Consider the following 144,179-nt stretch of genomic DNA (forward strand, 5'->3'; position numbering starts at 1 on the left):
CACACTTTGGATGACTGCCACCGTGCCGGAAGCGGCCCCAGTTGAGGTGCATCTGGCAGGCCTTGTACTCAAGTCTGTGACAGTGTTAGGGCAGGCATCCACTTTCACCTCCAGCGTCGCTTTTATCAGTCCAGTGGAATACCTCGGAGGGCTAAGCAGATGCACAGAGAGGCTTAAGCAGGTAAAAGCAATTGTGTCACTGTCATTAGCAGCAGCTGCCAGCATGGTAAGTTTTTTTGTTTGTGGACTTTGTTAGAGATTTTTTCAGAAGGAATTGAAGTTGGTTGACACTGCATGGCAGAGACACATCTCTGCCCAGGAGGATATGCGAAACAGAGCCGCCGAGCTCCCAGGGTAGTCTGTCTGTAGACTCACTGAGTTCATAGGTTCTAGCATGAGAGATATATTATTAATTCACACAATGCAACTTTGCTTTTTTTTTTTTAGGTTTTCAATTGTTTTGAGTGTTTCTGAGCACCAAGATACCAATCAGTGAAAGGTGATTTTCAGTGAGGATTAATATATATGAACCACTTTGTTCATATAGAGTCTCAATACAGGTGTAACTCAGGAACAAACATACATCTCCTGAGCTGCAGGATATAAAGGGGGATTGAAGATGCTCCCAAGTAATTCAGAACTGTCCATCTGATTGGTGACATTAACTATAGTGTACTTGTCCTCATTTCGTGGCCCCTAGTCTTCCCCTTGGCTTCTCCAACGGACATATTGGTTCCTCTGGGCAGGTGATAGAAATATTTTCCTTTGGAGTTGGAATTATTAAGACGGGATAACAACCCTGAAAGAAGTTTTAAAATTCTAACTCCATGACAACATCAGAATATGAAATGAATGCATATTAAGCATTCTTTTCTAAAAATGACTGACTTAAGAATTTATCAAAGGAGTGCAAAGGAAAATTTAACATGCTACAGACCAAAGCTAATCATCAATGCAGAAATGAATTTGGACCAATTCAAAACTTCTTTGTATTATTTACTTACACTTCTGGTATTTATTACACAGATTTTTTTCTTGGCTAATTCTACAAATACACACCACGCATCATGACCACTTGTCCTCACACCCTCTCCTATTATTTTTTTATTTTTTAATTGGAAGTTTGAAATAGGAATCAGGGAGAAACTGAATGTTTCTTCTGAGCAGAAGTAATTTGCATGTGTATGGACTTTTCGTTTGGACTGCTATGAGTTATCTAAAATGCACAGAGCGATAAGAAGCTCACACTGTGAAAAGTACAGTATCATATATTTAGGTAGCCACTAAGGACATGTTAGACAATATTTACTACATGATACCCAGAGTTTAATGGTTTGAATATATCCAGTCAAACTCATGTTGAAGCTCAGTCATCAGTGTAGTAGTATTGATATTGATGGAAAGTTGGGTTCATTAGGCATTTCCTGAGGGATTCCAGGCTGTTACATCCTGGAAGAAGAAATTGAATAGAGAGGTATGGATGGCAGCAGAGCCTGAGAGTTAGAAAATAGATACAGTTGCAATGTAGGAAATCAAATTGAGCAGGAAGAAGCTTAAAGGACAAACGTGCGTCTTTTGGGGGGCTTTGTAGATCACACAGTGAAGATGTTGTGTAGACTAAACATGCCTGCTATTATATGTGATTTGTTGAGTGTCCCAATTGGCATATTAAATCCCCACTCAGGGATGTATGTCTTGCAATTATGACAAGCCATAGGTCCCCTTTAGACACTCCGGTTTCTGTCTCAGCTTTATTCTCCTGGCCCTGTATTAAGAGATGGATCTGTAAGGAGTGTCACATTGTGGAGGCTCAGATTTCATGAGCTGAGTGGAGTGATGCCTTTGTTGAAGTGCATTATTTATCTCACAAGTGGGCTCTTACTGACAAAGAATGAGTCTAGCCTGATTTTCTTGTCTTGCACGTGCTTGCTTGTGGGCCTTCTGCATGCTATTACATAGCACAAAGGCACGCACCAGATGCATCCCTTTGATCTTAGACTTGCCAGCTTCCAGAACCATAAGCCAAATAAATTCCTATTGTGGATAATGTGCTCAGTGCGTGGTATTCTGTGATAGCGGCAGAAAATGGACTGTGAAACCTAACAATCTTTTTGTTCTATTTATGTTGCCCACAGTTTATTCCCAAAGAACAAAGATAAGAGACAGAGCTGTGCATGAAACATGACTTTATCTTATTTCCCCGCTCCCCAAAAATATCAGTTATGAAACCATAGACATATCTCTGTTTTGTATGCTAACTCCATTCTTCCCGTGCCAAAGTTCTGGAACCAGCTTGTGAATGATGTGAAGGGGTCCAGAAACACTTTGTATCTGCAAGTCTGGTTTTGATCACTCCTGTGCCTTGGCTGTGTGTCTGATGTTTCATCTTTTATACTTTTGAGAGTGAGGCACAGAACCATTGGACAATACACATCCATCTGCCATGAAGAAAGCCAGTTAGCAGCGGTTCTCATGCCTCATGCTTACAAGCCCAGTGTTCTGGACATTGGGGCAGGAGGATTGCTGTGAGTTTTGGGCCATCCTGGCCTACGTAGCTTGTTCTAGGCCTGAAAGGGTGACAGAGTGAGGGCCCATTTCAAAATAACCAATAAAAGGAACAACAAAACCTAAAATGAAATCAAAGTAGTCAACACAGATTTTAGTCTGCTTGTACATCAAAGGAGAGGAATAAATTCTTTCCAAAGTGCTTCCAGTGTCCAAGAGTCAGTCCATCCTTCCATTATGCAGGGTGGTGTTTAGCTCTTTTCCTAATTGAGTGGGTAATTTTGCGCCTTCTGAGAATTGGAAAGGAAGTCTTTATGGCTGTACCCTTAGTTTCTAAAATGAACTTTTGAAGTAATTATTGTCTTAAGGAGTCAATTTCACTCTTCCCCAAGGGACATTAGTATGCTTGGTGTCTGTCAAGGAGAAGGAGAGTTAAGGCAGGCTAATTCTTTCATTTTCGAATGTTTGTTCTCTTTGCTTTTACTTTTTCAGTGTGGGAGGATAAGGCTTGCCTCTTGGAGTTGTGTCTTAGACAGTGGATGACAGCCCTTTTCTATAAGGGGGAAGGTGGGAGACATTTTAGCCTCTTGAGAAACAATGGCACCTGTCATATCATCCGGTATATAAATCGACAGTCTATTCTGTGACCTGTTAGCATTTCATGTACAGTGGTAGGCAGTGAGGGCCGATTTGACCTGTGGGAGACAGTTTGCCTATATCTCATCTAAGGCCTTTGTTGTTGCTAATCAATGAAGCACTTTGATTATGTGCCTGTCAGTGGAATCCCTTCAGATGACTTTCCTGCTGTGTAGATGAAAAAAATGCGAGGGAGAGGAGGAGAACACAAAAACAAACAGGAGGAAATGGTGTGACACTGTGGGATTAATTACTCAGAAGATCCCATACTGTGATCCTGGCCATCAGTGGATACTTGTTTACATTATATGTCTTTGCCCATGATTATCTCACTTCTCCTGGTTGTATTTTGTTCTGGTGATATTGGTGACTGAAAAACAAAGATTTTTGTCAACTTATTGTCTTAAAGGAAGTATTTTTGGTCACTGATAAGATATAGAGGTGTGTGTGTGAGCATGAGCACGCATATTTGTGTGTGCACAGGCTTGCTTGTACGTGTGTGTGTGTGTGTGTGTGTGTGTATGTGTGTGTGGTGTTTCCTAACTTTTATTGTTTTGGGACTACCTTTCCTTTCTCATATATTTTTTTGTCTACCTGCATTCCTCTCCATGGTGCTAAAAGACCCAGAGCAACTGTGTACCAGATTTAAAAAGATTTGTGAACTTGGAGTCAAGTACCAGATTAAAAGTCTTCTTTGAACTTGACTCCTAGAGGACTTTTAAAGAAAATCCCTCAGACACCTTGGCATATATATGAGTATATAAAGATGTGTTGGAAAGGCATCCTATGAAATAAACGAAAACCCTTTCTCACTTTATCTTTGAAGGACACGTTAAACTGTTCAAAGAAACTTCAAGTGAATCTGTAGCTATGTAGTACTTACTCCAAAGGACTTACCATCCCCTGCTCGGTCACTCCGTGGATACTATGGAAATCATCGAGATGAGCTCCTCATGAAGAATCATAAAGATCCCACTGAACTTGATAAAGTAAATATGGGCCCCCACAGTTCATGAAACCCCTTGGGAATCCTGACTATACAGATTCTCTAAATATTGTCAACCTCCAAGACCCTTCCTAACGTCTTGAATCTTTTCTAAAAGTTTCAGTCTACAGACATAATTCCCTTCTTTGGATTTCTTACTCATTTTTGTGGACTATAGAATGTCTGACACTCTCTCCCTCTCACATACATATACATCTAAGTATTTTGTAGAAATAATTTATTATTTATCCCATTTAGATGTATATAATTTCATCAAAACTTTCCTTGAAGGTTTACTGTAAGAACATCCTGTTTTGATTTGGAATCCTTTATATTTGAGGCTGAGCACCACTTTATCTATTGAATGATAATTTATACTTATCTGCGAAGAACCTGTTCAAAATCATCTTGTTTCTTTTTGCAAAGGAATGGTCCTCAGAATCATATAAGCACCCAGACAGAAGCAGTTAATGAAAACAAACAGACACAGCCACTTCCTTCATAAACCCTCATTCATAAACATAATTCAATTTCCTTATAATCTTTACAAAGAAAGCTCCCAGCAAAGAAAAACGTCATATGAATGATAAACTTATTTTAAGTATTTTTTAATAGCAATTTTAATATCTTGGCATTTTCTCAAGCAAATTACAGTTCAAATTCAGGGTAGGATTGGATATGCAGTTGTAAGCCTTTTTAATATAGCAATATAATAGATTACATGAAACAAATATTATAAATTGAACTGTTGCACCAAATAATCAAGAAAAACCAGATTTTAAAAAATAAATGCAACAAAACATAATAGAAATATGGTGTCCTTAAATAATTTTGGAAATGTTCATAAGTATAAATTCTAGTGTGTTAAATTTATTTTATCAATGGACAGTTCATCTTACAAAGGGCAGCAGAATTGCATTGCACAATATTTACTTAGCTTATAGGCCCCTAACTGATTCTCTTATGATACAGCTTATTTTTTTTTTTTTTGGTTTTACGAGACAGGGTTTCTCTGTATTGTTTTGGAGGCTGTCGGTCCAGCCTGGCCTCGAACTCACAGAGATCCGTCTGCCTCTGCCTCCTGAGTGCTGGGATTAAAGGCGTGCGCCACCACCGCCTGGCGATACAGCTTATTTTTAAAGAAAATTACAAATGGTAATCTAGAAATGTCTGAGAGGTTAACTGTATTTGTTGAACTGTCATGAGGACTGAATTTTGAATCTCAGTATCATGTTGAACAACTCACAAATAAATACCCGTAATTTCAGCTCTAAGGGATGTGATCTTTCCTGAAGGCAGGCAGGCAGGCAGGCGCGCATGCACACACACACACACACACACACACACACACACACACACACACACACACACAATAAAATAAATCTTTTAAGGTAAGTTAAAATAAGAAATCTACTCGTGGATTGCAACCTGCTGAAAATTGCAAAGCCTAAATTTATTTACTTTCTGACATTTTAGACAACATATTTACTCCTCTGTACAAAATGCTTCTTTGGAAAGATCATCTAGTCCCCCTGTCGTCGATTTTCGACTCTTACCCGTCATGTCTTTGCATTTGCCTCCTAAGTAGCAGCTGCATGTAAACAACAGGATGGGGGGAGAGGTCAAACAAAGACAGTCTGGATTCCAAGTCTCCTAAATGAAAAGTGTGTTTTTGCTCTTTTCATGATGGTATAACTTGTCAAAGTCAATGTGCAGATCTAGCCAAAAATGACCTCATGGGCTTAAGGGCCAACGGAGGACGTGAGCTGAATGCAAGCAAGAGAGTTGTGCTGAACACGGCTGTTTGTCTACCCTGGCAGCACCCAGATGAGGATCCCCACTCTGGGACAAAGCGAGTGGCATCGCAGATTGAAGCACGTGAGGACGTCTCCGAGTCAGATATTAAGAACTGACATTAGATGTTTTCTCATAGCAATTTCAGACATACTCCCAGTTAAACGTTCTATTTACATGGTGTGATTTCACTACCCTTTTCATATCTATTGTAATAGGTGACATAAATTATTTATACAGCCCTGGCTTGCTTGAAACATGCTAGGTAATTCAGGACAGGACAGCTATAGACTTACAGGCTTCTTGCCTCTCTCTGTTGAGTGCTGAGACCGCAATGTGTGTCATTATATGATTTTTTTTACTTCTTTTTTATTTATTATCACTTTTTATTTTAATTTTAAATAGCTTGTTTTATGTCATTATATGACTTTAAAATCACTTAAAACAAGTACATGTACATTTTTTTCTCAGCCAGGTATTTACTTATATTTGTCAGCATAATTTCTTTAAGATTAAAATCACTATTGTGCTTATAAGTGAAGTGACTCTTGACTGAATAAAACGCTAAAAGTTTAAGAAGAACGTCTTGGGACAGAGAAATGGGTCAGCAGGTAAAAGGTGCTTGTGAAATTCATGGTGCCTAAGTTCAATCCTTGGAATTGACGTAAAGTTAGAAGGAGATAACAGATTCTATAGAGTTATCCCGTAACCTACACCACACACACACACACACACACACACACACACGCCATTCTGCGTGTGCCTCCTACCATATGCTCATGCATATAACAATAATAATTGCATAAAAAGAGAAAAGCATGGTTGGTCTTAAGAGACGGGCATGAAACTGGAGACCCCCAGGTAGCTAAGAACATTTATCCTCTTCTCATCCTGTGAGTGAAGGCCTTGTTCTCCAGGTTTAACTCACAGACATGCAGAATATACAACATGGTCGTAGGCAACTTCAGGTCTTTTTGTTTCATAGTCCACGGCACTTTCTACCAGTTTCTGTTGGAAAAGTAGCAGGTGGCAATTTACCCCAAGAGGCCACTCTGGTGGGACCAGGAACCCATGCAGTGAGAGGGTTTGAGGAATCTAGGAGGAGACGGAGGTTATTACCGGTTACATAAAAACATATGAACTTCCTCAACTTGTTCAACGTGTATTGTCCGTCAAGACTTGGATTGCCAAACACGAAGCTGGCTGTCCTGTATGGAGACCAGAGAAGTATAGACTGCTACTATGCAGCTCACGGGAACAGCAGATCATATCACATGGAAGGGGCCATGAAAACCTGCTGCAGCTTTCCCATGCCACACGTTGCAACCTGGAATCTCCACGACAGAATTAAAAGACCACACTTTGGAAAAGAAAAGCAGAAATGGCTTCCATTGATCCTTAAGGAGAAAGAAAGTTGTAGCAGGTTTTTTATGGCCCCCTTCCCTTGTAAGGTTTAGTGCTAGGTCTCTAGTTAGTTCCTTGTGACATTTTTTGAATTTAATCTTCTGTTACCAGAATGTCCGTGCCCCTCATAGTTCCCAATAAACTCAATTTAGAGAAAGTAAGACTAGAGAAACATTAGATAAAATTACCGGATCAGGACTGCTGGGGCATTGTGGGCTTGCAGCAAATGCTTGCCCTGTTAGAGCTCTGTGATGTGTGTGTGTGTGTGGGGGAAGAGCAGTCCCCCCTCCCAAAGTGCAGCCCATGATCGGTACTCTGCAGATTAGACCGTGGGTATCAACCAGAAACATTTCCACAAGCTATCTGAGTGTAAAGGACACAGTAATTGCTGCTTCAGTGTCGTAGAAATACTCCAGATGCAGAATGCTGCCCATAAGCGTACCAGAAGGGTGCAGAGGAGAAAGTGGGCATCTTGGACATGTGCACTTAAGACTAGCGTTGCTTCTGGCAACTCCTGTAAGTGGTGGGGTCCTTTGGAGGCCCTTTGGGTCTCTGTCTGTGAAGAGAGTATAAATTACTACATTATAGTTTTATTTCAGAGCTTGGGAAGCAGAAAACATGCCTGCATACTGCCTCCGGGACCTCATACACAGTGTGTGCAGATGGCAGTAGTTGTTGCTTGTTTTTTGCTGTAGAATTTTGCAGCATAGGCATTTCAGCGGGTTTCTTGTAGCAATGTACATTCCATCTGAACATGGTGGTGCCTTAAAAATTCTTCTTCCTTTTTGCTTCCCAACTTGCAGCTCAAAGGGAAATGTTCCACGCTGTGCAAAAGTTCATTTTTCTCCACCTCTTTCTCTTCCTTTCTCTCCTCTATTTTCAATTTCTGTCTGCTTGCTCTTCCCGTTTTTCATCTCCGGTTTAGGTTTGCCTTTGTCCTCCATCTTCCAACTCTGAATGCTTGTGCTGACTTTCTGCCCATCGAGAGAGACCTCAGCATCTCTTCAGACTGTGCTCACAGCTTCTCTGATCACATGAGGACCACCAAATGTGTAAAGCCAGGATCTGATCACACACACCAAAGTTTCCATACCAACAGTCTCTTAATTCTGAGTGGGAGGAGAACATTAATTATTTAGAAAACAGTGGTATTCTAAACTTGACAGCTTGTTCCTACAATTCACATCAACCTACCCCTGTGGACAGAGTTCATAGAAAGTAGTTTTAGATAGGAAAAGTGGGCGCTTTTTGTCCATTGAGCCCCCCTGTGGGGGGAAAAAGGTGGTAAGTGGATCTCGGACCCCAATTCTCCATCCATGTGTGTGTGAAAGTGTGTGCAAGTGTACGTGAGAGAAGACAGATCAGATCAGAGTCCCTTAGCATATTTCTTCAGCATCTTCCTTTGCAATAAGCAGTATGCATTTTGGAAATGCCAAATAATATTAAAATGTATCAGGAAATGAATCATATTCTTTTCATAGTGATAGTATGTTTAAAATATTTTCTATGTGTACTATATTATGCTATTCTGGTCATACACATTGATGTCCTAAGCCAATATATACACATTACCCTAATGTATCATCCACTTTGGATATCACAGTTTGATATGTGAGAGACTGAGCATGGTTTTCTTCTACGATAATTTCAGTTTTATCAAAGAACACATGGCTGCTCAGCTTTAAATGCAATTACCTGTTGCTCAATCTCTAATGTCCTCCTCACTTAGTACCTTATTTTACTCAGTTCTTAGTTCTTTGTGGATTGGCAATTGGGCTATTATTTTCAACAAGGAAGCTGTCCTTACTAAAAGGCACTTACGTGATCCTTTCAGCCATGTAACTTGTTCAGTATTTCTCGATGCTGGTGATGCTGGTATAAAAATACTCCACATTATGTAATCATGACTATTTGACAGTGATTTATGCATTTGTAGCACCTTAAAACTTTGCCATTTACAAGTGTCATCCACGTCAAAACATAACAGGTAATTACTTTGTGGAAAGAGATGTTACCCAAGTAATTCCTTAGCAGCGAAGGTAAGTTCCCGTAGAAATGAAATTGCGTGCCATTGCCAATGAGAGCATCTCTCATGCTCATCAATGCATAATCTTAGTCTTAATGAGGTCCCAATCACATTTGGCTGTCATGGCTTTTAAGCCTCTCACAGGTCTGTTAGTTGGTTCTATTAATTAGTATGCATATTTTTTAGGATCCTGAAATAGACACAATATTAAGCAGAATATTTTGAGATGTGTTCTTGACACCCTGTTTGGTTTTTGCACTATTCACATACTCGAGAGACTTAAGCATTAGGTGAACAGCCCTCTCTAGTCTGCAAAGGTAAAATTGTGTTGCAGAAACTCAGTCTGTTCACAAGAGTGCCCTATTAACAGTTTCTGTTTCCTCCAAATTTTACAACAAATGAAAAAAAATGTGATAAAGATCCAATACAGGCGCCTTCACTATACAGATGAGCAAGTGACGGCACCTCGGAGGTGGCTGTCTGGCATCGATGAATTCGATCCAGTCTCTTAGTGACGGTCTGCAGTTAAACCCAGCTTTCTGATCATAGAGCAGCATTTAGTAATAGATTTAATAGGCACTTGGTAGGCAGCGGTCATCAAAAAGCACACCTCTGTCTTTTCAGGGACCATGGTGTGGGATGGAAAATTTGAACACCTCATGGTTGTAAGGTCTGACTCACAGCCCTTACACCCCAGAGACACATTTAAAATTTGCTGAGCATAAAGCGTATGTGACACACATGTGGTGGACACACGCCTCTGTAGGGTGCACCTCAATGGTGTCATTCAACAGGTCACCAATATGACTCGTTTGTACACTTTCTAAGGTAGTCGAGTGACCGTAGCTGCTTACGCAGCTCCTTCTGAGCCATAAACACTACAGACCCAGGAGTCAGCTTGTCTTTGTTAAAAACGAACATCAGGGTTTCTGTGAGGCACTCTCAACCGCCTGCCAGTTGCTGTGTATTTTGTGTTGTGTGTCTCAGTGGTTCCAAATAGCAGCAGATGACTCACAGCTCTCAAGGCTACTTCATTATCTTCTATCCAGTAACAGTGTCACTAAAGGGGAAAGGAAGGATTAAAATAATCTGGGTGCATACTGTTTGATAGTCATGTGGTTTTTTCTTCCTGAAAAACTGGCTTTGTTACTCTACCTGCCACACAGTAAGGTTCTGGAATATATAAATAATGTGTGTTTGTGCATAATTTAAAAGAAGCAATTGTTATGATCCTGTGTACTTACTCTTTTTTTAAACAGGGAAGTTGTTTTATTTTGAATAGTATAATTGTTTTTTTCTACCCTAATGTATCATCCACTTTGGATATCACAGTTTGATATGTGAGAGACTGAGCATAGTTTTCTTCTACGATAATTTCAGTTTTATCAAAGAACCTCAAGACACTCACTTAAATTCAGATGATGGAACTCAAGTTATTTTTCTGCAAAGATTTAGCTGTACATGTTGTTTGCATTTCAAATGATTAGCAAGCTGCCAGCCTGTTGTATGAGCTTTCATCAAAGCACATATGCTGTCAGTCATGGGTCCAGCCTGGCCTGAGCAGAGGTATGCTGTTACTAAGTTCCTTGTGAATGACCCATGTTTTCAATACATATTGATACGTTAAACATTTTCCCAGTGTATCTTCGGGAGAAATGAATCAGCACAGGCATTTTTTGTTATGGCTTGCTCAGAGGAGTAAACAAAATCTACCGAGGGACAAGCTAAACCAAGAATAAAGACCAAACTTTACCACGAGAATTATCTGAATTAAACACAGGTTATTTAGGTGGGTTCTTTGGAATCTGGAGACCCTTTTTCTAATGAAAGATATGCATTGAACACTGAGAAAATAAAGCTAGTTTGCACACATACACACATTGTCCATAAAATTCCATTTAATGGAACTGCAATTTGAATTGCAGAGAAACAAAGGACAAAGCACCTTTGAATCTCAGGTTCCATCACTGAATCCTGGGTGATATTGTGTGAAGAGACAGCCAGAACTTTTCCAAGGTCTGGGGGCTGGGACATGATATAATTCAATGGGCGAAGGAGCTCACCACCAAGTCTGACCAGCTGTGTTCGATTCCCTGGGCTCCCTGCAAGGAGATAACTTCTTCATGTTGTCCTCTGACATCAATATGCATTCGGTAACATTCCAGCTTTGTTATCGTGTCCAACTTGGTTTTCAAATGAAAGTTGGGGAGTTTGAGAGATGGAGAATGAGATTGTTTCAGGCAAAGTGGCAACATGGAGAACAAAGAACCAAATAATATTTGGAGGGGGATGTGCTTCTGTGTAAAAAAGGGGTTATTTTCATAAATTAAACTAGGTTATGGCCCTTACATATGGAACAGGTAAATCCCAAGTGTAAAGAAACTGGAGGCCACGCCCACACACATCTGTCCTGTAACATAGGAGCGGTTGGTCAGCCATTCCCGTAACCGACCACCAGGTGGAGACAAAGCCCCAGAAGAGTTGATAATTGCCAGATTACCTACAAGAGCATTTAGAGTTGGAAAGTCCATAGTCAGAGAGGTCGAAGTCTGCAGTATTCAGTGGAATATTCAGTAACCTACAAGGACCTGAGTCCTCTGGCTTACGGGAGAGTGCAAAGTTGATGAGCCGCATTTCGTGATTTTTCGAAATGGCTAACATCTCTGTTCATATTTTAAAACACGAGGATCATGGGATTGGAAATTACTATTAGTTTCATTGTAGGGGATTAAAAACGGAAAAGATCCATAATACTTTGTATTATCTCGATGTTTTCAACTACTTGTGCGGGGCAGGAGTATTACTCCGTTGTTGCATTTCTTATTGGAAGTGTTTTTCGCATATAGAAAAAATGGGCAATCGCCGTGAAATTTTCATGCAAACACTTCATGCACATCCATTTGGAATGAAAAACAAAGTAATAAAATCAGCTGCTCAGAGTATGACTGCTGTGTCTTCTAAAACATTTTGAGATGGACCAAAATAAAACCGATTGTGTGAATAGGCTTTTGCACTAATTAAAAACAATTACAATTATGTGACTTCTCACATTTGAAAGTAGAATGGATTTAGTGTCATCTCTTTTTAGATTATTGTCCAGTATTAGCATTTTTTGACAGTAAGCCCGATGATCAGGCTCCAGATAGAGTTCTCTTTAGTAGAAAGTTACTCAAATATATTAGCATTGCCATACAATGACAGTGGCTACATGTATTAGTAGAAAATGGGAATTTTACTATTGTTCACATTTCTCTTGCAATCTTATCATTTAAATATATTCTTTAACATAATTATATAAAGGCAAATTTAATCTTAATGTGTCAGGAAGTGTGATCATTTTTTGCAAGCCGTACTCCAAGGTTAATAATGTCTGGGAATATGAAGTGTTTTTGACTGTAAGATTAGTCTCCTTATTTGAAAAAGGCTTTAAACTTCATTTCAAAGGAGATTTCACGCCCCATGAAATTTAAACTATGACATTTAGAAAAACATTCACTTTATTATAAAGCACTGAAAAATTATAGTGCAAATGCTTCTTGTTCCTATCCATCAAAACTGCTGTTGGAAATGTAAAGGGACTATTTTCTTAGGTAAAAATTATTCGATATGCTGGAAAAATGAATACCTCCAACTGTTCATCTCGAAATCAGGTAATTGTGGCTTCAATTATGTTATAGGATATTTTGAAATTAGGTCCTGTACTTGGTGTTAGTATAGTTTATGTTTAGCTAGCTTGTCGTTCTCAGAATTTTCTAGATCTAGACCCTTTAAAGTGATCCACATGCTTTAAAGATATGATTTTAGGGAATCTTTCTAAAGGACTCTTAATAGCATTTCCATGTGAGAAAGTAATGCTGGAAACAGGTAATGCATTAAAATGGAGTTTAAACACAAGGATGAAAATTTGACTCAGTGAGTAGTATCTTTAAATATTCAGACTAGAACTCACCTTTGGTCTGACTACCATCCTTTCAAGACAAAACGTGTTTGCAATACCAGAATGAAGACACTCCCATAGATTCTTACAGAATTCACAACATGATCTAGATGCTTTTTGTGCTTGAGTTTTGGACTGTATTCATATGGACTTGCAGTCACACTTAAGTATCTAGTTTGCTTAATTGACTTAATTGTTCTATGCTTCTAGAAGCTACTGAGTGATGTAAGCCACGATCTTAATAGTAAAGTGCCTTTAGTTTGGACTGATGCATTCATATGTGATATTATGATAATATGATTATATATGATGTGAGTTATGTCATGTTTCCAAGTAACAAAATCTAAGCCACATGCTGACAAAAATAATGAGTGTTCAGATTTCACATCTATTATAAACTGTCACCTTCTTACAAATGGGTTGACCTATATTTCCATGTCCTGTATCCCTGTATTGTCCTGTCCTCTGCCCCTTATATTACCATGGCCTCTATCCCAAGGCTCAGGAAGCATCCTGGAATAGGGGTGGAAATAAGGTAAGAGTCAGAGGATGGGGAGGAATGCTGGGAAATGCAATTTTCTGGACATGACATCGCCCTCGCACCTATGAGTTCATGACGGCAGTGGCTCAAGACTGAAATCATCAGCGGGCCATTATGGACAAGAGAGGCTTCAGAACGCCCCTCCTCTCCTAAGGAGCTATGGGCATCTTAGGACTGCGGAGGAAACGGGGGTCATTGTGTCTCAGAGGTACGATACACATGTTGCCCCCCACACACACGTAACCTAAGTAATCCTAATTAAATTCAGCGGGCCACATAAAATATGAAAATAGGAAAGATTATGGAATGAACAAAATTTCACCAGTGCTGCTTGGCAAGACATGGAAACGGGAGAAGGCCAGAGTCTAAACAGCTCCAGGATGGGGCGGGACTGAAAACCTGTCAACAGTCAGGATTTAAAATGAAGAGCAGCTGAAGACGTTAGAGTTTTGAAGGGTGCTGTGAAGACTTTCTGAGCAATTTAAGGATAATTCGTTTGAAAACATCTAGATAAAAATGGGAGAAGCCTTCAGAAAGGTGTGGCTTAGACAGTCAAAGAAAGGGGAGCCGGACTGAGTCCACAATCTTCCCGCAGAGGTTGGCAGGCACTGTGGACTTGAACTTGCCATTATGAAGGGAAAGAGATAATCATGGCAAAGCCTTATCAGCACAGTAACTGGCAAGTGACAATACTAGGTAGCTGTCACCTGCTTCCGGATGGGGGTGGTTGAATTGCCGTGAAGTTCTGGGGCTTTGGGTTGCAAAGCCTATACGCTCCGTGGAATTCACAATCACCCCACGCAGCCACAGTCGTCTTCATTTCCATTCTGTGCAGCTTTCTCCCCAGTCATATTTTTAGTAATCAAATTCTGTGATTCTGTGTTTTGAAGTTATAATGTATCTACATAACTTTTCCCTTTCTCCTTCCCCCCACTCCCAACCTCTCAGATTCATGGCATCTTTTAAAAAGAAATGTACATCTCTCTAGTAGGACTTCAGGACCATTCCATCAGAGAGAAAGCATGTCTAGTAAGGGAAACTTCAGACAACTCCCCGTGGCTGGAGAAGTCATGGATCGTGGAGGAGAAGCTACGGTTGCTGCTTCGTGAAACTGTCTTAGTCCCAAACTACATTCTGAATCTGTCCCCACAGATAACCATAGTTCTCATCCCTCAGTCATTTTCTTTGCTTATTTTTGAGGTTTTAATTTGGCTGCAGTGTTTCTCCCTTCCCTTCCCTTCCTCTAAGCCCTCCCAAATACCTCTCCCTACTCCTCCAAATCCATAGCCTCTCTTTTTCATCAATTGCTATGAATGCATATATGTGTTTGCATGTAATACATATTCCTATGTCTACAATAGGTTCGGTCCATATAATGTTACTTGTATGTGTGTTTTCAGGGCTGACCGTTGGGGTGCTACTCCCTGGGGAGCATCTCCTCCCCCAGTGCCAACTTTACTCAGTTGCCTTCAGTTCTTGCCATGCTCGCTGGCTTCCTCTGAACAGCTCACGTTTGCGTGGCCTTGTTGGGGAGACTTTATGGAAATAGCTTCTGATGTTACTAGGAGACACAGTCCCACAGCTATGTCCTCGATCCTCTGGCTCTTAGAATCTTTCCGCCTCTTCAATCACTTTTTAGAAATCACAGCATTAAAGAACTAAATGTCAGGCCACATGCATTTTGGCACATTTCCCCTTGAAGATTTTAAGATACAAATGACGAGCACACACACAGTCAGTTGTTAAGTGTAAGATGTGTGAGCATTTAGTTGACAGTAAGATAAAGAAGTAGATGGAATTTTCTAATCCTTGAATGTTAAAACCACATGAAGGATTATGATGAGTCAATTTTATGTTTACCATGCCCAACTCCACAAAATCGGATTGCCTAGCGAAAAGGCCACGTGAGTTCTTGGAATCAAGACTTTTATTATTTATTCATTATTTAACATATCTTGCATTAAAATATGATTTTTTTTACTCTTGACTGTCTTCTCTCCAACCTCTCATGCACCCCCTCATTCCAATAACTCCCACATTTTCCCATGTCGTGTCTCCCTCTCAAATAGTTGGCCTCCTTTATTATTATTATATTGAGTTCATTTTTTTGTTGTTGTTGTATGTATATGTCTTCAGTGCTGAACACTTTGATTTGGATGACCAACCAGAGAGCTCATTTCTAGGAGAGGCTACAATACATGACCTTACTAGCCATGACTAATTTGTTACACTTTCAGTATCCCTAGTCTAAGAAGCTTTTGTCTATAGCCAGTGGAGACCAGTATAACAACCTCAAACTGGATACTATGCAGAAATTAATGGATGGCGGTGATCCCAGTCCCAGCGGATAAATTTACACCATAACTCAAGTGCCTAACACTCATGGAACATGGCTGAAGAGGACAAAGAAACACGTTATAAGTACTAGAGAATCAGGGAGTCTGATTTTAAGAGACTATGTCTCTTAAAAATGGCCATTAAATTAGACAAGAATGATGACAATAACAATAAGCATGCTAGGGGCTGGTCTCACAGGCAACTAATGCTTGCTTAGAGAGTGAGACAGGAATGAGGTAGGGTGAGATGGGACATGGGAGGGTCTAGAGGGAAGAAAGAGAAAGGGGAAATGGTGTAATTTATTTTAATGAAAAATAAATTAAAAAAATTAGTCATTACTTGCCAACAGTTCTTTGCATGGTGGTGGACTCCTGGGGTGTTTTCCTTCTGCATTAACATCTCTATTAATATTATCATTTAAAATTTTTGGATTAAAATGAATCCTGTAGGTCTTTATAAAATGCACAAGTTTCTATTAGTAGCTACAGGCTTTCAATTATTTTTCTTACTTTGAGTATAATTTCTCAAATGTTATTACCAGATTCCCTTTGACATTATGTTGTCATAATAAAGTAAAATTATGATACTAGTAACTTACACTTACTGAGATGATTAACAAGAAGTGATAGTGTCCTAAGGACTTTACTAACAGAACATTTATCACACTCTCTGAAACCATTATATAGATTCCTGAAATTTAGAAACTTCCTCATGGGTTCAAAGCTACCAAGAACAAGACTGAGATTCAAACCCAAGAAGCTTGTGTCTAAAGCAATGGTTGTAAACTCTAGTTGAGGTCCAGGGTCACCCAGAGGTTAGGGTTAAAACTGTCAGTTTCTAACAGGTTCACACACAACTCCGCAGTCCCTGTAATCCAAATACTGCATATGTGGGAAATCCATTGCCATAGGACCCAGAGTTCTCAAGTTCTGTTGTGCTCTGTCTTCCTGCAGTATCACACTCAACCCTGTTACCAACTCTGAGATGTGGTCTCCCACATGCTCAACTTCCAGGTAGGATAATGAGAAAGACTACCTAACTTACCCCAAATGACAATAAATCATAAAGTAAGAATTGGAAAAGCATGTCTTCTCATCATAATCTTTCTGAGAGAGAGAGAGAGAGCACAATATGATGGCATAAGAACTGTCTTTAAAAATAACTTGATGCAGATTTAAAATTCTAATTGAAATCCTACATCTGTGGAAAATTCTTGAATATTTAGATATAGATATAGTTTAAAACCAATAAAAGCAAAACCAATTTATTTATTGCTGCTTTATCACTTAGGTTCCATGAGACAGTTTCGATTAGTCACATTGGTCATGAACTCACTGTAAAGTCAAGGGTGATCTAGAACTCCAGGCTTTATTTACTTCCTGTTTACCTATTGAGTGTATGGGTCATGGTCATCGAATCAACTCCAGAGTTCAATGTTCAGATTTTTCTGAGGCCTAGCTTGTGTTTAGTAATCCTTTAATGAAATGAGTGCTTTCAATTCAAAATTAATAAATCATCCACAATGGCTGAAAAATTATGCTCTGCATAGTCTTTTCTATTATAATACTTGTATTTTAACAACTTTATTTCTGCAATCAACAATTTAACATAGAGATATATTTACTAGCCTAACGCAGACTTTGGAAAGATCTTTCATCTAAATTCTTTCATACAGCTTTTTTTTTTTTCTGAAAACTTGGCCTCTCATTCTTGTTTCGGGGGGTATCCGAAAGCATTCACTGGCATCAAAGGCTCCATGTTGATCAATTCTTTTTCTTATTCTTCAATTTTTAAAGCTGCAGTATTACTTTTAGATCAAAGCATTCTTTTGGGTGGTCGCCCAGGAAACTGACCCGGTAAGATAGGGGAGTTTTTAAATCGAAGGATTGTCTTCTGTGGACCAACGGAGACCCTGGAGAACAGCACACGGAGAAACTGTGTGGTTGCTATGGTATTTGTCTTGTGTTTGGAGATCAGGATACACAACTGATATTAACAGTAAACGGCATGCATAAATGAGTCAGTTCATATGTTTAAGATGTATTAAGTACAGCACCAATGTAGACTGTCTTGTTTCTGCTGTTTGGCACAGCATGGTTTATGCATTAAGCCCCGGGTTAGCTTGGGGCTAAAGGCAATGTGCTTTTTGGCTATCTCCATTTTATTTTCTCTCTGAAGCATGTTTGGAAATGAGCTCATTCTAGGAAGAAATAAATGCTCCATCAGAATGCTGTAATGTCTGAGTGCTACTGAAATCATTTGATAGGAATACTTTAAAATCTCAAATACTTTTATTATACTTTCTTCATTATTATACTTACAATATTTTTGATTTTATTATTGATTCAATTTTCCTGCAGACTTAATTTAAATTTGTGCAATACAGATTTCAGACCGAGAAAATTCTAATTCATTGCAATGTTTCTTAAGATATGTCCACTTTAGCCTGGCCGTGGTGGCGCACGCCTTTAATCCCAGCACTCGGGAGGCAGAGGCAGGCGGATCTCTGTGAGTTCGAGGCCAGGCTGGACCGACAGCCTCGAAAACAATACAGAGAAACCCTGTCTCGAAAAGCCAAAAAAAAAAAAAAAAAAGATATGTCCACTTTATCGTTAGGTGTAGTAAGTGTAGTAAGTGAGCCGGGACTCTGATGGGGTTGCTTTCAGCACTGAATGGATAAACATAACCCTTCACTTTCCCCTAAATCGAGTAGCAAGGAGATTGCTTTATGGGGCTAAATAATCCTACAATTTGAAATGTTACAGATGCCTTGCAACTGAGAGAAATTCTTTGTTTGGCCTTGCATTTGCTAAGAAGAGATGCCAAATCCAGGTAGCTACATTCAGGGCATGGCCATTAGAATTCTCAAGACAATGTACCTTGCCAACTTTCTCAACCAAAGTCTTTCTTGAACTGCGTAAGACATATGGTTGTTCCTTCCCACATAGGTCCTTTGCAACATGAGACCTGTGAATGGATGGGTAACCTATCACCGAACTGTGCCTGCTAACTTACAGAGCATTGTTAAAAATTTGTTTTCTGTGCTCTTTAAAGCCTTGAATTTTGAAGGATCATTCCCACAGTTCATTGACTAAACTTTTGAGTTTTATCTTACTTCAGGTCACGATTTCACTATTAAATCTAGGCTAGCCTCATTCTCATGACATTGCATATGTCTCAGGCTCTGAGGTTATAGACATCACGTCTCTCTGAGTTTGCTTCTGTTGCTACATTCACCAATCTTTTTTTAATTTTCGTGAAGCTGTAGACATTTGCTGTTTTCAGTTTTCCTCATAAATCCATCATTTACTTCTGTTGGCATTTTTGTCACTTGCTCTTAGATTCTCTTAAGATGCATATATATATATATATATATATATATATATATATATATATATATATATGATCTCAGTGTACTCCTGAAGAATAAGCCTGTCAAGATGGTATATGTCTGTGCATTTTATGAGGTGAGCAGCTGTTATCCAATTTTCCTTTTTTCCCTACTGCATCAGCCTGGTACCATAAGCATGGAAAATGATGTGAATTATCAGACCTTTTTGAACTTGAGTATGAAGACATGAAGTTATGGCTAAGTCTCTCATCTTTCAAAGTGGTAAACATTTTTGTTGCAGGACCTATGTCTGTTTTCTTGTTTGAATTCTAGTAGTACACATGTTAAATGACTAGAGTCAAGTTGGTACAGGCAGTTTATTGTGTAATAAACTAAAGTAAAAGAATCAATATTTTTAATATTGTGTCAGCTAACTTACAGAAGTGTCTGGGTTGAAATAACTGGATTATCTAGTTCCTCTCTGATTTGGTAATATTGTTTGATCAGAACAAGGTAAAAGAAATCCAGTCTGTAGGCTACAAAATTTTAGATGTTCACTAGATTGTATTAGTGATTTTTGGAATTTTATCCAATTATATTAGTCATCTTGGGTTGGTAGAACAAAACAGCACAGGCTTCGAGAGTTTAGTAAAAGGAAGCATTTCCACACAGTTGCAGAAACTTCATGTCTGTATTGGATATTTTCTCATTGCTTTAAGAAAATACCCCCAAATAGAAAATTAAGGAAGGAAGGGAGGTGTAACGTGCATTCTTCCCCTCAGCATGGTCCCAGAGCTGTGTCAGTCCCAAACGAACTCGCAAGACGCTATATTAATTATGAAGCTGTTAGCCATTTGCTATGGTTTCTTAATGACTAGCTCTGACTTAATTATTAACCCATAATTATTAATATATATTTTTACAAGGACTTATCTTTCTGAGGACACCATCCTGACGAATCCTCTCCTCCTGGGATCACATGGTGACTCTCCACTTTTGACTACATTTTGCAGAATCCTTGACTCCTAGTTCTACCCATCCTGCTTCCCTATTGGCCAACACTGGTTTATTTATCAAGCAATCAGACAAAACATATACACAGAAAGACTTTCCCCATCAGGGAGAGAAGGCTTAGTTCATTTAGAGTTTAAGATTATAGTTGGTCACAATAGGGAAGATCATGGTAGGAGCATGAGAGAGCTGGTTACACCATGTCCGTAGACAGGAACTGCAGAGAAATGAATGCTATTGTCTAGCTGGTTCCTTCTTTTCTTCCTTTGTATTCATGCTAGAACCTTTCCCATGAAATGTTGCCACCTTCCTTCCTTATTTCAACCTGGCTGCAAATGGGTATACACAGAGATGTGTTTCCTAGATGATTCTAATTCTAGTGAACAGTACAATGCCAAAGCACTCTCAAGTTCTCATGTTGATGGAGGGCCCTTTGCTGGCTTGTAGAAGTTCCTCTTTTATTTTTTTTGTAAAATTAATTTCTATTTAAATTAAAAACAATCTTATTTTACATACTAATCCCAGTTCCCTCTCCCTCACATCCTCTCATTTTCCCCCATTCCACTCCCCCATCCACTCCTCATGGAGGCTGAGGCATCCCATGGAGGATCTTCAAAGTCTGTCACATCATTGGGGCCAGGTAGTCCCTGCCTGGTGTATCTAGGCTGAGAGAGTATCCCTCCATAGGGAATGGGTTCCCAAAGTCCATTCATGCACTAGGGATAAATACTGGTTTCACTGCCAGCAGCCCCATAGCTCCCCATCTGACACCCACGTTCAGGGGTCCTGGTTTGGTATCACCACTTGCTCAGGTTGGTTGTTCCTCTTCTTGCTGTTTTCCTCTTTGGATTTTTCTCTGTGCATGAGGATAAAGGAGTGACTCCTGGTCCCTTCTTACATGGAGATCAAACTCTTTTAGATTAGGCCTCTACCCTTATGATTGTTTTTTAAACCTTGGCTACCTCTAAAAGCATTAGGTATCCACATGTGGTTTCATTACAGCTAAGGACTTCAAAGTATGGGTTTGGAGGGAACCATCTGTCCACAACACGGGTTTCTTTTCCAGATTATATAATTAACACTCTGCAGAGTGCTCCATTCTTTTAGGTGCAATCAGTAATAATACAATGAAGAAGGATGGAGGGTTCATTTCATTATGAATTTGAAAATCACCATGCTTTGGAGGTACACAGTGTACATGGGATTGGCAGACTTCCATTCATAAGTCTTGGGCTATTGAGAGAAAAAGTCCCAGAGTTCCCAAGTTTGTTCCACAAATATCTAGAACATGACCCAGAGGAATTGGAGGTGGGGATGTTTTCAGGAATGAACACAAAAACAGCTTTTTGCACCAAAATGAGGTAATGAATAAAACAGTTGACTTGGAAGGGAGAATGGAGGAGGAAAATGACAGTTAAAATAAAGTGTATGCTTCTGGAGGGACCCTGACCCTGGACTATTCTGAGACTGGGTCTCAGGGGAAGAAGTCACTACCAGTCCCTTGGTAACTTGGAAAATCGATGTGCAGGAAAAAAAATCATACTTCAGTATTTCTCCAAATCCCTGGGAACAGTTCTTCTTACAGAATTTTTTTTAACTTAGTGTGGACATTGAAATCTTTTCATCTTTTCAATTCTACTTTATTTGCTTCTTAGACTTCCAAATGCAAAAGCATATCTTCCTGCGAAGTATCCCATGGAAAGCCAGGAATTTGTCAAGTGTTTGTTGTGGTCAGTTTCCTCAGACTTTAGAAACACTGTATGTTGATCCCCATTTTGGGTACAAGGCTGTAAATGTCTCAGTATCTTCTACTAGAGATGAAATCACTAGCTGTAAACAGCCTTTTTAGAATGGTTTTTTTTTGTGAAACTTTTCACATTGAGAATGAAAACATTGTCACAGGGAATCTCTGAGATGCTGGGCTGGTACATCACCGTTGCATGCTCTCTTCAAAGACACAGGACTTTAGAACTTAATCGCCACTTGGGCTATCTTCTAAATACCCACAGATTAAAAGACTGGCCGTCAGGTGGACAAAACTCTAATGTGTGGCACTTCTAGCCAAGGACAGTGGTCTATTTCTCTTTCTCCTTCCATCTCAGGTGTTGGGCCCATCTCATGGGCTACTGTCATGATGTGTTGCCTCAGCAAAGCCAGCTAATGCTCATGGAGTAAAATATCTGAAAGTGTAAAATTAAATCTTTTGCTGTTTTAAAATTAACATACCTGTGGTGTTTTGTTGTAATTCCAGGAATTTACTAACACAGAGTCAAACTCTGATGGAACAGCAAGTCCAGTAGTATCATTTATAAAGTACTAGACTGGGGAGGAAACCTCCATCACCCTGACTTGAGGATTATTTTTTCCTGATAATGGAAATCAATTGCTGAGGTCATAGGTGGGAACTTTCCACATACATCTTTACAACTTGGGTTCATATCAACTTTTGAAAGAAGGAAGGGAATTTGAATAACATTGCTCTAAATAGATTCTGCAGAAAATTTAAGATGAACTTTTTTTTGGGGGGGGAGGCACATGCTTTAAGAATATTTAAAATATGGATCCGAAACAGGGTAGAATAAAGGTTTTAGACTTTATACTCTCTTGAATACAAAATATCTCTTATGCAACAAAACATACTTTCACTTTGACACCTTCCCTCAAACATGTGATAGTTTGACTAAGAAATGTCTCCATGGGCTCAGGCATTTGAACTCTTGGGTTCTAGTTGGTGGCATTGTTCTGGGGGCTGAGATTCTGTGGCCTCGATGGAGGAAGTATGCCATTGGGATTGGGCCTTGAGATTGGACAGCCTTTCCCTACTTCCTGTTTGCTTTCTTTGCCTTGTGCAGGTTGTGCCTTGAGCTCTCAGCTCCCTGCTCTCCACCATGCTTGTTATCGGCTGCCTGCCTCCCCACCAAGAAGGCCTCTCACCTCTCTGGAGGTCTAAGCAAAATGAAACTCTTTATTCTATAAGTTGCCTTGATCTTGGTGTTTTATCACAGCAACAGAACAGTAAGCAATATGATGCGTTTTTGAAGTGGTTTATTTTCAATAGCAATTTTGATTGGTGATTCCTGATTCGTGTTTTTAACTTAAGAGATAAATTTTAGTTAGAAATGCTTTATCTGTATAGTGAGGAAAAACTGTCAGATTTGCTTTGCTTTGAGTTTAAATAGTAGTAGTATTACTTTTTAAACAGATCACTGTGGTAATTGAAATTCTTAAAATATCAGAACTCCTTAATATATTGTTGCTACATGGGCATGTCAAGGCATGTTGCACCTGTTAGGCATATTTTCAGGACCCTTTCCATTCAAAGCTCATAGCTGTGGTGATATGCTGTTTATGATCTAACAATGATGGAAGTGGTGGCACACACCTCTAATCCCAGGACTCAGGAGACAGAAGCAGATGGATCTCCTTGAGTTCAAGGCCATCCAGGGCTACATGAGAGTGAATCAGTCTAAAATAGAAGCAGAGCCCACGCCTTTAATCCCAGGACTAGAGAGGTGGAAACAGGAGTGATATGGCTGGGCAGAGAAAGGAATACTCGGTGGGAGGAGACAGGGGATTGCAGTCTGAGAATTTGTGGAGGCAGGGTCTCTCCATTTCAGTCGAGGTAGAGGTAAGAGCTAGTGGCTGGCTGCTTTGCCTTTCTTATCTTCAACTTGAACCCCAATATCTGACTCTGGGCTTTATTATTAAGAACATGGGATAAAGCCCACATGCTCCTTGTTGTCAAGCAAGATCAGGAGTGGTACTAGCAACATCCGTCCTGTCTTACCAACTCTGCTAAGTATGTCAGTCAAGCTTATTATATAGCAACTTAGGCTTCTGGAAACTCTGTGATTCGAGTAAGCATAAAGACAATACTTTATGTAAAGCAAAATAAAGCAAATCAACCATTTAAACTACTGTTTGTGGTTTTTCTTGGGTCCTTGGTTCTTTGGATGTGGAGTTGGCACAATGATGTAGAAAAGATGTTCACTGCCAATATCCATTATATTCAGCATAACTAATTACAGCTGTAAGTTCAATTTCTTTTCCCTTCTATGCAGTTAAGCAAAAGCCCCAAAGTATACTGTAATAAGGAAGAATATGTGTTGCATAGATGTTTATAAATTACTAGGGTTTTTTACTGTCAAACATGAGTGAATACTCAAAACACCTATTTTGTAAGATTAGGGTAATTGCAGAAGGGGAAAGTAAAATTAAATCCACTTGAATTTCCATGTCAGTAATGACTAGAGGGAGGTTTACAGCAACGTAACTAAATAATTTAATACAATGCTGAACTGTTAAGAATATGCTTTCAATTTGTTAGATGATAATGAGACACAATATTTCTCTAAATACCTTTACTTTTGATAACAGCCAAAAAAGTCTAAAAGCAATCAGTGTTCATGCATTTTTTTAATCAAAAACTAAAAGAAACAACTTTAAATAAGTCTAAGTGACACATCATAGCAATTTTAATATTGTCAAAAACACAGTATTCATTGTTCATTGGTTGGTGACCTAATCATTATATACATGTATATATTCAATTATTTTATACTAATAAGAACACTGTGAAATTGGAAGTTATATTATTCTTATATTATCACAGAGAAAGTGGGGACAGTGAAGTATTAAATGACTTTTCTAAATTATAAAATGTGATGGTAAGTTTTAATTGTCAGCTTGACACTACCTTGTATCACCTGGGAAGAAAATTTTAATGAGCCATTATCAGTGTTGGGTTTACTTGTAGACATCATGTGGGAAATGACCTTAATTAACTAATAGATGGAGGAAGACTTATCCCTCTATGAGTGGCTCTACCCCTTAGACAGTGTGTCCTGCACCGTGCAAGAGCAGGGAGACTGAGCTGCTTACTTACAGGGGAGGATGTAAACACTCATCTCTCCCTGTACTTGACTGTGGATGAATGTGTCTAGTTCTTTGTAGTGTCTGCCTTGACTTCTATACAGTGAGAGACGGTAGCCCAGAATTGCAGGCTGAAACAAGCCCTCTTCTTCCCTACGTCTTCAGAGTATTTGATCACAGAAACAGAAGTGAAACTAGGACACACAGCTAGAAAGTAGACTGTCTAGTATTTCACACCACATAACCTGCCACTACAGTCTCCTGTTTGTTTAATGTAGTACACTACTAAAGCAGTAGTGACACTGTTCCAGATTCCCTCCTTTCCCTCAAGTCGTTAAAGCAACTCAGTTAATCCACTTATCTCCCAGGAAGCAAGTACCTTTATCAGACATAGTTCTCAGTGGAAAGCTCTGGGGATCCAAGAACTTATGTGACTTGTTTTCATGGCAGCCAGTATTGATGATGTTCACTCATGCTGTGAAAATGTGGTTCTGGCATCTGCTACATGGCTAGTATTTCATTTATTTATTTATCTATTTTTATGTATATGTGTATTTTGTCTGCACCATGTACATACCTGGTGCCCTGGGAGCTGGCTAGTCTTTTCAAAGAGGAGAGTTAATTTGGTTGTGTTCTAGAATAGGTAGTTGACAAGGGTTGTTTAATTATGCTTTTGCCTTTGAATTTTTGCAGCATTTAGGTGCTAAAAGCAATGGAAAAATCTTTTACTGAAACCATTAGTCCTTTTCCTTTTGCTAATAATACAATAACACAGAATGGGTCAATAGTAAAGAAAAAAGGGTAGGCTTACAGTGTAGGAGATGCAAGTCTTGCCTCCTCTTCCTCTGTCTCTGTCTCTGTTTTTCTCTGTGTATCTTTTTCTCTACTTCTAACGCTGCAGGGCTTCAGTGACAGAAGCAGATCCCTAATGACCTATTTTAACTCTAAGCACCTTCCACAGAACCTGTTTATGAATAAAAGTTTTCAATCTCCTAATGCCTCTTGCCCAGATTCCCTTTTAACCCACAAAGTCTTGGCTGATGTTTCAACCACATTCAAACCATGGCTGTTTGCAAACTACAGCTCTACCTTATGAGAACAGGTGAATGTGTATTTATTTGGCTTTGAACTTTTGGGAGGAGTCATTAAATTAATCATCATTACTATGTTATTGAAATTGCTTCTTCTCTAAGCACTTAATACAGATAAGCCACACTGTGTGTTCATTGATAATTAAATATGTACTACAGAAGAAGATGGTTGTGACTGTTAGTTAGCCATAGGACACATCTAACAGGGTTTGATTATTTCAGGAAATAGGTATAGTCACTAACACATTCCCAAGAATCACTTTGCCGGTGGTGAAATGTGAATGGTAAAAGCTCTCATATCTGCGGATGCTATGTAATAGTTACAAAGTAGACTTTTCTATGGAAAATTGTTGTGGTAGCCACTTACACACTGTCAGTGCTGAACAATTCTGTAATAGGAAGCTCAGTGATTCAGGCTCAAATGAAATCACTCCAAGATTTCTTGCTTATGCTTCACCCCCTAGCTATCCTGTAGATAATTGTGACTTATTCCTCTTTTAGGTATTGGGTTGTTTTGAATAAGAATGACCGCCATAGGTTCATATATTAAAATGCCTGGTCACTAGGAAGTGACTGTATTTAAAAGGATTAGAAGTATTAGGAGGTGTGGCCTTGTCAGAGGAAGTGTGTCACTGGGAGTGGCCTTTGAGGTTTCAAAAGCCCAAGCCAGGGCCTATTTTCTGCTCTCTCTTCCTTTATTTCTTCCCCTCCCCCTCTCTCTCTTCTTCCCTCTTTCTCTCTCTGTTTGTGGATCAGGATCTTGCTCTCAGGTACTTCTCCAGCCCCATACCTGCCTGATGTCATGCTCCCTGCCATGATGATAATGAACCTCCATAACTGTAAGCAAGCCCCCAATTAAATTCTTTCTTTTACAAAATTTGCCTTGGACAAAGTGTCTCTTCACAGAAATAGAACAGTGATTAAGATAGGTATTTACCTAGGTGTTTTCTTTATTGTAGACCTTCCCTAATTATAGACCTCAAAATGGTAACTTCATCTCTAACCTCCCAATTTCTATATCCACATTATCAGTTTTACTATTTTTCTTGTAATTTAGCCCTTCTATATCTTTATGATCTTACTTTCTTTTCATATGTAATGGTTATTTCATATTTTACCTAGAAGCACTGGGTAGAGACTGTTTCTCCTGATAGGAATATAATTCCCATGAAAGCAGATTTCATCACTTTCCTCTGGTATATATCACTCCTGCTTGGAAGAACACTGCTAAATGAAGACCCCACTCAGTTTTTGTCCCCTATTTGTGTGTATTCATCCATGTACACAGATTTTTGCTCCAAGTCAGGTATTATATGGAAAATGGTACTACATAAAAATAATAGTGACACACAAATTTCTACTGAAGTGTAAAAATTTGCAGCCTATCTTAAAGTTAATAAGTGAATTATGCCACTTCCTGATGGGTATACCTCTGTTTTAACTAAGCATAAGACAGATTTCAATTTTCACTTTCTTTAACCTTTGTGTCCAACAGAAATGAGAATTCTTCTTCCTTGTTTTCACCATGAAATCTTTAAAAGTCTGTAGAATGAAACTGAGGAAGACTCTAGAACATGGAAATATTTTCCAAAAATTTGAATTGAAAGAATATTGTGAAAACCACAATCCTACCCATAGCAGTTACAGAAGAAATTCCAATCAGTATCTGCAATGACTTCTTGACAAAACAGGAAAAACATTTTCGAGTTCATATGGAAACACACACACACACACACACACACACACACACACACATACACACACACACACACACACCATGGATAGCCAAAACAATCCCAGACAAAAATGATAAAGTTAGAGGTGATAAAATACTTTATCTCAAGTTATATTACAGATCCTTAATAATAAAATCACCTGGGTACCCACATAAAAATATGTAATACTACACTATGTGTAGTAGTGGCATTGCAGTTATTGGAAACCAACTATCCTCTGTTTGGATTTGATGTCTCTTCAGGAGAGACTTCAAGTAAGGTACTGTAAATTCAGTAAAAATGCACAGCTCTAGTAATCACATGTCCTAGGGGCAACTTATTACTCTTGTTTAAACTGACAGATGTTAACCTGCCTTCTAAACCTCAATGCTCGTCATCTTAGACAAATGCTATATTCGTACTCAATCAGAGAAATCTCTCTTTTCAATGCATGTATGTGAGTATAAAGATGGTTGTATGCTCCAGGCATTTTGAATAGGCTATGATTGAGTGTTCAGCCCTAAACGAGACCTTATACCGCCTTTTCTAAGGCTCAGGGAATATTGACACAGAAGGGGAAAAGCAAGTAGGCAGGGAGAAGTGTGACAAAATGCACCTTCTGGGCATGATGCAGCCATTGCAATTATGATTTCATAGTTGCTGTGGTTGTCTGCATTGTGCCTGTACATGACTGAGCTTGTCAACAGCCAGTCAAGAATGGAGAAGGAGTTTATGGTATCCTACTCCTCTCTTTTGAATTTAAATATTCTGAAAGAGGGAAATGTCATTATTTTTAGGAATATACAATCAGATTTTATTGATAATTCCTGTAATGACAGTGTTGGTTATTCTCAACTTTAAATGTAATACTACCTAGTATCACCTTGGAGCATGTCCTAGTAATTCATTGTCTAGACAAGGCTAATGTAATGGTTTGAGTGAAGCTTGGTCTCATAGACTCACAGGGAGGGGCGTTATTAGAAGACATGACCTTGTTAGAGTGGGTGGAGCCTCGTTGGAAGAAGTGTGTCAATGGGCTTGGGCTTGTCGGTTTCAGATGCTGAAGCCTGGCCCACTGTGGCAATCTTTTCCTGCTGCTTGACAATCTGGATATAGAAATCTCAGCTTCCTGCCATTATCACAATGGACAAAACCTCTGAGTATGTAAGTAAGCCCCAATTAAATGCATTGCTGTGATAAGGGTTGCTGTGGTCATGGTGTTTCTTCACAGCAATAGAAAACTTAACTAGCACAGTTGACCCGGGTACATGTGTGTGGTAGATTGTCATGATTGTTAATTGATGTAGGAAGACCTCAGCTGAATGCAGGGTGGCAACATTTCACCGTTTTAGCTCTGAGTGATATGAGTGGAGAAGATGGCGGAGTACTAACCTGCTAAGCCAGAGAGGGTCTATGCACTTACTTCACTGTGGACACAGTGTGCGTAGCTGCTTTGAGCTCTTGCCACCGAGACTTGTCTTCTGTGATGGACTATAGCCTAGAAACATGAGCTGAATAAACCCTTTTCTATTCTGCATTGCTTTCTGTCAGAGTTCTTTGTTTTCTGTCATAGCAACAGACTCAAAGCTAGGATGCAACAGATAAGGAGCTAGGATAATAGCCTTTTAGGTTAACTTTGAATTTTAAGTCGTTGATCAGTATTAGCTATTTATAAAACAAAGTCCCGCAAAGCTTAACTTGGATAGAAAGGCACAAATGAGACAACATTGTCAAAACTAATCAGAGTTATTAGAATTAATGAGTGATTAGTGTAAAATCTTAAGTGAGAATACCATTGAGATTAAACCTATATGCACATATTAATATTGTTCTCCTTCATAATCTGTCTTGTTTACTTCCAGGTAGGTTTGTAGGCTGTGTGCACATTATTATATTTATTTTCAAGAAAGCCTACTGGATCAAATGTTTCCTATTAATGACATTTATCACAAGTTGAGTTAGTATGAGAGCCTCCTGTGAAGACTATAGGGAAAACCTTCTTAGGCAGGCTGGTGGGAGCTTGATTTCAGAAGAGCAGCGTGTGCCTTTAATTGCTGAGCTGTCTGTCCTCAAGCTTCTCTTTGTGTCCAGAACTTCCCATTTGGTATTTAATAACCAATTGTGGATCTTTTCTTGTGGGAAGAGAATATGCTCCTGCTCCCAGCATTCTTTTGTTGTCTGTATTTCACTGGACAGAGTTGAGGTCCTCCCCAATGTGAGAGTTCCCCTTTCCATGTTAGAAAGTGTACTGGTATTCTTCAGGTATTATTTAAGCAGCTGTGACGGTGAGATTTTATGGGACTAGCTTCTCTGACATGTATGCAGACTGAGTTGGTTGCATTTATACATCTAGAGATATGTATGTGTGCATATGGGTTTGTGTGCATCTGTGCGTGTGTGTGTGCATGCACATGCGAGTATGTGTGTGTGTGTGTTTGGTTATGCAAGTGTTTGTGCATTACAACAATTAAAGAAATAGAGGCCATGTGTTTACAAAGATCAACATGAGAAGAGTTGGAGGAAAATGAAGGGGGAAAGTGTTGCATTATATTTTAATTTCAGAAAACTAAAAAATAATCTATATATTCTTTTTTATGAAAAATGTCTTTGAATGAATTATTAGGGAACATACTTGAGTGCTCTCAGCATCGCTTTCATATCCACTGTTTGGAAGAACTTAGGCAGCAATGAGAGGTCAAAAGATGAAAGCCCAAGGGACCAATTATAGGAAGGTTGAGGTATTAAAGTCATGATGACCTGAATTTAGGTCACGAAAGTAGTGATGGATGAAGATGTACTGATGATGAGTCATTACAAAGATAAAGGAGAACGATGTAGGTGTTGCCACACAGAATGTGACTGTGGCATATTTCTGGTAGTATAATATCCTCCAGGTTCATCCATATTGCTGACAATGGAAATACTTATTTTCTTGGTGGAATAATATTTCATTGCATTTTTTTGTGTAATACCAGTGCAATCTTAAACAAAGGCACAGGAAAAATTTCAACTTCTTTAAGTAAAAAAAAACACTGCCCAAACTTGGTTATTTCCAGAGAATTGATGCAGGGGGATCTTGGGTAAGTGTCACAAACTTTCATTTCTAAACTGATTAAGTTCTGATTGTCTAACGTGACACGCTGACCATAGTTAATAGCACTATGTTGTATACTTGACATTTGCTAAGACAGTGTATCGTAACTTTCTCCACAATAAATTAAAAACATGCATAATGAAAAAGGTAGATAGTCATGTGTGGTGATAGATATGTAAATTAACATGATCCACACAATTATTTTATGTATATATAATGTAAATATGCAATTATATATGTATTTGTAAATGTACAATTAAATATACATAATTTTACTTACAGATTGTTCTTCAAAGAGCTAAAACTTACTAGGAAGGGGATTAGAGAAAAGGAAAATTGGCATAACTCCCAAAGGATCACATTCTTGGTAGGATGATAGTGTTGAATATCATTCTTGGTAGTATGATAGTGTCACAGAAAGTAATCAAGTATTTGGGATGAATAATGAATTCAATTTTAGACAATTTAACTTCAAGGCGTTCCTGGGACATCTACTTGTCAAGACCTAATAATAATAATGAAGTAACTGTCCCATTTATCCAGTGGTTGTTGCCAGGCCTGGGGCAGTGTAGATTTCTTTGACTTAATGATGATAAAGTGAGGCTTACTTAAGGCAAGTAGTTTGGCATCTGAGTGGAGGCTGGGAGTTGCACACATATATCCTGACTCCCAAGCATTTCTATTCATACTTAGCCATTGGACCACACAGCTTCTGGAGCTCAGAGGGATTGTAGGGATAGAGATGGGTTTTAGAAAGCTATTACTTTCAGAGTGATCCCCATGGTTTTGCAAGGAGATGAGTTTTCCTTGTGAGAGATTATAGAAGGAGAATGTTGGCTGAACACACCACACAACTTAAGCAGAATAAAGTGCTTATAGACATTTAATGTCATGCAATGTTGTAAGACTGCTTTACATTGATTTCCTGTTGCAAGCAAATGGCTTTCTGAATGTAATGATGTGCTTTTCTTCAGTGTGGTTCATCTCTCATCTATTCTTTGGGGATGGAGCCAACTTAATAATACATATGACTAATTCCTTAAGAAATATGGGTAAAGAGGTGACCTTTTGCATTTCCTCTGATGGCAGGTTAAAAAGGAAAGATTGGGGTTAGATGTGTTTCTATTTCCTCATAAAGTTATGACTACTGCTTTATTTCACTTGGCAAAGCTAGATTTATTCACTATTGATCAGCATGAGAGCAGAAAAGAAAAACTATGGGAAATTAAAAATAGAAAAAAACCCACCCAGATTTCTGATGTTACTCTATAGAGTAATTTGCAATTATTATCTTCAGTGCAAAATAATTATATGGAGATACTTATTGCTCTATTGGTTAAAAATTCTTTCCCAATTGTGATAGAAATGACAGTAAATTTACAGGACCTGGCAACCTCCAACATACATCACCACTGACTATACCTTATCTTGTAGTCTTGGGCTTAAATAAAATATGGTATTAGGCATTATTACCATGGAAGGTCAGGGATATTTTTGGTCCTTATCAATGAAGACTCTCTCATTAATTTAAGAATGCATTTAGAATAGGAAATGCATGTTTTCAGGCTTTATTCAGAGGCAGAGACAGGACCTTGGGCACTTTGGACTCAGTGCAGGGTTCCATCATTCAATTGGCTTGGCGTAGAACTTGGATACAAAGAGACTTTTGGCTCACAAAAAATGTAGACTTATTGTCTCATAGTTCTGAATAAGAGATGTACAAATTCCAGGTACTGACAGGACTGCACTGCCCAGGATGGCTGAAGGGAGAACCACTACTAGGGGTGTACACTCATTAGCTTGGTATTGAAAAACTTCAATTACTACGGTGTTTGTTGAATCATCCTCTGCTTTCTCTTATAAGAACACACACACACACACACACACACACACACACACACACAAACACTTGAATTGAAGACCCACTTTGGCCATCCAGAAAAGACTCTCCATGAATTTTAAATATCTGTAAAAATCACTTTTCACTTTTATTTACAGGATTTTTCATCATATAAAGTATCCTGGTTATGGTCTCCCCTCCCTCTACTCTTCCCCATTCCTCTTACTACCCCTCCTATCCAGATCCTCTGATTTTCTGTCTCTCACTTGAAAACAAACAAGCCTTTAAGGGATTAATAATGAAACAAAATCAAACACGGTAAAATAAAATATGCTAAGATAAAACAAAAACAAACATTGAAATTGGACAAGGCAAACACACAGAAGGAAAAAAGAGCCAAGAAAAGGCACAAGAACCACAGATCCACTCATTCAAGCACTGAGGACTCCAATAAAAGCACTAAACTGGAAATCATATCAGGTGAGGACCTGGTGACCTGTGTGGCCACGCTCCGTTCATGCTGTCTTGGTCACTGAATTCATAGGAGCTTTGCTCATGTTGATTCTAAGGGTCTTGTTCTCCTGGTGTCCTCCATGCCCTCTGACTCTTACCATCTTTCCACATCCTCTGCTGTGGAGTTTCCTGAGCCTTGAGGTGAAGGATTTGATATAATCATCCCATTTAAGGATGAGTGTTTTAAGGTCTCCCATTTACTGAGTAACGTCTGGATGTGGGTCTCTGTATTTGTTCACATGTGCTGCAGAAGGAGGTATCTCTGATGTTGATTGAGCAAGGCACTGAGGTCCCCTAGCTCTTAATTAGGGCATATTCACTCAGACTATTGAGTGAGTTGTGCCCACAGCCTCAATGTAAAACGTGAAAGCTATTTCCAATGTTATCTGGGAGTTATTTTGGTAAATGCAACTTTGAGAGCTAGAGCCTCTCTGATAAGTTTAATGCATATGAAATGATAGATAGAGCCGTCTTACCTGTTCTCTCTCACTCCCAGCTTCTTTTTTCCTATGGAAAGACATAGCAAGAAGATGGTATTTGCTGATGTTTGTATCAGTGACTCTCCTTGTGGCTGTGACAAATGCTGGCCACATACACACATAAAGGGGGGAGGTTTATTGGCACACAGGAATATGCCATCATGGTGGGGAGTTATGGTGGCATGAGCCTGAGGCAGCTCAAGTCACATCTGCAGGCAGGAAGCAGACGAGATGAACGCTTGGCTACTCAGGCCCTTCTCCTTTCCGTTACCCACTCTGGGATGCCAGCAAAGCTTTCAATCACTATAGATGGAGAAAACAAGATATTCTACAGCAAAACCAGATTTAAGCAATACATATCCACTAAGCCAGCTCTACAGAAAGTTCTGGAAGGAAAACTCCAACCCAACGAAGTTGACTACAGCCAGAAAAGCATAGGCAATAGATAATCTCAGTTTACCAACAGCCAAAAGAAAAAAAACAGGAGGAAGTCCACACACAATTCCACCATCACCAACCATCACAAAACAAACAAGAATGAGAAATCAATGGTCATTAATATTCCTCAATATTAATTATCTTAACTTGCCCATCAAAAGACACAGGCTAACACAATGGATTCAAAGACAGAATCCATCCTGCTACTGCATACAAAAAACATACTTCATCTTCAAAGACAGATGTAACCTCAGAGTTAAGGGTTGGGAAAGGATTTTCCAATCAAATGGACCCAAGAAACAAGCAGGAGTAGCAATCCTAATATCTAACAAATTAAACTTTAAACTAAAATCAATCAAAAAAGATAAAGGAGGTCATTTCATATTCATCACAATAGAAAAACACCAAGATGAAGTCTCAATTTTGAACATCTATGCCCCAAATACAAAGGAATTAATGTTTGTAAAAGAAACATTACTAAAGTTCAAATTACATAAAAAACCTCAAACATTTATAGTGGGAGATTTCAACACACCACTCTCACCACTAGACAGGACCACCAGACAGAAACTTAACAAAGAAACAAAGGAACTAATAGAAGTTATGACCCAATTGTTTTAACAGATATCTATAGAACATTCCAGCCAAACACAAAAGAGTATACCTTCTCAGCGCCACATGGAACCTTCTCAAAAATTAGCTACATACTTGGCAACATAGCAAACCTCAAGAGATTAAAAAATTAGAATAACTCCATGTACCTTACCATACCACCATGCTTTAAAGTTAGAATTCAACAACAACACAAACTTCAGAAACCCTTCAAATTCATGGAAATTGAATAATGTGCAAATGCACCATTCCTGGATCAAAGAAGAAATAAAAAAATAAACTAACGATTTTCTAGAATTCAATGAGAATGAAGACACAGCATACACAAACTTATGGGACACTTTGAAAGCAGTGATAAGAGGAAAGTTCATAGCACTAAGTACCCACATGAAGAAACTGGAGAATAGTCACACTAGAGAATTAACAGCACAACTGAAATCTCTAGAACACAAAGAAGCAAAGTCATCTCAGAAGAGTAGACAGCAGGAAATAATCAAATTGAGGGCTGAAATCAATAAAATAGAAACTAGGAAAGCAATAAAAAAAATCAATGTAACAAAGAGTTGTTTCCTTGAGAAAAATCAACAAGATAGTCAAACCTTTATCCAAACTCACCAAACAGCATGGTGTGAACATGCAAATTAACAAAATCAGAAATGAAAAGGGGGACATAACAACAGACACTTAGTAAATCAAGAGATTCATCAGGTCATGCTTTGAAAACCTGTACTCCATAAAATTCAAAAATTTAAAGAAAATGGACAGTTTTCTGGATAGATACCACTTACTAAGATTAAATAAAGAACAGATAAGCAATGTAAATAAGCCTATAACCCCTAATGAAGGAAAAACAGTCATCAAAATCTTCCAACAACAACAACAGCAAAAAAAAAAAAAAAGGCCAGGGCCAAATGACCTCAGTGCAGAATTCTACCATAAATTCAAAGAACAGCTTATACTAATTCTTCTCAAAGTATTCCATGCAATAGAAGCAGAAGGGTCTTTGCCAAACTCTTTCTACAAGGCTTCAATAACCTTGATACCCAAGTCACACAAAGACACAACTAAGAAAGAGAGCTTCAGACCAATATCCCTCATAAACATTGATGCAAAAATACTCAAAAAATACTGGCAAATCAGATCCAAGAACACATCAAAACAATCATTCACCACGATCAAGTAGGCTTCCCCTCAGGGATGTAGGGATCATTCAACATATGAAAATCCGTTAATGTAATCCACCACATAGACAAGCTCAGAAACAAAAATCACCTGATCATCTCACTAGATGCTGAAAAAGTCTTTGACAAAATCCAACATCCCTTCATGATAAAGGTATTGGAGAGATTAGGGATAGCAGGAACATACCTAAACATAAAAGCTATATACAGCAAACCAACAACCAACTTCAAACTACCTGGACAGAAACTCATTGAGATTCCTATAAAATCAGAAACAAGACAAGGCTATCCCCTCTCTCCATACCTCTTCAATATTGCACTTGAAGTTCTAGCTAGAGTAATAAGACAACAAATGGAGATCAAGGGGATACAAATTGGAAAGGAGGAGGTCAAACTTTCACCATTTGCAGATGATATGATAGCTTACATAAGTGACCCAAAAAAACTCTACCAGGAACGCCTGCAGCTGGTAAACACCTTCAGCAAAGTGGCAGTTGTATCCCACGTTGGGATGCTGCTGCCAGTATTCAGAGTGCATCTCTCCATGTTCCCTGACCTAGCTCAAAAACTCTCAAAGACACAATCAGATGTGTGTTTCTGTAGCGACTCCAAATCCTATAATGTTGACAATCAAGATTAGCAATCCAGGTATCCCTAGGAGATTGATCCAAGTCTCAAGCTGAGGCATAGAGTAGCCTGTGTGTGTCTGTCCTTCTGCATACTATATCTGTTACGGTTTAAAGTTCTTTGGCTATTTCATCCTCAGGTAAGGATGAAATAAAGGAAACCAAATGTCAGAAAACTCCTGTTTTTCACTGATGCAAAGTCTTAGACACCAGCTAAAACTCTCTCAGAAATCTAGTCTGGCTTGCTACCTGAACAGTACAGAGGCCATTGTGAAGGGAACATGGTGAACTGCAGCAAAGAATGAGCGAGACTGGTCTAGCGAGGCAGGTAGGAGCAAATCCAGACCTTCCAATGACTTGTCAGCTGTGGCTATAGACTCAGGTTTCATTCACATGGTGACAGAGTGCTCCTGAGTGGGCCAGGGGCAAGAATAACACTCATTCCTTCAAAGGATATTTAGAACTGCTCCTACATTCTATGTGGCTGCATGCCAGTTTGGAAAAGTGGGCACATTACAGATACAGGCATGCTTGTTTTGAAGCATTGCAAAGATGTAGAAAATCAGCAAATATTTAGAGTCATCTATGAGTGCACAGAATGGCATGAAATCTGACTTTACAAAGATATGAAATGTGGATAGGCCTTAAGAAATGTCTGCTACTTTGTATGTAATGCGATGCCTCGGTCAAATTCTTTATTGTAGCAAAAGTCAAACATAAAATGATACAGCAGACCAGCCAAACTAATTTACATAAAACACAATGGAAAGTGGTGGAGAAGTGCACAGTTTTGGAAAATGATCACTCCAGGAATGCTGCCAAGGTAAGTGCCAGTGGATATCGATTATATAGACCTGTCATGGATTGGTTTAACCAGACGTTCTGAAAATTGAATTGGACTTTTCTTCCTGAAACGATGTTTTTGAAGCTCTGCCAAATGCAATTGATCGCTCCCCACCCAGTCAGAGTTTTGCACTTAATCCTTAGACGTTTATAATGTTGGGCATAGGAAATTCTTTTTCTGTGCCCAGAGCAAACTGATTACATTCCATCATTTTACATGACAATTTCCCTCACTTTATAAATATTGCATATTATGAAATAGTGGATGTCTTATATGCAATGCGGTGTGAAAATTGATTATCCATTGTTGAGAGGAAAGAGCAAAGACTATTGTAAGACGTATAAGTGAGATGAGTTTATAATTTTTCATCCAACCCTAGAAACGTTTTAGACTGAATTGAGTAGTTTGTTTTCTCTTGTCTAGCAGGTTAAAATTGCAGATGCCCCAAGTAAGATGGTCCATTTAATTATCCCATGCATACTGTGAGTTATGTAAAAGCAAATGAAATGTTGGTGACAGTAAGGATTTGCTTAGGAGACAGGAATCAGAACTAAGCTTCACAATTAGAGTATACTTATCACGTTGCAGAGTGGAATACAGAAGGAACTGGAGATTAAGGAGAACTCTTGTAGTAAAAATAGCAGCCAGCATCTTACAGGTGACTGGAGGCTGGTCATGTATAATCTTTGACTCTATTGAAAGTCTCAAGTACATAAGCGATGATGAGTGAAGCGTAGTCATGGTCCTGTGACATGGGAGTGAGTATGTAAATAACGCCACCGCTATAGTAAGGATGAGTAACGACCATAAACTGACAGTTCTCATATAGTTCAGGAAGAAAAATGTGCTAATCCAGGTATGTCTGAAAAAGAAATGGATAGTACCAGTGGGAATAGGAGGACAGATGAAAATGGAGGGTGTTTTAAAAATAGAATTGGCAAATCCAAGGTGTTTGTAGGTAACAGCTTTTCCAAGATATGGGACCTCATCAGCAGTGCTTCTGAGATTCCAAAATGTGTCCTCCTCTGATCATCGGGCACCCCAGTAATATTTCACAAGCTCTCAATGGAAACCGAATTTAGAAAGTCAGACAGAGCAATCTGAAATTGAAAATCTTCACAGTAATAAACTGGGTCAGATGATAAAATTCTTGCCCTCCTTATCAGGCTTAATAAATTAGTTCTTTCCCCATTATCATGTGTATGCCATTTAGTCATATGCTAAAGAGATTACCTTGTCATTTGAAGTGTAAAACTGACCCAGAAAGAAGAAAGGAAATAAAAGTACAGAAAAGACTGGTTTAAGCCTCCGGTCATCCTTTGTCAAGCATGGGTGTCACTAGCCCTCGAGACCCTGCTAATCGCTGCTTCTGCTGCTTCTCTCTCTGCTTGATTGTTTGTCCTCATGCTGGCTTGGGTAGTGAAAGTGACCTCACTTGCCTTACTACTCCACAGTTGTTTTTTCTCTCAAATCATGTTGTTTGTGGAATGCTGAAATCATATTCTCGCCCTGTCCTCTCTGACCTGTTACCTTAACACCGGCTCTCCACCGGAACCAGAACCTTGTTGTTCTGGGTAGGCTGGCTAACCAGTGCTTAGGGATCCACATGCTTCACTCCCATCACCAGTGTTACAGGTGGCCATGCCCAGCTTCTTACAAGGATGCTGGGGATTCTCCGGCATTCAACGGGTGTGATATTAATTGGATGTGCCCAAGAGAGGAACAGGAAAGTAGCAGGCATGAATGAACAGAATATATTTACAAAATGGGTGTACCTTGATTTTAGGGATATCTATATTGCAGACGAAGCGAACCATCTATTTTCAAAGGTTTTTGATGATGTCAGATTTTTCACAAGGCATCTTTTCTTCATCATAGTCTTCAAACATTTAATAGTTTCTTCTCTGAACCTGCTGCTTTCTCTCTTAACTCATACTTATTTCAAGTTCTTTCCAGCACTCTCTGAAATGAAAGGGAAAGACAGAGTATTACCAGGCAAGACCATTTAACTATCGCTCTCTAGAGAGGGTCTGTGTTGGGCACTTGTGTATATTCAAGGTTGTGCTTGTGTGCCTGTTGTAGATACAGTCATGGACTTGGAGTCACCCTGGGGTTCACCCATGAACCAGAACGGCTTGTGAAAAGTCAGTCTTATCTCATTCACTCTCAGCAGCTTAGAAGTTTATCTCCCCTTTAACAGGAGTGATGCCTGCTTCTCACGGCTTGACAGCCTGCTAATGGCAGAAGAGACCTAGTGGCAGGATTGATTTTACATGGTTTATTCTGCCCCCCCCCCGAGATCTCTGAGGAGTTTAGTAGCTTCCAGATGACACAGACAATAAGCAGAAGAGCTAGGGTTCAAAGCTGTTTACTTCTTTTTGATGCCCAAGACTCACACCAAATATATAACCATTGTACCCTATTCATCTTTAAAAGAAGTGTCTTATAAGATCGAGTAAACCTATTAGCTTTTCATACTTGTTTGTTGTTGCTAGGACTGGTAGGAAAGTTCTTAGCCAAATGGAAAATTATTTTATTTAAATAAATGCTAATCATGAAATTCAATGCTTTGAGACTGTGGCAAACTTTCCTTTTTATAGTTGATTTATCAATTGCTTTTATGCAGCCTCATTTAAAGTCAGCTGCATCTTGCTTTTTTATAAATTTGGTCAAATGGAGTAAAGGAAAAAAAGTCTAATAATATTTCTAAACTACAAAGGAACTGGATCTTGTGTTGCCTCAGAGTCCAAATATGCTTGATATAAAAAATAACACAGGAAAAAGAAGATTAGCATTATGCATGAGCACTTAGCATATTTTATCTTGAATTTTCACTGATAAAAGTCAGGCTAATGCTTTTCTAGACTCCTTTTCCCAGTTGGTTTCATGTATTCAACTTCAAAATTAACTATATCCACATAGATATCCATATATTTCTATTTAAAAAGATCTAATGGACTAGGCTGAAGTTTCATTGAATGTATTTTCTTTCATAAAAACAGCATTCAGGGTAAAAATCACAAAATTTAAACTATTTAACTGGTTTTATATTTCCCTTTTACATTAGTAACTTGTCCTTTAGGTTTACAAATGAGAACCAAAACAGTAGCGCACATATGCAGGATGGAATATATAGCAATGGACCAAACCACATAGACTTAATGAGATACTTCATATATAATGATAGACCAAACCCCATAGCTTTAGTGGGAGACATTTTACTTCCATATAGCTAAGAATTTATGTTTTTGTTTTATCTGAAAGCATTTATGTATTTATTTGGTGAGCTTAGGTACATATTTGCTACACAGAGAACTTTTAATGTGGAGCTTAACAGTATTCAGTTGTGACCATTATTTGTCCCTTTAATATTGCATCAAAGGTTTAAATGAACCCACATCTATGCATGTGTGTGTGTGCAAGATTTTCTGTCCCCTTAGAGTTGCTTCAAAATAGAGTCCTTAAATTTAAGTCATGAAAGAAAACCCTCTTGACAAAGACAAATGATGCTCAGATTCTGGCATTGTAGAGTCACCTTTTATTCTCTCCATAGGGAAGTAATTGTGTTGATATTGAGGTGTCAATGATAAAAACAGGTCTGTTCTTCTAAGAGTGCAATTTAATAATTGCCATCCCTGCCATTATGGGGACAGTGATGCACTTAGTGCTGTGTTTCCTCCAATAAGGTTAAGGGCACATTATATGTCGAAAAGTGGCGCTTTCGAAATTGCAAAAAATGTTCGTGTTCTTTTGAAGGCACTTTATCAATGGTATTGATTTGACCCAGAAACTGGGTTTACTAATGACTGCTTTGCTAAGTACATGTCATGGTTAAGTTTCCGAACCAGCAATTTACAAATGAGTAGGTTGTGCATGGATCAACACTTGTTCCAGAAAACTGTGTCTAACATGTGCTTACTAAAATGCCGCTTACATAAATTGGTGAAAAACTGTTTGTGGAAGCATTTATTGTGTTATTTCTGACACTATTTTTGACATACTTCAAAACTTGTGCTGTTATTATGAAAAATGGTAGTTATGAACATTACCCTTTTCTTAGATGTTAGCCTAAGTATTTGGTCTTTATCTTTAGGAAAATATTTCATTTCCAAAATGTGAAAATAAGTTTTAATCTAGTAGTACAAAACAATGGAATACTGACTATTTAATGTAAGATAAGTTCACATTTATAACACACTTTCTTCTTTAATGCCTCATGTTAACTATATACAGATGTCAATTTTTCTATGAAGCACTTTTATTTGAAGATGTAATCCTAATATAGGATTATTAGTTGTCCCGCGCTACCGTCTCGCCAGCAAGAACGACGCAGAACACTCGGATCCTTCTGCAGTAAAGCTTTAATGCATCTTGAGAGATAGATGATCAGCTTCTTAGAGGGAGACCCCAAGCTAAGAAACCCAGCCCCTTATATAAGCCTAGGAGCTCCGAGTGAGATGTGTAGAGCCGGGATTGGTGGTTTGCACATCACCCCAGATGACGTCACGGGAGAGGCACAGTTTAAACGGTTAACTCCAACTGACAGCGACAGTTAACTTCAACTGACAGCGACAGTTAACTCCAACTGACAGCGACAGTTAACTCCAACTGACAGCGACAGTTAACTCCAACTGACAGTGGATGTCAGCGCCATCTTCTAACGGCAATAGCGATAGCGAGGCGGCTCCTCACATCTCCCCCTATTCATTTATTTTTTGAAGCAATAGGACACCCACAACTTTGGAGTGGAGATAGAGGTCAAATCCCCATGTGCAAATTCGGAACATGTACAAAGCTCCTCTCCAGGGTCTTATCCCCAGAGGAAGTCCTGACCAGTCCGATGTCTTTTTTCTGGGGGAAGGAGATCATGACATAGAACCTTCATGCAAGATGACTTATCTCCCAGGAGAAAGTCGTTATACCGCAGACCTCTCCTGTGCAGTGCTTAGCCTTGCAACTCCTTGGGCTGCTGAAGCCTACCCACTCTATCCCGTGCAATGAGACTAGCCTCGTGGGGTGCAAGAGCTGGGAGGCCAGCGACCTATTGCTTTAACATGGTTAACCAAATGTCAGGGGATGCTCCGTGTTCTAAGGCAGCAAGTGCTTGTGCCACCACCACTTTCTCTCTTTTGTTTGGGCTCTGAGCGTACACACCATCCAAAGCATCAACACTATTCCACAGCAGAGAACTAGGCTAAATGATCCTACCCCCACCCATTCCTTAAAATAAGAAAATGCAGATGAAATCCAGGAGGAGAGGTCTTCCATCAGAGAAAAGATCCAGATGCGTCGAATTCACTTGCAGGATCGCCATTCTCAACTCACGGAGTGTCTGCTCAAACTCAAAAGTCCAATTCTGTAATAAATGTTGAGACAGAGCTTTTGACAGGTTAGCTGCTCTTGTAAAATTCTCATATTGTACTAAGTGACACAAAGGCCAGGCAACTTTGTTCACATCCCAATTTGGCCATCTGCCACAATATATCCAATTGTTCCTGAACCAAATTAATCTGTTGGTTTACCAACATCAGGCCTCCTTGTATCTGAGAATTGGCAGTGGCCTGTTTATCTAGGACCATGGTCACAGTGGCCTATAGTTCATTAATGGTTTGAGTTGTCTGCACAGTGGCAGAAAGTGCAAGGGCCAGGCGGTAACCGAAGCAGTAACCGCGGCGGTGGCTATCAGGCCCACAATAATAGCAGAGATCCCAAAAATCTCGCTTTTCCCTAAACAAACTCAAATTACTTGGCGCCTCAACAGGAGCTGGAATAAATCGAGGCATGCGCATTACCAAAGCAAAAGGGTGCTTAATAGCATCCCAGCATAATGCATAAAAACAATTCTAAGCAGAACAATTTATTTCTTTCTGATTCTTACCTAAGGTATCATTACTCACAACCCAAATAAAGGGCAGCTGAATAATTAGTTCTCTTAAAAGGGTATACTTAACATTGGAGGAGGACCAATCAGATGATCCAGAGCTCTGTCCCTCACTCAGACTGTTGCCTAATGCCCCTTTCCAATCAAAAGTAATCTGTCCCTTCTCACTATCATAGGAGAAAGATCAGTACAGCTTCCATTAATTCAAAAGGATTAGCATTAGATCTTTCTGGATCCATATGAATAAAATTATCCTTTAATGAAGAAATCACAGTAAAGCACAAGCTTCCTACTAATGACAAGGTTCTCTCATCCTGAAAACTCTGTATCTGAGGATCTAAAGGCAAAAAGGCAAGCCCCAACTCTCTATTATTTGTGAAAAATCTAGGGAACACCTGGGCATTCTGCATCACTGGCATCGGTAGGGGAAGGTAGACATGATGGCCCACCGTAACTCTCCCATCATACTAGGAACCATCATCCCGAGTAGGAGAGTCTTCATCACCCACTTGGCCTCCATCCTTCTTATTCTGGAGTTGTGAAGGAGCTCTTCGAGTGAGTCTTTCAGGGATCCACAGGGGGTTTTCTTCCTCCTGTGGAAAAACACACACAGCTCCCCTGGATCTTATAAGAATAGGATCCGGGCCTTTCCAGAGATCAGTCAAGACATCTTTCCATTTTACCATTTCTTTTGGCCTATCAGGCTCTAAACTGTGGCGATCAGCCGCAGTGTGGCCTTGGGCATCACAGTTCAAGAAATTAAGGGTAAAAAGTGCCATGGATACAGCAACTCTTGGTACCGAGGGTAGAACATCCTCAATACTCCCCTTTTGTTTAATCAGATATGATTTGAGTGTACGATGGGCACGTTCCACAATGCCCTGTCCTTGAGGGTTATAAGGTAGGCCAGTTAGATGGGTAACATCCATTTGCCGACAAAACTGTCGGAATTTTTGAGAGGTATATGCTGGTCCATTGTCTGTTTTTAAAATTCTGGGTTTTCCCCAAGCACTCCAGGCCTCAAGGCAATGTTGAATCACATATGAGGCCTTTTCCCCTGTTAGGGGTGTGGCAAACATTACGCCAGAACAGGTGTCAACAGAAACATGAACATATTGAAGCCTTCCAAAAGAGGGAATATGAGTAACATCCATCTGCCACATCTGCAATGGTCTAATGCCACGTGGGTTTATTCCCATGTGGGGAGTAGGTAAGAATTCGCAGCAATTCTGGCATTGAGTAACAATTTCCCTAGCCTCTTTCCTGGATAGAGCAAAACGACGGCGCAAGGTCTCAGCCGTCACATGAAAGCGCTTATGGAATTCTTTTGCTGCTTGTGCATGGGTAGACAAGGCAGCGGCCACCAGCTTTGTAGCCTTGTCCGCTAAGTCATTCCCTAAGGACATGGGACCTGGGAGTCCAGAATGTGCTCGGACATGGGTAATGAAAACAGGAAATCTCCTATTTAACAAGGCAGCTTGTATCTTCTGAAAGATGTTAGCAACTCTGCTGGAGGATCTTATTATTCCAGCTATCTCAAGGAGATTAACTGCATTAACCACATAAGAGGAATCTGATACAATATTGAGGGGTCCTGGAAAAGCCTCAAGAACCTCCAGTACTATCAGACATTCTACAACTTGAGGTGAAGTTTCATTATATTGTTTAGATATAACCCTATCCTTGACCACATAAGCTCCCATACCAGTTTTTGATCCATCAGTGTACACCACAGTCCCATCTGGGAGTGGGTCTTTAGCTGTCACTTGTGGAAACACTATAGCCTGGTTTAGGGCAAACTGTAAAATTGGATGCTTTGGAAAATGATTATCAATTTGTCCTGAAAAGGAAGTAACTAAAACTGCCCAATCACTAGATGTGGCTGCCAAGGTCTGAACTTGTGCAGCAGTATAAGGCACAATCAAGGAATCAGGATCCCTGCCAAAATGTGTAACAGCTGCTTTTATTCCGCGAAGCGCAGAGCTGTGCAACAGCATCAGGGTACCAGTCAATAATCTTAGCAGGGGAAGCATTTGGATGAATCCAAAGTAATGGTCCATGTTGCCACAGGACTGCAGTTGGCAATTGAGCTGTCTTAAAAACACACAGATTAAAAGGTAGTGACTCCTCAATTCGTTGTAATTGTGCTTCCTGTAAGGCCTCTTCCACCATCTGTAAGGCTCGGTGGGCGGCAGGGGTAAATTTTCTGGGTGAGGAGATATGAGGCTCACCCTCCAGGAGATCGAAGAGGGGTTTTAGATCAGCAGATGGAATTTTTAAAAAGGGCCTCAACCAATTTATATCTCCCAGAAGTTTCTGAAAATCATTTAATGTTTGTAAGTGGTCTTTGCGAATTTCTATTTTCTGAGGAACTATATTTTTGGGAGTAATCTTTGAGCCCAAAAAGAGGCCTGTATCTGCAATTTGAACCTTTTCTGAGGCAATCTCTAATCCCCACTGTTTTAATTCAGCCACCAGCATGGGAAAAGCCTTTTGTAAAACATCTAACTCTTTGTGACAAATAAGAATATCGTCCATATAATGGATAACGATTAAAGATGTAAATTGCTTCCTAATTGGCTCCAAAGCCTCCTGCACATATAGCTGACATATTGTTGGGCTATTGGCCATGCCTTGCGGCAGTACCTTCCACTGAAATCTCTTGTCTGGTTCCATATGATTAAGAGAAGGGATAGTGAAGGCAAACCTTGGTCTATCCCGTGGGTAAAGTGGAATAGAGAAGAAACAATCCTTAATATCTATAATAATAAGCTTCCAATCTTGAGGAAGTGCAGAAAGCAAAGGAAGGCCTCTTTGAACAGGGCCAAAAAGATGCATCTGATTGTTAATGGCCCGCAGGTCGTGGAGTAATCTCCACTTCCCAGATTTCTTCTTAATAACAAAAATTGGTGTATTCCATGGGGAGGTAGAAGGCTCTAGATGCCCCAGCCGTTCCTGTTCTTGCACTAATCTTGTGACAGCCTCTAATTTTTCAGAGGATAGAGGCCATTGAGAGACCCATAACGGCTCCTCTGTTTTCCATGGTATGGGTCGTGAAGCCTCAACGGCCCCTAAATAAAACCCAGTCCTTTTCTACCCCGATTTCCGTGTTGTGTAATGGGTTTTATTCTGCCTTGTTCTTGCCTACCCAAGCCTCTACCATTTGTATACCCCATCTTTGCCATAATGGCTGATGCCTGGGGGAGTATTCATTAGTTAGGGTCATGCCCATGGCTTGTAACACATCTCGTCCCCATAAATTTACAGGGAGTGGCAACACATAGGGGGTAAAACATCCCTGTTTGCCTTCAGCATCCCGCCAGGTTAAGGCTGAGGCACTGATGGCAGGAGAGGACTGGTATCCAAGACCTTGTAGAGAATGAGATGAAACAACAGTGGGCCAAGACTTCGGCCACCAATGGAGTGAAATAATGCTTTTGTCTGCTCCCGTATCCATTATCCCTTCAAATTCTTTTCCATTAATTAACAATTTTATTGTAGGTCTCTCATTTAGGGGTATAGCCAGATAGGCTGAATCACTTCCAGAAGATCCCATAGCCCTTTTTTGTAAAGTGTAGGTTTCTCCATCCCCGAGGGAGGGCAGCAACACCAGTTGTGCAATTCTATCTCCCTGCTTTATAGAAAATACACCCCGAGGGCTAGAACAGAGAACTTGAATCTCCTCTTTATGATACGGGTCAACAATTCCAGGATATATAATGAGTCCCTGTAAAGTTAAGGAGCCACGGCCCAGAATAAGCCCAATGGTGGCAGGGGGCAAAGGTCCAGGGAATGGACTGGGACCGGTTGAACATTCATTTGGGGCATGAGTAAGAAGTCGGAGGCGGCACGCAAGTCCATTCCGGAGGTTCCTCGGAAACCTCTACTTCCTCTTGATTGCTTTTCTGAAATTGGTTCCCATATTTCTGAGGGCCCTGGGACCATGGGCCCCGTGACCCGTTTTTTGATTGGGGTACCTTGGATTCTTCAATAGGGGGCAGAAGCCTCCCTTTTACATCCCGGACTGACCTGCATTCGCTAGCCCTATGATAACCTTTACCACAACGATAGCAAAGCTTCGATTCTCTTGTTCTTTCAGGGGCTTGACAATCTTTCTTAAGGTGCCCCATTCTCCCACAATTAAAACAAGCTTTTCGATTAGATAAATCTCTATACCTGTGCGTTTGTAAAATGGCGGCAGCTAGTCCTGCATTGGTTAGGGGTCCCCCAGCTCCCTGCACACTCTGAGCCAATCTTGTAAACCTTTGCTTTTGCGAGGGCGATAGCCGCTCGACATTCCTGGGTTGCTTGTTCATAGACAAGTTGCTCAATCAGGGGCATAGCTTGTTCTGAATCACCAAAGATGCGACTGGCGGCCTCTGTCATTCTGGCCACAAAGTCTGAAAATGGCTCTTGGGGTCCTTGGACAATCTTTGTAAGGTGTCCACTGGACTCTCCCCTTTTTGTGAGGGCCTTCCATGCTTTAATAGCGGCGGCCGACACCTGACCATAGACGCCCCAGATGTAGTTGGTTTGATTAAGGGCATGTTGACCCTGACCTGTCAGCATTTCAAATGTCCACTGCCTCTGATTCTCATCTTCAGCCGTGGCATTAACTCTAGCTTGTGCCTGGGCTGCATCATACCAGAGAGCCTTCCATTCCATGTATTGTCCCATGTTGGGAAGCACTGCTTTCACTGTCGTTTGCCAGTCAGTGGGAGTCATGGCAAAATTAGCAAGCCTTTCCACCTGTAATGTGGTAAAGTTAGCATTGACCCCATAATTACGAACGGATTCGGCCAATTCTTTAATTTGATTGTAATCTACGGGGGTATGTACTCTTCCGCCTTCCACATTCTCGAATACTGGAAAAGCCATTTGTATTTTTCTCCGTTCCTCTAAAGGTAAAAAGGAGTCAGTACCAGTATTCAGCCGAAGCTCATACTGGCGGAGGCGCTGAGGAGCGTGAGCCCGCCGGATTTATAGGCGGTGGCCTCACATTCATTTTTGTTTTCAGTGGCCGGTGTCTATCAGGGTGATATCTTTTTCCTCATACCGTGCCACCTCCTCCTCTAGACCACCTTCTTCGCTAGAATCCAGAGTGTCAGAATCAGAATTATCTAGCTCCAAGGCTTCTAGCTCTACTGCAGGGTATAGACTAGATTCTGGCTTTTTCTTTTTCTTAGATTTGTTAAGGGGTGAATGATCACTCCCTTCTTTCTCTCCCCCTTTCTTAACTTCCTGGGGAGGGCCTTTTTCTTAGACATGTCTTTCCTTTTGCGAGCTCCCATTCTCTCACTCCGTTCAGTTTCTGACATGCTATCCTGAACTTCCTCTAAGGTTCCCTGACTTTCTATTATAGCAGGGTGACAGGCCTCATCCTCCAAGCAGTTTTTAACTAGCTTCCAAATGGCTTTGGTACCTAAGTGGAGATCTCCTTCTGCATACTTCCTGTCTAGTTCTTTACCTAGCTTGTTCCATGAGGCCACAGTGAGGGACCCGGAACAAGCATACCATGGTGCCACTCTATCTACCTCCTTCACAAAATTTTGAAGTGTTCGTGGTGCAATTTTAAGATCTCTTTGTTTTAGCACAGTCTGTAGGGCTGTAACCACTGACTGTGACAACCCCATCGCGCTGAGCAGCTTATCTAAAAACGGCGCTCAACTCCGTTACCAGACTGACAGCACCAGACTGACAGCACCAGATGGACAGCGCCAGACTGACAGCACCAGACGGACAGCGCCAGATGGACAGCGCCAGACGGACAGCGCCAGACGGACAGCGCCGTTCTGTCAGCACCAGCCACGATGAAGGAGAAGGACAAACAGGACTAGCACCAAAGCCTCCACTGACCCGTCCCACGGTGATGACAAACTAAGGCCAAAGTCGAGAAAAGGGTTGTTCAGGATAAAGCATACCTCTCTGAACCTACGTCCCTGCAGTTCTGAATCCGCCCCGTCTTCCGAGGGGTCTCCCGCGGCGCCGGCGATGTTGAAGAGTTCCCGGGTTTCGGCACCAGATGTCCCGCGCTACCGTCTCGCCAGCAAGAACGACGCAGAACACTCGGATCCTTCTGCAGTAAAGCTTTAATGCATCTTGAGAGATAGATGATCAGCTTCTTAGAGGGAGACCCCAAGCTAAGAAACCCAGCCCCTTATATAAGCCTAGGAGCTCCGAGTGAGATGTGTAGAGCCGGGATTGGTGGTTTGCACATCACCCCAGATGACGTCACGGGAGAGGCACAGTTTAAACGGTTAACTCCAACTGACAGCGACAGTTAACTTCAACTGACAGCGACAGTTAACTCCAACTGACAGCGACAGTTAACTCCAACTGACAGCGACAGTTAACTCCAACTGACAGTGGATGTCAGCGCCATCTTCTAACGGCAATAGCGATAGCGAGGGCGGCTCCTCACAATTAGTGGCTATAAATTTATTGTGTCCTGTCTCAATAAACTGGCTGCATTTAATACAGTTTCAGAAAGCAAATGTGTACACTTCTGCTTGTTGTCTAGAACTGAAAATTAAAGAAGGAGGAACATGGAATTTTCTGTAAGATTGTGTCTTCTAGGAATGTAGCGGCTACACCCAAAAAGTTTCACCAACAAAACTACCTGAACATGATCCAAACAGAAGGAACAACAAGCACACTCATGCAGAAAGAGAAAGCTTAAGAGGTCTCAACCCTAGACAAGGACCTACAGACAACTAAGGAATGCTCAGAGCCCAAGAAATACACTTCTTTTATAGAACAGCATACCAAGTGATTAGCCAACACCAAATGGGTTGCTGTGAAAATATACATGGAGCAACATTATACAAATCGAACAGGTTACAGATATATCATATATATTGCTGATATATATCACATATCACATACATATATATGCTATATATGTTGAATAAGAAAAATAGGCCATGAACTTGAAAACAAGGAAGGGAATATTGAATTTTTGAAGGAAGGAAAGAGAAGGGGGGAAAGATATAATTGCATGATAATCTCCAAAAAAAAGGAATTGTTTTTAAGAGTGGAATTGGCGCAGACACTGTGAAGATCTGGAGATTTTACCTACTTGTCAGCTAACACAATCAATTTGATAAAGTTCATGGAAGCTGTCAGAAGATGCAAGACTCTTGCATCAAAGAAAAAAGACTTGATTACTTCCGGGAAAACAGTACCCAGAATATCATTTCAACCACTTCCTACAGTCCTAACCTAATATGTGATGCAAGAGAGCCAGGCATCTCTCTTTTCAGAAGTGTTCAGGGTTACTAGAGAAGAGGTGGGCATCAAGCAGCTCTGACTTTTGCTCCATTTCTTATGCAATCACCTTTGAGGAAATAAGCTTCTACCCTGGGACACCAGTGCTTTTCTGTAAGAATAATGGAAACTTGAACCATCCAGAGGACTTTACCCCAGCAAACTGTTTGCCAAGAGTTTCTAAATGCAGATTTTTTTCAGTTGTGTTCACAGATCTGTGTCTGTGAAAGAGAAATGGATCTGAATCAAGTTCAGAAATTTATGTCAATCCCCCAATTAGTTCAAATTTCATTAGTTAATTTAGGAAACTAAAAGAAGAGGGTGGGATTGCTAAAACTTTACAGTAGTTTTTTTCTTTTCCTTTGTCATTCATTTATGTATTCAGCAATTTAGCAAATAGCATTCATATGATACATTCTCATATTGCAAATATACGTAAGGGGATATCAAACTCCAATTACAGACATTTTGTTTCAGCTTACTGATTACTTTCCAGGGGGCCCTTGTGTTCCATTGTCTATGACATGCAGAATGATCACTCTTGACTGAGGCCCTTGAAAGCTAAAATGAGCTCTGTCAGCATTGTACTGTGATTGATACCCCCTTAAAATGTGATTGTAATAAGGGAGTCTTAAAATATACTTCCTCTGGGTGACTAATTTTGTTAATATCTGACATCTCTTCTAAGAATACATTTCCAGATGCCACCAGAGTCTGTTTCATTCTTGGTTTTCTATTTAGGATTACTTAATAAAGAATTCTATTCAGTGGAGGCTGTAATCACTTATGATTACAATAAAGGGAGTTAGAGCATATAATTAGGAAATGTCCAGCTATTGTATTCTCACAATTTAATGTTATCAGCCAAACTTCTTCATTTTCTCAAGTTATACTTTGTGAGTTTCTATGATGTTTAATCATTTGTAACACCAAACTGATATTTCTTTGATTTTCATATTTAGCACTTACTTGAACAACCCTATTAAGTAATAATTTGTGACCCTACATTTTTCTTCCTAAAGTATAAAATATGACGAACTTCCTCAAATTTGTGTAGATGTAAACCCACCATGGCACTGCGGGTTTGAGTCATCCACAGGACCCTTCCCACATGCATCTTCCTGGTGTTATCCAGAAGGGAACCCCATCTCCTTGTAACTGTTGGTTTGTTTTGTTTCTGTGCTATCGTTTTCTCTGTAAAGAAGCTACATACAGATGAAGCATGTTGTATTGTGTGTATATTGTTTATATACCCTTAATGAAAAGTACCCAACAGAAGCTATTTAATGAAGGAAAGATTCATGATGGCTCATTTTCCTAGAATTTGAGTACATCAGACAGAGAGGACACCTTAGTGGAAGCTTGTGGCATGGAGTTACTTCTTGGCACCTAACATGAAGTGGAGAGTGTAGGGTGGGACCAATCAGAGCTACAAGCTTGACATAGCTGGGGACCACGTGTGCAAACACACAAGGTTCTGGGCGATAAACATAAAAGTCATTAACAGTCTTTTGTGTCTGAATTCTTTTATTTTGCTTTTGAGACCCCCTCCATTTGCTGGCATGCATTGGTTGTTTATTCCCTTTTAGCTCTGAGTAGCATTCCAGTATGTACATCTATTTTTCCTTGAGTAGTTTGATGAGTATTTTTCTTGCCTTTGTTTCTCAGCTATCATGAATACAGATGCTGTGCATATTCATGTAGAAGCCTCTGAATAAACATTTGTTTTCATATTTTGCTAGTGTTAGTGGTTATGGTTAGTGGTTATGGCTACTAATCCACTAATTTTCTCATACTGGCTCTACCAGTTTGTGTTCTTAACAGCAGTGCATGAAGGTCTTTGATGACATTGGATGTTACCAGTCTTTCCATTTTACCAGTCAGTGGGTGGCTTTTCATTTAAAGCTCTGAATTATCTTTATATTTTTATTAACATTGTTATTGTGCATAGTTTTGCACTACAATGTATTATTTCTTATATATATATGTATATATATATTGTTTTTCTAAGATTATTCACATACATCTTTCCGTGTACGTGGTTTCTTTGGTGAGACGTCTATTCAAACCTTTTGATGTTTTTTCCCCTAGAATGTGTTGTTATCTGATTCCTGAGGCGTATGAATTCCTTGTGTGTTCTGGAGATGAATTGTTCATAAGATGCATCTTTCACGCTTATCTTTTCTTATTATGTGTCCTGTCCTTAATGTTATCTTTTGAAGAAGAAAAGTTATTGATTTTGATCAGTTTTTTTAATTTCTAAAATTGTAACTCGTTTGGTAGACCAGAATATTTGGACATCACCTACATTTCTCTTCTGTTTGTGGCTCTTGGATTCTTCAGGTTTCAGCTCCCATGTTGCAGACGCTGTATATGGACATCCATAATATTCACTCTGGTGACAATTCCCACTGCTGCCAGGGGTACAAATTCTGCCTCTTACTGACACAATGTTTAAAAGGGCTAATTGTATAGGATTCTCAGATTTCACCTTTGATCCATCTTCACTTTTTTTTCTGATTCCCAGAGAGAAAATTGTCTGCTTATGGTGTCTGTAGTGGAGCTGCATTGTAACACTCAAGGAAACAAACATTTTTTATTTAAATTAGAAACATGCATGCTTCACATGTCAACCCCAGCTCTCTCTCCCTCGCCTCCTACCCCGCCTTCCTTACCAGGCCCACCCAATTCCCTACTCCTTTCCCCAGGGAGGGTGAGGCCCTCCACGGAGGATCTCCAGAGTCTGTCATTTCATCTGGGGCAGGGCCTAGGCCCTCCCCCATGTGTCCAGGCTGAGAGAGCATCCCCTTCAATGAACTTTCAATTCACATTTGTTCTATTGATCTTTCCCCATCTGCAAAAATTACATATTTGGAAGAAAGTTCATAATGGAGAAGAGTAAAAATTTAAGTGCTTAATATGTACACTGTTCTAATTTTATCATTGCATATATCTCGCCAAAATGTATTCATCAAAAACAACAAAAAAATCTAGGAGGAAGTGTGTATCAGAGAAAATACAAAAATCGTATCTTATAAAATGATTAAAACAGATATTTAAATTGACATGATTACATCAACCATGAAAATTGTAAAGGTTCCCTGTTTTGATTCTTGTGGTTCCTTTTTTAACTCCAGGGAAAGTTTTTATTGATAGTAAAAAAATTAATCTATTTTCTATGCAATCCTCCTGTTCCCTATGCTATTGATATAGATTTGATGTTAATGATTTCAACTGTTCCTAAATATGACTTCTTTAATTTTTAAATGTCATTATTATTTAGGAATTTTGTGTATGTATACAATGTGTTTTGATGAAGTCTACCTCCATTCTCTCTCTTATCATCCCCCTCTGTCTCCTCCACAGCTGCTCCCTCCTAACTACACGGCCTTTTACTTTTTTTTCCATGAATCACTAAGTCCATTTATCATTGCTATACACTATGTGCATGGGTCTAGGATCATCTACTAGAACAAGAGTCAGTTTCTGGAGGCTATATCCCTGAAGAAAGTACATTCCCCTTACCTCAACAGCCATCAATCACCAATAATGGCTAAATAATTAAATTCTTCAAGTACTTAAATTTTGTGTCCTAAGCACTTTTGCCACCATTGTTAGATACTCCATGAACCTTTTTTTCACACACAAAGGAGAGATCACTGCTTAGCTTGAAGTCAGTATGAATGAGATGGAAACAATTTATTTGCTGTATATTGTAATCTCAGAAATGAAAGGACAGACCTCATCTAGGAGTTGGGTTTCATCTCTCTTTGGAGAGGAAAAAAAGTTGCTTTGGAAATACACTATTATCCAAAATAGTATAGAACACTAAGAACGCCATTTAATTAGGACATCATTGCAGGGTAGAGCAACAGACAGATTCCATTATTGGCTGCTGTTTAACATCAATTTCCTTCTCCTCTTTGGTTTAATAGCTGGTGGTTATTTTCTGATGAAATCTGTGCGATAGGCATAGAACTGAGTTGTAGAATTTTCACAAAACACACCTGATTAAAAAAAATATATATATATTTTACTCTCTTAGGCATTTCAGAAAAGCCAAATTATTTCAAGGTCTCCTATGATAGCATACAAATGTGGAGACGGACGAGTGATAGGATTGGGACGAGCCGCTTTGCTGAGGAAGCCAACTCAGAGGAATTCCGGGTTCAGAGAGGGAAACTACAGGTTGGCAGCAGTGCCCCCAACCCTCATCACCTCCTAATGTCTCCTTAAAGCCAATTCAGCTAGGGCGTTCCTTAAAGTGATCTTAGGGACAGTCCAACTCTTTCGTTAAGTCCACGGCGCAAGTGCTCCGCCCTGTTTTTGTGAGTTATGGCCCTTTATTGAGAGCCCAAGGGCACAAGTCCTGACTAATTCATCCCTTGTGGTCCTTCTCCCGAAGCACGTTACAATTGCCTACAACGTCTGCCTTATGGTTCTCGAATTCAAATTATGTCACCAGATTTTGTTTTCTGATTCATTTCTGCTTCTTCTTAATCATGAACAGAACATAGAATGTATTTTTGGGGTGTCGGACTGTCTTTGCATTGAACTTCAGAGATGTACATGTAACTAATAGAGATCTTAGCGTTGTCCGCCAGACCTAAATCACCGGCACAAAAGGGTTGCAGAGAACTGTCGCTGATAAATATGCTTTATGCTAGGACATGCTAGGCTGTGGCTTTTAAAGCGTTATTTAAAACTGAGAGTTGTCTTATGGCCGTGTATTGTCAGCTTCATCAGTTGTTATTTATTGCATCTGTTCTGAGCCAGCAGTGGGTGGTTATCGCGGGATAATTTTTTTTTCTCAAGCCTGCTTCCTTCTATTTAGGTTATTGAAACTTCAAATATGGGTTTTGGATTTATAACTCCATTTTTATGACTGGAAGGATTTTCATTAAAAAATGAAATAACATGTGTTGGAGGGTTGATCTTAACACTAAGAATTTAAAATAAATAATGGCGGTCTTGGCATTTCTGTGATTTTTTTTTTCAGATGAACAGAGTACGTGATATATGCCGCAGTAGTAATTAAGAACATGAGGTCACGGAGTTGAGAGGGAGCGGGGAAACTCTGGAGGTTTGTAGCGAGGGGAGGGTGTGACAGAGATTATATACACACACAGTGCATAAAATTTCAAAAGTAATAAAGTAAATGTTTAAGACATTTTTTAAAAAAGGACAAAGCCAGAAATATCCGGTTTTATGATTTGTTTTTGAGCCTGAACAGCACAGAAATTTATTTATTAAGTTTGGAAATGTTTATTTTCTAGCAGCCTTCTACCTCGCTTACCTGCTACAGAATTACTTAACACCACTCAGCGATTGCCCCCACATATCTAACGACCTGAGCAGTGGGGGCCCGCAGACATTCCTCGGCTGTAGTGCGGGAGCTCCAGACTGGAAAGCTGCGGGGATCGATCCGGCTAGCGAAAGTTCAAGAAGAGAGTGGCTCGGTGGGTGCAGCAGCAGACCTCAGCATAGCCTGGGTCGGAATTCCTGGAGGACATGATGCTGGCACCCGCAGGCAGGGCTTTCAGTGACAACCGCGGTGTGAGCTGCCCGCAGACTGTGCTTCTGCCCGTTTTACAGCGTGCCACCTAAGTGGATTCATGAGAAAAGAACACCAGGTCTTGCCTCCTCCATTCGCAGAGCATCAAGCTCTCTGGACACTGGGTAAACTCTATCACAGATTTTATATGGAATTTTATCATAGCGTTGCATGGATCTCTCTGGAAGTAGCACGGAACCACCCGTATCAAGATTTCCAGCAGAGATTTCAATGATGAATAGTATTTCCAACAGACACATATGAATCCGAATTCCTTATCTGGTTTTGTGCAGCTATGACAAAATACTTGTGACTGAGAAAATTAAGAACAACGCAAACTTGTAATCGCACAGCTTCGGGGCTGTGGAATCTGATATTCAAGTGTGGCCAGGTTTGTTGGTCTGGAGAGGCCTGTGTTCTCACAAGGCTCGGGCAAGGGATGCCTCAGCATTGCTTACAGCCTCTTTCTAAGGCCTAAATCACATTCACAAAGAGAAGCCCTAATGGATTACAGCACACCTGAAAGACATCTTTTCCCTTACTCCTCTTTAAAATCTTCATAATTTTTTAAGTTAAAAAGTAATATATTTTTTCAACTATTTGAGAAATTCATAGATTCACGCAAAATATTTTCATCATTTTACCACCCCAGTCTTCCACCTAGCTCTACTGGGCTCCACTATGGAGTCCCTACCTCCCCAATTTCTTGTCTTTCAAAAAAAATACCTTATATAACCCACTGCATCTAGTTTGTGGCATTGATATTGTCATCAGAGTGGTGCCATCCCCCGGAGTATATTCAGTCTACCAGAAGCCACATCCTTAATGAAAACCCTCTACCTTTCCCCAAAGGCATCAACAGCCCGTACGTTCTGAACCATGTGTGGGGCCTACTGAGCCTCTCTCCCTTATGTTCCACTATCGCCTGGCTCGATCTTCTGTACCTACTGAGCCTCTCTCCCTTATGTTCCACTATCGCCTGGCTCGATCTTCTGCACCTACTGAGCCTCTCTCCCTTATGTTCCACTATCGCCTGGCTCGATCTTCTGTACCTACTGAGCCTCTCTCCCTTATGTTCCACTATCGCCTGGCTCGATCTTCTGCACCTACTGAGCCTCTCTCCCTTATGTTCCACTATCGCCTGGCTCGATCTTCTGCACCTACTGAGCCTCTCTCCCTTATGTTCCACTATCGCCTGGCTCGATCTTCTGCACCTACTGAGCCTCTCTCCCTTATGTTCCACTATCGCCTGGCTCGATCTTCTGCATGCAGCCATAGCTGCTGCGAGCTCGAGAGTCCAGTGGTCCTGCCATAATCTGTTTCAATGGTGTCCGTTGGTAATATTTGAAATTTTGATGCTGCAGATTTAAGCCATGGTGAAGTCGGTATCCCAGTCTTACAATCTCTTCTGGCCCTGGAATCACAGTAGGTGGAACCCAGTTTATCTCAGGATTCATTTGTGAGACACTGACGTACTTTCACAAGTGGAAGGGAGTAATCCAAACATACTTTACCATTAATCAATGTAACTCTCTAAGAAGGGAGTGTTATGAGAAAGGCAGAAGAGAGTAATTTTTGTCTCTAGGAAAACAGAAACGTTAAGAAGCAAAGGCTTGTCTTTGCCAGACAGACAAAGGGGAGAGGGAGAGGGGGGAAGAGAGGAGGGAGAATGAGGTAGGGGGTAGGAGGGAAGGGGAGACAGGAGAGAGAAAAAGAAGTAGGGAGAAGGGGAGAGGGGAGAGAGGATTTCTATCCTCCCCTTTAAGGTCCAGGAAGAACTGGAGTACAGAGCTACTGACTCAACTGGCACTTCATATTTCCTTAATTCCAGAAGTTACTTTTTGGAGCTATCCTCCCTTCCCATGCATCATTGTCTGCATATTTTTAAACCACGTAATCTCAGGGATCCGTCCTCTCTGAATAGTTCAACTCAGTACCTCTTTCTGAATATTTCAACTCAGTACCTGTCAGGTATTCCTTGTCTTGGGTAGCATTGACCTAACAATTTTCTAGGGAAACAGGGGCTGAGCTTGGGATGGGACCCAGGACTTTGTGCCTCCCAGTTAAGGCTCTGCCAATGGGCTACATCCTCTGAATTGGAATGTCAGACCGAGAGAATGTCAGATTCCTTCTAAACAAATAGAAAGTTCAAGGAAGCCTGCACTTGGCAAAGTGGAAGGTATAAGGTACTACACTGTGACTGTACACTGTGGCTGACAGTTACATAAAGGTTCTAAGGGATGTCAACTCTTCTTCATAAACTCAAGTCTGAAAAGAAGAGCTTCCAGAGGAAGCCCGTGATAAGAGTTTGGGTGTATCGGATTCAGCTGGTCATGAGTGGCCAGCGCTTACTTCGTGCACAGGAACAGATATGGAGAACCATGAACAAAAAAGGCAGGGGGGGGGGAACCAAAGACAACACAAATGGAGAGTTTGCCTTTAAGCAACGGTTTTGAATGCTGAGTTTTGAGGAGCATGGTTGTAGGTATGCTGGGAAAATGGAATCAAAACAGTAGTTTCAATACTTACCCCAAGAAAAAGATTAAAGAGTAACATGGCAAAGGGTAAGTCAGCTTTTATTTTTATTTTATTTTATTATTTTTTTTGGCAAATACCTTTTTTGGTACAAATCAGGAAAGGATTGAGCCATTGGTTTACACAGACTGCACATGTGAAAACAAGGGTCTAGAGCACCCTGAAGTCAAGTTCTCTCTGGCCTTGCATCACACGATGAGGTATAGTTCAAATCCAGAGCTTGGCCCAGGTTTAACATTAACTGCTTGCTCGAGGCAAGCATCCATGTGTCACTTCTGAATTTTGATTAACTTCATGTCAAGAGATTGAGTAGTCTCTTGAATCTAAAGACCCCCTTGCAGGCTGCAAGATTTACAACTTCTGAGGGCAACATAACAGTAGACAAGTTAGTAATGCTATTGATGGCAGTCAATGTGTTCTGGGAAAATAAACATCAATCTACTAAGTAGGGTGACAGCATGAGGTGCCAGAAGACTGTAACAATAGTCTTAACAGTAAGAAAATGCAATTTCCCCTGCTGTGTTTTATGCCTAGCTTTATACGACTACTACATTATACAAATTAATATTTAATGCCGTTCAACATCACGCTTGTCAAGGAGTAGTAAAGGATATAAAGTGTTGCAAAATCCCACATCTTTCTGTTTGACAGAGGGTAATGTGGTTCATTTCCCTGTTTTTCTTTGCAGCTGCAGGGAGCTCCAGCTGGAATCCTCACCATCAAGGAATTCCCTCTTGCAGCACACACTGTTATGGAGAGGTGAGCCAGGGGAAGCAGGGTACCACCAAGTCAAGTGTGTTCAGATTGGATCTCTTGGACTATCTGCTGGTTCTGTGTGTGCTGAAATGCAAGGTTAACGTCATGCCTTTAAACACAAGTCTGTGTCATTTTTTTTCTTATCCAAATTGACTCCAAGACATATGTTTTCAAAGAATGGAGAATAATACGACCAAGCAATACTTTGCTAGTTTTGTGTTCCCTCGCCTGACAGCCTGGTTTCTTGCCGTTAGGGACAGGAATGTGGACAGATAGAGGAAAGAAAATGACGCATCTCATAAACCCAAGGGGAAGATGGTACTGTCTCACAGGCAGTTGATCCTTCGGGGGAAGAAAGTACATTCATTCCAGTTTTTAAGCTCTCTGGGGGGGGGTTGGGAACTGACATCTCCTTTGTTATTTGTCTTGATTTGAATCCGACTTAGCTTTCTCACATTGTGAACGAGCTTTTGCTTAGTAAAACCGTGCTGCCATGTGTTGGATAAAATGGGGACATGACTGGATACGGCCAGTGAAAGCAAAATGAAGCACAGACGTTGCCGTGCCCCTGCTGGTCTACATCAATCCTCCTTCCCGTGTGTTTTGCTCAAGCCGTCAGGGCCTATTGCCATCGTTCGTGCATATCTAGCTACAAGAGTTTCCTTCAGAAGTACATATCGATTCCTTTTATCTTTCCTGTTAAAATGCTTGTTCACTCTGTCTCTTTTCCTCTGCTGAGAACATTGCTGTGGCAATTTTAGGTCTGGTTGCTGTATAGTGATGGTATTTGCCGTCACTAACCAGATCTCTGTGTTTACAGGGCACTGACACCAATCACTGAGGAAGGGGGCTGTGATCAACACTAAAAACTTTGCTCCTCTCTGCAGGACAGATGAGGTCCTTTTATTAGACCAGGATATCTGGGATCTTCTTTAACACTCTTCCTTTCCTCATATCCCAAAGTGGAAAACCAGGTAGATATAGCACCATATCCTTAACCTCATGAGTGACCACCTCCAGGGACACCCCACACCTTTGAAATTTACTGCTCTTCTGACTCAGTGACTTTAATGTTGGTGACATCCTTTGGCATCAGTCCAGAAATGCCATACTGTATCAGAGGGCAGAAGAGAACAGTAAACTGTCAGGGAGCAGAGTCAGTGATGCTCTCTGCTGCTTAATGCAGAGCGACCCTCTAAATAAGTCACATTTAGATACTCCATACCCATGGTCACTTCTGAGCCAGAAATAAAAATTCTGAACGTGGATGTCAGTGAGGAAGCCTCAGCAATCTGTGGAGCCTCTGGTATTTATCCCTGGCATATGAATGGATTTTGGGAGCCCATTCCATGTGGAGGGATGCTCTCTCAGCCTGGACACATAGGGGGTTGGATTGGGAAGGTGTGGGATGGAGGGGGAGTTATGGAGTGAGAGGGATCTGGGACTGACATATGAAGCAGGATTGTTTCTAATCAGAAAAAAAATCTCTGTGGTTCTCATAGACCAAGATGAGTATTTTCTCATAGATTTTAAAAATCTAAATTACATGAAAATTTCTAGTAATTTTTCTGTTGCTGTGATAAAATACCAGTTAGTTGAAGAAATGTCTTATTGTTTAAAGTTCCAGAAGGATATGGTTGATCATGGCAGTGAAGACACGGGAACATGTGGGGAAGGCGTGATGACAGGAACCGGAAGCAGGGGGTAAAAACTGGAACTGGGGTTATATGCAGGTGCAGCTCCTGTCCCCAGTGACATATTTCCTTCAGCTAGGCTCATTCTCTTATAGGTCCCGTGACCTTCGCAGTGCCACCAGTTGGGGACCAAATGCTCAAACACGGGACCAAATGCTCAAACACGCGAGCCTGTGGGAGCCTTTCTCGTCAATGCACTCAGTTGTAACCACCATCTGAATTGAAGTGTTTTGAAACTTTTCTTTTTAATTTCAAGCTTGTTTCACATGTCAATCCCAGCTCCCTCTCCCTTCCCTCCTTCCCCACCCTCCCACCAGCTCCCCCAGGCCCCCACCCAAGCCCCACTCCATTCCCCAGGGAGGGTGAGACCATCCATGTTTTGAAACTTTATGAAGACCTTTTCAACATTTTATAAAACAACAAATTTAGTCTTACTGGTCTTGTTTCTGATATGAAATCTTGAGTTTTTGACTTGCCCTGATAACACATGCATATTTGCATAGTAGATGGGATTTTAGATTATTAAAGTCATCGTGAAAAACTATGTGGGAGTTTATATTTATATATTAAACAACAAGAATGTCTACTACTTTCTATCTGTAGGAAATGAATTCAATATCTCCAGATAGTACTTGCATTCCTGTGTTTGTTGTCATGCTATTCATATTAGTGAAAATGTAGAAACAGCATCAATGTCTGCCAATAAATGATACAATGTTGCATATATATTGCATATTCATTGCATAAGCATATATATGTATGCACACATGGCTGAATGGCTGAATGAAATGTGGCATTTTCATTAATGTGGAAAGGACTCAAGAACATTTAGCCATATTAAATAAGCCAGACATAAAGTCAAATATTACACTTTCACCCTCATATGTGGAATCCAAAAGCCTTTGATCTCTTATAAGTATGGAGAACAATAAGCACAAAAGGCTAGTATCTATAGAGAGTATGTAGGACAGAGAGAGGTGGGGTTGACATAAGACACTTTAATCCCAAGGCTCAGGCTTCATAGCTTGCCTAAGACACATGTTTCATGGGCTAACTGCAAATGTAGAAATTAATTCACAACAGTCCCTTGTTATATTTCATGGAATAACAAAAATCAACTTAAAGTCTTCTTTCTCCTTCCTTCTTTACTCCTTCCCTCCCTTTCTGTGTTTCTTTTTTATCACAACTTTCTATTGTCATTAAACAGCTCTCCACTATCTCTCCAACCTATGCAAGTAGGTGCATAGCTAAATAAATACTTACCACCATTCTCTCTCCTATCTGGGTCAGTTCTGTACATTCAGATGAAGTGTATCATCCCCAATATGTGATTGTACCACTTTTTAAGAGGTGTATTTCCTGGTTGTGTCTGTGTTCTGAATGTGATATTTCAAAAAAAGAGGCAGAAGTGTGATGATAGATGCCATGACAAAAACTGATACGGTAAAATTTTCTGGGGGTACCGATTGAACCACACTCTACCAGCTGCCACATAACACACATTCATTTACAGTTCACTTTATGACTCTCACCATATGGCTCCTTCGGTATCTAAAATTGTAGCAGAATTAAATTTTTTGATATGATTTTTGTACTTAGTAATTCTATGTGGTGTGTGTGTGTGTGTGTGTGTGTGTGTGTGTGTGTGTGTGTGTACCCAAAGCATGTGTGTGGTGGTCAGAAGACAATTTGTTTTCCTCTTCTTGAACGTGGGCCAAAGGACTTGAACTCAGGTTTTCAGTCCTGGCAGCACACCTTTACCCACTGAGCCATGTTGACACCTAGTCACAGAGTTTAGTTAAGAAAAATATGTAACTTAATGTTGCCGGATTCCCGCCTGGGTCCCCTTGCAGCTTCAGAGCTCCCAAATAAGCACACAAGACTTATATTAGTTACAATGCTGTCGATCAATGTCCAGGCGTTCTCATTGGCTGATTGTGTCTTATTAACCCATAACTGCTAATACGCATATTTTTACAAGGACTTATCTTAATGAAAGCGCCAGACTCATGTGTCCTCTCCTTCCTCTACTACATTTCCCAGAATCCTCCTTCTCTCCTAGTCCCATCTATCTTGGTTCCCTATTGGCCAACAGTGTTTTATTCATCAACCAACCAATAAGAGAGACATATTTACAGAATGACATCTCCCATCTACTTAATTGTCACATAGGAGGAATTGGCTATGATGGCATTGTTACTGATTTAGTAGACTCATTGGTTAAACTATTCATACAATGATTAAGAATAGATAATTTTTATCTATTAGAAACATAAATGCTGCAGTTTGTTTTAAACTCCACCATTTTGTTTTTTGCAGTTCATTTGTGTATTTTACCTATGGCAAGCATTAAGATAAGATGCACTTTGTGGTTAAACTTACAGGCTACATGGGAGAAAGCATAACATTATTGAATAACTAATATTTAACCTTTATCAGTGGATTTTGGGAAAAGTGTGTCTCTTTTGTGCTTATATAATAATTTAAGGTTAGATATAAAATGCATCAATTTTCCTGTACATAAATGATTTTTTTAGACATTTCTACTTCAGTTACAGCATTGGCTCCATTTAGAGGGATCTGATTTTCCGAATGGGGAAAATGTAACAACTACAAGAATTTAATAGTTTGTAAATTAAAAAATATGTTTCGTGGAGGAGAAGTGGATTGGGGGTTGGGAACAGAGTGGGGATGGAGAGGTGGCCCTGGAAAAGAGTGGGGAGGGGAAGGAGGACCAGGATATAAAGTGACCAACTGGCTAACTAAATATGTTTATGTACTTATTAAAATGTATGTTTCAAATGATGAAGAATGATTTTACTTTAAGTTAGAATTCTACATTAAAATTTCCTCTTCATAGGTTAGCACAACACAGACCAATCCTCACTAAAGCTCGCTGAAACGTATAGACAATCTCTTGGAAATATGATGTAGGTCATAAGTATCTTTCTACAGTATGTGAGTCTGGAAAGCTTACATATTCAGTCCCTGCTTGTAGAAAGGATGTAATATGTAACCCACACGCACAGAGTACTTGAACAAGGTATTTAACCTTTCTGTGCCTGTTTCTTCACTTTTAAAATGAAGATGATAAGTAACTCAAAGACAGTAAAACTGGATGGGAGAATTACTGCTTATATTAAATGCCCTGTCAAAAGAACCTGCTGGCTTGGCTTTTATATCAGAATGAGAGTGTCCTTCCGGGAGAGAGGGGACAAAGCTGAGATGATGGCTTTTGGTGGCTGCTTCCTTGGCCTCCACCCCAGAATTTCATGTAGGTTTCTTTGCCACATAAAATAAAAATTCTGAGTCTACAGCAGCCTTTGTTAGGCTCTTTTCCCTAGCTTATTTGTAAAGGGTATTTCTTTTTTCCTCTATATAGAGCTGGAGGAATTTGCCCAGCTTTTCAGTAAGAATTCAACAAAGGTGAAATAATGTACTGTAAAAGGGATCAGGGTGTCAGAACTGGACACCAGATGTTTAAGAGAGATATGTTCATAAAGCCTAGTCATAGAAAAGGCATAGACTGAGACAATTACACGTGTGTGTCTAACTTAAACATCCAAACCTTTATCTTTATATGAAAACTCACAGTGAAGTAGTAGGGTTTTTTTTGTTTTTTGTTTTTGCTGCATTTCTTTTGTCTAAAAACAAAAGTCAGGCTTTGGCTTCTGTCTTGCTACTTCAAAATAATTTATGAGGCATTTCCATACTTGTAACTACTACCTCATGTTGTTTTGCTGTTAATTAACATCATCCTAGTTATGGGCCTAAGCTACCCAAAACATAAACACCACGAGTTGCCAAATGGGTGCATTTTCATTTATTTCCTGCTGTGTTAGAATTTCAGTGAAACCAGAAAACAAGTTTGTTTGTTTTATTTTCACAGATGTGGAACAGATGTTGTCTATGTAAACAAGTGATGTGTATTTCCCAAAGCACTGCTTTTCATTTCAGATCCCAGTGTCTCTTGGTGGGATTCCAGTCTATGTCCTGTCAGGGTGACGGACTCCGTGGAGGCTCCCCCTACTCACCTTCCCTTCTCTTCTTGGTTTTACAGCAGAACTCATGAATTCATTGGATGACACAAGATTCTTAAGTTGCAATAAATGTTTCTAGGAGCCTGAATAACACTAGGAACAGAAAGGGGGAAAGAGCTTGTAATTTGGAACACCTGACATAGGCTTTAACACTTTTCATGTCTATTTTCCACCACAATTAGCTAGAAGTATTGTTGTATATTGGCCAACTTATCAATTCATCCTCACTCTTTCTTGATAGTTCTCGATTTACAGGGTCTAGAAACCTTGGGGGTTACTGATTCCCTGCTCTCAAGTTTGGATATGATTAGTTTTTGTCAGTGAAATTTACCTGGGAAATATTTGAAAGGTGAAATAATACATAGACACTTCCTACAGCAGCTGTGGAAGGAGCCCACTTGATTTCCGAAGACCGATGTTGTAAGCTGGTATTCGTGTGGTGGGGCCAGACTCTTGGCATCTTGGGAGGTAGCAGGATGCTGGAAGGCTCTCTCTCCTCTGGATGGCAGCAGCGGCCTTCTATTTCCATGCACCTGCTGAAGCATGAATAGAAAGCTCTTGACTTTCACCCAACCTGCCCTTCTGACGAACTTGTCAGCATCAGACTTTTAGTAACATATCTATTTCAGTGTGGAAGTGCTTTTAGGACTATCTGCTTCTGCTATTGGACGTAAATGGTACTTTTGGTTGTTTTCATGGTATGAGAAATTAGCACATTTTTCTCTTTATATTGTATCCTCATACATACATATATAGAGGAGAGGAAGAGGGAGAGGATGTAGGAAAAGGAGAGGGAGAGAGCGAGAATGCAGAGAGAGAGAGAGAGCGTGCAGAGAGAGCAAGAGAGAGAGAGAGCAGAGAGAGAAAAAAAGAAAGAGAGAGAGAGAGAGAGAGAGAGAGAGAGAGAGAGAGAGAGAGAGAGAGAGAGAGAGAGAGCAGAGAGCAAGCAGAGAGCCAGAGACTAAGTTCTATTACAGTTTTTTAAAGAGTGTTGATTTTCTGTTAGGAGACAATCAACTCAAAGAAACCTGGCTTTCTTGAATGGTATTTTAAACTTCAGATTAGTTAATTTACGTTTTTACCTGGGCCATGTGAATTTTCATGCATTTATACCATCCAGGTGTCAGTGGGAATTGTACACAATACGTTTTGAGTCTTATTCTTTATCAATCATGGCATGGGGATTTTGACACATGAAGTTTTCACTACTAGATCTTTGGCAGAATTACTACAAATTGCATCTTTGCAGGTAATATTAATATCTTCAAAATATTTTCTTCAGTGCTCATTAAATATTTTTGAACTGAAAATAACATCATGTATTAGCTTAATGTCATAATATCATCTGAAATATACTCTTGTTGGAAATGGTATTGTGCTGGGATTTGACTGCATCCATATCTGCGAGTCCATTTTACAGCATCCCGGAACATGTCTTATATGCAAGATCAATGAGAAACAGTTACTATAGCTGCAAAGCTCTGTGTGGTCATTGACTCAGAAAAGGAGGAATCAGAAAGTCAATTCAGCCAAATTACTGTCATTGTAATTTTCTTTGCATATTTTATACTTCAATATATGAGGTCATGACTCACTTTTATTTATAAAATATAAGATCTTTCACTGAGTTCATTTTATGAGTATCAAGTGTAATAACAGCAAGAAAGAAAGAGTGACAAGAGACAGCTCACTAATGCCTAGTCAAAAGAGAGAGTCTCATATTGGACTACTAAGACAGAGATAAAAGGATAAGGTGAGGAAACCACACTGATCTCTCCCTTTTAAAAATACACAGTGGCAGAACCTGTACCCCAGCAGCTCTATTTCTGAGGCAGCCGGGTGTGTTCTGTGCAATCGACACAAGATTGCTTCCTGTGATAGCCTTCCGCTCTCATTTCCTAAAATTGGACTGTTTTTATTTCTATTCAGAGAGATGACGAGTTCTTGTCGCCTTGGATCTTTACACCTTCAGCACCTGAAGATTTGCTGGCAGTCGAGTCAGGGCCAAGAAGACTGTCATTTATTTCTCTTGGAAAAAAAAGAAGAAGCCATATTTGCCTGCGTTATGGCGTTCCTTCCTCTGTGGGATTGTGCTAACCACCGTGTGCATAGCAGTTGGGAAAACTGGGGAGGGAGTGGAAATTGTCATTCAGCCTATCTTCTCCTCCTCCTCCTCCTCCTTCTTCTCCTCCTCCTACTCCTTCTTCTCTTCCATCTTCTTTTGGTTCCTGGGCTATGATCTGACAATTTATTTAGAGGAAAATTGACTTTCACCAAGCTGAAGGTGATTGGTGTTAGCTGTAAGTTTTCTTTCCTGCCAGTCAGTTCCTGCGGTCGCTTATGAACTAACACCCTTAGGATTAATATCAGTTACAATTGCTTGGCCAATGGCTCAGATATTGCTGATTAGCTCTGTCTTATAAATTAATGCATTTTTAATAACCTGTGTATCACCACGTAGTCATGACCTACTGGTAGTGTTCTGACATGTTGCTCCTTTGGTGGCTACGAGGCATCTCTCTGACTCCACCTTCTTCCCTCTGTAACTCTGGATTTCCTACCTAGCTACACCCTGCCTGGCTACTGGTCAAAACAAATATATTTATCAGCCAATAAAAGCGACACACATTCTCACCACACAGAAGGACATCCCACATCAGTTTAGTGTCTGAAGCATGAAAGATCTCCATTCCTAAGACATACGATAATATATGGTGCATATAACAAGTAACAAGTTGGTGTTATTTCCAATTAATGTAGGATGTGGGATAAATGCCTAAGTAAAAACCATCATTTTGCTATGCTGTGATCTGACGTATCACGTTCACCAGGGATGTATAGTTACTAGGACTTAATTTGAAATTGTCCTCAGTGGCTTGATATCCCATGCAGCAGTATTCAGAGATGACTGAATCCTGAGAGCTCCGACTTTATAGGTCACGGGGGAAGTGATAGCTGAATGGACCATTGGGAGGTCATCTAAACTTAGGAGATGGATCCTAGTTGAAGGAATGAGGTCACTTGGATTGGCTCTCTGGATGCTATATCTCATTCTTGATCTCCTTGTGTTGGGGAAGTCCTGTGTATATGTCAATAAAGCACTGCTGGCCAATGGGGAAGTAAGATAGGTGGGACTAGGAGTCCAGGAGGACTCTGGGAAGGAGAAACACAGGAAGTCAAAATGTAACGCCATGGGGTAGGAAGCCCGGAAAGTTCTCCGGTAAGAGAAATACTTAGATTAACAATTATGGGGTAATTACTTAAGTCAGAGCTAGCCAGTAAGAAACAAGCAAGGCCAACAGCTTCATAATTAATATAGCCTCCTGTGTGTTTATTTGGGACTGATGCGGCTCCAGAACGCGGCTGGCAGGAAGGCTTCCCTTTATACCCTTGTTCTGTTTCTTTATTTTCTGGTTGCCACAAGGTGAGCAGCTGCGCTAAACATGCGCTTGTCAAGTCACTTGGATTTGCACACAGTGGTGGAGGTCAAGAAACCATGAACTGAAACCTCTTGAATAATGTGCCAAAAAGTGTCTCCCTTCTCTAAAGTTGTTTTTTCTCCTCTCCCCCTTTCTGCAGGTGTTTTGTCATATCAATAGAAAGCTAACATGGACAGTGATAAAGAAGAAAAGAATCGGCTGAATTTCCTTTTAACTTTGTTTCCACATAGTGGCACGTGCCTATTGGGTTCATGTAATCAACATAGGCACGTCTTCATTTCAAAAATCAGTGAAAAATGCTGCAGGGGACAACTGATCAAGTAAAACGTTATTTATATAATATAGGTGTTTTCTGAATAGAGGAGCATCCTTGGTAGCCAAAGAACGTATTGTTATTCATGGGGAATTCTTTGTAAAACACAGGAGAGATTTCTATTTCTGTTAGAGCAATAATTTCAAGTAATTTGTCAATTATTTGAAAGAAATTGCTATGCATAATTTCCTTCAAAATTATCCACTTTACTTTTCATTATTCATTGTGGCTCTTCTTGTTTGATAGCTATACATTGAGAGTATATTATTTGAACATACACATTTCAATTATCGTAATCATGTATCCAATAGGACACAGGAGAAATGCCAAGAATCTTGTATATAATACATACTTCTAAGTTATTTTATTTTTATTCAATGACACAAGAAAAGAATATTTGCAGACTGTTGACAATTTTGATGACTCCACTCCACTCACATTATTATATGAATGACAATGAATTGAGCAGGAGAGTCATTTTTAGAGAATTAGATTCCAATTTTCATTTTCTTTTCTTATGACATTTTCATTTCTTAAATGATTCTCTCTATAAAATGAAAGACTTCTTTTTGTTATTCATAATGTGTAGTGTGTTCAAAGAACTATTATGAAAGAACAAGAGAAGAATTACCTTCCTTTCAAGTTTTATATTTGAGATTCTTAAAGTTCTTTGTGTTTAGAAAGAAATGAAGTCATTGTTACATTTCCAAGTGTGGACGACTGAATCTTTTATGCTCACTCTAGCAAGCATATAGGACCATGATACATTGACCCCATTATATTTTAAATGTACTGCTGACCTAGTAAAGAAGTAACATGTTTAGGAACTATTGGTTTTAAGGCAGTGAACTGACGTTTGTTTATAGATTTTTTTGTGTGTAGAAGCTTTAGTTACTTAAAGCCTGGAGAAAATGGAAGAAAGTGGGTTTGGTGAAATATTCCAAACATATATACAAACACACAAAATACACCCTGTATATGAGTCTTGAAAGAGTCTTTAGAAGTCATTAACACCAGATGTGTGAGGTACTCAGAAGTCTTTCCCCTGTGATGTCACAGGTGACTGAGTAGCAAAGTAAACAGCTTCACCATAACATAGTCCTTCATTTTTACCCGACTTCTCCACCAATCCATCTGTGTCTCACCCACATCTGTCCAGGGTTTACACGTGCATAGGCAGTGATGCTGAGATGTCTTGAGGTGTTCCTTTGTCGTCAAATGAGGTGATTTGGGACAGGAAATGGTATTAAGAACAAGGTGATATAGCTAGACATACATGTGCATAAAGAATTCCTGAGTGGTATTTCAGAACATAATTTAGCAATAATATAGGCTGGTTTTTACAATAACTGAAATTCAGATAATAACTTGGAAATAAGAGGAAGATTCCTACAGGGAAACATACTAAGCTCTTGATTCTTTCATTTAAAAAATTCAGTCCTAAAATGGGCATCAAGATATGGGGAGTATATAATATCAGGCTGCAGAGGCATTGTAAGGATTCCATTAAAATAATCATTAAAGATTCTAAATTGATGTCTTTTACACAATACAGAATTACTTGTGTGAGAAATTAACCAGCTAGTTACAATAAAAATTCAAGTGCCAAAATTTCTTAAGACATGTTTATGACAAACAGTTGGGTTTTACCTTTGGCATTCATTAACAGCTCTCGGATCAGGCAGCACAAAGACATTTACCTAAGGGAATGATCTTCAAAGAACATTGTATTTTGCTACAGTAAGAAAGAACATTCAAATCTGTGCCTTAACAGAATATGTTACATTTGAGCCGCGGGTCCCTATGGATTGTGAACAGTAGTCTCCTGTTCGTGATTCAGAAGATAGAAGCAGGTGTCCTTTGGGAGGGAGGTACCTTGCTTGTCAGAGAAAAGATTGAAAATGTGTAGAGAGAGGCATGTCATGCTTTTTCAGATAAGTGTTTGTTCACGTGAAAAGGGAAAAACCAGCTTGATTATCTGCACTTTGAGCATGAATGCACCTTGCAGGAGGCTTCGGAAAGCCTCTTGAGATTAGGCGGGGCTGTGTGATGCTCATACACAAAGGAGGAGCTTTATCGTGACAAATAAAACCATACTTTTAGCTTGACATATAGACCCCAATAAAAGCATTAAATAAAGAATAGTCAGTGATATATGTATAATCAGATGAAGAAATTAAAGCGAAATTGTAAAAAAATAGTAATTCTGGCACATGTAAGAAAATAAATTATTTTGGCATCTCTGCTGATGGTTTGAGTTTTACCACCATCAACTTTACTGCATTTGCTTTTTTTTTAATCAGAAATCAATCTGAAGGAAATACATTTTGAAAGTACATGAAAGATATTTATCACATGGTGCTTTTAAACACACACTGGACATCATTTTGATGCCCTGTGGAATTATTGAAATAAACTTTAGTATCCTTGTATGTAAAATGCTTTGGCCCAAAGTTCTAACAGAAATGTCAAGGACACGAGCTGAGACTGTCTGAAAAGGGTGTGACTCTGCCAGGACCAGCGCCTGAGGTGACTTCTGACTATTTAAATAGTTGATGACTTTTTATGGGAACAGCTCATGTTTTGAAAATGATGATGTTGCAGTGAAGGGATTCTTGCACTCCAGGAGAATGTTTTGGAAAACTGGACTTAATGCAAGCATGTGAGCTCTCGTAGACACTCTAAGATGAGATGGCAGGCTTTCTCTGCTCGGATCTGGAGGAGAGAAAACCAGAAGCAATCGTCAGTGCTGGCGACTACGGGTAACCCTTTGCTCTGCTTTGCCAAATGAAGCACTTTAAGACTTTTCAGGCACACACACTGTGCACCATTCACTTGCTCTCTGTCAGAGCCTTCTGTGTCCTGTAATTTTAAACTCTAAAAATACTCTGCAGTGAAATATTGATCTCCTCTCTAATTTTTGCTCACTCTGCAGTCGGATGCTTGGTAAGGATTCCATCCTAAGATTGTACCTGAACCTCCACTTTGTTCTTTTGTAAAGAAACACAAGGTATCTCTGTTTGTTCCTTCAGGTACTATATGTTTTTTTTTCATAGGTTTTGCATTCTTGCACACGTAAAAATTAATCTCATTTACTTTTAGCTTCTGATAATGACAAAGTACCTGGGGTGTTTATGGATTTTTCTGAGAAGGGAAATGGATATTAGTGGAAAGATTATAACCATAGTTATTATTTGGTTTCATTTATTCCTCAGCAAATTGTTCTGGAATAAACTGTACAATATTTGTGATTTTGTGAACTTTCATCTGAATGGTAACTATAATAAGTACACTGTAGTCATTTTATTTTTGTTTTTAAGGCTTGGCCTTTGTCTGGAGTCCAGGTTTCACTATTTAGCTCAGGATGGCCCCAAATGCAGGATCAATATGTAGTAGATCTTTGTCTCCATAGTAAAATAATTTAGTGTATCATTTTTAAATTTTTTCTTTTTTTGATACAGGGTCTCTCTGTATAGCTTTGGAGCCTGTCCTTGAACTTGTTCTGTAGACCAGGCTGGCTTTGAACTCACAGAGATCCACTTGCCTCTGCCTCCTGAGTGCTGGGATTAAAGGCATGCGCCACCAACGCCAGGCTTCAGTTTACTGTTGCATACATTTCTTTTATTAATAATTACTCATTAAGCAGACTTAATTTCCCAGATAGTGTTCTGTTTGCTATTAGTCTAACATTGGGAAACTGAACAGAGCACACAAATAATTTTCATTTCTTTTCAAATTGTGTGGTGTGTGTGTGTGCGTGTGAGCTCATGGAAGTGTGTGTGAATGTTTGTGTACACGTGTGTATGCATGTGTATGTGTGTATCAGTGTGTGTAAATGGGTATATGAATATTCATGTGAGTGCATGAGTGCATGTGTACAAGTGTGTGGCCATGCAAGTGTATGAGTGTGTATGTGTGTGTATGTGTGTGTATGAGAGTACATATGTGTGGATGAGTGTGTGTAACTTCTTTTACTCTTCTTTTTTTTTTTTTTGGTTTTTCGAGACAGGGTTTCTCTGTATTGTTTTGGAGCCTGTCCTTGAACTTGCTCTGTAGACCAGGCTGGTCATGAACTCACAGAGATCTGCCTGCCTCTGCCTCCTGAGTGCTGGGATTAAAGGCGTGAGCCACCACCACCCGGCCTTTTACTCTGTTTATGGTGCTGTGGATAGAACATGGCATCTTTGACAGTGTTCCTGCCACTGAGCTCCAATGCCAGGCCAAAGCTTTTCCTTCAGTGCAAGCATGAACGGTAAACCCAACACATTGGAAAAAGTACAATAGATAAATGACATTAGTGACCTCAATTTACCCTGAACCAAGGCCACTGAAATAGGGATTCCCTAAGAGCCCCTGCGAATCAGCTGGAAAAGTTTATGTACAATTTGACCTATGATAAAATTGTAAGGTAATTCAAAATCAAGAAGGATGTCCTTTTATTCTTGAAAGTACTCCAAATAAACTAACACCATAATTTGAATAATAATAGAGGGGTTGACAGAGCCATAATGCATTATGATGAGATGATTATAATACACCAGTGTCCCAGGACTGTAATACACCAGTGTCCCAGGACTGTAATACACCAGTGTCCCAGGACTGTAATACACCAGTGTCCCAGGACTGTAATACACCAGTGTCCCAGGACTATAATATACCAGTGTCCCAGGACTATAATACACCAGTGTATCAGGACTGTAATACACCAGTGTCCAGGACTCTAACACCAGTGTCCCAGGACTGTAATACACCAGTGTTTCAGGACTGTAATACACCAGTGTGTCAGGACTGTAATACACCAGTGTCCCAGGACTGTAATACACCAGTGTCCCAGGACTGTAATACACCAGTGTCCCAGGACTGTAATACACCAGTGTCCCAGGACTGTAATACACCAGTGTCCCAGGACTGTAATACACCAGTGTATCAGGACTGTAATACACCAGTGTGTCAGGACTGTAATACACCAGTGTGTCAGGACTGTAATACACCAGTATATCAGGACTGTATACACCAGTGTCCCAGGACTGTAATACACCAGTGTCCCAGGACTGTAATACACAAGTGTCCAGGACTGTAATACACCAGTGTCCCAGAACTATAATAGAGCAGTGTCCCAGGACTATAATACACCAGTGTATCAGGACTGTAATACACCAGCAACCCAGGACTGTAATACACCAGTGTATCAGGAATGTAATACACCAGTGTGTCAGGACTGTGATACACCAGTGTGTCAGAACTGTAATACACCAGTGTATCAGGACTGTAATACACCAGTGTGTCAGGACTGTAATACACCAGTGTCCCAGGACTGTAATACACCAGTGTATCAGGACTGTAATACACCAGTGTATCAGGACTGTAATACACCAGTGTCCCAGGACTGTAATACACCAGTGTATCAGGACTGTATACACCCGGGTCCCAGGATTGTAATACACCAGCATCCCAGGACTGTAATACACCAGTGTCCCAGGACTGTAATACACCAGTGTGTCAGGATTGTAATACAACAGTGTCCAGGACTGTAATACACCAGTGTCCCAGGAATGTAATACACTAGTGTCCAGGACTGTAATACACCAGTGTTTCAGGACTGTAATACACCAGTGTCCCAGGACTGTAATACACCAGTGTATCAGGACTGTAATACACCAGTGTATCAGGACTGTAATACACCAGTGTGTCAGGACTGTAATACACCAGGTTGTCAGGACTGTAATACACCAGTGTCCCAGGACTGTAATACACTAGTGTCCAGGACTATAATACACCAGTGTATCAGGACTATAAAACAACAGTGTCCCAGGATTATAATACACCAGTGTATCAGGATTGTAATACACCAGTGTGTCAGGACTGTAATGCACCTGTGTGTTAGGACTGTAATACACTAGTGTATCAGGACTGTAATACACCAGTGTCCCAGGACTGTAATACACCAGTGTATCAGGACTGTAATACACCAGTGTCCCAGGACTGTAATACACCAGTGTCCCAGGACTGTTATACACCAGTGTTCTAGGACTGTAATACACCAGTGTATGAGTACTGTAATACACCAGCGTCCCAGGACTGTAATACACCAGTGTATCAGGAATGTAATACACCAGTGTGTCAGGACTTAATACACCAGTGTATCAGTACTGTATACACCAGTGTCCCAGGACTGTAATACACCAGTGTCCCAGGACTGTAATACACAGGTGTCCAGGACTGTAATACACCAGTGTCCCAGGACTATATTATAGCAGTGTCCCAGGACTATAATACACCAGTGTATCCGGACTGTAACACACCAGTGTGTCAGGACTGTAATACACCAGTGTCCCAGGACTGTAATACACCAGTGTATCAGGACTGTAATACACCAGTGTATCAGGACTGTAATACACCAGTGTCCCAGGACTGTAATACACCAGTGTGTCAGGACTGTAATACACCAGGTTGTCAGGATGGTAATACACCAGTGTCCCGGGACTGTAATACACCAGTGTCCAGGACTGTAGTACACCAGTGTCCCAGGACTGTAATACACTAGTGTCCAGGCCTGTAATACACCAGTGTATCAGGACTGTAATACACCAGTGTATCAGGACTGTAATACACCAGTGTATCAGGACTGTAAAACACCAGTGTGTCAGGACTGTAATACACCAGGTTATCAGGACTGTAATACACCAGTGTCCCAGGACTGTAATACACCAGTGTCCAGGAATGTAATACACCAGTGTCACAGGTCTGTAATACACTAGTGTCCAGGACTGTAATACACCAGTGTGTCAGGACTGTAATGCACCAGTGTGTCAGGACTGTAATACACCAGTGTCCCAGGACTGTAATACACTAGTGTCCAAGACTGTAATACACTAGCTTGTCAGGACTGTAATACACCAGTGTCCCAGGACTGTAATACACCAGTGTCCAGGACTGTAATACACCAGTTTCCCAGGACTGTAATACACTAGTGTCCAGGACTATAATACACCAGTGTATCAGGACTATAATACACCAGTGTCCCAGGACTATAATATACCAGTGTCCCAGGACTATAATACACCAGTGTATCAGGACTGTAATACACCAGTGTCCAGGACTCTAACACCAGTGTCCCAGGACTGTAATACACCAGTGTATCAGGACTGTAATACACCAGTGTATCAGGACTGTAATACACCAGTGTCCCAGGACTGTAATATACCAGTGTCCCAGGACTGTAATACACCAGTGTATCAGGACTGTAATACACCAGTGTGTCAGAACTATAATACACAAGTGTGTCAGAACAGTAATACACCAGTATATCAGGACTGTATAAACCAGTGTCCCAGGACTGTAATACACCAGTGTCCCAGGACTGTAATACACAAGTGTCCAGGACTGTAATACACCAGTGTCCCAGGACTATAATACACCAGTGTATCAGGACTGTAATACACCAGCAACCCAAGACTGTAATACACCAGTGTATCAGGAATGTAAAACACCAGTTTGTCAGGACTGTGATACACCAGTGTGTCAGAACTGTAATACAACAGTGTATCAGGACTGTAATACACCAGTGTATCAGGACTGTAATACACCAGTGTCCCAGGACTGTAATACACCAGTGTATCAGGACTGTAATACACCAGTGTGTCAGGACTGTAATACACCAGGTTGTCAGGATTGTAATACACCAGTGTCCCAGGACTGTAATACACCAGTGTCCATACTGTAATACACCAGTGTCCCAGGAATGTAATACACTAGTGTCCAGGACTGTAATACACCACGTTGTCAGGACTGTAATACACCAGTGTCCCAGGACTGTAATACACCAGTGTCCAGGAATGTAATACACCAGTGTCACAGGTCTGTAATACACTAGTGTCCAGGACTGTAATACACCAGTGTGTCAGGACTGTAATGCACCAGTGTGTCAGGACTGTAATACACCAGTGTCCCAGGACTGTAATACACTAGTGTCCAAGACTGTAATACACCAGCTTGTCAGGACTGTAATACACCAGTGTCCCAGGACTGTAATACACCAGTGTCCAGGACTGTAATACACCAGTCTCCCAGGACTGTAATACACTAGTGTCCAGGACTATAATACACCAGTGTATCAGGACTATAGTACACCAGTGTCCCAGGACTATAATATACCAGTGTATCAGGACTATAATACACCAGTGTATCAGGACTGTAATACACCAGTGTTCAGGACTCTAACACCAGTGTCCCAGGACTGTAATACACCAGTGTATCAGGACTGTAATACACCAGTGTATCAGGACTGTAATACACCAGTGTCCCAGGACTGTAATATACCAGTGTCCCAGGACTGTAATACACCAGTGTATCAGGACTGTAATACACCAGTGTGTCAGAACTATAATACACAAGTGTGTCAGAACAGTAATACACCAGTATATCAGGACTGTATAAACCAGTGTCCCAGGACTGTAATACACCAGTGTCCCAGGACTGTAATACACAAGTGTCCAGGACTGTAATACACCAGTGTCCCAGGACTATAATACACCAGTGTATCAGGACTGTAATACACCAGCAACCCAAGACTGTAATACACCAGTGTATCAGGAATGTAAAACACCAGTTTGTCAGGACTGTGATACACCAGTGTGTCAGAACTGTAATACAACAGTGTATCAGGACTGTAATACACCAGTGTATCAGGACTGTAATACACCAGTGTCCCAGGACTGTAATACACCAGTGTATCAGGACTGTAATACACCAGTGTGTCAGGACTGTAATACACCAGGTTGTCAGGATTGTAATACACCAGTGTCCCAGGACTGTAATACACCAGTGTCCATACTGTAATACACCAGTGTCCCAGGAATGTAATACACTAGTGTCCAGGACTGTAATACACCATTGTATCAGGACTGTAATACACTAGTGTCCAGGACTGTAATACACCAGTGTATCAGGACTGTAATGCACCTGTGTGTCAGCACTGTAATACACTAGTGTATCAGGACTGTAATACACCAGTGTCTAGGACTGTAATACACCAGTGTCTCAGGACTGTAATACACCAGTGTCCCAGGACTGTAATACACCATTGTATCAGGACTGTAATACACCAGTGTATCAGGACTGTAATACACCAGTGTATCAGGACTGTCATACACTAGTGTCCAGGACTGTAATACACCAGTGTCCCAGGACTGTAATACACCAGTGTCCAGGAATGTAATACACCAGTGTATCAGGACTATATTACACCAGTGTATCAGGACTGTAATACACCAGTGTCCAGGACTCTAACACCAGTGTCCCAGGACTGTAATACACCAGTGTATCAGGATTGTAATACACGAGTGTATCAGGATTGTAATAGACCAGTATCCCACAAGTGGAATACACCAGTGTCCCAGGACTGTAATACACCAGAGTATCAGGACTGTAACACACCAGTGTCCGAGGACTGTAATACACCATTGTCCGAGGACTGTAATACACCAGTGTCCCAGGACTGTAATACACCAGTGTATCAGGACTGTAATACACCAGTGTGTCAGGACTGTAATACACCAGTGTATCAGGACTGCCATACACCAGTGTCCAGGACTGTAATACACCAGTGTCCCAGGACTGTAATACACCAGTGTCCAGGACTGTAAAACACCAGTGTATCAGGATTGTAATACACCAGTGTCCCAGGACTGTAATACACCAGTGTCCCAGGACTATAATACACCAGTGTATCAGGACTGTAATACACCAGTGTGTCAGGACTGTAATACACCAGTGTCCCTGGACTGTAATACACCAGTGTATCAGGACTGTAATACACCAGTGTATCAGGACTGTATACACCAGTGTACCAGGACTGTAATACACCAGTTTATCAGGACTGTATACACCCGTGTCCCAGGACTGTAATACACCAGCATCCCAGGACAGTAATACACCAGTGTCCCAGGACTGTAATACACCAGTGTGTCAGGACTGTAATACACCAGTGTCCCAGGACTGTAATACACCAGTGTATCAGGACTGAAATACACCAGTGTGTCAGGACTGTAATACACCAGGTTGTCAAGACTGTAATACACCAGTGTCCCAGGAATGTAATATACTAGTGTCCAGGACTATAATACACCAGTGTATCAGGACTATAATACACCAGTGTCCCAGGACTATAATACAATAGTGTATCAGGACTGTAATGCACCAGTGTCCCAGGACTTAAATACACCGGTGTCCCAGGACTGTAATACACCAGTGTATCAGGACTGTAATACACCAGTGTGTCAGGAATGTAATGAACCTGTGTGTCAGAACTGTAATACACTAGTGTATAAGGACTGTAATACACCAGTGTCCAGGACTGTAATACACCAGTGTCTCAGGACTGTAATACACCAGTGTCCCAGGACTGTAATACACTAATGTATAAGGACTGTAATATACCAGTGTATCAGGAATGTAATACACCAGTGTCCCAGGACTGTAATACACCAGTGTCCCAGGACTGTAATACACCAGTGTCAGGACTGTTATACACCAGTGTTCTAGGACTGTAATACACCAGTGTATCAGGACTGTAATACACCCGTGTCCCAGGACTGTAATACACCAGTGTCCCAGGACTGTAATACACCAGTGTGTCAGGACTGTAATACACCAGTGTATCAGGACTGTAATACACCAGTGTCCCAGGACTGTAATACACCAGTGTATCAGGACTGTAATACACCAGCGTCCCAGGACTGTAATACACCACTGTATCAGGACTGTAATAAACCAGTGTGTCAGGACTGTAATACACCAGTGTCCCAGGACTGTAATACACCAATGTATCAGGACTGTAATACACCAGTGTACCAGGACTGTAATACACCAGTGTCCCAGGACTGTTATACACCAGTGTTCTAGGACTGTAATACACCAGTGTATCAGTACTGTAATACACCAGCGTCCCAGGACTGTAATACTCCAGTGTATCAGGAATGTAATACACCAATGTGTCAGGACTTAATACACCAGTGAATCAGTACTGTATACACCAGTGTCCCAGGACTGTAATACACCAGTTTCCCAGGACTATAATATAGCAGTGTCCCAGGACTATAATACACCAGTGTATCCGGACTGTAACACACCAGTGTATCAGGAATGTAATACACCAGTGTGTCAGGACTGTAATACACCAGTGTGTCAGAACTGTAATACACCAGTATATCAGGACTGTATACACCAGTGTCCCAGGACTTAAATACACCGGTGTCCCAGGACTGTAATACACCAGTGTATCAGGACTGTAATACACCAGTGTGTCAGGAATGTAATGAACCTGTGTGTCAGGACTGTAATACACTAGTGTATAAGGACTGTAATACACCAGTGTCCAGGACTGTAATACACCAGTGTCTCAGGACTGTAATACACCAGTGTCCCAGGACTGTAATACACCAGTGTATCAGGACTGTAATACACCAGTGTATCAGGACTGTAATACACCAGTGTCCCAGGACTGTAATACACCAGTGTCCAGGACTGTAATACACCAGTGTCTCAGGACTGTAATACACCAGTGTTCTAGGACTGTAATACACCAGTGTATCAGGACTGTAATACACCAGTGTCCCAGGACTGTAATACACCAGTGTCCCAGGACTGTAATACACCAGTGTATCAGGACTGTAATACACCAGTGTATCAGGACTGTAATACACCAGTGTCCCAGGACTGTAATACACCAGTGTATCAGGACTGTAATACACCAGTGTCCCAGGACTGTAATACACCAGTGTATCAGGACTGTAATACACCAGTGTGTCAGGACTGTAATACACCAGTGTCCCAGGACTGTAATACACCAATGTATCAGGACTGTAATAAACCAGTGTGTCAGGACTGTAATACACCAGTGTCCCAGGACTGTAATACACCAGTGTCCCAGGACTGTAATACACCAGTGTGTCCAGGACTGTAATACACCAGTGTCCCAGGACTGTAATACACCAGTGTCCCAGGACTGTAATACACCAGTGTATCCAGGACTGTAATACACCAGTGTTTCAGGACTGTAATACACCAGTGTCCCAGGACTGTAATACACCAGTGTATCAGGACTGTAATACACCAGTGTATCAGGACTGTAATACACCAGTGTCCCAGGACTGTAATACACCAGTGTGTCAGGACTGTAATACACCAGGTTGTCAGGACGGTAATACACCAGTGTCCCAGGACTGTAATACACCAGTGTCCAGGACTGTAGTACACCAGTGTCCCAGGACTGTAATACACTAGTGTCCAGGCCTGTAATACACCAGTGTATCAGGACTGTAATACACCAGTGTATCAGGACTGTAATACACCAGTGTATCAGGACTGTAAAACACCAGTGTGTCAGGACTGTAATACACCAGGTTGTCAGGACTGTAATACACCAGTGTCCCAGGACTGTAATACACCAGTGTCCAGGACTGTAATACACCAGTATCACAGGTCTGTAATACACTAGTGTCCAGGACTGTAATACACCAGTGTGTCAGGACTGTAATGCACCAGTGTGTCAGGACTGTAATACACCAGTGTCCCAGGACTGTAATACACTAGTGTCCAAGACTGTAATACACCAGCTTGTCAGGACTGTAATACACCAGTGTCCCAGGACTGTAATACACCAGTGTCCAGGACTGTAATACACCAGTGTCCCAGGACTGTAATACACTAGTGTCCAGGACTATAATACACCAGTGTATCAGGACTATAATACACCAGTGTCCCAGGACTATAATATACCAGTGTCCCAGGACTATAATACACCAGTGTATCAGGACTGTAATACACCAGTGTCCAGGACTCTAACACCAGTGTCCCAGGACTGTAATACACCAGTGTATCAGGACTGTAATACACCAGTGTATCAGGACTGTAATACACCAGTGTCCCAGGACTGTAATACACCAGTGTCCCAGGACTGTAATACACCAGTGTATCAGGACTGTAATACACCAGTGTCCCAGGACTGTAATACACCAGTGTCCCAGGACTGTAATACACAAGTGTCCAGGACTGTAATACACCAGTGTCCCAGGACTATAATACACCAGTGTATCAGGACTGTAATACACCAGCAACCCAAGACTGTAATACACCAGTGTATCAGGAATGTAAAACACCAGTTTGTCAGGACTGTGATACACCAGTGTGTCAGAACTGTAATACAACAGTGTATCAGGACTGTAATACACCAGTGTATCAGGACTGTAATACACCAGTGTCCCAGGACTGTAATACACCAGTGTATCAGGACTGTAATACACCAGTGTGTCAGGACTGTAATACACCAGGTTGTCAGGACTGTAATACACCAGTGTCCCAGGACTGTAATACACCAGTGTCCCAGGACTGTAATACACCAGTGTTCAGGACTGTAATACACCAGTGTATCAGGACTGTAATACACCAGCGTCCCAGGACTGTAATACACCAGTGTATCAGGAATGTAATACACCAGTGTGTCAGGACTGTAATACACCAGTGTGTCAGGCCTGTAATACACCAGTGTCCCAGGATTGTAATACACCAGTGTATCAGGCCTATAATATACCAGTGTCCCAGGACTATATTACACCAGTGTATCAGGACTGTAATACACCAGGGTCCAGGACTCTAACACCAGTGTCCCAGGACTGTAATACACCAGTGTATCAGTATTGTAATACACCAGTGTCCCAGGACTGTAATACACCAGTGTCCCAGGACTGTAATACACAAGTGTCCAGGACTGTAATACACCAGTGTATCAGGACTGTAATACACCAGTGTCCAGGACTGTAATACACCAGTGTATCAGGACTGTAATACACCAGTGTCCCAGGACTGTAATACACCAGTGTATCAGGACTGTATACACCAGTGTCCCAGGACTGTAATACACCAGTTTATCAGGACTGTATACACCCGGGTCCCAGGACTGTAATACACCAGCATCCCAGGACTGCAATACACCAGTGTCCCAGGACTGTAATACACCAGTGTGTCAGGACTGTAATACACCAGTGTTCAAGGACTGTAATACACCAGTGTATCAGGACTGTAATACACCAGCGTCCCAGGACTGTAATACACCAGTGTCCCAGGACTGTAATACACCAGTGTCCCAGGACTGTAATACACCAGTGTATCAGGACTGTAATACACCAGTGTGTCAGGACTGTAATACACCAGTGTCCCAGGACTGTAATACACCAGTGTATCAGTACTGTATACACGAGTGTCCCAGGACTGTAATACACCAGTGTCCCAGGACTGTAATACACAGGTGTCCAGGACTGTAATACACCAGTGTCCCAGGACTATAATATAGCAGTGTCCCAGGACTATAATACACCAGTGTATCAGGACTGTAATACACCAGCGTCCCAGGAATGTAATACACCAGTGTATCAGGAATGTAATACAACAGTGTGTCAGGACTGTAATACACCAGTGTCCCAGGACTGTAATACACCAGTGTATCAGGACTGTAATACACCAGTGTCCCAGGACTGTAATACACCAGTGTCCCAGGACTGTAATACACCAGTGTATCAGGACTGTAATACACCAGTGTCCCAGGACTGTAATACACCAGTGTCCCAGGACTGTAATACACTAGTGTCCAGGACTGTAATACACCAGTGTCCCAGGACTGTAATACACCAGTGTATCCGGACTGTAACACACCAGTGTGTCAGGACTGTAATACACCAGTGTACCAGGACTGTAATACATTAGTGTCCAGGACTGTAATACACCAGTGTATCAGGACTGTAATACACCAGTGTATCAGGACTGTAATTCACCAGTGTATCAGGACTGTAATACACCAGTGTCCCAGGACTGTAATACACCAGTGTTCCAGGACTGTAATACACCAGTGTATCAGGACTGTAATACACCAGCGTCCCAGGACTGTAATACACCAGTGTATCAGGAATGTAATACACCAGCGTCCCAGGACTGTAATACACCAGTGTATCAGGAATGTAATACACCAGTGTGTCAGGACTGTAATACACCAGTGTCCCAGGACTGTAATACACCAGTGTATCAGGACTGTAATACACCAGTGTATCAGGACTGTAATACACCAGTGTCCCAGGACTGTAATACACCAGTGTGTCAGGACTGTAATACACCAGGTTGTCAGGACGGTAATACACCAGTGTCCCAGGACTGTAATATACCAGTGTCCAGGACTGTAATACACCAGTATCCCAGGACTGTAATACACTAGTGTCCAGGACTGTAATACACCAGTGTATCAGGACTGTAATACACCAGTGTATCAGGACTGTAATACACCAGTGTATCAGGACTGTAAAACACCAGTGTGTCAGGACTGTAATACACCAGGTTGTCAGGACTGTAATACACCAGTGTCCCAGGACTGTAATACACCAGTGTCCAGGACTGTAATACACCAGTATCACAGGTCTGTAATACACTAGTGTCCAGGACTGTAATACACCAGTGTGTCAGGACTGTAATGCACCAGTGTGTCAGGACTGTAATACACCAGTGTCCCAGGACTGTAATACACTAGTGTCCAAGACTGTAATACACCAGCTTGTCAGGATTGTAATACACCAGTGTCCCAGGACTGTAATACACCAGTGTCCAGGACTGTAATACACCAGTGTCCCAGGACTGTAATACACTAGTGTCCAGGACTATAATACACCAGTGTATCAGGACTATAATACACCAGTGTCCCAGGACTATAATACACCAGTGTCCCAGGACTATAATACACCAGTGTATCAGGACTGAAATACACCAGTGTCCAGGACTCTAATCACCAGTGTCCCAGGACTGTAATACACCAGTGTATCAGGACTGTAATACACCAGTGTATCAGGACTGTAATACACCAGTGTCCCAGGACTGTAATACACCAGTGTCCCAGGACTGTAATACACCAGTGTATCAGGACTGTAATACACCAGTGTGTCAGGACTGTAATACACCAGTGTGTCAGGACTGTAATACACCAGTGTATCAGGACTGTAATACACCAGTGTCCCAGGACTGTAATACACCAGTGTCCCAGGACTGTAATACACCAGTGTCCAGGACTGTAATACACCAGTGTCCCAGGACTATAATACACCAGTGTATCAGGACTGTAATACACCAGCAACCCAAGACTGTAATACACCAGTGTATCAGGAATGTAAAACACCAGTTTGTCAGGACTGTGATACACCAGTGTGTCAGAACTGTAATACAACAGTGTATCAGGACTGTAATACACCACTGTATCAGGACTGTAATTCACCAGTGTCCCAGGGCTGTAATACACCAGTGTATCAGGACTGTAATACACAAGTGTGTCAGGACTGTAATACACCTGGTTGTCAGGATTGTAATACACCAGTGTCCCAGGACTGTAATACACCAGTGTCCAGGACTGTAATACACCAGTGTCCCAGGACTGTAATACACCAGTGTCCAGGACTGTAATACACCAGTGTATCAGGACTGTAATACACCAGTGTCCAGGACTGTAATACACCAGTGTATCAGGACTGTAATACACCAGTGTATCAGGACTGTAATACACCAGTGTGTCAGGACTGTAATACACCAGCGTCCCAGGACTGTAATACACCAGTGTATCAGGAATGTAATACACCAGTGTGTCAGGACTGTAATACACAAGTGTCCCAGGATTGTAATACACCAGTGTATCAGGCCTATAATATACCAGTGTCCCAGGACTATATTACACCAGTGTGTCAGGACTGTAATACACCAGTGTGTCAGGTCTGTAATATACCAGTGTCCCAGGATTGTAATACACCAGTGTATCAGGACTGTAATACACCAGTGTCCCAGGACTGTAATACACCAGTGTGTCAGGACTGTAATACACCAGTGTGTCAGGACTGTAATACACCAGGGTTCCAGGACTGTAATACACCAGTGTATCAGGACTGTAATACACCAGTGTCTCAGGACTGTAATACACCAGTGTATCAGGACTGTAATACACCAGTGTCCAGGACTCTAACACCAGTGTCCCGGGACTGTAATACACCAGTGTCCCAGGACTGTAATACACCAGTGTATCAGGACTGTAATACACCAGTGTCCCAGGACTGTAATACACCAGTGTCCCAGGACTGTAATACACCAGTGTATCAGGACTGTAATACACCAGTGTATCAGGACTGTAATACACCAGTGTGTCAGGACTGTAATACACCAGTGTATCAGGACTGTAATACACCAGTGTATCAGGACTGTAATACACCAGTGTCCCAGGACTGTAATACACCAGTGTCCAGGACTGTAATACACCAGTGTATCAGGACTGTAATACACCAATGTCCCAGGACTGTAATACACCAGTGTATCAGGACTGTAATACACCAGTGTGTCAGGACTGTAATACACCAGTGTCCCAGGACTGTAATACACCAGTGTATCAGGACTGTAATACACCAGTGTATCAGGACTGTAATACACCAGTGTGTCAGGACTGTAATACACCAGTGTGTCAGGACTGTAATACACCAGTGTATCAGTACTGTATACACCAGTGTCCCAGGACTGTAATACACCAGTGTCCCAGGACTGTAATACACAGGTGTCCAGGACTGTAATACACCAGTGTCCCAGGACTATAATATAGCAGTGTCCCAGGACTATAATACACCAGTGTATCAGGACTGTAATACACCAGCGTCCCAGGAATGTGTGTATCAGGAATGTAATACAACAGTGTGTCAGGACTGTAATACACCAGTGTCCCAGGACTGTAATACACCAGTGTATCAGGACTGTAATACACCAGTGTCCCAGGACTGTAATACACCAATGTCCCAGGACTGTAATACACCAGTGTATCAGGACTGTAATACACCAGTGTCCCAGGACTGTAATACACCAGTGTCCCAGGACTGTAATACACTAGTGTCCAGGACTGTAATACACCAGTGTCCCAGGATTGTAATATACCAGTGTATCCGGACTGTAACACACCAGTGTGTCAGGACTGTAATACACCAGTGTACCAGGACTGTAATACATTAGTGTCCAGGACTGTAATACACCAGTGTATCGGGACTGTAATACACCAGTGTATCAGGACTGTAATTCACCAGTGTATCAGGACTGTAATACACCAGTGTCCCAGGACTGTAATACACCAGCGTTCCAGGACTGTAATACACCATTGTATCAGGACTGTAATACACTAGCGTCCCAAGACTGTAATACACCAGTGTATCAGGAATGTAATACACCAGCGTCCCAGGACTGTAATACACCAGTGTATCAGGAATGTAATACACCAGTGTGTCAGGACTGTAATACACCAGTGTCCCAGGACTGTAATACACCAGTGTATCAGGACTGTAATACACCAGTGTATCAGGACTGTAATACACCAGTGTCCCAGGACTGTAATACACCAGTGTGTCAGGACTGTAATACACCAGGTTGTCAGGACGGTAATACACCAGTGTCCCAGGACTGTAATACACCAGTGTCCAGGACTGTAATACACCAGTGTCCCAGGACTGTAATACACTAGTGTCCAGGCCTGTAATACACCAGTGTATCAGGACTGTAATACACCAGTGTATCAGGACTGTAATACACCAGTGTATCAGGACTGTAAAACACCAGTGTGTCAGGACTGTAATACACCAGGTTGTCAGGACTGTAATACACCAGTGTCCCAGGACTGTAATACACCAGTGTCCAGGACTGTAATACACCAGTGTCACAGGTCTGTAATACACTAGTGTCCAGGACTGTAATACACCAGTGTGTCAGGACTGTAATGCACCAGTGTGTCAGGACTGTAATACACCAGTGTCCCAGGACTGTAATACACTAGTGTCCAAGACTGTAATACACCAGCTTGTCAGGACTGTAATACACCAGTGTCCCAGGACTGTAATACACCAGTGTCCAGGACTGTAATACACCAGTGTCCCAGGACTGTAATACACTAGTGTCCAGGACTATAATACACCAGTGTATCAGGACTATAATACACCAGTGTCCCAGGACTATAATATACCAGTGTCCCAGGACTATAATACACCAGTGTATCAGGACTGTAATACACCAGTGTCCAGGACTCTAACACCAGTGTCCCAGGACTGTAATACACCAGTGTATCAGGACTGTAATACACCAGTGTATCAGGACTGTAATACACCAGTGTCCCAGGACTGTAATATACCAGTGTCCCAGGACTGTAATACACCAGTGTATCAGGACTGTAAGACACCAGTGTGTCAGAACTATAATACACCAGTGTGTCAGAACTGTAATACACCAGTATATCAGGACTGTATAAACCAGTGTCCCAGGACTGTAATACACCAGTGTCCCAGGACTGTAATACACAAGTGTCCAGGACTGTAATACACCAGTGTCCCAGGACTATAATACACCAGTGTATCAGGACTGTAATACACCAGCAACCCAAGACTGTAATACACCAGTGTATCAGGAATGTAAAACACCAGTTTGTCAGGACTGTGATACACCAGTGTGTCAGAACTGTAATACAACAGTGTATCAGGACTGTAATACACCAGTGTATCAGGACTGTAATACACCAGTGTCCCAGGACTGTAATACACCAGTGTATCAGGACTGTAATACACCAGTGTGTCAGGACTGTAATACACCAGGTTGTCAGGATTGTAATACACCAGTGTCCCAGGACTGTAATACACCAGTGTCCATACTGTAATACACCAGTGTCCCAGGAATGTAATACACTAGTGTCCAGGACTGTAATACACCATTGTATCAGGACTGTAATACACTAGTGTCCAGGACTGTAATACACCAGTGTATCAGGACTGTAATACACCAGTGTATCAGGACTGTAATACACCAGTGTATAAGGACTGTAATACACCAGTGTCTCAGGACTGTAATACACCAGTGTCTCAGGACTGTAATACACCAGTTTCCCAGGACTGTAATACACCAGTGTATCAGGACTGTAATACACCAGTGTATCAGGACTGTAATACACCAGTGTATCAGGACTGTAATACACCAGTGTATCAGGACTGTAATACACCAGTGTCCCAGGACTGTAATACACCAGTGTCCCAGGACTGTAATACACCAGTGTATCAGGACTGTAATACACCAGTGTATCAGGACTGTAATACACCAGTGTCCCAGGACTGTAATACACCAGTGTCCCAGGACTGTAATACACCAGTGTATCAGGACTGTAATACACCAGTGTCCCAGGACTGTAATACACCAGTGTCCCAGGACTGTAATACACCAGTGTATCAGGACTGTAATACACCAGTGTGTCAGGACTGTAATACACCAGTGTATCAGGACTGTAATACACCAGTGTCCAGGACTGTAATACACCAGTGTCCCAGGACTGTAATACACCAGTGTCCAGGACTGTAATACACCAGTGTATCAGGACTGTAATACACCAGTGTCCCAGGACTGTAATACACCAGTGTCCCAGGACTGTAATACACCAGTGTATCAGGACTGTAATACACCAGTGTGTCAGGACTGTAATACACCAGTGTCCCAGGACTGTAATACACCAGTGTATCAGGACTGTAATACACCAGTGTATCAGGACTGTATACACCAGTGTCCCAGGACTGTAATACACCAGTTTATCAGGACTGTATACACCCGTGTCCCAGGACTGTAATACACCAGCATCCCAGGACTGTAATACACCAGTGTCCCAGGACTGTAATACACCAGTGTGTCAGGACTGTAATACACCAGTGTTCCAGGACTGTAATACACCAGTGTATCAGGACTGTAATACACCAGCGTCCCAGGACTGTAATACACCAGTGTATCAGGACTGTAATACACCAGTGTGTCAGGACTGTAATACACCAGTGTGTCAGGCCTGTAATACACCAGTGTCCCAGGATTGTAATACACCAGTGTATCAGGCCTATAATATACCAGTGTCCCAGGACTATATTACACCAGTGTATCAGGACTGTAATACACCAGTGTCCAGGACTCTAACACCAGTGTCCCAGGACTGTAATACACCAGTGTATCAGGATTGTAATACACCAGTGTCCCAGGACTGTAATACACCAGTGTCCCAGGACTGTAATACACCAGTGTATCAGGACTGTAATACACCAGTGTGTCAGGACTGTAATACACCAGTGTGTCAGGACTGTAATACACCAGTGTGTCAGGACTGTAATACACCAGTGTTGTCAGGACTGTAATACACCAGTGTCCCAGGACTGTAATACACCAGTGTATCAGGACTGTAATACACCAGTGTGTCAGGACTGTAATACACCAGTGTCCAGGACTGTAATACACCAGTGTCCCAGGACTGTAATACACCAGTGTCCAGGACTGTAATACACCAGTGTCCCAGGAATGTAATACACTAGTGTCCAGGACTGTAATACACCAGTGTATCAGGACTGTAATACACCAGTGTCCCAGGACTGTAATACACCAGTGTATCAGGACTGTAATACACCAGTGTATCAGGACTGTAATACACCAGTGTATCAGGACTGTAATACACCAGTGTCCCAGGACTGTAATACACCAGTGTATCAGGACTGTAATACACCAGTGTGTCAGGACTGTAATACACCAGTCAGTGTCCCAGGAATGTAATATACTAGTGTCCAGGACTATAATACACCAGTGTATCAGGACTATAATACACCAGTGTCCCAGGACTATAATACACCAGTGTATCAGGACTGTAATGCACCAGTGTCCCAGGACTTAAATACAACAGTGTCCCAGGACTGTAATACACCAGTGTATCAGGATTGTAATACACCAGTGTGTCAGGACTGTAATGCACCTGTGTGTCAGAACTGTAATACACTAGTGTATCAGGACTGTAATACACCAGTGTCCAGGACTGTAATACACCAGTGTCTCAGGACTGTAATACACCAGTGTCCCAGGACTGTAATACACCAGTGTATCAGGACTGTAATACACCAGTGTATCAGGACTGTAATACACCAGTGTCCCAGGACTGTAATACACCAGTGTATCAGGACTGTAATACACCAGTGTATCAGGACTGTAATACACCAGTGTCCCAGGACTGTAATACACCAGTGTATCAGGAATGTAATACACCAGTGTGTCAGGACTGTAATACACCAGTGTGTCAGGCCTGTAATACACCAGTGTCCCAGGACTGTAATACACCAGTGTATCAGGCCTATAATATACCAGTGTCCCAGGACTATAATACACCAGTGTATCAGGACTGTAATACACCAGTGTCCAGGACTGTAATACACCAGTGTCCCAGGACTGTAATACACCAGTGTCCCAGGACTGTAATACACCAGTGTATCAGGACTGTAATACACCAGTGTCCCAGGACTGTCATACACCAGTGTCCAGGACTGTAATACACCAGTGTATCAGGACTGTAATACACCAGTGTGTCAGGACTGTAATACACCAGTGTCCCAGGAGTGTAATACACTAGTGTATCAGGACTGTAATACACCAGTGTATCAGGACTGTATACACCAGTGTCCCAGGACTGTAATACACCAGTTTATCAGGACTGTATACACCAGTGTCCCAGGACTGTAATACACCAGTGTGTCAGGACTGTTATACACCAGTGTTCTAGGACTGTAATACACCAGTGTATCAGGACTGTAATACACCCGTGTCCCAGGACTGTAATACACCAGTGTCCCAGGACTGTAATACACCAGTGTATCAGGACTGTAATACACCAGTGTATCAGAACTGTATACACCAGTGTCCCAGGACTGTAATACACCAGTGTATCAGGACTGTAATACACCAGTGTCCCAGGACTGTAATACACCAGTGTATCAGGACTGTAATACACCAGTGTGTCAGGACTGTAATACACCAGTGTCCCAGGACTGTAATACACCAGTGTATCAGGACTGTAATACACCAGTGTCCCAGGACTGTAATACACCAGTGTCCCAGGACTGTTATACACCAGTGTTCTAGGACTGTAATACACCAGTGTATCAGGACTGTAATACACCAGCGTCCCAGGACTGTAATACACCAGTGTATCAGGAATGTAATACACCAGTGTGTCAGGACTGTAATACACCAGTGTGTCAGGACTGTAATACACCAGTGTCCCAGGACTGTAATACACCAGTGTCCCAGGACTGTAATACACCAGTGTCCCAGGACTGTAATACACCAGTGTATCAGGACTGTAATACACCAGTGTCCCAGGACTGTAATACACCAGTGTATCCAGGACTGTAATACACCAGTGTATCAGGACTGTAATACACCAGTGTCCCAGGACTGTAATACACCAGTGTCCCAGGACTGTAATACACCAGTGTATCAGGACTGTAATACACCAGTGTATCAGGACTGTAATACACCAGTGTATCAGGACTGTAATACACCAGTGTCCCAGGACTGTAATACACCAGCATGTCCAGGACTGTAATACACCATTGTATCAGGACTGTAATACACCAGTGTCCCAGGACTGTAATACACCAGTGTATCAGGACTGTAATACACCAGTGTGTCAGGACTGTAATACACCAGTGTATCAGGACTGTAATACACCAGTGTCCAGGACTGTAATACACCAGTGTCCCAGGACTGTAATACACCAGTGTCCAGGACTGTAATACACCAGTGTATCAGGACTGTAATACACCAGTGTCCCAGGACTGTAATACACCAGTGTCCCAGGACTGTAATACACCAGTGTATCAGGACTGTAATACACCAGTGTGTCAGGACTGTAATACACCAGTGTCCCAGGACTGTAATACACCAGTGTATCAGGACTGTAATACACCAGTGTATCAGGACTGTAATACACCAGTGTCCCAGGACTGTAATACACCAGTGTATCAGGACTGTAATACACCAGTGTCCCAGGACTGTAATACACCAGTGTCCCAGGACTGTAATACACCAGTGTCCCAGGACTGTAATACACCAGTGTGTCAGGACTGTAATACACCAGTGTTCTAGGACTGTAATACACCATTGTATCAGGACTGTAATACACCAGTGTCCCAGGACTGTAATACACCAGTGTATCAGGAATGTAATACACCAGTGTGTCAGGACTGTAATACACCAGTGTGTCAGGCCTGTAATACACCAGTGTCCCAGGATTGTAATACACCAGTGTATCAGGACTGTAATATACCAGTGTCCCAGGACTATATTACACCAGTGTATCAGGACTGTAATACACCAGTGTCCAGGACTCTAACACCAGTGTCCCAGGACTGTAATACACCAGTGTATCAGGATTGTAATACAACAGTGTCCCAGGACTGTAATACACCAGTGTCCCAGGACTGTAATACACCAGTGTATCAGGAATGTAATACACCAGTGTGTCAGGACTGTAATATACCAGTGTGTCAGGACTGTAATACACCAGGTTGTCAGGACTGTAATACACCAGTGTCCCAGGACTGTAATACACCAGTGTATCAGGACTGTAATACACCAGTGTGTCAGGACTGTAATACACCAGGTTGTCAGGACTGTAATACACCAGTGTCCCAGGACTGTAATACACCAGTGTCCAGGACTGTAATACACCAGTGTCCCAGGACTGTAATACACTAGTGTCCAGGATTGCAATACACCAGTGTATCAGGACTGTAATACACCAGTGTCCCAGGACTGTAATACACCAGTGTATCAGGACTGTAATACACCAGCGTCCCAGGACTGTAATACACCAGTGTATCAGGAATGTAATACACCAGGGTGTCAGGACTGTAATACACCAGTGTGTCAGGCCTGTAATACACCAGTGTCCCAGGATTGTAATACACCAGTGTATCAGGCCTATAATATACCAGTGTCCCAGGACTATATTACACCAGTGTATCAGGACTGTAATACACCAGTGTCCAGGACTCTAACACCAGTGTCCCAGGACTGTAATACACCAGTGTATCAGGATTGTAATACACCAGTGTCCCAGGACAGTAACAAACCAGTGTCCCAGGACTGTAATACACCAGTGTATCAGGAATGTAATACACCAGTGTGTCAGGACTGTAATATACCAGTGTGTCAGGACTGTAATACAGCAGTGTGTCAGGACTGTAATACACCAGGTTGTCAGGACTGTAATACACCAGTGTCCCAGGACTGTAATACACCAGTGTATCAGGACTGTAATACACCAGTGTGTCAGGACTGTAATACACCAGGTGTCAGGACTGTAATACACCAGTGTCCCAGGACTGTAATACACCAGTGTCCAGGACTGTAATACACCAGTGTCCCAGGAATGTAATACACTAGTGTCCAGGATTGCAAGACACCAGTGTATCAGGATTGTAATACACCAGTGTCCCAGGACTGTAATACACCAGTGTATCAGGACTGTAATACACTAGTGTCCAGGACTGTAATACACCAGTGTATCAGGACTGTATTACACCAGTGTCCCAGGACTGTAATACACCAGTGTATCAGGACTGAAATACACCAGTGTGTCAGGACTGTAATACACCAGGTTGTCATGACTGTAATACACCAGTGTCCCAGGAATGTAATATACTAGTGTCCAGGACTATAATACACCAGTGTATCAGGAGTATAATACACCAGTGTCCCAGGACTATAATACATTAGTGTATCAGGACTGTAATGCACCAGTGTCCCAGGACTTAAATACACCGGTGTCCCAGGACTGTAATACACCAGTGTATCAGGACTGTAATACACCAGTGTGTCAGGACTGTAATGAACCTGTGTGTCAGAAATGTAATACACTAGTGTATCAGGACTGTAATGCACCAGTGTCCAGGACTGTAATACACCAGTGTCTCAGGACTGTAATACACCAGTGTCCCAGGACTGTAATACACTAATGTATAAGGACTGTAATATACCAGTGTATCAGGAATGTAATACACCAGTGTCCCAGGACTGTAATACACCAGTGTCCAGGACTGTAATACACCAGTGTATCAGGAGTGTAATACACCAGTGTCCCTGGACTGTAATACACCAGTGAATCAGGAATGTAATACACCAGTATGTCAGGACTGTAATAGACCAGTGTGTCAGGCCTGTAATACACCAGTGTCCCAGGAGTGTAATACACCAGTGTATCAGGCCTATAATATACCAGTGTCCCAGGACTATATTACACCAGTGTATCAGGACTGTAATACACCAGTATCCAGGACTCTAACACCAGTGTCCCAGGACTGTAGTACACCAGTGTCCCAGGACTGTAATACACCAGTGGATCAGGACTGTAATACAACAGTGTCCCAGGACTGTCATACACCAGTGTCCAGGACTGTAATACACCAGTGTATCAGGACTGTAATACACCTGTGTCAGGACTGTAATACACCAGTGTCCCAGGACTGTAATACACCAGTGTATCAGGACTGTAATACACCAGTGTATCAGGACTGTATACACCAGTGTCCCAGGACTGTAATACACCAGTTTATCAGGACTGTATACACCCGTGTCCCAGGACTGTAATACACCAGTGTCAGGACTGTTATACACCAGTGTTCTAGGACTGTAATACACCAGTGTATCAGGACTGTAATACACCCGTGTCCCAGGACTGTAATACACCAGTGTCCCAGGACTGTAATACACCAGTGTATCAGGAATGTAATACACCAATGTATCAGAACTGTATACACCAGTGTCCCAGGACTGTAATACACCAGTGTATCAGGACTGTAATACACCAGTGTCCCAGGACTGTAATACACCACTTTATCAGGACTGTAATACACCAGTGTGTCAGGACTGTAATACACCAGTGTCCCAGGACTGTAATACACCAGTGTATCAGGACTGTAATACACCAGTGTCCCAGGACTGTAATACACGAGCGTCCCAGGACTGTAATACACCAGTGTATCAGGAATGTAATACACCAGTGTGTCAGGACTTAATACACGAGTGTATCAGTACTGTATACACCAGTGACCCAGGACTGTAATACACCAGTGTCCCAGGACTGTAATACACAGGTGTCCAGGACTGTAATACACCAGTGTCCCAGGACTATAATATAGCAGTGTCCCAGGACTATAATACACCAGTGTATCCGGACTGTAACACACCAGTGTGTCAGGACTGTAATACAACAGTGTCCCAGGACGGTAATACATAAGTGTCCAGGACTGTAATACACCAGTGTATCAGGACTGTAATACACCAGTGTATCAGGACTGTAATTCACCAGTGTATCAGGACTGTAATACACCAGTGTCCCAGGACTGTAATACACCAGCATTCCAGGACTGTAATACACCATTGTATCAGGATTGTAATACACTAGCGTCCCAGGACTGCAATACACCAGTGTATCAGGAATGTAATACACCAGTGTGTCAGGACTGTAATACACCAGTGTCCCAGGACTGTAATACACCAGTGTGTCAGGACTGTAATACACCAGTGTCCCAGGACAGTAACAAACCAGTGTCCCAGGACTGTAATACACCAGTGTATCAGGAATGTAATACACCAGTGTGTCAGGACTGTAATATACCAGTGTGTCAGGACTGTAATACACCAGTGTGTCAGGACTGTAATATACCAGTGTGTCAGGACTGTAATACAGCAGTGTGTCAGGACTGTAATACACCAGGTTGTCAGGACTGTAATACACCAGTGTCCCAGGACTGTAATACACCAGTGTATCAGGACTGTAATACACCAGTGTGTCAGGACTGTAATACACCAGGTTGTCAGGACTGTAATACACCAGTGTCATAGGATTGTAATATACTAGTGTCCAGGACTATAATACACCAGTGTATCAGGAGTATAATACACCAGTGTCCCAGGACTATAATACAATAGTGTATCAGGACTGTAATGCACCAGTGTCCCAGGACTTAAATACACTGGTGTCCCATGACTGTAATACACCAGTGTTTCAGGATTGTAATACACCAGTGTGTCAGGACTGTAATGAACCTGTGTTTCAGAACTGTAATACACTAGTGTATCAGGACTGTAATACACCAGTGTCCAGGACTGTAATACACCAGTGTCTCAGGACTGTAATACACCAGTGTCCCAGGATTGTAATACACTAATGTATAAGGACTGTAATATACCAGTGTATCAGGAATGTAATACACCAGTGTCCCAGGACTGTAATACACCAGTGTATCAGGACTGTAATACACCAGTGTCCCAGGACTGTAATACACCAGTTTATCAGGACTGTATACACCCGTGCCCCAGGACTGTAATACTCCAGTGTCAGGACTGTTATACACCAGTGTTCTAGGACTGTAATACACCAGTGTATCAGGACTGTAATACACCCGTGTGCCAGGACTGTAATACACCAGTGTCCCAGGACTGTAATACACCAGTGTATCAGGACTGTAATACACCAGTGTATCAGAACTGTATACACCAGTGTCCCAGGACTGTAATACACCAGTGTATCAGGACTGTAATACACCAGCGTCCCCAGGACTGTAATACACCACTGTATCAGGACTGTAATACACCAGTGTGTCAGGACTGTAATACACCAGTGTCCCAGGACTGTAATACACCAGTGTATCAGGACTGTAATACACCAGTGTCCCAGGACTGTAATACACCAGTGTCCCAGGACTGTTATACACCAGTGTTCTAGGACTGTAATACAATAGTGTATCAGTACTGTAATACACCTGCGTCCCAGGACTGTAATACACCAGTGTATCAGGAATGTAATACACCAGTGTGTCAGGACTTAATACACCAGTGTATCAGTACTGTATACACCAGTGTCCCAGGACTGTAATACACCAGTGTCCCAGGACTGTAATACACAGGTGTCCAGGACTGTAATACACCAGTGTCCCAGGACTATAATATAGCAGTGTCCCAGGACTATAATACACCAGTGTATCCAGACTGTAACACACCAGTGTGTCAGGACTGTAATACACCAGTGTCCCAGGATGGTAAAACATAAGTGTCCAGGACTGTAATACACCAGTGTATCAGGACTGTAATACACCAGTGTATCAGGATTGTAATTCACCAGTGTATCAGGACTGTAATACACCAGTGTCCCAGGACTGTAATACACCAGCATTCCAGGACTGTAATACACCATTGTATCAGGATTGTAATACACTAGCGTCCCAGGACTGTAATACACCAGTGTATCAGGAATGTAATACACCAGCGTCCCAGGACTGTAATACACCAGTGTATCAGGAATGTAATACACCAGTGTGTCAGGACTGTAATACACCAGTGTCCCAGGACTGTCATACACCAGTGTATCAGGACTGTAATACACCAGTGTATCAGGACTGTAATACACCAGTGTCCCAGGACTGTAATACACCAGTGTGTCAGGACTGTAATACACCAGGTTGTCAGGACGGTAATACACCAGTGTCCCAGGACTGTAATACACCAGTGTCCAGGACTGTAGTACACCAGTGTCCCAGGACTGTAATACACTAGTGTCCAGGCCTGTAATACACCAGTGTATCAGGACTGTAATACACCAGTGTATCAGGACTGTAATACACCAGTGTATCAGGACTGTAAAACACCAGTGTGTCAGGACTGTAATACACCAGGTTGTCAGGACTGTAATACACCAGTGTCCCAGGACTGTAATACACCAGTGTCCAGGAATGTAATACACCAGTGTCACAGGTCTGTAATACACTAGTGTCCAGGACTGTAATACACCAGTGTGTCAGGACTGTAATGCACCAGTGTGGCAGGACTGTAATACACCAGTGTCCCAGGACTGTAATACACTAGTGTCCAAGACTGTAATACACCAGCTCGTCAGGACTGTAATACACCAGTGTCCCAGGACTGTAATACACTAGTGTCCAGGACTAAAATACACCAGTGTATCAGGAATATAATACACCAGTGTCCCAGGACTATAATATACCAGTGTCCCAGGACTATAATACACCAGTGTATCAGGACTGTAATACACCAGTGTATCAGGACTGTAATACACCAGTGTCCCAGGACTGTAATATACCAGTGTCCCAGGACTGTAATACACCAGTGTATCAGGACTGTAATACACCAGTGTGTCAGAACTATAATACACAAGTGTGTCAGAACAGTAATACACCAGTATATCAGGACTGTATAAACCAGTGTCCCAGGACTGTAATACACCAGTGTCCCAGGACTGTAATACACAAGTGTCCAGGACTGTAATACACCAGTGTCCCAGGACTATAATACACCAGTGTATCAGGACTGTAATACACCAGCAATCCAAGACTGTAATACACCAGTGTATCAGGAATGTAAAACACCAGTTTGTCAGGACTGTGATATACCAGGGTGTCAGAACTGTAATACAACAGTGTATCAGGACTGTAATACACCAGTGTATCAGGACTGTAATACACCAGTGTCCCAGGACTGTAATACACCAGTGTATCAGGACTGTAATACACCAGTGTGTCAGGACTGTAATACACCAGGATGTCAGGATTGTAATACACCAGTGTCCCAGGACTGTAATACACCAGTGTCCATACTGTAATACACCAGTGTCCCAGGAATGTAATACACTAGTGTCCAGGAATGTAATACACCATTGTATCAGGACTGTAATACTCTAGTGTCCAGGACTGTAATACACCAGTGTATCAGGACTGTAATGCACCTGTGTGCCAGCACTGTAATACACTAGTGTATCAGGACTGTAATACACCGGTGTCTAGGACTGTAATACACCAGTGTCTCAGGACTGTAATACACCAGTGTCCCAGGACTGTAATACACCATTGTATCAGGACTGTAATACACCAGTGTATCATGACTGTAATACACCAGTGTATCAGGACTGTCATACACTAGTGTCCAGGACTGTAATACACCAGTGTCCAGGAATGTAATACACCAGTGTATCAGGACTGTAATACACCAGCGTCCCAGGACTGTAATACACCAATGTATCAGGACTGTAATACACCAGTGTGTCAGGCCTGTAATACACCAGTGTCCCAGGATTGTAATACACCAGTGTATCAGGCCTATAATATACCTGTGTCCCAGGACTATATTACACCAGTGTATCAGGACTGTAATACACCAGTGTCCAGGACTCTAACACCAGTGTCCCAGGACTGTAATACACCAGTGTATCAGGATTTTAATACACGACTGTATCAGGATTGTAATACACCAGGTTGTCAGGACTGTAATACACCAGTGTCCCAGGACTGTAATACTCCAGTGTATCAGGACCGTAATACACCAGTGTGTCAGGACTGTAATACACCAGGTTGTCAGGACTGTAATACACCAGTGTCATAGGACTGTAATACACCAGTGTCCAGGACTGTAATACACCAGTGTCTCAGAAATGTAATACACTAGTGTCCAGGATTGCAAGACACCAGTGTATCAGGATTGTAATATACCAGTGTCCCAGGACTGTAATACACCAGTGTATCAGGACTGTAATACACTAGTGTCCAGGACTGTAATACACCAGTGTATCAGGACTGTATTACACCAGTGTCCCAGGACTGTAATACACCGGTGTATCAGGACTGAAATACACCAGTGTGTCAGGACTGTAATACACCAGGTTGTCAAGACTGTAATACACCAGTGTCCCAGGAATGTAATATACTAGTGTCCAGGACTATAATACACCAGTGTATCAGGAGTATAATACACCAGTGTCCCAGGACTATAATACAATAGTGTATCAGGACTGTAATGCACCAGTGGCCCAGGACTTAAATACACCGGTGTCCCAGGACTGTAATACACCAGTGTATCAGGACTGTAATACACCAGTGTGTCAGGACTATAATGAACCTGTGTGTCAGAACTGTAATACACTAGTGTATCAGGACTGTAATACACCAGTGTCCAGGACTGTAATACACCAGTGTCTCAGGACTGTAATACACCAGTGTCCCAGGACTGTAATACACTAATGTATAAGAACTGTAATATACCAGTGTATCAGGAATGTAATACACCAGTGTTCCAGGACTGTAATACACCAGTGTCCAGGACTGTAATACACCAGTGTATCAGGACTGTAATACACCAGTGTCCCTGGACTGTAATACACCAGTGAATCAGGAATGTAATACACCAGGATGTCAGGACTGTAATAGACCAGTGTGTCAGGCCTGTAATACACCAGTGTCCCAGGAGTGTAATACACCAGTGTATCAGGCCTATAATATACCAGTGTCCCAGGACTATATTACACCAGTGTATCAGGACTGTAATACACCAGTATCCAGGAATCTAACACCAGTGTCCCAGGACTGTAATACACCAGTGTGTCAGGATAGTAATACACCAGTGTATCAGGACTATAATAGACCAGTGTCCCAGGACTGTAGTACACCAGTGTCCCAGGACTGTAATACACCAGTGTATCAGGACTGTAATACAACAGTGTCCCAGGACTGTCATACACCAGTGTCCAGGACTGTAATACACCAGTGTATCAGGATTGTAATACACCAGTGTGTCAGGACTGTAATACACCAGTGTCCCAGGACTGTAATACACCAGTGTATCAGGACTGTAATACACCAGTGTATCAGGACTGTATACACCAGTGTCCCAGGACTGTAATACACCAGTTTATCAGGACTGTATACACCCGTGTCCCAGGACTGTAATACACCAGTGTCAGGACTGTTATACACCAGTGTTCTAGGACTGTAATACACCAGTGTATCAGGACTGTAATACACCTGTGTCCCAGGATTGTAATACACCATTGTCCCAGGACTATAATACACCAATGTCCCAGGACTGTAATACACCAGTTCATCAAGATTGTATACACCCGTGTCCCAGGACTGTAATACACCAGCATTCTAGGACTGTAATACACCAGTGTCCCAGGACTGTAATACACCAATGTGTCAGGACTGTAATACACCAGTGTTCTAGGACTGTAATACACCAGTGTATCAGGACTGTAATACACCAGTGTATCAGGACTGTAATACACCAGAGTCCCAGGACTATATTACAACAGTGTATCAGGAGTGTAATACACCAGTGTCCAGGACTCTAACACCAGTGTCCCAGGACTGTAATACACCAGTGTATCAGGACTGTAATACTCCAGTGTGTCAGGACTGAAATATACCAGTGTGTCATGACTGTAATACACCAGTGTGTCAGGACTGTAATACACCAGGTTGTCAGGACTGTAATACACCAGTTTCCCAGGACTGTAATACACCAGTGTATCAGGACTGTAATACACCAGTGTGTCAGGACTGTAATACACCAGGTTGTCAGGGCTGTAATACACCAGTGTCCCAGGACTGTAATACACCAGTGTTCAGGACTGTAATACACGAGTGTCCCAGGAATGTAATACACTAGTGTCCAGGACTGTAATACACCAGTGTATCAGGATTGTAATGCACTAGTGTCCAGGACTGTAATACACCAATGTATCAGGACTGTAATACACCAGTGCATCAGGACTGTAATACACCAGTGTGTCAGGACTGTAATACACCAGGTTGTCAAGACTGTAATACACCAGTGTCCCAGGAATGTAATACACTAGTGTCCAGGACTATAATACACCAGTGTATCAGGACTATAATACACCAGTGTCCCAGGACTATAATACACCAGTGTATCAGTACTGTATACACCAGTGTCCCAGGACTTAAATACACCAGTGTCCCAGGACTGTAATACACCAGTGTATCAGGACTTTAATACACAAGTGTGTCAGGACTGTAATGAACCTGTGTGTCAGAACTGTAATACACTAGTGTATCAGGCCTGTAATACACCAGTGTCCAGGAATGTAATACACCAGTGTCTCAGGACTGTAATACACCAGTGTCCCAGGACTGTAATACACTAGTGTATAAGGACTGTAATATACCAGTGTATCAGGAATGTAATACACCAGTGTGTCAGGACTGTAATACACCAGTGTATCAGGACTGTCATACATTAGTGTCCAGGACTGTAATATACCAGTGTCCCAGGACTGTAATACAAAGTGTCTAGGACTGTAATACACCAGTGTATCAGGACTGTAATACACCAGCGTCCCAGGACTGTAATACACCAGTGTATCAGGGATGTAATACACAAGTGTGTCAGGACTGTAATACACCAGTGTGTCAGGCCTGTAATACACCAGTGTCCCAGGATTGTAATACACCAGTGTATCAGGCCTATAATATACCAGTGTCCCAGGACTATATTACACCAGTGTATCAGGACTGTAATACACCAGTGTGTCAGGCCTGTAATACACCACTGTCCCAGGACTGTAACACACCAGTGTATCAGGAATGTAATACACCAGTGTGTCAGGACTGTAATACACCAGTGTGTCAGGCCTGTAATACACCAGTGTCCCAGGATTGTTATACACCAGTGCATCAGGACTATAATATACTATTGTCCCAGGACTATATTACACCAGTGTATCAGGACTGTAATACACCAGTGTCCAGGACTCTAACACCATTGTCCCAGGACTGTAATACACCAGTGTATCAGGACTGTAATACACCAGTGTCCCAGGACTGTAATACACCAGTGTATCAGGACTGTAATACACCAGTGTGTCAGGACTGTAATACACCAGTGTCCCAGGAGTGTAATACACCAGTGTATCAGGATTGTAATACACCAGTGTCCCAGGACTGTAATACACCAGTGTCCCAGGACTGTTATACACCAGTGTTCTAGGACTGTAATACACCAGTGTATCAGGACTGTAATACACCAGCGTCCCAGGACTGTAATACACCAGTGTATCAGGAATGTAATACAACAGTGTGTCAGGACTGTAATACACCAGTGTGTCAGGCCTGTAATACACCAGTGTCCCAGGATTGTTATACACCAGTGTATCAGGACTATAATATACTATTGTCCCAGGACTATATTACACCAGTGTATCCTGACTGTAATACACCAGTGTCCAGGACTCTAACACCAGTGTCCCAGGACTGTAATACACCAATGTATCAGAATTGTAATACACCATTGTATCAGGACTGTAATACAGCAGTGTCCCAGGACTCTAATACACCAGTGTCCCAGGACTGTAATACACCAGTGTGTCAGGACTGTAATACACCAGTGTGTCAGGACTGTAATACACCAGTGTATCAGTACTGTATGCACCAGTGTCCCAGGACAGTAATACACCAGTGTCCCAGGACTGTAATACAGCAATGTGTCCGGACTGTAATACACCAGTGTTCTAGGACTGTAATACACCAGTGTATCAGGACTGTAATACACCAGTGTATCAGGACTGTAATACGCCAGTGTCCCAGGACTATATTACAACAGTGTATCAGGACTGTAATACACCCGTGTCCAGGACTCTAACACCAGTGTCCCAGGACTGTAATACACCAGTGTATCAGGACTGTAATACACCAGTGTGTCAGGACTGAAATATACCAGTGTGTCATGACTGTAATACACCAGTGTGTCAGGACTGTAATACACCAGTGTATCAGGACTGTAATACACCAGTGTCCCAGGACTATATTACACCAGTGTATCAGGACTGTAATACACCAGTGTGTCAGGCCTGTAATACACCACTGTCCCAGGACTGTAACACACCAGGGTCCCAGGACTGTAATACACCAGTGTATCAGGAATGTAATACACCAGTATCCAGGACTCTAACACCATTGTCCCAGGACTGTAATACACCAGTGTATCAGGACTGTATTACACCAGTGTCCCAGGACTGTAATACACCAGTGTATCAGGACTGTAATACACAAGTGTGTCAGGACTGTAATACACCAGTGTCCCAGGACTGTAATTCACCAGTGTATCAGGACGGTAATACACCAGTGTCCCAGGACTGTAATACACCAGTGTCCCAGGACTGTTATACACCAGTGTTCTAGGACTGTAATACACCAGTGTATCAGGACTGTAATACACCAGCGTCCCAGGACTGTAATACACCAGTGTATCAGGAATGTAATATACCAGTGTGTCAGGACTGTAATACACCAGTGTGTCAGGCCTGTAATACACCAGTGTCCCAGGATTGTTATACACCAGTGTATCAAGACTATAATATACTATTGTCCCAGGACTATATTACACCAGTGTATCAGGACTGTAATACACCAGTGTCCAGGACTCTAACACCAGTGTCCCAGGACTGTAATACACCAATGTATCAGAATTGTAATACACCATTGTATCAGGACTGTAATACACCAGTGTCCCAGGACTCTAATACACCAGTGTCCCAGGACTGTAATACACCAGTGTGTCAGGACTGTAATACACCAGTGTGTCAGGACTGTAATACACCAGTGTATCAGTACTGTATGCACCAGTGTCCCAGGACAGTAATACACCAGTGTCCCAGGACTATAATACACAAGTGTCCAGGACTGTAATACACCAGTGTCCCAGGATTATCATATAGCAGTGTCCCAGGACTATAAAACACCAGTGTATCAGGACTGTCATACACCAGTGTCCAGGACTGTAATACACCAGTGTCCCAGGACTGTAATACAGCAGTGTCCAGGACTGTAATACACAAGTGTATAAGGACTGTAATACACCAGTGTCCTAGGACTGTAATACACCAGTGTATCAGGACTGTAATACACCAGTGTGTCAGGACTGTAATACACCAGTGTCCCAGGACTGTAATACACCAGTGTGTCAGGACTGTAATACACCAGTGTTCTAGGACTAGAATACACCAGTGTATCAGGACTGTAATAAACCCGTGTCCCAGGACTGTAATACACCAGTGTCCCAGGACTGTAATACACCAGTGTATAAGGACTGTAATACACCAGTGTATCAGGACTGTAATACACCAGTGTCCCAGGACTGTAATACACCAGTGTCCCAGGACTGTTTTACAACAGTGTTCCAGGACTGTAATACACCAGTGTATCAGGACTGTAATACACCAGCGGCCCAGGACTGTAATACACCAGTGTATCAGGAATGTAATACACCAGTGTGTCAGGACTGTAATACACCAGTGTGTCAGGACTATAATAGACCAGTGTCCCAGGACTGTAGTACACCAGTGTCCCAGGACTGTAATACACCAGTGTATCAGGACTGTAATACACCAGTGTCCCAGGACTGTAATACACCAGTGTATAAGGACTGTAATACACCAGTGTATCAGGACTGTAATACACCAGTGTCCCAGGACTGTAATACACCAGTGTCCCTGGACTGTTATACAACAGTGTCCCAGGACTATAATACAATAGTGTATCAGGACTGTAATGCACCAGTGGCCCAGGACTTAAATACACCGGTGTCCCAGGACTGTAATACACCAGTGTATCAGGACTGTAATACACCAGTGTGTCAGGACTATAATGAACCTGTGTGTCAGAACTGTAATACACTAGTGTATCAGGACTGTAATACACCAGTGTCCAGGACTGTAATACACCAGTGTCTCAGGACTGTAATACACCAGTGTCCCAGGACTGTAATACACTAATGTATAAGAACTGTAATATACCAGTGTATCAGGAATGTAATACACCAGTGTTCCAGGACTGTAATACACCAGTGTCCAGGACTGTAATACACCAGTGTATCAGGACTGTAATACACCAGTGTCCCTGGACTGTAATACACCAGTGAATCAGGAATGTAATACACCAGGATGTCAGGACTGTAATAGACCAGTGTGTCAGGCCTGTAATACACCAGTGTCCCAGGAGTGTAATACACCAGTGTATCAGGCCTATAATATACCAGTGTCCCAGGACTATATTACACCAGTGTATCAGGACTGTAATACACCAGTATCCAGGAATCTAACACCAGTGTCCCAGGACTGTAATACACCAGTGTGTCAGGATAGTAATACACCAGTGTATCAGGACTATAATAGACCAGTGTCCCAGGACTGTAGTACACCAGTGTCCCAGGACTGTAATACACCAGTGTATCAGGACTGTAATACAACAGTGTCCCAGGACTGTCATACACCAGTGTCCAGGACTGTAATACACCAGTGTATCAGGTTTGTAATACACCAGTGTGTCAGGACTGTAATACACCAGTGTCCCAGGACTGTAATACACCAGTGTATCAGGACTGTAATACACCAGTGTATCAGGACTGTATACACCAGTGTCCCAGGACTGTAATACACCAGTTTATCAGGACTGTATACACCCGTGTCCCAGGACTGTAATACACCAGTGTCAGGACTGTTATACACCAGTGTTCTAGGACTGTAATACACCAGTGTATCAGGACTGTAATACACCTGTGTCCCAGGATTGTAATACACCATTTTCCCAGGACTATAATACACCAATGTCCCAGGACTGTAATACACCAGTTTATCAAGATTGTATACACCCGTGTCCCAGGACTGTAATACACCAGCATTCTAGGACTGTAATACACCAGTGTCCCAGGACTGTAATACACCAATGTGTCAGGACTGTAATACACCAGTGTTCTAGGACTGTAATACACCAGTGTATCAGGACTGTAATACACCAGTGTATCAGGACTGTAATACACCAGAGTCCCAGGACTATATTACAACAGTGTATCAGGACTGTAATACACCAGTGTCCAGGACTCTAACACCAGTGTCCCAGGACTGTAATACACCAGTGTATCAGGACTGTAATACTCCAGTGTGTCAGGACTGTAATACACCAGGTTGTCATGACTGTAATACACCAGTGTGTCAGGACTGTAATACACCAGGTTGTCAGGACTGTAATACACCAGTTTCCCAGGACTGTAATACACCAGTGTATCAGGACTGTAATACACCAGTGTGTCAGGACTGTAATACACCAGGTTGTCAGGGCTGTAATACACCAGTGTCCCAGGACTGTAATACACCAGTGTTCAGGACTGTAATACACGAGTGTCCCAGGAATGTAATACACTAGTGTCCAGGACTGTAATACACCAGTGTATCAGGATTGTAATGCACTAGTGTCCAGGACTGTAATACACCAATGTATCAGGACTGTAATACACCAGTGCATCAGGACTGTAATACACCAGTGTGTCAGGACTGTAATACACCAGGTTGTCAAGACTGTAATACACCAGTGTCCCAGGAATGTAATACACTAGTGTCCAGGACTATAATACACCAGTGTATCAGGACTATAATACACCAGTGTCCCAGGACTATAATACACCAGTGTATCAGTACTGTATACACCAGTGTCCCAGGACTTAAATACACCAGTGTCCCAGGACTGTAATACACCAGTTTATCAGGACTGTAATACACAAGTGTGTCAGGACTGTAATGAACCTGTGTGTCAGAACTGTAATACACTAGTGTATCAGGCCTGTAATACACCAGTGTCCAGGAATGTAATACACCAGTGTCTCAGGACTGTAATACACCAGTGTCCCAGGACTGTAATACACTAGTGTATAAGGACTGTAATATACCAGTGTATCAGGAATGTAATACACCAGTGTGTCAGGACTGTAATACACCAGTGTATCAGGACTGTCATACATTAGTGTCCAGGACTGTAATATACCAGTGTCCCAGGACTGTAATACAAAGTGTCTAGGACTGTAATACACCAGTGTATCAGGACTGTAATACACCAGCGTCCCAGGACTGTAATACACCAGTGTATCAGGGATGTAATACACAAGTGTGTCAGGACTGTAATACACCAGTGTGTCAGGCCTGTAATACACCAGTGTCCCAGGATTGTAATACACCAGTGTATCAGGCCTATAATATACCAGTGTCCCAGGACTAAATTACACCAGTGTATCAGGACTGTAATACACCAGTGTGTCAGGCCTGTAATACACCACTGTCCCAGGACTGTAACACACCAGTGTATCAGGAATGTAATACACCAGTGTGTCAGGACTGTAATACACCAGTGTGTCAGGCCTGTAATACACCAGTGTCCCAGGATTGTTATACACCAGTGCATCAGGACTATAATATACTATTGTCCCAGGACTATATTACACCAGTGTATCAGGACTGTAATACACCAGTGTCCAGGACTCTAACACCATTGTCCCAGGACTGTAATACACCAGTGTATCAGGACTGTAATACACCAGTGTCCCAGGACTGTAATACACCAGTGTATCAGGACTGTAATACACCAGTGTGTCAGGACTGTAATACACCAGTGTCCCAGGAGTGTAATACACCAGTGTATCAGGATTGTAATACACCAGTGTCCCAGGACTGTAATACACCAGTGTCCCAGGACTGTTATACACCAGTGTTCTAGGACTGTAATACACCAGTGTATCAGGACTGTAATACACCAGTGTATAAGGACTGTAATACACCAGTGTATCAGGAATGTAATACACCAGTGTCCCAGGACTGTAATACACCAATGTATCAGAATTGTAATACACCATTGTATCAGGACTGTAATACACCAGTGTATCAGGACTGTAATACACCAGCGTCCCAGGACTGTAATACACCAGTGTATCAGGAATGTAATATACCAGTGTGTCAGGACTGTAATACACCAGTGTGTCAGGCCTGTAATACACCAGTGTCCCAGGATTGTTATACACCAGTGTATCAGGACTATAATATACTATTGTCCCAGGACTATATTACACCAGTGTATCAGGACTGTAATACACCAGTGTCCAGGACTCTAACACCAGTGTCCCAGGACTGTAATACACCAATGTATCAGAATTGTAATACACCATTGTATCAGGACTGTAATACACCAGTGTCCCAGGACTCTAATACACCAGTGTCCCAGGACTGTAATACACCAGTGTGTCAGGACTGTAATACACCAGTGTGTCAGGACTGTAATACACCAGTGTATCAGTACTGTATGCACCAGTGTCCCAGGACAGTAATACACCAGTGTCCCAGGACTATAATACACAAGTGTCCAGGACTGTAATACACCAGTGTCCCAGGATTATCATATAGCAGTGTCCCAGGACTATAAAACACCAGTGTATCAGGACTGTCATACACCAGTGTCCAGGACTGTAATACACCAGTGTCCCAGGACTGTAATACACCAGTGTCCAGGACTGTAATACACCAGTGTGTCTGGACTGTAATACACCAGTGTCCTAGGACTGTAATACACCAGTGTATCAGGACTGTAATACACCAGTGTGTCAGGACTGTAATACACCAGTGTCCCAGGACTGTAATACACCAGTGTGTCAGGACTGTAATACACCAGTGTTCTAGGACTAGAATACACCAGTGTATCAGGACTGTAATAAACCCGTGTCCCAGGACTGTAATACACCAGTGTCCCAGGACTGTAATACACCAGTGTATAAGGACTGTAATACACCAGTGTATCAGGACTGTAATACACCAGTGTCCCAGGACTGTAATACACCAGTGTCCCAGGACTGTTATACAACAGTGTTCCAGGACTGTAATACACCAGTGTATCAGGACTGTAATACACCAGCGGCCCAGGACTGTAATACACCAGTGTATCAGGAATGTAATACACCAGTGTGTCAGGACTGTAATACACCAGTGTGTCAGGCCTGTAATACACCAGTGTCCCAGGATTGTTATACACCAGTGTATCAGGCCTATAATATACTAGTGTCCCAGGACTATATTACACCAGTGTATCAGGACTGTAATACACCAGTGTCCAGGACTCTAACACCATTGTCCCAGGACTGTAATACACCAATGTATCAGGATTGTAATACACCATTGTATCACGACTGTAATACACATGTGTCCCAGGACTGTAATACACCAGTGTCCCAGGACTGTAATACACCAGTGTGTCAGGACTGTAATACACCAGTGTCCCAGGACTTTAATACACCAGTGTAGTAGTAGTATAATACACCAGTGTCCAGGACTGTAATACACCAGTGTCCCAGGACTGTAATACACCAGTGTATCAGGACTGTAATACACCAGTGTCCCAGGACTGTAATACACCATTGTCCCAGGACTGTAATACACCAGTGTATCAGGACTGTAATACACAGTGTCCCAGGACTGTAATACACCAGTGTCCCAGGACTGTAATACACTAGTGTCCAGGACTGTAATACACCAGTGTCCCAGGACTGTAATACACCAGTATGTCAGGATTGTAATACACCAGTGTCAAAGCACTGTAATACATTAGTGTCCAGGACTGTAATACACCAGTGTATCAGGACGGTAATACACCAGTGTATCAGGACTGTCATACATTAGTGTCCAGGACTGTAATATACCAGTGTCCCAGGACTGTAAATCACAAGTGTCCAGGACTGTAATACACCAGTGTATCAGGACTGTAATACACCAGTGTATCAGGAATGTAATACATCAGTGTGTCAGGACTGTAATACACCAGTGTGCAAGGCCTATAATACACCAGTGTCCCAGGATTGTAATACACAAGTGTATCAGGCCTATAATATACCAGTGTCCCAGGACTATATTACAACAGTGTATCAGGATTGTAATACACCAGTGTGTGAGGCCTGTAATACACCACTGTCCCAGGACTGTAACACACCAGTGTCCCAGGACTGTAATACACCAGGGTATCAGGACTGTAATACACCAGTATCCAGGACTCTAACACCAGTGTACCAGGACTGTAATACACCAGTGTATCAGGACTGTAGTACACCAGTGTCCCAGGACTGTAATACACCAGTGTATCAGGACTGTAATACACCAGTGTCCCAGGACTGTAATACACCAGTGTATCAGGATTGTAATACACCATTGTCCCAGGACTGTAATACACCAGTGTCCAGGACTGTAATACACCAGTGTATCAGGACTGTAATACACCAGTGTCCCAGGTCTGTAATACACCAGTGTCCAGGACTGTAATACACCAATGTATCAGGATTGTAATACACCATTGTGTCACGACTGTAATACACCAGTGTCCCAGGACTGTAATACACCAGTGTCCCAGAACTGTAATACACCAGTGTATCAGGACTGTAATACACAAGTGTGTCAGGACTGTAATACACCAGTGTGTCAGGACTGTAATACACCAGTGTATCAGGAATGTAATACACCAGTGTCCCAGGACTGTAATACACCAGTGTCCCAGGACTGTAATACACAAGTGTCCAGGACCATAATACACCAGTGTCCCAGGACTATAATACACCAGTGTATCAGGACTGTAATACAACAGCGTCCCAGGAAGGTAATACACAAGTGTCCCAGGACTGTAATACACCAGTGTGTCAGGACTGTAATACACCAGTGTCCCAGGACTGTAATACACCAGTGTAGTAGTAGTATAATACACCAGTGTCCAGGACTGTAATACACCAGTGTCCCAGGACTGTAATACACCAGTGTATCAGGACTGTAATACACCAGTGTCCCAGGACTGTAATACACCAGTGTCCCAGGACTGTAATACACCAGTGTATCAGGACTGTAATACACCAGTGTCCCAGGACTGTAACACCAGTGTCCCAGGACTGTAATACACTAGTGTCCAGGACTGTAATACACCAGTGTCCCAGGAGTGTAATACACCAGTATGTCAGGATTGTAATACACCAGTGTCCCAGGACAGTAATACATTAGTGTCCAGGACTGTAATACACCAATGTATCAGGACGGTAATACACCAGTGTATCAGGACTGTCATACATTAGTGTCCAGGACTGTATTATACCACTGTCCCAGGACTGTAATACACAAGTGTCCAGGACTGTAATACACCAGTGTATCAGGACTGTAATACACCAGTGTATCAGGACTGTAATACACCAGTGTATCAGGAATGTATTACACCAGTGTGTCAGGACTGTAATACACCAGTGTGTAAGGCCTATAATACAACAGTGTCCCAGGATTGTAATACACCAGTGTATCAGGCCTATAATATACCAGTGTCCCAGGACTATATTACACCAGTGTATCAGGATTGTAATACACCAGTGTGTCAGGCCTGTAATACACCACTGTCCCAGGACTGTAACACACCAGTGTCCCAGGACTGTAATACACCAGTGTATCAGGACTGTAATACACCAGTGTATCAGGACTGTAATACACCAGGGTGTCAGGACTGTAATACACAGTGTATCAGGACTGTCATACACCAGTGTCCAGGATTGTAATACACCATTGTCCCAGGTCTGTAATACATCAGTGTCCAGGACTGTAATACACCAGTGTATCAGGACTGTAATACACCAGTGTCCCAGGACTGTAATACACCAGTGTATCAGGACTGTAATACACCAGTGTGTCAGGACTGTAATACACCAGTGTCCCAGGACTGCAATACACCAGTTTATCAGGATTGTATACACCCGTGTCCCAGGACTGTAATACACCAGTGTGTCAGGACTGTTATACACCAGTGTTCTAGGACTGGAATACACCAGTGTATCAGGACTGTAATAAACCCGTGTCCCAGACTGTAATACACCAGTGTCCCAGGACTGTAATACACCAGTGTCCAGGACTGTAATACACAAGTGTATAAGGACTGTAATACACCAGTGTCCTAGGACTGTAATACACCAGTGTATCAGGACTGTAATACACCAGTGTGTCAGGACTGTAATACACCAGTGTCCCAGGACTGTAATACACCAGTGTGTCAGGACTGTAATACACCAGTGTTCTAGGACTAGAATACACCAGTGTATCAGGACTGTAATAAACCCGTGTCCCAGGACTGTAATACACCAGTGTCCCAGGACTGTAATACACCAGTGTATAAGGACTGTAATACACCAGTGTATCAGGACTGTAATACACCAGTGTCCCAGGACTGTAATACACCAGTGTCCCAGGACTGTTATACAACAGTGTTCCAGGACTGTAATACACCAGTGTATCAGGACTGTAATACACCAGCGGCCCAGGACTGTAATACACCAGTGTATCAGGAATGTAATACACCAGTGTGTCAGGACTGTAATACACCAGTGTGTCAGGCCTGTAATACACCAGTGTCCCAGGATTGTTATACACCAGTGTATCAGGCCTATAATATACTAGTGTCCCAGGACTATATTACACCAGTGTATCAGGACTGTAATACACCAGTGTCCAGGACTCTAACACCATTGTCCCAGGACTGTAATACACCAATGTATCAGGATTGTAATACACCATTATATCACGACTGTAATACACATGTGTCCCAGGACTGTAATACACCAGTGTCCCAGGACTGTAATACACCAGTGTGTCAGGACTGTAATACACCAGTGTCCCAGGACTTTAATACACCAGTGTAGTAGTAGTATAATACACCAGTGTCCAGGACTGTAATACACCAGTGTCCCAGGACTGTAATACACCAGTGTATCAGGACTGTAATACACCAGTGTCCCAGGACTGTAATACACCATTGTCCCAGGACTGTAATACACCAGTGTATCAGGACTGTAATACACAGTGTCCCAGGACTGTAATACACCAGTGTCCCAGGACTGTAATACACTAGTGTCCAGGACTGTAATACACCAGTGTCCCAGGACTGTAATACACCAGTATGTCAGGATTGTAATACACCAGTGTCAAAGGACTGTAATACATTAGTGTCCAGGACTGTAATACACCAGTGTATCAGGACGGTAATACACCAGTGTATCAGGACTGTCATACATTAGTGTCCAGGACTGTAATATACCAGTGTCCCAGGACTGTAAATCACAAGTGTCCAGGACTGTAATACAACAGTGTATCAGGACTGTAATACACCAGTGTATCAGGAATGTAATACATCAGTGTGTCAGGACTGTAATACACCAGTGTGCAAGGCCTATAATACACCAGTGTCCCAGGATTGTAATACACAAGTGTATCAGGCCTATAATATACCAGTGTCCCAGGACTATATTACAACAGTGTATCAGGATTGTAATACACCAGTGTGTGAGGCCTGTAATACACCACTGTCCCAGGACTGTAACACACCAGTGTCCCAGGACTGTAATACACCAGGGTATCAGGACTGTAATACACCAGTATCCAGGACTCTAACACCAGTGTACCAGGACTGTAATACACCAGTGTATCAGGACTGTAGTACACCAGTGTCCCAGGACTGTAATACACCAGTGTATCAGGACTGTAATACACCAGTGTCCCAGGACTGTAATACACCAGTGTATCAGGATTGTAATACACCATTGTCCCAGGACTGTAATACACCAGTGTCCAGGACTGTAATACACCAGTGTATCAGGACTGTAATACACCAGTGTCCCAGGTCTGTAATACACCAGTGTCCAGGACTGTAATACACCAATGTATCAGGATTGTAATACACCATTGTGTCACGACTGTAATACACCAGTGTCCCAGGACTGTAATACACCAGTGTCCCAGAACTGTAATACACCAGTGTATCAGGACTGTAATACACAAGTGTGTCAGGACTGTAATACACCAGTGTGTCAGGACTGTAATACACCAGTGTATCAGGACTGTAATACACCAGTGTCCCAGGACTGTAATACACCAGTGTCCCAGGACTGTAATACACAAGTGTCCAGGACCATAATACACCAGTGTCCCAGGACTATAATACACCAGTGTATCAGGACTGTAATACAACAGCGTCCCAGGAAGGTAATACACAAGTGTCCCAGGACTGTAATACACCAGTGTGTCAGGACTGTAATACACCAGTGTCCCAGGACTGTAATACACCAGTGTAGTAGTAGTATAATACACCAGTGTCCAGGACTGTAATACACCAGTGTCCCAGGACTGTAATACACAAGTGTATCAGGACTGTAATACACCAGTGTCCCAGGACTGTAATACACCAGTGTCCCAGGACTGTAATACACCAGTGTATCAGGACTGTAATACACCAGTGTCCCAGGACTGTAATACACCAGTGTCCCAGGACTGTAATACACTAGTGTCCAGGACTGTAATACACCAGTGTCCCAGGACTGTAATACACCAGTATGTCAGGATTGTAATACACCAGTGTCCCAGGAGAGTAATACATTAGTGTCCAGGACTGTAATACACCAATGTATCAGGACGGTAATACACCAGTGTATCAGGACTGTCATACATTAGTGTCCAGGACTGTATTATACCACTGTCCCAGGACTGTAATACACAAGTGTCCAGGACTGTAATACACCAGTGTATCAGGACTGTAATACACCAGTGTATCAGGACTGTAATACACCAGTGTATCAGGAATGTATTACACCAGTGTGTCAGGACTGTAATACACCAGTGTGTAAGGCCTATAATACAACAGTGTCCCAGGATTGTAATACACCAGTGTATCAGGCCTATAATATACCAGTGTCCCAGGACTATATTACACCAGTGTATCAGGAATGTAATACACCAGTGTGTCAGGACTGTAATACACCAGTGTCCCAGGACTGCAATACACCAGTTTATCAGGATTGTATACACCCGTGTCCCAGGACTGTAATACACCAGTGTGTCAGGACTGTTATACACCAGTGTTCTAGGACTGGAATACACCAGTGTATCAGGACTGTAATAAACCCGTGTCCCAGACTGTAATACACCAGTGTCCCAGGACTGTAATACACCAGTGTATCAGGACTGTAATACACCAGTGTATCAGAACTGTATACACCAGTGTCCCAGGACTGTAATACACCAGTGTATCAGGACTGTAATACACCAGTGTCCCAGGTCTGTAATACACCAGTGTATCAGGACTGTAATACACCAGTGTGTCAGGACTGTAATACACCAGTGTATAAGGACTGTAATACACCAGTGTATCAGGACTGTAATACACCAGTGTCCCAGGACTGTAATACACCAGTGTCCCAGGAGTGTTTTACAACAGTGTTCTAGGACTGTAATACACCAGTGTATCAGGACTGTAATACACCAGCGTGCCAGGACTGTAATACACCAGTGTATCAGGAATGTAATACACCAGTGTGTCAGGACTGTAATACACCAGTGTGTCAGGCCTGTAATACACCAGTGTCCCAGGATTGTTATACACCAGTGTATCAGGCCTATAATATACTAGTGTCCCAGGACTTTATTACACCAGTGTATCAGGACTGCAATACACCAGTGTCCAGGACTCTAACACCAGTGTCCCAGGACTGTAATACACCAATGTATCAGGATTGTAATACACCATTGTGTCACGACTGTAATACACCAGTGTCCCAGGACTGTAATACACCAGTGTCCCAGGACTGTAATACTCCAGTGTCCCAGGACTGTAATACACCAGTGTCCCAGGACTTTAATACATCAGTGTAGTAGTAGTATAATACACCAGTGTCCAGGACTGTAATGCACCAGTGTCCCAGGACTGTAATACACCAGTGTATCAGGACTGTAATACACCAGTGTCCCAGGACTGTAATACACCAGTGTCCCAGGACTGTAATACACCAGTGTATCAGGACTGTAATACACCATTGTCCCAGGCCTGTAATACACCAGTGTCCCAGGACTGTAATACACTAGTGTCCAGTACTGTAATACACCAGTGTCCCAGGACTGTAATACAACAGTATGTCAGGATTGTAATACACCTGTGTCCCAGGACTGTAATACATTAGTGTCCAGGACTGTAATACACCAGTGTATCAGGACAGTAATACACCAGTGTATCAGGACTGTCATACATTAGTGTCCAGGACTGTAATATACCAGTGTCCCAGGACTGTAATACACAAGTGTCCAGGACTGTAATACACCAGTGTATCAGGACTGTAATACACCAGTGTATCAGGACTGTAATACACGAGTGTATCAGAACTGTAATTCACCAGTGTATCAGGACTGTAATACACCAGTGTCCCAGGACTGTAATACACCAGTGGTCCAGGACTGTAATACACCAGTGTCCCAGGACTGTAATACACCAGTGTATCAGGACTGTAATACACCAGCGTCCCAGGACTGTAATACACCAGTGTATCAGGAATGCAATACTCCAGCGTCCCAGGACTGTAATACACCAGTGTATCAGGACTGTAATACACCAGTGTATCAGGACTGTAATACACCAGTGTCCCAGGACTGTAATACACCAGTGTATCAGGACTGTAATACACCAGTGTGTCAGGACTGTAATACACCAGTGTGTCAGGCCTGTAATACACCAGTGTCCCAGGATTGTTATACACCAGTGTATCAGGCCTATAATATACTAGTGTCCCAGGACTATATTACACCAGTGCATCAGGACTGTAATACACCAGTGTGTCAGGACTGTAATACACCAGTGTGTCAGGACTGTAATACACCAGTGTATCAGGAAAGTAATACACCAGTGTCCCAGGACTGTAACACACCAGTGTCCCAGGACTGTAATACACAAGTGTCCATGACTGTAATACACCAGTGTCCCAGGACTATCATACAGAAGTGTCCCAGGACTATAATACGCCAGAGTATCAGGACTGTAATACAACAGCGTCCCAGGAATGTAATACAACAGTGTGTCAGGACTGTAATACACCAGTGTCCCAGGACTGTAATACACCAGTGTAGTAGGAGTGTAATTCACCAGTGTCCAGGACTGTAATACACCAGTGTCCCAGGACTGTAATACACCAGTGTATCAGGACTGTAATACAACAGTGTCCCAGGACTGTAATACACCAGTGTGCCAGGACTGTAATACACCAGTGTATCAGGACTGTAATACACCAGTGTCCCAGGACTGTAATACACCAGTGTCCCAGGACTGTAATACACTAATGTCCAGGACTGTAATACACCAGTGTCCCAGGACTGTAATACACCAGTGTGTCAGGATTGTAATACACCAGTGTCCCAGGACTGTAATACATTAGTGTCCAGGTTGTAATACACCAGTGTATCAGGACTGTAATACACGAGTGTATCAGAACTGTAATTCACCAGTGTATCAGGACTGTAATACACCAGTGTCCCAGGCTGTAATACACCAGTGGTCCAGGACTGTAATACACCAGTGTCCCAGGACTGTAATACACCAGTGTATCAGGACTGTAATACACCAGCGTCCCAGGACTGTAATACACCAGTGTATCAGGAATGCAATACTCCAGCGTCCCAGGACTGTAATACACCAGTGTATCAGGACTGTAATACACCAGTGTATCAGGACTGTAATACACCAGTGTCCCAGGACTGTAATACACCAGTGTATCAGGACTGTAATACACCAGTGTCCCAGGACTGTAATACACCAGTGTATCAGGACTGTAATTCACCAGTGTATCAGGACTGTAATACACCAGTGTCCCAGGACTGTAATACACCAGTGTATCAGGACTGTAATACACCAGTGTCCCAGGACTGTAATACACCAGTGTGTCAGGACTGTAATACACCAGGTTGTCAGGACGGTAATACACCGTTATCCCAGGAGTGTAGTGCACCAGTGTCCAGTACTGTAATACACCAGTGTCCCAGGACTGTAATACACTAGTGTCCAGGCCTGTAATACACCAGTGTATCAGGACTGTAATACACCAGTGTCCCAGGACTGTAATACACCAGTGTATCAGGACTGTAATACACCAGCGTCCCAGGACTGTATTACATCAGTGTATCAGGAATGTAATACACCAGTGTGTCAGGACTGTAATACACCAGTGTGTAAGGCCTGTAATACACCAGTGTCCCAGGATTGTTATACACCAGTGTATCAGGACTATAATATACTATTGTCCCAGGACTATATTACACAAGTGTATCAGGACTGTAATACACCAGTGTGTCAGGACTGTAATACAAAAGTGTGTCAGGACTGTAATACCCCAGTGTATCAGTACTGTATACACCAGTGTCCCAGGACTGTAATACACCAGTGTCCCAGGACTGTAATACACAAGTGTCCAGGACTGTAAGACACCAGTGACCCAGGACTGCAAAACATCAGTGTCCCAGGACTATCATATAGCAGTGTCCCAGGACTATAATACACCAGTGTATCAGGACTGTAATACACCAGCGTCCCAGGACTGTAATACACCAGTGTATCAGGACTGTAATACACCAGTGTCCCAGGACTGTAATACACCAGTGTCCCAGGAATGTAATACATTAGTGTCCAGGACTGTAATACACCAGTGTCCCAGAACTGTAATACACCAGTGTATCAGGACTGTAATACACCAGTGTGTCAGGACTGTAATACACCAGGTTGTCAGGACTGTAATACACCAGTGTATCAGGACTGTAATACACCAGTGTGTCAGGACTGTAATACACCAGTGTCCCAGGACTGTAATACATTAGTGTCCAGGACTGTAATACACCAGTGTGTCAGGACTGTAATACACCAGTGTATCAGTACTGTATACACCAGTGTCCCAGGACTGTAATACACCAGTGTATCATGACTGTAATACACCAGTGTCACAGGACTGTAATACACCAGTGACCCAGGACTGTAAACCACCAGTGTCCCAGGACTATCATATAGCAGTGTCCCAGGACTGTAATACACCATTGTATCATGACTGTAATACACCAGCGTCCCAGGACTGTAATACACCAGTGTATCAGGACTGTGATACACCAGTGTCCCAGGACTTTAATACACCAGTGTCCCAGGTCTGTAATACACGAGTGTCCCAGGACTGTAATACTCCAGTGTATCAGGACTGTAATACACCAGTGTCCCTGGACTGTAATACACCAGTGTATCAGGACTGTAATACACCAGTGTATCAGGAGTGTAATACACCAGTGTGTCAGGACTGTAATACACCAGTGTGTAAGGCCTGTAATAAACCAGTGTCCCAGCATGTAATACACCAGTGTATCAGGACTGTATTACACCAGTGTGTAAGGCCTGTAATAAACCAGTGTCCCAGCATGTAATACACCAGTGTATCAGGACTGTATTACACCAGTGTCCAGGACTCTAACACCAGTGTCCCAGGACTGTAATACACCAGTGTATCAGGACAGTAATACACCACTGTCCAGGACTGTAACACACCAGTGTCCCAGGACTGTAATACACCAGTGTATCAGGACTGTAATACACCAGTGTATCAGGACTGTATACACCAGTGTCCCAGGACTGTAATACACCAGTTTATCAGGACTGTATACACCCGTGTCCCAGGACTGTAATACACCAGTGTGTCAGGACTGTTATACACCAGTGTTCTAGGACTGTAATACACCAGTGTATCAGGACTGTAATACACCCGTGTCCCAGGACTGTAATACACCAGTGTCCCAGGACTGTAATACACCAGTGTATAAGGACTGTAACACACCAGTGTATCAGAACTGTATACACCAGTGTCCCAGGACTGTTATACACCAGTGTATCAGGACTGTAATACACCAGTTTCCCAGGACTGTAATACACCAGTGTATCAGGACTGTAATACACCAGTGTGTCAGGACTGTAATACACCAGTGTCCCAGGACTGTAATACACCAGTGTATCAGGACTGTAATACACCAGTGTCCCAGGACTGTAATACACCAGTGTACCAGGACTTTATACACCAGTGTTCTAGGACTGTAATACACCAGTGTATCAGGACTGTAATACACCAGCGTCCCAGGACTGTAATACACCAGTGTATCAGGAATATAATACACCAGTGTGTCAGGACTGTAATACACCAGTGTGTCAGGCCTGTAATACACCAGTGTCCCAGGATTGTTATACAACAGTGTATCAGGACTATAATATACTATTGTCCCAGGACTATATTACACCATTGTATCAGGACTGTAATACACCAGTGTCCAGGACTCTAACACCAGGTTCCCAGGATTGTAATACACCAATTTATCAGAATTGTAATACACCATTGTATCAGGACTGTAATACACCAGTGTCCCAGGACTCTAATACACCAGTGTCCCAGGACTGTAATACACCAGTGTGTCAGAACTGTAATACACCAGTGTGTCAGGACTGTAATACACCAGTGGATCAGTACTGTATGCACCAGTGTCCCAGGACAGTAATACACCAGTGTCCCAGGACTGTAATACACAAGTGTCCAGGACTGTAATACACCAGTGCCCCAGGACTATCATATAGCAGTGTCCCAGGACTATAATACACCAGTGTATCAGGACTGTCATACACCAGTGTCCAGGACTGTAATACACCAGTGTCCCAGGACTGTAATACACCAGTGTCCAGGACTGTAATACAGAAGTGTATCAGGACTGTAATACACCAGTGTCCCAGGACTGTAATACACCAGTGTGTCAGGACTGTAATACACCAGTGTCCCAGGACTGTAATACACCAGTGTAGTAGTAGTATAATACACCTGTGTCCAGGACTGTAATACACCAGTGTCCCAGGACTGTAATACACCAGTGTATCAGGACTGTAATACACCAGTGTATCAGGACTGTAATACACCAGTGTGTCAGGACTGTAATACACCAGGTTGTCAAGACCGTAATAAACCAGTGTCCCAGGAATGTAATACACTAGTGTCCAGGACTATAATACCAGTGTATCAGGACTATAATACACCAGTGTCCCAGGACTATAATACACCAGTGTATCAGTACTGTATACACCAGTGTCCAAGGACTTAAATACACCAGTGTCCCAGGACTGTAATACACCAGTGTATCAGGACTGTAATACAAAAGTGTGTCAGGACTGCAATGAACCTGTGTGTCAGAACTGTAATACACTAGTGTATCAGGACTGTAATACACCAGTGTCCAGGAATGTAATACACCAGTGTCTCAGGACTGTAAAACACCAGTGTCCCAGGACTGTAATACACTAGTGTATAAGGACTGTAATATACCAGTGTATCAGGAATGAAATACACCAGTGTGTCAGGACTGTAATACACCAGTGTATCAGGACTGTCATACATTAGTGTCCAGGACTGTAATATACCAGTGTCCCAGGACTGTAATACACAAGTGTCCCAGGACTGTAATACACCAGTGTATCAGGACTGTAATACACCAGTGTCCCAGGACAGTAATACACCAGTGTGTCAGGACTGTAATACACCAGTGTCCCAGGACTGCAATACAACAGTGTAGTAGTAGTATAATACACCAGTGTCGAGGACTGTAATACACCAGTGTCCCAGGACTGTAATACACCAGTGTATCAGGACTGTAATACACCAGTGTCCCAGGACTGTATTACACCAGTGTCCCAGGACTGTAATACACCAGTGTATCAGGACTGTAATGCACCAGTGTCCCAGGACTGTAATACACCAGTGTCCCAGGACTGTAATACACTAGTGTCCAGGACTGTAATACACCAGTGTCCCAGGACTGTAATACACCAGTATGTCAGGATTGTAATACACCAGTGTCCCAGGACTGTAATACATTAGTGTCCAGGACTGTAATACACCAACGTATCAGGACGGTAATACACCAGTGTATCAGGACTGTCATACATTAGTGTCCAGGACTGTATTATACCAGTGTCCCAGGACTGTAATACACAAGTGTCCAGGACTGTAATACACCAGTGTATCAGGACTGTAATACACCAGTGTATCAGGACTGTAATACACCAGTGTATCAGGAATGTATTACACCAGTGTGTCAGGACTGTAATACACCAATGTGTAAGGCCTATAATACAACAGTGTCCCAGGATTGTAATACACCAGTGTATCAGGCCTATAATATACCAGTGTCCCAGGACTATATTACACCAGTGTATCAGGATTGTAATACATCAGTGTGTCAGGCCTGTAATACACCACTGTCCCAGGACTGTAACACACCAGTGTCCCAGGACTGTAATACACCAGTGTATCAGGACTGTAATACACCAGTATCCAGGACTCTAACACCAGTGTCCCAGGACTGTAATACACCAGTGTATCAGGGCTGTAGTACACCAGTGTATCAGGACTGTAATACACCAGTGTCCCAGGATTGTAATACACCAGTGTCCCAGGACTGTAATACACCAGTGTATCAGGACTGTAATACACCAGTGTATCAGGACTGTAATACACCAGTGTCCCAGGACTGTAATACACCAGTGTCCCAGGACTGTAATACACGAGTGTATCAGGACTCTAATACACCAGTGTTTCAGGACTGTAATACACCAGTGTGTCAGGACTGTAATACACCAGTGTATCAGGACTGTCATACACCAGTGTCCAGGATTGTAATACACCATTGTCCAAGGTCTGTAATACACCAGTGTCCAGGACTGTAATACACCAGTGTATCAGGACTGTAATACACCAGTGGCCCAGGACTGTAATACACCAGTGTATCAGGACTGTAATACACCAGTGTGTCAGGACTGTAATACACCAGTGTCCCAGGACTGTAATACACCAGTTTATCAGGATTGTATACACCCGTGTCCCAGAACTGTAATACACCAGTGTGTCAGGACTGTAATACACCAGTGTTCTAGGACTGGAATACACCAGTGTATCAGGACTGTAATAAACCCGTGTCCCAGGACTGTAATACACCAGTGTCCCAGGACTGAAATACACCAGTGTATCAGGAATGTATTACACCAGTGTATCAGAACTGTATACACCAGTGTCCCAGGACTGTAATACACCAGTTTATCAGGACTGTAATACACAAGTGTCCCAGGACTGTAATACACCAGTGTATCAGGACTGTAATACACCAGTGTGTCTGGACTGTAATACACCAGTGTATAAGGACTGTAATACACCAGTGTATCAGGACTGTAATACACCAGTGTCCCAGGACTGTAATACACCAGTGTCCCAGGACTGTTATACAACAGTGTTCCGGGACTGTAATACACCAGTGTATCAGGACTGTAATACACCAGCGGCCCAGGTCTGTAATACACCAGTGTATCAGGAATGTAATACACCAGTGTCCCAGGACTGTAATACACCAGTGTGTCAGGCCTGTAATACACCAGTGTCCCAGGATTGTTATACACCAGTGTATCAGGCCTATAATATACTAGTGTCCCAGGACTATATTACACCAGTGTATCAGGGCTGTAATATACCAGTGTCCCAGGACTCTAATACACCAGTGTATAAGGACTTTAATACACCAGTGTGTCAGGACTGTAATACACCAGTGCATCAGGACTGTCATACACCAGTGTCCAGGATTGTAATACACCATTGTCCCAGGTCTGTAATACACCAGTGTCCAGGACTGTAATACACCAGTGTATCAGGACTGTAATACACCAGTGGCCCAGGACTGTAATACACCAGTGTATCAGGACTGTAATACACCAGTGTGTCAGAACTGTAATACACCAGTGTCCCAGGACTGTAATACACCAGTTTATCAGGATTGTATGCACCCGTGTCCCAGGACTGTAATACACCAGTGTGTCAGGACTGTAATACACCAGTGTTCTAGGACTGGAATACACCAGTGTATCAGGACTGTAATAAACCCGTGTCCCAGGACTGTAATACACCAGTGTCCCAGGACTGTAATACACCAGTGTATCAGGACTGTATTACACCAGTGTATCAGAACTGTATACACCAGTGTCCCAGGACTGTAATACACCAGTGTATCAGGACTGTAATACACCAGTGTCCCAGGACAGTAATACACCAGTGTATCAGGACTGTAATACACCAGTGTGTCTGGACTGTAATACACCAGTGTATAAGGACTGTAATACACCAGTGTATCAGGACTGTAATACACCAGTGTCCCAGGACTGTAATACACCAGTGTCCCAGGACTGTTATACAACAGTGTTCCAGGACTGTAATACACCAGTGTATCAGGACTGTAATACACCAGTGGCCCAGGACTGTAATACACCAGTGTATCAGGAATGTAATACACCAGTGTGTCAGGACTGTAATACACCAGTGTGTCAGGCCTGTAATACACCAGTGTCCCAGGATTGTTATACACCAGTGTATCAGGCCTATAATATACTAGTGTCCCAGGACTATATTACACCAGTGTATCAGGACTGTAATACACCAGTGTCCAGGACTCTAACACCATTGTCCCAGGACTGTAATACACCAATGTATCAGGATTGTAATACACCATTGTATCACGACTGTAATACACAAGTGTCCCAGGACTGTAATACACCAGTGTCCCAGGACTGTAATACACCAGTGTGTCAGGACTGTAATACACCAGTGTCCCAGGACTTTAATACACCAGTGTAGTAGTAGTATAATACACCAGTGTCCAGGACTGTAATACACCAGTGTCCCAGGACTGTAATACACCAGTGTATCAGGACTGTAATACACCAGTGTCCCAGGACTGTAATACAACAGTGTCCCAGGACTGTAATACACCAGTGTATCAGGACTGTAATACACCAGTGTCCCAGGACTGTAATACACCAGTGTCCCAGGACTGTAATACACTAGTGTCCAGGACTGTAATACACTAGTGTCCCAGGACTGTAATACACCAGTATGTCAGGATTGTAATACACCAGTGTCCAAGGACTGTAATACATTAGTGTCCAGGACTGTAATACACCAGTGTATCAGGACGGTAATACACCAGTGTATCAGGACTGTCATACATTAGTGTCCAGGACTGTAATATACCAGTGTCCCAGGACTGTAATACACAAGTGTCCAGGACTGTCATACACCAGTGTATCAGGACTGTAATACACCAGTGTATCAGGAATGTAATACATCAGTGTGTCAGGACTGTAATACACCAGTGTATCAGGACTGTCATACATTAGTGTCCAGGACTGTAATATACCAGTGTCCCAGGACTGTAATACACAAGTGTCCAGGAGTGTAATACACCAGTGTATCAGGACTGTAATACACCAGTGTATCAGGAATGTAATACATCAGTGTGTCAGGACTGTAATACACCAGTGTATCAGGGATGTAATACACAAGTGTGTCCGGACTGTAATACACCAGTGTGTCAGGCCTGTAATACACCAGTGTCCCAGGATTGTAATACACCATTGTATCAGGCCTATAATATACTAGTGTCCCAGGACTATATTACACCAGTGTATCAGGACTGTAATACACCAGTGTCCAGGACTCTAACACCTGTGTCCCAGGACTGAAATACACCAATGTATCAGGATTGTAATACACCATTGTGTCACGACTGTAACACACCAGTGTCCCAGGACTGTAATACACCAGTGTCCCAGAACTGTAATACACCACTGTATCAGGACTGTAATACACAAGTGTGTCAGGACTGTAATACACCAGTGTGTCAGGACTGTAATACACCAGTGTATCAGGAATGTAATACACCAGTGTCCCAGGACTGTAATACACCAGTGTCCCAGGACTGTAATACAAAAGTGTCCAGGACCATAATACACCAGTGTCCCAGGACTATCATATAGCAGTGTCCCAGGACTATAATACACCAGTGTATCAGGACTGTAATACAACAGCGTCCCAGGAAGGTAATACACCAGTGTCCCAGGACTGTAATACACCAGTGTGTCAGGACTGTAATACACCAGTGTCCCAGAACTGTAATACACCAGTGTATCAGGACTGTAATCCACAAGTGTGTCAGGACTGTAATACACCAGTGTGTCAGGACTGTAATACACCAGTGTATCAGGAATGTAATACACCAGTGTCCCAGGACTGTAATACACCAGTGTCCCAGGACAGTAATACACAAGTGTCCAGGACCATAATACACCAGTGTCCCAGGACTATCATATAGCAGTTTCCCAGGACTATAATACACCAGTGTATCAGGACTGTAATACAACAGCGTCCCAGGAAGGTAATACACCAGTGTCCCAGGACTGTAATACACCAGTGTGTCAGGACTGTAATACACCAGTGTCCCAGGACTGTAATACACCAGTGTAGTAGTAGTATAATACACCAGTGTCCAGGACTGTAATACACCAGTGTCCCAGGACTGTAATACACCAGTGTATCAGGACTGTAATACACCAGTGTCCCAGGACTGTAATACACCAGTGTCCCAGGACTGTAATACACCAGTGTATCAGGACTGTAATGCACCAGTGTCCCAGGACTGTAATACACCAGTGTCCCAGGACTGTAATACACTAGTGTCCAGGACTGTAATACACCAGTGTCCCAGGACTGTAATACACCAGTATGTCAGGATTGTAATACACCAGTGTCCCAGGACTGTAATACATTAGTGTCCAGGACTGTAATACACCAATGTGTCAGGACGGTAATACACCAGTGTATCAGGACTGTCATACATTAGTGTCCAGGACTGTATTATACCAGTGTCCCAGGACTGTAATACACAAGTGTCCAGGACTGTAATACACAAGTGTATCAGGACTGTAATACACCAGTGTATCAGGACTGTAATACCCCAGTGTATCAGGAATGTATTACACCAGTGTGTCAGGACTGTAATACACCAATGTGTAAGGCCTATAATACAACAGTGTCCCAGGATTGTAATACACCAGTGTTTCAGGCCTATAATATACCAGTGTCCCAGGACTATATTACACCAGTGTATCAGGATTGTAATACATCAGTGTGTCAGGCCTGTAATACACCACTGTCCCAGGACTGTAACACACCAGTGTCCCAGGACTGTAATACACCAGTGTATCAGGACTGTAATACACCAGTATCCAGGACTCTAACACCAGTGTCCCAGGACTGTAATACACCAGTGTATCAGGACTGTAGTACACCAGTGTCCCAGGACTGTAATACACCAGTGTATCAGGACTGTAATACACCAGTGTGTCAGGACTGTAATACACCAGTGTATCAGGACTGTCATACACCAGTGTCCAGGATTGTAATACACCATTGTCCCAGGTCTGTAATACACCAGTGTCCAGGACTGTAATACACCAGTGTATCAGGACTGTAATACACCAGTGGCCCAGGACTGTAATACACCAGTGTATCAGGACTGTAATACACCAGTGTGTCAGGACTGTAATACACCAGTGTCCCAGGACTGTAATACACCAGTTTATCAGGATTGTATACACCCGTGTCCCAGGACTGTAATACACCAGTGTGTCAGGACTGTAATACACCAGTGTTCTAGGACTGGGATACACCAGTGTATCAGGACTGTAATAAACCCGTGTCCCAGGACTGTAATACACCAGTGTCCCAGGACTGTAATACACCAGTGTATCAGGACTGTATTACACCAGTGTATCAGAACTGTATACACCAGTGTCCCAGGACTGTAATACACCAGTGTATCAGGACTGTAATACACCAGTGTCCCAGGACAGTAATACACCAGTGTATCAGGACTGTAATACACCAGTGTGTCTGGACTGTAATACACGGTGTATAAGGACTGTAATACACCAGTGTATCAGGACTGTAATACACCAGTGTCCCAGGACTGTAATACACCAGTGTCCCAGGACTGTTATACAACAGTGTTCCAGGACTGTAATACACCAGTGTATCAGGACTGTAATACACCAGCGGCCCAGGTCTGTAATACACCAGTGTATCAGGAATGTAATACACCAGTGTGTCAGGACTGTAATACACCAGTGTGTCAGGCCTGTAATACACCAGTGTCCCAGGATTGTTATACACCAGTGTATCAGGCCTATAATATACTAGTGTCCCAGGACTATATTACACCAGTGTATCAGGACTGTAATACACCAGTGTCCAGGACTCTAACACCATTGTCCCAGGACTGTAATACACCAATGTATCAGGATTGTAATACACCATTGTATCACGACTGTAATACACAAGTGTCCCAGGACTGTAATACACCAGTGTCCCAGGACTGTAATACACCAGTGTGTCAGGACTGTAATACACCAGTGTCCCAGGACTTTAATACACCAGTGTAGTAGTAGTATAATACACCAGTGTCCAGGACTGTAATACACAAGTGTCCCAGGACTGTAATACACCAGTGTATCAGGACTGTAATACACCAGTGTCCCAGGACTGTAATACACCAGTGTCCCAGGACTGTAATACACCAGTGTATCAGGACTGTAATACACCAGTGTCCCAGGACTGTAATTCACCAGTGTCCCAGGAGTGTAATAAACTAGTGTCCAGGACTGTAATACACTAGTGTCCCAGGACTGTAAAACACCAGTATGTCAGGATTGTAATACACCAGTGTCCAAGGACTGTAATACATTAGTGTCCAGGACTGTAATACACCAGTGTATCAGGACGGTAATACACCAGTGTTTCAGGACTGTCATACATTAGTGTCCAGGACTGTAATATACCAGTGTCCCAGGACTGTAATACACAAGTGTCCAGGACTGTAATACACCAGTGTATCAGGACTGTAATACACCAGTGTATCAGGAATGTAATACATCAGTGTGTCAGGACTGTAATACACCAGTGTGTAAGGCCTATAATACACCAGTGTCCCAGGATTGTAATACACCAGTGTATCAGGCCTATAATATACGAGTGTCCCCGGACTATATTACAACAGTGTATCAGGATTGTAATACACCAGTGTGTGAGGCCTGTAATACACCACTGTCCCAGGACTGTAACACACCAGTGTCCCAGGACTGTAATACACCAGTGTATCAGGACTGTAATACACCAGTATCCAGGACTCTAACACCAGTGTACCAGGACTGTAATACACCAGTGTATCAGGACTGTAGTATTCCAGTGTCCCAGGACTGTAATACACCAGTGTAGCAGGACTGTAATACACCAGTGTCCCAGACTGTAATACACCAGTGTATCAGGATTGTAATACAACATTGTCCCAGGACTGTAATACACCAGTGTCCAGGACTGTAATACACCAGTGTATCAGGACTGTAATACACCAGTGTCCCAGGACTGTAATACACCAGTGTATCAGGACTGTAATACACCAGTGTGTCAGGACTGTAATACACCAGTGTCCCAGGACTGTAATACACCAGTTTATCTGGATTGTATACACCCGTGTCCCAGGACTGTAATACACCAGTGTGTCAGGACTGTTATACACCAGTGTTCTAGGACTGGAATACACCAGTGTATCAGGACTGTAATAAACCCGTGTCCCAGGACTGTAATACACCAATGTATCAGGATTGTAATACACCATTGTGTCACGACTGTAATACACCAGTGTCCCAGGACTGTAATACACCAGTGTCCCAGAACTGTAATACACCAGTGTATCAGGACTGTAATACACAAGTGTGTCAGGACTGTAATACACCAGTGTGTCAGGACTGTAATACACCAGTGTGTCAGGAATGTAATACACCAGTGTCCCAGGACTGTAATACACCAGTGTCCCAGGACTGTAATACACAAGTGTCCAGGACCATAATACACCAGTGTCCCAGGACTATCAAATAGCAGTGTCCCAGGACTATAATACACCAGTGTATCAGGACTGTAATACAACAGCGTCCCAGGAAGGTAATACACCAGTGTCCCAGGACTGTAATACACCAGTGTGTCAGGACTGTAATACACCAGTGTCCCAGGACTGTAATACACCAGTGTCCCAGGACTGTAATACACCAGTGTCCCAGGACTGTAATACACCAGTGTATCAGGACTGTAATACACCAGTGTCCCAGGACTGTATTACACCAGTGTCCCAGGACTGTAATACACAAGTGTGTCAGGACTGTAATACACCAGTGTGTCAGGACTGTAATACACAAGTGTGTCAGGACTGTAATACACCAGTGTGTCAGGACTGTAATACACCAGTGTATCAGGAATGTAATACACCAGTGTCCCAGGACTGTAATACACCAGTGTCCCAGGACAGTAATACACAAGTGTCCAGGACCATAATACACCAGTGTCCCAGGACTATCATATAGCAGTTTCCCAGGACTATAATACACCAGTGTATCAGGACTGTAATACAACAGCGTCCCAGGAAGGTAATACACCAGTGTCCCAGGACTGTAATACACCAGTGTCCCAGAACTGTAATACACCACTGTATCAGGACTGTAATACACAAGTGTGTCAGGACTGTAATACACCAGTGTGTCAGGACTGTAATACACCAGTGTATCAGGAATGTAATACACCAGTGTCCCAGGACTGTAATACACCAGTGTCCCAGGACTGTAATACAAAAGTGTCCAGGACCATAATACACCAGTGTCCCAGGACTATCATATAGCAGTGTCCCAGGACTATAATACACCAGTGTATCAGGACTGTAATACAACAGCGTCCCAGGAAGGTAATACACCAGTGTCCCAGGACTGTAATACACCAGTGTGTCAGGACTGTAATACACCAGTGTCCCAGAACTGTAATACACCAGTGTATCAGGACTGTAATACACAAGTGTGTCAGGACTGTAATACACCAGTGTGTCAGGACTGTAATACACCAGTGTATCAGGAATGTAATACACCAGTGTCCCAGGACTGTAATACACCAGTGTCCCAGGACAGTAATACACAAGTGTCCAGGACCATAATACACCAGTGTCCCAGGACTATCATATAGCAGTTTCCCAGGACTATAATACACCAGTGTATCAGGACTGTAATACAACAGCGTCCCAGGAAGGTAATACACCAGTGTCCCAGGACTGTAATACACCAGTGTGTCAGGACTGTAATACACCAGTGTCCCAGGACTGTAATACACCAGTGTAGTAGTAGTATAATACACCAGTGTCCAGGACTGTAATACACCAGTGTCCCAGGACTGTAATACACCAGTGTATCAGGACTGTAATACACCAGTGTCCCAGGACTGTAATACACCAGTGTCCCAGGACTGTAATACACCAGTGTATCAGGACTGTAATGCACCAGTGTCCCAGGACTGTAATACACCAGTGTCCCAGGACTGTAATACACTAGTGTCCAGGACTGTAATACACCAGTGTCCCAGGACTGTAATACACCAGTATGTCAGGATTGTAATACACCAGTGTCCCAGGACTGTAATACATTAGTGTCCAGGACTGTAATACACCAATGTGTCAGGACGGTAATACACCAGTGTATCAGGACTGTCATACATTAGTGTCCAGGACTGTATTATACCAGTGTCCCAGGACTGTAATACACAAGTGTCCAGGACTGTAATACACAAGTGTATCAGGACTGTAATACACCAGTGTATCAGGACTGTAATACCCCAGTGTATCAGGAATGTATTACACCAGTGTGTCAGGACTGTAATACACCAATGTGTAAGGCCTATAATACAACAGTGTCCCAGGATTGTAATACACCAGTGTTTCAGGCCTATAATATACCAGTGTCCCAGGACTATATTACACCAGTGTATCAGGATTGTAATACATCAGTGTGTCAGGCCTGTAATACACCACTGTCCCAGGACTGTAACACACCAGTGTCCCAGGACTGTAATACACCAGTGTATCAGGACTGTAATACACCAGTATCCAGGACTCTAACACCAGTGTCCCAGGACTGTAATACACCAGTGTATCAGGACTGTAGTACACCAGTGTCCCAGGACTGTAATACACCAGTGTATCAGGACTGTAATACACCAGTGTCCCAGGACTGTAATACACCAGTGTATCAGGACTCTAATACACCAGTGTATCAGGACTGTAATACACCAGTGTGTCAGGACTGTAATACACCAGTGTATCAGGACTGTCATACACCAGTGTCCAGGATTGTAATACACCATTGTCCCAGGTCTGTAATACACCAGTGTCCAGGACTGTAATACACCAGTGTATCAGGACTGTAATACACCAGTGGCCCAGGACTGTAATACACCAGTGTATCAGGACTGTAATACACCAGTGTGTCAGGACTGTAATACACCAGTGTCCCAGGACTGTAATACACCAGTTTATCAGGATTGTATACACCCGTGTCCCAGGACTGTAATACACCAGTGTGTCAGGACTGTAATACACCAGTGTTCTAGGACTGGGATACACCAGTGTATCAGGACTGTAATAAACCCGTGTCCCAGGACTGTAATACACCAGTGTCCCAGGACTGTAATACACCAGTGTATCAGGACTGTATTACACCAGTGTATCAGAACTGTATACACCAGTGTCCCAGGACTGTAATACACCAGTGTATCAGGACTGTAATACACCAGTGTCCCAGGACAGTAATACACCAGTGTATCAGGACTGTAATACACCAGTGTGTCTGGACTGTAATACACCAGTGTATAAGGACTGTAATACACCAGTGTATCAGGACTGTAATACACCAGTGTCCCAGGACTGTAATACACCAGTGTCCCAGGACTGTTATACAACAGTGTTCCAGGACTGTAATACACCAGTGTATCAGGACTGTAATACACCAGCGGCCCAGGTCTGTAATACACCAGTGTATCAGGAATGTAATACACCAGTGTGTCAGGACTGTAATACACCAGTGTGTCAGGCCTGTAATACACCAGTGTCCCAGGATTGTTATACACCAGTGTATCAGGCCTATAATATACTAGTGTCCCAGGACTATATTACACCAGTGTATCAGGACTGTAATACACCAGTGTCCAGGACTCTAACACCATTGTCCCAGGACTGTAATACACCAATGTATCAGGATTGTAATACACCATTGTATCACGACTGTAATACACAAGTGTCCCAGGACTGTAATACACCAGTGTCCCAGGACTGTAATACACCAGTGTGTCAGGACTGTAATACACCAGTGTCCCAGGACTTTAATACACCAGTGTAGTAGTAGTATAATACACCAGTGTCCAGGACTGTAATACACAAGTGTCCCAGGACTGTAATACACCAGTGTATCAGGACTGTAATACACCAGTGTCCCAGGACTGTAATACACCAGTGTCCCAGGACTGTAATACACCAGTGTATCAGGACTGTAATACACCAGTGTCCCAGGACTGTAATTCACCAGTGTCCCAGGAGTGTAATACACTAGTGTCCAGGACTGTAATACACTAGTGTCCCAGGACTGTAATACACCAGTATGTCAGGATTGTAATACACCAGTGTCCAAGGACTGTAATACATTAGTGTCCAGGACTGTAATACACCAGTGTATCAGGACGGTAATACACCAGTGTTTCAGGACTGTCATACATTAGTGTCCAGGACTGTAATATACCAGTGTCCCAGGACTGTAATACACAAGTGTCCAGGACTGTAATACACCAGTGTATCAGGACTGTAATACACCAGTGTATCAGGAATGTAATACATCAGTGTGTCAGGACTGTAATACACCAGTGTGTAAGGCCTATAATACACCAGTGTCCCAGGATTGTAATACACCAGTGTATCAGGCCTATAATATACGAGTGTCCCCGGACTATATTACAACAGTGTATCAGGATTGTAATACACCAGAGTGTGAGGCCTGTAATACACCACTGTCCCAGGACTGTAACACACCAGTGTCCCAGGACTGTAATACACCAGTGTATCAGGACTGTAATACACCAGTATCCAGGACTCTAACACCAGTGTACCAGGACTGTAATACACCAGTGTATCAGGACTGTAGTATTCCAGTGTCCCAGGACTGTAATACACCAGTGTAGCAGGACTGTAATACACCAGTGTCCCAGACTGTAATACACCAGTGTATCAGGATTGTAATACAACATTGTCCCAGGACTGTAATACACCAGTGTCCAGGACTGTAATACACCAGTGTATCAGGACTGTAATACACCAGTGTCCCAGGACTGTAATACACCAGTGTATCAGGACTGTAATACACCAGTGTGTCAGGACTGTAATACACCAGTGTCCCAGGACTGTAATACACCAGTTTATCTGGATTGTATACACCCGTGTCCCAGGACTGTAATACACCAGTGTGTCAGGACTGTTATACACCAGTGTTCTAGGACTGGAATACACCAGTGTATCAGGACTGTAATAAACCCGTGTCCCAGGACTGTAATACACCAATGTATCAGGATTGTAATACACCATTGTGTCACGACTGTAATACACCAGTGTCCCAGGACTGTAATACACCAGTGTCCCAGAACTGTAATACACCAGTGTATCAGGACTGTAATACACAAGTGTGTCAGGACTGTAATACACCAGTGTGTCAGGACTGTAATACACCAGTGTGTCAGGAATGTAATACACCAGTGTCCCAGGACTGTAATACACCAGTGTCCCAGGACTGTAATACACAAGTGTCCAGGACCATAATACACCAGTGTCCCAGGACTATCATATAGCAGTGTCCCAGGACTATAATACACCAGTGTATCAGGACTGTAATACAACAGCGTCCCAGGAAGGTAATACACCAGTGTCCCAGGATTGTAATACACCAGTGTATCAGGCCTATAATATACGAGTGTCCCCGGACTATATTACAACAGTGTATCAGGATTGTAATACACCAGAGTGTGAGGCCTGTAATACACCACTGTCCCAGGACTGTAACACACCAGTGTCCCAGGACTGTAATACACCAGTGTATCAGGACTGTAATACACCAGTATCCAGGACTCTAACACCAGTGTACCAGGACTGTAATACACCAGTGTATCAGGACTGTAGTATTCCAGTGTCCCAGGACTGTAATACACCAGTGTAGCAGGACTGTAATACACCAGTGTCCCAGACTGTAATACACCAGTGTATCAGGATTGTAATACAACATTGTCCCAGGACTGTAATACACCAGTGTCCAGGACTGTAATACACCAGTGTATCAGGACTGTAATACACCAGTGTCCCAGGACTGTAATACACCAGTGTCCCAGGACAGTAATACACCAGTGTATCAGGACTGTAATACACCAGTGTGTCTGGACTGTAATACACCAGTGTATAAGGACTGTAATACACCAGTGTATCAGGACTGTAATACACCAGTGTCCCAGGACTGTAATACACCAGTGTCCCAGGACTGTTATACAACAGTGTTCCAGGACTGTAATACACCAGTGTATCAGGACTGTAATACACCAGCGGCCCAGGTCTGTAATACACCAGTGTATCAGGAATGTAATACACCAGTGTGTCAGGACTGTAATACACCAGTGTGTCAGGCCTGTAATACACCAGTGTCCCAGGATTGTTATACACCAGTGTATCAGGCCTATAATATACTAGTGTCCCAGGACTATATTACACCAGTGTATCAGGACTGTAATACACCAGTGTCCAGGACTCTAACACCATTGTCCCAGGACTGTAATACACCAATGTATCAGGATTGTAATACACCATTGTATCACGACTGTAATACACAAGTGTCCCAGGACTGTAATACACCAGTGTCCCAGGACTGTAATACACCAGTGTGTCAGGACTGTAATACACCAGTGTCCCAGGACTTTAATACACCAGTGTAGTAGTAGTATAATACACCAGTGTCCAGGACTGTAATACACAAGTGTCCCAGGACTGTAATACACCAGTGTATCAGGACTGTAATACACCAGTGTCCCAGGACTGTAATACACCAGTGTCCCAGGACTGTAATACACCAGTGTATCAGGACTGTAATACACCAGTGTCCCAGGACTGTAATTCACCAGTGTCCCAGGAGTGTAATACACTAGTGTCCAGGACTGTAATACACTAGTGTCCCAGGACTGTAATACACCAGTATGTCAGGATTGTAATACACCAGTGTCCAAGGACTGTAATACATTAGTGTCCAGGACTGTAATACACCAGTGTATCAGGACGGTAATACACCAGTGTTTCAGGACTGTCATACATTAGTGTCCAGGACTGTAATATACCAGTGTCCCAGGACTGTAATACACAAGTGTCCAGGACTGTAATACACCAGTGTATCAGGACTGTAATACACCAGTGTATCAGGAATGTAATACATCAGTGTGTCAGGACTGTAATACACCAGTGTGTAAGGCCTATAATACACCAGTGTCCCAGGATTGTAATACACCAGTGTATCAGGCCTATAATATACGAGTGTCCCAGGACTATATTACAACAGTGTATCAGGATTGTAATACACCAGAGTGTGAGGCCTGTAATACACCACTGTCCCAGGACTGTAACACACCAGTGTCCCAGGACTGTAATACACCAGTGTATCAGGACTGTAATACACCAGTATCCAGGACTCTAACACCAGTGTACCAGGACTGTAATACACCAGTGTATCAGGACTGTAGTATTCCAGTGTCCCAGGACTGTAATACACCAGTGTAGCAGGACTGTAATACACCAGTGTCCCAGGACTGTAATACACCAGTGTATCAGGATTGTAATACAACATTGTCCCAGGACTGTAATACACCAGTGTCCAGGACTGTAATACACCAGTGTATCAGGACTGTAATACACCAGTGTCCCAGGACTGTAATACACCAGTGTATCAGGACTGTAATACACCAGTGTGTCAGGACTGTAATACACCAGTGTCCCAGGACTGTAATACACCAGTTTATCTGGATTGTATACACCCGTGTCCCAGGACTGTAATACACCAGTGTGTCAGGACTGTTATACACCAGTGTTCTAGGACTGGAATACACCAGTGTATCAGGACTGTAATAAACCCGTGTCCCAGGACTGTAATACACCAATGTATCAGGATTGTAATACACCATTGTGTCACGACTGTAATACACCAGTGTCCCAGGACTGTAATACACCAGTGTCCCAGAACTGTAATACACCAGTGTATCAGGACTGTAATACACAAGTGTGTCAGGACTGTAATACACCAGTGTGTCAGGACTGTAATACACCAGTGTGTCAGGAATGTAATACACCAGTGTCCCAGGACTGTAATACACCAGTGTCCCAGGACTGTAATACACAAGTGTCCAGGACCATAATACACCAGTGTCCCAGGACTATCATATAGCAGTGTCCCAGGACTATAATACACCAGTGTATCAGGACTGTAATACAACAGCGTCCCAGGAAGGTAATACACCAGTGTCCCAGGACTGTAATACACCAGTGTGTCAGGACTGTAATACACCAGTGTCCCAGGACTGTAATACACCAGTGTCCCAGGACTGTAATACACCAGTGTCCCAGGACTGTAATACACCAGTGTATCAGGACTGTAATACACCAGTGTCCCAGGACTGTATTACACCAGTGTCCCAGGACTGTAATACACCAGTGTGTCAGGACTGTAATACACCAGTGTGTCAGGACTGTAATACACCAGTGTGTCAGGACTGTAATACACCAGTGTGTCAGGACTGTAATACACCAGTGTATCAGGAATGTAATACACCAGTGTCCCAGGACTGTAATACACCAGTGTCCCAGGACTGTAATACACAAGTGTCCAGGACCATAATACACCAGTGTCCCAGGACTATCATATAGCAGTTTCCCAGGACTATAATACACCAGTGTATCAGGACTGTAATACAACAACGTCCCAGGAAGGTAATACACCAGTGTCCCAGGACTGTAATACACCAGTGTCCCAGAACTGTAATACACCACTGTATCAGGACTGTAATACACAAGTGTGTCAGGACTGTAATACACCAGTGTGTCAGGACTGTAATACACCAGTGTATCAGGAATGTAATACACCAGTGTCCCAGGACTGTAATACACCAGTGTCCCAGGACTGTAATACACAAGTGTCCAGGACCATAATACACCAGTGTCCCAGGACTATCATATAGCAGTGTCCCAGGACTATAATACACCAGTGTATCAGGACTGTAATACAACAGCGTCCCAGGAAGGTAATACACCAGTGTCCCAGGACTGTAATACACCAGTGTGTCAGGACTGTAATACACCAGTGTCCCAGAACTGTAATACACCAGTGTATCAGGACTGTAATACACAAGTGTGTCAGGACTGTAATACACCAGTGTGTCAGGACTGTAATACACCAGTGTATCAGGAATGTAATACACCAGTGTCCCAGGACTGTAATACACCAGTGTCCCAGGACTGTAATACACAAGTGTCCAGGACCATAATACACCAGTGTCCCAGGACTATCATATAGCAGTGTCCCAGGACTATAATACACCAGTGTATCAGGACTGTAATACAACAGCGTCCCAGGAAGGTAATACACCAGTGTCCCAGGACTGTAATACACCAGTGTGTCAGGACTGTAATACACCAGTGTCCCAGGACTGTAATACACCAGTGTAGTAGTAGTATAATACACCAGTGTCCAGGACTGTAATACACCAGTGTCCCAGGACTGTAATACACCAGTGTATCAGGACTGTAATACACCAGTGTCCCAGGACTGTAATACACCAGTGTCCCAGGACTGTAATACACCAGTGTATCAGGACTGTAATGCACCAGTGTCCCAGGACTGTAATACACCAGTGTCCCAGGACTGTAATACACTAGTGTCCAGGACTGTAATACACCAGTGTCCCAGGACTGTAATACACCAGTATGTCAGGATTGTAATACACCAGTGTCCCAGGACTGTAATACATTAGTGTCCAGGACTGTAATACACCAATGTATCAGGACGGTAATACACCAGTGTATCAGGACTGTCATACATTAGTGTCCAGGACTGTATTATACCAGTGTCCCAGGACTGTAATACACAAGTGTCCAGGACTGTAATACACCAGTGTATCAGGACTGTAATACACCAGTGTATCAGGACTGTAATACACCAGTGTATCAGGAATGTATTACACCAGTGTGTCAGGACTGTAATACACCAATGTGTAAGGCCTATAATACAACAGTGTCCCAGGATTGTAATACACCAGTGTTTCAGGCCTATAATATACCAGTGTCCCAGGACTATATTACACCAGTGTATCAGGATTGTAATACATCAGTGTGTCAGGCCTGTAATACACCACTGTCCCAGGACTGTAACACACCAGTGTCCCAGGACTGTAATACACCAGTGTATCAGGACTGTAATACACCAGTATCCAGGACTCTAACACCAGTGTCCCAGGACTGTAATACACCAGTGTATCAGGACTGTAGTACACCAGTGTCCCAGGACTGTAATACACCAGTGTATCAGGACTGTAATACACCAGTGTCCCAGGACTGTAATACACCAGTGTATCAGGACTCTAATACACCAGTGTATCAGGACTGTAATACACCAGTGTGTCAGGACTGTAATACACCAGTGTATCAGGACTGTCATACACCAGTGTCCAGGATTGTAATACACCATTGTCCCAGGTCTGTAATACACCAGTGTCCAGGACTGTAATACACCAGTGTATCAGGACTGTAATACACCAGTGGCCCAGGACTGTAATACACCAGTGTATCAGGACTGTAATACACCAGTGTGTCAGGACTGTAATACACCAGTGTCCCAGGAGTGTAATACACCAGTTTATCAGGATTGTATACACCCGTGTCCCAGGACTGTAATACACCAGTGTGTCAGGACTGTAATACACCAGTGTTCTAGGACTGGAATACACCAGTGTATCAGGACTGTAATAAACCCGTGTCCCAGGACTGTAATACACCAGTGTCCCAGGACTGTAATACACCAGTGTATCAGGACTGTATTACACCAGTGTATCAGAACTGTATACACCAGTGTCCCAGGACTGTAATACACCAGTGTATCAGGACTGTAATACACCAGTGTCCCAGGACTGTAATACACCAGTGTATCAGGACTGTAATACACCAGTGTGTCAGGACTGTAATACACCAGTGTATCAGGACTGTAATACACCAGTGTATCAGGACTGTAATACACCAGTGTCCCAGGACTGTAATACACCAGTGTCCCAGGACTGTTATACAACAGTGTTCCAGGACTGTAATACACCAGTGTATCAGGACTGTAATACACCAGCGTCCCAGGACTGTAATACACCAGTGTATCAGGAATGTAATACACCAGTGTGTCAGGACTGTAATACACCAGTGTGTCAGGCCTGTAATACACCAGTGTCCCAGGATTGTTATACACCAGTGTATCAGGCCTATAATATACTAGTGTCCCAGGACTATATTACACCAGTGTATCAGGACTGTAATACACCAGTGTCCAGGACTCTAACACCAGTGTCCCAGGACTGTAATACACCAATGTATCAGGATTGTAATACACCATTGTATCACGACTGTAATACACCAGTGTCCCAGGACTGTAATACACCAGTGTCCCAGGACTGTAATACACCAGTGTATCAGGACTGTAATACACCAGTGTCCCAGGACTGTAATACACCAGTGTCCCAGGACTGTAATACACCAGTGTATCAGGACTGTAATACACCAGTGTGTCAGGACTGTAATACACCAGTGTGTCAGGACTGTAATACACCAGTGTGTCAGGACTGTAATACACCAGTGTATCAGGACTGTAATACACCAGTGTCCCAGGACTGTAATACACCAGTGTCCCAGGACTGTAATACACAAGTGTCCAGGACTGTAATACACCAGTGTCCCAGGACTATCATATAGCAGTGTCCCAGGACTATAATACACCAGTGTATCAGGACTGTAATACAACAGCGTCCCAGGAATGTAATACACCAGTGTCCCAGGACTGTAATACACCAGTGTCCCAGAACTGTAATACACCAGTGTATCAGGACTGTAATACACAAGTGTGTCAGGACTGTAATACACCAGTGTGTCAGGACTGTAATACACCAGTGTATCAGGAATGTAATACACCAGTGTCCCAGGACTGTAATACACCAGTGTCCCAGGACTGTAATACACAAGTGTCCAGGACCATAATACACCAGTGTCCCAGGACTATCATATAGCAGTGTCCCAGGACTATAATACACCAGTGTATCAGGACTGTAATACAACAGCGTCCCAGGAAGGTAATACACCAGTGTCCCAGGACTGTAATACACCAGTGTGTCAGGACTGTAATACACCAGTGTCCCAGAACTGTAATACACCAGTGTATCAGGACTGTAATACACAAGTGTGTCAGGACTGTAATACACCAGTGTGTCAGGACTGTAATACACCAGTGTATCAGGAATGTAATACACCAGTGTCCCAGGACTGTAATACACCAGTGTCCCAGGACTGTAATACACAAGTGTCCAGGACCATAATACACCAGTGTCCCAGGACTATCATATAGCAGTGTCCCAGGACTATAATACACCAGTGTATCAGGACTGTAATACAACAGCGTCCCAGGAAGGTAATACACCAGTGTCCCAGGACTGTAATACACCAGTGTGTCAGGACTGTAATACACCAGTGTCCCAGGACTGTAATACACCAGTGTAGTAGTAGTATAATACACCAGTGTCCAGGACTGTAATACACCAGTGTCCCAGGACTGTAATACACCAGTGTATCAGGACTGTAATACACCAGTGTCCCAGGACTGTAATACACCAGTGTCCCAGGACTGTAATACACCAGTGTATCAGGACTGTAATGCACCAGTGTCCCAGGACTGTAATACACCAGTGTCCCAGGACTGTAATACACTAGTGTCCAGGACTGTAATACACCAGTGTCCCAGGACTGTAATACACCAGTATGTCAGGATTGTAATACACCAGTGTCCCAGGACTGTAATACATTAGTGTCCAGGACTGTAATACACCAATGTGTCAGGACGGTAATACACCAGTGTATCAGGACTGTCATACATTAGTGTCCAGGACTGTATTATACCAGTGTCCCAGGACTGTAATACACAAGTGTCCAGGACTGTAATACACAAGTGTATCAGGACTGTAATACACCAGTGTATCAGGACTGTAATACACCAGTGTATCAGGAATGTATTACACCAGTGTGTCAGGACTGTAATACACCAATGTGTAAGGCCTATAATACAACAGTGTCCCAGGATTGTAATACACCAGTGTTTCAGGCCTATAATATACCAGTGTCCCAGGACTATATTACACCAGTGTATCAGGATTGTAATACATCAGTGTGTCAGGCCTGTAATACACCACTGTCCCAGGACTGTAACACACCAGTGTCCCAGGACTGTAATACACCAGTGTATCAGGACTGTAATACACCAGTATCCAGGACTCTAACACCAGTGTCCCAGGACTGTAATACACCAGTGTATCAGGACTGTAGTACACCAGTGTCCCAGGACTGTAATACACCAGTGTATCAG

The 144,179-nt window shown here is 42.3% G+C and overlaps 1 long non-coding RNA gene across 1 annotated transcript; it reads left to right on the forward strand.

Annotated features, from left to right (window-relative positions):
- The first annotated feature begins 28,875 nt into the window (after positions 1-28,875).
- Positions 28,876-59,831, forward strand: LOC121137410. The gene is made up of 3 exons (XR_005874645.1): positions 28,876-28,920; positions 29,243-29,349; positions 59,737-59,831. It is a non-coding gene; the product is annotated as an uncharacterized LOC121137410 (long non-coding RNA).
- Positions 59,832-144,179: the final 84,348 nt, after the last annotated feature.

Source organism: Mesocricetus auratus, unplaced genomic scaffold (assembly GCF_017639785.1).
Source record: "Mesocricetus auratus isolate SY011 unplaced genomic scaffold, BCM_Maur_2.0 Super-Scaffold_2245, whole genome shotgun sequence".
In the NCBI taxonomy this organism is placed as follows: Eukaryota; Metazoa; Chordata; class Mammalia; order Rodentia; family Cricetidae; genus Mesocricetus; species Mesocricetus auratus.